General features: G+C 46.6%; 1 protein-coding gene across 7 annotated transcripts; it reads left to right on the top strand.

Moving 5' to 3' along the window:
• Nucleotides 1-72,885: 72,885 nt before the first annotated feature.
• Nucleotides 72,886-143,466, top strand: GAS6 (growth arrest specific 6). Of its 7 annotated transcripts, none has more exons than XM_088454140.1 (16): nt 72,886-73,125; nt 73,470-73,628; nt 74,936-75,099; nt 84,681-84,705; nt 94,170-94,232; nt 110,121-110,243; nt 111,426-111,548; nt 116,017-116,142; nt 122,600-122,721; nt 122,850-122,968; nt 132,592-132,781; nt 136,013-136,177; nt 136,266-136,434; nt 136,960-137,132; nt 141,843-142,068; nt 142,890-143,466. In XM_088454140.1, exons 2-16 carry the CDS (start codon nt 73,559-73,561, stop codon nt 143,039-143,041), a joined length of 2,010 nt encoding a protein of 669 aa, XP_088310266.1. In that variant the 5' UTR covers nt 72,886-73,125; nt 73,470-73,558; the 3' UTR covers nt 143,042-143,466. The 7 variants fall into 7 exon arrangements, with proteins under 7 accessions (XP_088310266.1, XP_088310264.1, XP_088310263.1 ...); XM_088454138.1 differs by having other exon boundaries at nt 72,888-73,004; nt 74,933-75,099; nt 142,890-143,465; XM_088454137.1 differs by having other exon boundaries at nt 72,888-73,012; nt 74,933-75,099; nt 142,890-143,465.
• The last annotated feature ends 713 nt before the right edge of the window (nt 143,467-144,179 follow it).

The following is a 144,179-nucleotide window of genomic DNA, read 5'->3' as shown; positions in this document are numbered from 1 at the left end:
GAGGTGGGAGGAGAAGCATGAGTCTGCGTGCTGGAGGTGGGAGTAGAAGCATGAGTCTGGGTGCAGGAGATGGGTAGCTGGAGGTGGGAGGAGAAGCATGAGTCTGGGTGCAGGAGATGGGTAGCTGGAGGTGGGAGGAGAAGCATGAGTCTGGGTGCAGGAGATGGGTAGCTGGAGGTGGGAGGAGAAGCATGAGTCTGGGGGCAGGAGATGGGTAGCTGGAAGTGGGAGGAGAAGCATGAGTCTGGGTGCAGGAGATGGGTAGCTGGAAGTGGGAGGAGAAGCATGAGTCTGGGTGCAGGAGATGGGTAGCTGGAGGTGGGAGGAGAAGCAGGAGTCTGCGTGCAGGAGATGGGTAGCTGGAGGTGGGAGGAGAAGCATGAGTCTGGGTGCAGGAGATGGGTAGCTGGAGGTGGGAGGAGAAGCATGAGTCTGGGTGCAGGAGATGGGTAGCTGGAAGTGGGAGGAGAAGCATGAGTCTGGGTGCAGGAGATGGGTAGCTGGAAGTGGGAGGAGAAGCATGAGTCTGGGTGCAGGAGATGGGTAGCTGGAGGTGGGAGTAGAAGCATTAGTCTGCATGCAGGGGATGGATAGCTGGAGGTGGGAGTAGAAGCATGAGTCTGCGTGCAGGGGATGGGTAGCAGGAGGTGGGAGTAGAAGCATGAGTCTGCGTGCAGGGGATGGATAGCTGGAGGTGGGAGTAGAAGCATGAGTCTGCATGCAGGAGATGGGTAGCTGGAGGTGGGAGGAGAAGCAGGAGTCTGCGTGCAGGGGATGGATAGCTGGAGGTGGGAGGAGAAGCATGAGTCTGCGTGCAGGGGATGGATAGCTGGAGGTGGGAGGAGAAGCATGAGTCTGCGTGCTGGAGGTGGGAGTAGAAGCATGAGTCTGGGTGAAGGAGTTGGGTAGCTGGAGGTGGGAGGAGAAGCATGAGTCTGGGTGCAGGAGATGGGTAGCTGGAAGTGGGAGGAGAAGCATGAGTCTGGGTGCAGGAGATGGGTAGCTGGAGGTGGGAGGAGAAGCATGAGTCTGGGTGCAGGAGATGGGTAGCTGGAGGTGGGAGGAGAAGCATGAGTCTGGGTGCAGGAGATGGGTAGCTGGAAGTGGGAGGAGAAGCATGAGTCTGGGTGCAGGAGATGGGTAGCTGGAAGTGGGAGGAGAAGCATGAGTCTGGGTGCAGGAGATGGGTAGCAGGAGGTGGGAGGAGAAGCATGAGTCTACGTGCAGGAAATGGGTAGCTGGAGGTGGGAGGAGAAGCAGGAGTCTGCGTGCAGGAGATGGGTAGCTGGAGGTGGGAGGAGAAGCATGAGTCTGCGTGCAGGAGATGGGTAGCTGGAGGTGGGAGTAGAAGCATTAGTCTGCATGCAGGGGATGGATAGCTGGAGGTGGGAGTAGAAGCATGAGTCTGCGTGCAGGGGATGGATAGCTGGAGGTGGGAGTAGAAGCATGAGTCTGCGTGCAGGAGATGGGTAGCTGAAGGTGGGAGTAGAAGCATTAGTCTGCATGCAGGGGATGGATAGCTGGAGGTGGGAGTAGAAGCATGAGTCTGCGTGCAGGGGATGGTTAGCTGGAGGTGGGAGGAGAAGCATGAGTCTGCGTGCAGGGGATGGGTAGCAGGAGGTGGGAGTAGAAGCATGAGTCTGCGTGCAGGGGATGGATAGCTGGAGGTGGGAGTAGAAGCATGAGTCTGCGTGCAGGAGATGGGTAGCTGGAGGTGGGAGGAGAAGCAGGAGTCTGCGTGCAGGGGATGGATAGCTGGAGGTGGGAGGAGAAGCATGAGTCTGCGTGCAGGGGATGGATAGCTGGAGGTGGGAGGAGAAGCATGAGTCTGCGTGCTGGAGGTGGGAGAAGAAGCATGAGTCTGGGTGCAGGAGATGGGTAGCTGGAGGTGGGAGGAGAAGCATGAGTCTGGGTGCAGGAGATGGGTAGCTGGAAGTGGGAGGAGAAGCATGAGTCTGGGTGCAGGAGATGGGTAGCTGGAGGTGGGAGGAGAAGCATGAGTCTGGGGGCAGGAGATGGGTAGCTGGAAGTGGGAGGAGAAGCATGAGTCTGGGTGCAGGAGATGGGTAGCTGGAAGTGGGAGGAGAAGCATGAGTCTGGGTGCAGGAGATGGGTAGCTGGAGGTGGGAGGAGAAGCAGGAGTCTGCGTGCAGAAGATGGGTAGCTGGAGGTGGGAGGAGAAGCATGAGTCTGGGTGCAGGAGATGGGTAGCTGGAGGTGGGAGGAGAAGCATGAGTCTGGGTGCAGGAGATGGGTAGCTGGAAGTGGGAGGAGAAGCATGAGTCTGGGTGCAGGAGATGGGTAGCTGGAAGTGGGAGGAGAAGCATGAGTCTGGGTGCAGGAGATGGGTAGCTGGAGGTGGGAGGAGAAGCATGAGTCTGGGTGCAGGAGATGGGTAGCTGGAGGTGGGAGTAGAAGCATTAGTCTGCATGCAGGGGATGGATAGCTGGAGGTGGGAGTAGAAGCATGAGTCTGCGTGCAGGGGATGGTTAGCTGGAGGTGGGAGTAGAAGCAGGAGTCTGCGTGCAGGGGATGGGTAGCAGGAGGTGGGAGTAGAAGCATGAGTCTGCGTGCAGGGGATGGATAGCTGGAGGTGGGAGTAGAAGCATGAGTCTGCATGCAGGAGATGGGTAGCTGGAGGTGGGAGGAGAAGCAGGAGTCTGCGTGCAGGGGATGGATAGCTGGAGGTGGGAGGAGAAGCATGAGTCTGCGTGCAGGGGATGGATAGCTGGAGGTGGGAGGAGAAGCATGAGTCTGCGTGCTGGAGGTGGGAGTAGAAGCATGAGTCTAGGTGCAGGAGATGGGTAGCTGGAGGTGGGAGGAGAAGCATGAGTCTGGGTGCAGGAGATGGGTAGCTGGAGGTGGGAGGAGAAGCATGAGTCTGGGTGCAGGAGATGGGTAGCTGGAGGTGGGAGGAGAAGCATGAGTCTGGGGGCAGGAGATGGGTAGCTGGAAGTGGGAGGAGAAGCATGAGTCTGGGTGCAGGAGATGGGTAGCTGGAAGTGGGAGGAGAAGCATGAGTCTGGGTGCAGGAGATGGGTAGCTGGAGGTGGGAAGAGAAGCAAGAGTCTGCGTGCAGGAGATGGGTAGCTGGAGGTGGGAGGAGAAGCATGAGTCTGGGTGCAGGAGATGGGTAGCTGGAGGTGGGAGGAGAAGCATGAGTCTGGGTGCAGGAGATGGGTAGCTGGAAGTGGGAGGAGAAGCATGAGTCTGGGTGCAGGAGATGGGTAGCTGGAAGTGGGAGGAGAAGCATGAGTCTGGGTGCAGGAGATGGGTAGCTGGAGGTGGGAGTAGAAGCATTAGTCTGCATGCAGGGGATGGATAGCTGGAGGTGGGAGTAGAAGCATGAGTCTGCGTGCAGGGGATGGTTAGCTGGAGGTGGGAGTAGAAGCAGGAGTCTGCGTGCAGGGGATGGGTAGCAGGAGGTGGGAGTAGAAGCATGAGTCTGCGTGCAGGGGATGGATAGCTGGAGGTGGGAGTAGAAGCATGAGTCTGCATGCAGGAGATGGGTAGCTGGAGGTGGGAGGAGAAGCAGGAGTCTGCGTGCAGGGGATGGATAGCTGGAGGTGGGAGGAGAAGCATGAGTCTGCGTGCAGGGGATGGATAGCTGGAGGTGGGAGGAGAAGCATGAGTCTGCGTGCTGGAGGTGGGAGTAGAAGCATGAGTCTGGGTGCAGGAGTTGGGTAGCTGGAGGTGGGAGGAGAAGCATGAGTCTGGGTGCAGGAGATGGGTAGCTGGAAGTGGGAGGAGAAGCATGAGTCTGGGTGCAGGAGATGGGTAGCTGGAGGTGGGAGGAGAAGCATGAGTCTGGGTGCAGGAGATGGGTAGCTGGAGGTGGGAGGAGAAGCATGAGTCTGGGTGCAGGAGATGGGTAGCTGGAAGTGGGAGTAGAAGCATGAGTCTGGGTGCAGGAGATGGGTAGCTGGAAGTGGGAGGAGAAGCATGAGTCTGGGTGCAGGAGATGGGTAGCTGGAGATAGGAGTAGAAGCATTAGTCTGCGTGCAGGGGACGGTTAGCTGGAGGTGGGAGTAGAAACATGAGTCTGCGTGCAGGGGATGGGTAGCAGGAGGTGGGAGTAGAAGCATGAGTCTGCGTGCAGGGGATGGATAGCTGGAGGTGGGAGTAGAAGCATGAGTCTGCGTGCAGGAGATGGGTAGCTGGAGGTGGGAGGAAAAGCAGGAGTCTGCGTGCAGGGGATGGATAGCTGGAGGTGGGAAGAGAAGCATGAGTCTGCGTGCAGGGGATGGATAGCTGGAGGTGGGAGGAGAAGCATGAGTCTGCGTGCTGGAGGTGGGAGTAGAAGCATGAGTCTGGGTGCAGGAGATGGGTAGCTGGAAGTGGGAGGAGAAGCATGAGTCTGGGTGCAGGAGATGGGTAGCTGGAGGTGGGAGGAGAAGCATGAGTCTGGGTGCAGGAGATGGGTAGCTGGAGGTGGGAGGAAAAGCATGAGTCTGGGTGCAGGAGATGGGTAGCTGGAAGTGGGAGGAAAAGCATGAGTCTGGGTGCAGGAGATGGGTAGCTTTAGGTGGGAGTAGAAGCATTAGTCTGCATGCAGGGGATGGATAGCTGGAGGTGGGAGTAGAAGCATGAGTCTGCGTGCAGGGGATGGTTAGCTGGAGGTGGGAGTAGAAGCATGAGTCTGCGTGCAGGGGATGGGTAGCAGGAGGTGGGAGTAGAAGCATGAGACTGCGTGCAGGGGATGGATAGCTGGAGGTGGGAGTAGAAGCATGAGTCTGCGTGCAGGAGATGGGTAGCTGGAGGTGGGAGGAGAAGCAGGAGTCTGCGTGCAGGGGATGGATAGTTGGAGGTGGGAGGAGAAGCATGAGTCTGCGTGCAGGGGATGGATAGCTGGAGGTGGGAGGAGAAGCATGAGTCTGCGTGCTGGAGGTGGGTAGCTGGAGGTGGGAGGAGAAGCATGAGTCTGGGTGCAGGAGATGGGTAGCTGGAGGTGGGAGGAGAAGCATGAGTCTGCGTGCAGGGGATGGATAGCTGGAGGTGGGAGGAGAAGCATGCGTCTGCGTGCTGGAGGTGGGTAGCTGGAGGTGGGAGGAGAAGCATGAGTCTGCGTGCTGGAGGTGGGTAGCTGGAGGTGGGAGGAGAAGCATGAGTCTGGGTGCTGGAGGTGGGTAGCTGGAGGTGGGAGGAGAAGCATGAGTCTGGGTGCAGGGGATGGATAGCTGGAGGTGGGAGGAGAAGCATGAGTCTGCGTGCTGGAGGTGGGAGTAGAAGCATGAGTCTGCGTGCAGGGGATGGATAGCTGGAGGTGGGAGTAGAAGCATGAGTCTGCGTGCAGGAGATGGGTAGCTGGAGGTGGGAGGAGAAGCAGGAGTCTGCGTGCAGGGGATGGATAGTTGGAGGTGGGAGGAGAAGCATGAGTCTGCGTGCAGGGGATGGATAGCTGGAGGTGGGAGGAGAAGCATGAGTCTGCGTGCTGGAGGTGGGTAGCTGGAGGTGGGAGGAGAAGCATGAGTCTGGGTGCAGGAGATGGGTAGCTGGAGGTGGGAGGAGAAGCATGAGTCTGCGTGCAGGGGATGGATAGCTGGAGGTGGGAGGAGAAGCATGAGTCTGCGTGCTGGAGGTGGGTAGCTGGAGGTGGGAGGAGAAGCATGAGTCTGGGTGCAGGAGATGGGTAGCTGGAGGTGGGAGGAGAAGCATGAGTCTGCGTGCTGGAGGTGGGTAGCTGGAGGTGGGAGGAGAAGCATGAGTCTGGGTGCTGGAGGTGGGTAGCTGGAGGTGGGAGGAGAAGCATGAGTCTGGGTGCAGGGGATGGATAGCTGGAGGTGAGAGGAGAAGCATGAGTCTGCGTGCAGGGGATGGATAGCTGGAGGTGGGAGTAGAAGCATGAGTCTGCATGCAGGAGATGGGTAGCTGGAGGTGGGAGGAGAAGCAGGAGTCTGCGTGCAGGTGATGGATAGCTGGATGTGGGAGGAGAAGCATGAGTCTGCGTGCAGGGGATGGATAGCTGGAGGTGGGAGGAGAAGCTTGAGTCTGCGTGCTGGAGGTGGGAGTAGAAGCATGAGTCTGGGTGCAGGAGATGGGTAGCTGGAAGTGGGAGGAGAAGCATGAGTCTGGGTGCAGGAGATGGGTAGCTGGAAGTGGGAGGAGAAGCATGAGTCTGGGTGCAGGAGATGGGTAGCTGGAGGTGGGAGGAGAAGCATGAGTCTGGGTGCAGGAGATGGGTAGCTGGAGGTGGGAGGAGAAGCATGAGTCTGGGTGCAGGAGATGGGTAGCTGGAAGTGGGAGAAGAAGCATGAGTCTGGGTGCAGGAGATGGGTAGCTGGAAGTGGGAGGAGAAGCATGAGTCTGGGTGCAGGAGATGGGTAGCTGGAGGTGGGAGTAGAAGCATTAGTCTGCATGCAGGGGATGGATAGCTGGAGGTGGGAGTAGAAGCATGAGTCTGCGTGCAGGGGATGGTTAGCTGGAGGTGGCAGTAGAAGCATGAGTCTGCGTGCAGGGGATGGGTAGCAGGAAGTGGGAGTAGAAGCATGAGTCTGCGTGCAGGGGATGGATAGCTGGAGGTGGGAGTAGAAGCATGAGTCTGCGTGCAGGAGATGGGTAGCTGGAGGTGGGAGGAGAAGCAGGAGTCTGCGTGCAGGGGATGGATAGCTGGAGGTGGGAGGAGAAGCATGAGTCTGCGTGCAGGGGAAGGATAGCTGGAGGTGGGAGGAGAAGCATGAGTCTGCGTGCTGGAAGTGGGTAGCAGAAGGTGGGAGGAGAAGCATGAGTCTGGGTGCAGGAGATGGGTAGCAGGAGGTGGGAGGAGAAGCATGAGTCTGCGTGCAGGGGATGGATAGCTGGAGGTGGGAGGAGAAGCATGAGTCTGTGTGCTGGAGGTGGGTAGCTGGAGGTGGGAGGAGAAGCATGAGTCTGGGTGCAGGAGATGGGTAGCTGGAGGTGGGAGGAGAAGCAGGAGTCTGCGTGCAGGGGATGGATAGCGCGAGGTGGGAGGAGAAGCATGAGTCTGCGTGCTGGAGGTGGGAGTAGAAGCATGAGTCTGCGTGCAGGAGATGGGTAGATGGAGGTGGGAGGAGAAGCATGAGTCTGGGTGCAGGAGATGGGTAGCTGGAGGTGGGAGGAGAAGCATGAGTCTGGGTGCAGGAGATGGGTAGCTGGAAGTGGGAGGAGAAGCATGAGTCTGGGTGCAGGAGATGGGTAGCTGGAAGTGGGAGGAGAAGCATGAGTCTGGGTGCAGGAGATGGGTAGCTGGAGGTGGGAGTAGAAGCATGAGTCTGCATGCAGGGGATGGATAGCTGGAGGTGGGAGTAGAAGCATGAGTCTGCGTGCAGGGGATGGGTAGCAGGAGGTGGGAGTAGAAGCATGAGTCTGCGTGCAGGGGATGGATAGCTGGAGGTGGGAGTAGAAGCATGAGTCTGCGTGCAGGAGATGGGTAGCTGGAGGTGGGAGGAGAAGCAGGAGTCTGCGTGCAGGGGATGGATAGCTGGAGGTGGGAGGAGAAGCATGAGTCTGCGTGCAGGGGGTGGATAGCTGGAGGTGGGAGGAGAAGCATGAGTCTGCGTGCTGGAGGTGGGAGTAGAAGCATGAGTCTGGGTGCAGGAGATGGGTAGCTGGAGGTGGGAGGAGAAGCATGAGTCTGGGTGCAGGAGATGGGTAGCTGGAAGTGGGAGGAGAAGCATGAGTCTGGGTGCAGGAGATGGGTAGCTGGAGGTGGGAGGAGAAGCAGGAGTCTGGGTGCAGGAGATGGGTAGCTGGAAGTGGGAGGAGAAGCATGAGTCTGGGTGCAGGAGATGGGTAGCTGGAAGTGGGAGGAGAAGCATGAGTCTGGGTGCAGGAGATGGGTAGCTGGAGGTGGGAGTAGAAGCATTAGTCTGCATGCAGGGGATGGATAGCTGGAGGTGGGAGTAGAAGCATGAGTCTGCGTGCAGGGGATGGATAGCTGGAGGTGGGAGTAGAAGCATGAGTCTGCGTGCAGGAGATGGGTAGCTGGAGGTGGGAGGAGAAGCAGGAGTCTGCGTGCAGGGGATGGATAGTTGGAGGTGGGAGGAGAAGCATGAGTCTGCGTGCAGGGGATGGATAGCTGGAGGTGGGAGGAGAAGCATGAGTCTGCGTGCTGGAGGTGGGTAGCTGGAGGTGGGAGGAGAAGCATGAGTCTGCGTGCAGGGGGTGGATAGCTGGAGGTGGGAGGAGAAGCATGAGTCTGCGTGCTGGAGGTGGGAGTAGAAGCATGAGTCTGGGTGCAGGAGATGGGTAGCTGGAGGTGGGAGGAGAAGCATGAGTCTGGGTGCAGGAGATGGGTAGCTGGAAGTGGGAGGAGAAGCATGAGTCTGGGTGCAGGAGATGGGTAGCTGGAGGTGGGAGGAGAAGCAGGAGTCTGGGTGCAGGAGATGGGTAGCTGGAAGTGGGAGGAGAAGCATGAGTCTGGGTGCAGGAGATGGGTAGCTGGAAGTGGGAGGAGAAGCATGAGTCTGGGTGCAGGAGATGGGTAGCTGGAGGTGGGAGTAGAAGCATTAGTCTGCATGCAGGGGATGGATAGCTGGAGGTGGGAGTAGAAGCATGAGTCTGCGTGCAGGGGATGGATAGCTGGAGGTGGGAGTAGAAGCATGAGTCTGCGTGCAGGAGATGGGTAGCTGGAGGTGGGAGGAGAAGCAGGAGTCTGCGTGCAGGGGATGGATAGTTGGAGGTGGGAGGAGAAGCATGAGTCTGCGTGCAGGGGATGGATAGCTGGAGGTGGGAGGAGAAGCATGAGTCTGCGTGCTGGAGGTGGGTAGCTGGAGGTGGGAGGAGAAGCATGAGTCTGGGTGCTGGAGGTGGATAGCTGGAGGTGGGAGGAGAAGCATGAGTCTGGGTGCAGGGGATGGATAGCTGGAGGTGGGAGGAGAAGCATGAGTCTGCGTGCTGGAGGTGGGAGTAGAAGCATGAGTCTGCGTGCAGGGGATGGATAGCTGGAGGTGGGAGTAGAAGCATGAGTCTGCGTGCAGGAGATGGGTAGCTGGAGGTGGGAGGAGAAGCAGGAGTCTGCGTGCAGGGGATGGATAGTTGGAGGTGGGAGGAGAAGCATGAGTCTGCGTGCAGGGGATGGATAGCTGGAGGTGGGAGGAGAAGCATGAGTCTGGGTGCAGGAGATGGGTAGCTGGAAGTGGGAGGAGAAGCATGAGTCTGGGTGCAGGAGATGGGTAGCTGGAAGTGGGAGGAGAAGCATGAGTCTGGGTGCAGGAGATGGGTAGCTGGAGGTGGGAGTAGAAGCATTAGTCTGCATGCAGGGGATGGATAGCTGGAGGTGGGAGTAGAAGCATGAGTCTGCGTGCAGGGGATGGTTAGCTGGAGGTGGGAGTAGAAGCATGAGTCTGGGTGCAGGAGATGGGTAGCTGGAGGTGGGAGTAGAAGCATTAGTCTGCATGCAGGGGATGGATAGCTGGAGGTGGGAGTAGAAGCATGAGTCTGCGTGCAGGGGATGGTTAGCTGGAGGTGGGAGTAGAAGCATGAGTCTGCGTGCAGGGGATGGGTAGCAGGAGGTGGGAGTAGAAGCATGAGTCTGCGTGCAGGGGATGGATAGCTGGAGGTGGGAGTAGAAGCATGAGTCTGCGTGGAGGAGATGGGTAGCTGGAGGTGGGAGGAGAAGCAGGAGTCTGCGTGCAGGGGATGGATAGTTGGAGGTGGGAGGAGAAGCATGAGTCTGCGTGCAGGGGATGGATAGCTGGAGGTGGGAGGAGAAGCATGAGTCTGCGTGCTGGAGGTGGGTAGCTGGAGGTGGGAGGAGAAGCATGAGTCTGGGTGCAGGAGATGGGTAGCTGGAGGTGGGAGGAGAAGCATGAGTCTGCGTGCAGGGGATGGATAGCTGGAGGTGGGAGGAGAAGCATGAGTCTGCGTGCTGGAGGTGGGTAGCTGGAGGTGGGAGGAGAAGCATGAGTCTGGGTGCAGGAGATGGATAGCTGGAGGTGGGAGGAGAAGCATGAGTCTGCGTGCTGGAGGTGGGTAGCTGGAGGTGGGAGGAGAAGCATGAGTCTGGGTGCTGGAGGTGGGTAGCTGGAGGTGGGAGGAGAAGCATGAGTCTGGGTGCAGGGGATGGATAGCTGGAGGTGGGAGGAGAAGCATGAGTCTGCGTGCTGGAGGTGGGAGTAGAAGCATGAGTCTGCGTGCAGGGGATGGATAGCTGGAGGTGGGAGTAGAAGCATGAGTCTGCGTGCAGGAGATGGGTAGCTGGAGGTGGGAGGAGAAGCAGGAGTCTGCGTGCAGGGGATGGATAGTTGGAGGTGGGAGGAGAAGCATGAGTCTGCGTGCAGGGGATGGATAGCTGGAGGTGGGAGGAGAAGCATGAGTCTGCGTGCTGGAGGTGGGTAGCTGGAGGTGGGAGGAGAAGCATGAGTCTGGGTGCAGGAGATGGGTAGCTGGAGGTGGGAGGAGAAGCTTGAGTCTGTGTGCAGGGGATGGATAGCTGGAGGTGGGAGGAGATGCATGAGTCTGCGTGCTGGAGGTGGGTAGCTGGAGGTGGGAGGAGAAGCATGAGTCTGGGTGCAGGAGTTGGGTAGCTGGAGGTGGGAGGAGAAGCATGAGTCTGCGTGCTGGAGGTGGGTAGCTGGAGGTGGGTGGAGAAGCATGAGTCTGGGTGCTGGAGGTGGGTAGCTGGAGGTGGGAGGAGAAGCATGAGTCTGGGTGCAGGGGATGGATAGCTGGAGGTGGGAGGAGAAGCATGAGTCTGCGTGCTGGAGGTGGGAGTAGAAGCATGAGTCTGCGTGCAGGGGATGGATAGCTGGAGGTGGGAGTAGAAGCATGAGTCTGCGTGCAGGAGATGGGTAGCTGGAGGTGGGAGGAGAAGCAGGAGTCTGCGTGCAGGGGATGGATAGTTGGAGGTGGGAGGAGAAGCATGAGTCTGCGTGCAGGGGATGGATAGCTGGAGGTGGGAGGAGAAGCATGAGTCTGCGTGCTGGAGGTGGGTAGCTGGAGGTGGGAGGAGAAGCATGAGTCTGGGTGCAGGAGATGGGTAGCTGGAGGTGGGAGGAGAAGCTTGAGTCTGCGTGCAGGGGATGGATAGCTGGAGGTGGGAGGAGAAGCATGAGTCTGCGTGCTGGAGGTGGGTAGCTGGAGGTGGGAGGAGAAGCATGAGTCTGGGTGCAGGAGATGGGTAGCTGGAGGTGGGAGGAGAAGCATGAGTCTGCATGCTGGAGGTGGGTAGCTGGAGGTGGGAGAAGAAGCATGAGTCTGGGTGCTGGAGGTGGGTAGCTGGCGGTGGGAGGAGAAGCATGAGTCTGGGTGCAGGGGATGGATAGCTGGAGGTGGGAGGAGAAGCATGAGTCTGCGTGCTGGAGATGGGAGTAGAAGCATGAGTCTGCGTGCAGGAGATGGGTAGCTGGAGGTGGGAGGAGAAGCATGAGTCTGGGTCCAGGAGATGGGTAGCTGGAGGTGGGAGGAGAAGCTTGAGTCTGCGTGCAGGGGATGGATAGCTGGAGGTGGGAGGAGAAGCATGAGTCTGCGTGCTGGAGGTGGGTAGCTGGAGGTGGGAGGAGAAGCATGAGTCTGGGTGCAGGAGATGGGTAGCTGGAGGTGGGAGGAGAAGCATGAGTCTGCGTGCTGGAGGTGGGTAGCTGGAGGTGGGAGGAGAAGCATGAGTCTGGGTGCTGGAGGTGGGTAGCTGGAGGTGGGAGGAGAAGCATGAGTCTGGGTGCAGGGGATGGATAGCTGGAGGTGGGAGGAGAAGCATGAGTCTGCGTGCTGGAGGTGGGTAGCAGAAGGTGGGAGGAGAAGCATGAGTCTGGGTGCAGGAGATGGGTAGCAGGAGGTGGGAGGAGAAGCATGAGTCTGCGTGCAGGGGATGGATAGCTGGAGGTGGGAGGAGAAGCATGAGTCTGTGTGCTGGAGGTGGGTAGCTGGAGGTGGGAGGAGAAGCATGAGTCTGGGTGCAGGAGATGGGTAGCTGGAGGTGGGAGGAGAAGCAGGAGTCTGCGTGCAGGGGATGGATAGCGCGAGGTGGGAGGAGAAGCATGAGTCTGCGTGCTGGAGGTGGGAGTAGAAGCATGAGTCTGCGTGCAGGAGATGGGTAGATGGAGGTGGGAGGAGAAGCATGAGTCTGGGTGCAGGAGATGGGTAGCTGGAGGTGGGAGGAGAAGCATGAGTCTGGGTGCAGGAGATGGGTAGCTGGAAGTGGGAGGAGAAGCATGAGTCTGGGTGCAGGAGATGGGTAGCTGGAAGTGGGAGGAGAAGCATGAGTCTGGGTGCAGGAGATGGGTAGCTGGAGGTGGGAGTAGAAGCATGAGTCTGCATGCAGGGGATGGATAGCTGGAGGTGGGAGTAGAAGCATGAGTCTGCGTGCAGGGGATGGGTAGCAGGAGGTGGGAGTAGAAGCATGAGTCTGCGTGCAGGGGATGGATAGCTGGAGGTGGGAGTAGAAGCATGAGTCTGCGTGCAGGAGATGGGTAGCTGGAGGTGGGAGGAGAAGCAGGAGTCTGCGTGCAGGGGATGGATAGCTGGAGGTGGGAGGAGAAGCATGAGTCTGCGTGCAGGGGGTGGATAGCTGGAGGTGGGAGGAGAAGCATGAGTCTGCGTGCTGGAGGTGGGAGTAGAAGCATGAGTCTGGGTGCAGGAGATGGGTAGCTGGAGGTGGGAGGAGAAGCATGAGTCTGGGTGCAGGAGATGGGTAGCTGGAAGTGGGAGGAGAAGCATGAGTCTGGGTGCAGGAGATGGGTAGCTGGAGGTGGGAGGAGAAGCAGGAGTCTGGGTGCAGGAGATGGGTAGCTGGAAGTGGGAGGAGAAGCATGAGTCTGGGTGCAGGAGATGGGTAGCTGGATGTGGGAGGAGAAGCATGAGTCTGGGTGCAGGAGATGGGTAGCTGGAGGTGGGAGTAGAAGCATTAGTCTGCATGCAGGGGATGGATAGCTGGAGGTGGGAGTAGAAGCATGAGTCTGCGTGCAGGGGATGGATAGCTGGAGGTGGGAGTAGAAGCATGAGTCTGCGTGCAGGAGATGGGTAGCTGGAGGTGGGAGGAGAAGCAGGAGTCTGCGTGCAGGGGATGGATAGTTGGAGGTGGGAGGAGAAGCATGAGTCTGCGTGCAGGGGATGGATAGCTGGAGGTGGGAGGAGAAGCATGAGTCTGCGTGCTGGAGGTGGGTAGCTGGAGGTGGGAGGAGAAGCATGAGTCTGGGTGCTGGAGGTGGATAGCTGGAGGTGGGAGGAGAAGCATGAGTCTGGGTGCAGGGGATGGATAGCTGGAGGTGGGAGGAGAAGCATGAGTCTGCGTGCTGGAGGTGGGAGTAGAAGCATGAGTCTGCGTGCAGGGGATGGATAGCTGGAGGTGGGAGTAGAAGCATGAGTCTGCGTGCAGGAGATGGGTAGCTGGAGGTGGGAGGAGAAGCAGGAGTCTGCGTGCAGGGGATGGATAGTTGGAGGTGGGAGGAGAAGCATGAGTCTGCGTGCAGGGGATGGATAGCTGGAGGTGGGAGGAGAAGCATGAGTCTGGGTGCAGGAGATGGGTAGCTGGAAGTGGGAGGAGAAGCATGAGTCTGGGTGCAGGAGATGGGTAGCTGGAGGTGGGAGGAGAAGCATTAGTCTGCATGCAGGGGATGGATAGCTGGAGGTGGGAGTAGAAGCATGAGTCTGCGTGCAGGGGATGGTTAGCTGGAGGTGGGAGTAGAAGCATGAGTCTGGGTGCAGGAGATGGGTAGCTGGAGGTGGGAGTAGAAGCATTAGTCTGCATGCAGGGGATGGATAGCTGGAGGTGGGAGTAGAAGCATGAGTCTGCGTGCAGGGGATGGTTAGCTGGAGGTGGGAGTAGAAGCATGAGTCTGCGTGCAGGGGATGGGTAGCAGGAGGTGGGAGTAGAAGCATGAGTCTGCGTGCAGGGGATGGATAGCTGGAGGTGGGAGTAGAAGCATGAGTCTGCGTGGAGGAGATGGGTAGCTGGAGGTGGGAGGAGAAGCAGGAGTCTGCGTGCAGGGGATGGATAGTTGGAGGTGGGAGGAGAAGCATGAGTCTGCGTGCAGGGGATGGATAGCTGGAGGTGGGAGGAGAAGCATGAGTCTGCGTGCTGGAGGTGGGTAGCTGGAGGTGGGAGGAGAAGCATGAGTCTGGGTGCAGGAGATGGGTAGCTGGAGGTGGGAGGAGAAGCATGAGTCTGCGTGCAGGGGATGGATAGCTGGAGGTGGGAGGAGAAGCATGAGTCTGCGTGCTGGAGGTGGGTAGCTGGAGGTGGGAGGAGAAGCATGAGTCTGGGTGCAGGAGATGGATAGCTGGAGGTGGGAGGAGAAGCATGAGTCTGCGTGCTGGAGGTGGGTAGCTGGAGGTGGGAGGAGAAGCATGAGTCTGGGTGCTGGAGGTGGGTAGCTGGAGGTGGGAGGAGAAGCATGAGTCTGGGTGCAGGGGATGGATAGCTGGAGGTGGGAGGAGAAGCATGAGTCTGCGTGCTGGAGGTGGGAGTAGAAGCATGAGTCTGCGTGCAGGGGATGGATAGCTGGAGGTGGGAGTAGAAGCATGAGTTTGCGTGCAGGAGATGGGTAGCTGGAGGTGGGAGGAGAAGCAGGAGTCTGCGTGCAGGGGATGGATAGTTGGAGGTGGGAGGAGAAGCATGAGTCTGCGTGCAGGGGATGGATAGCTGGAGGTGGGAGGAGAAGCATGAGTCTGCGTGCTGGAGGTGGGTAGCTGGAGGTGGGAGGAGAAGCATGAGTCTGGGTGCAGGAGATGGGTAGCTGGAGGTGGGAGGAGAAGCTTGAGTCTGTGTGCAGGGGATGGATAGCTGGAGGTGGGAGGAGATGCATGAGTCTGCGTGCTGGAGGTGGGTAGCTGGAGGTGGGAGGAGAAGCATGAGTCTGGGTGCAGGAGTTGGGTAGCTGGAGGTGGGAGGAGAAGCATGAGTCTGCGTGCTGGAGGTGGGTAGCTGGAGGTGGGTGGAGAAGCATGAGTCTGGGTGCTGGAGGTGGGTAGCTGGAGGTGGGAGGAGAAGCATGAGTCTGGGTGCAGGGGATGGATAGCTGGAGGTGGGAGGAGAAGCATGAGTCTGCGTGCAGGGGATGGATAGCTGGAGGTGGGAGGAGAAGCATGAGTCTGCGTGCTGGAGGTGGGTAGCTGGAGGTGGGAGGAGAAGCATGAGTCTGGGTGCAGGAGATGGGTAGCTGGAGGTGGGAGGAGAAGCATGAGTCTGCGTGCAGGGGATGGATAGCTGGAGGTGGGAGGAGAAGCATGAGTCTGCGTGCTGGAGGTGGGTAGCTGGAGGTGGGAGGAGAAGAATGAGTCTGGGTGCAGGAGATGGGTAGCTGGAGGTGGGAGGAGAAGCATGAGTCTGTGTGCTGGAGGTGGGTAGCTGGAGGTGGGAGGAGAAGCATGAGTCTGGGTGCTGGAGGTGGGAGGAGAAGCATGAGTCTCGGTGCAGGGGATGGATAGCTGGAGGTGGGAGGAGAAGCATGAGTCTGCGTGCTGGAGGTGGGAGTAGAAGCATGAGTCTGCGTGCAGGGGATGGATAGCTGGAGGTGGGAGTAGAAGCATGAGTCTGCGTGCAGGAGATGGGTAGCTGGAGGTGGGAGGAGAAGCAGGAGTCTGCGTGCAGGGGATGGATAGCTGGAGGTGGGAGTAGAAGCATGAGTCTGCGTGGAGGAGATGGGTAGCTGGAGGTGGGAGGAGAAGCAGGAGTCTGCGTGCAGGGGATGGATAGTTGGAGGTGGGAGGAGAAGCATGAGTCTGCGTGCAGGGGATGGATAGCTGGAGGTGGGAGGAGAAGCATGAGTCTGCGTGCTGGAGGTGGGTAGCTGGAGGTGGGAGGAGAAGCATGAGTCTGGGTGCAGGAGATGGGTAGCTGGAGGTGGGAGGAGAAGCATGAGTCTGCGTGCAGGGGATGGATAGCTGGAGGTGGGAGGAGAAGCATGAGTCTGCGTGCTGGAGGTGGGTAGCTGGAGGTGGGAGGAGAAGCATGAGTCTGGGTGCAGGAGATGGATAGCTGGAGGTGGGAGGAGAAGCATGAGTCTGCGTGCTGGAGGTGGGTAGCTGGAGGTGGGAGGAGAAGCATGAGTCTGGGTGCTGGAGGTGGGTAGCTGGAGGTGGGAGGAGAAGCATGAGTCTGGGTGCAGGGGATGGATAGCTGGAGGTGGGAGGAGAAGCATGAGTCTGCGTGCTGGAGGTGGGAGTAGAAGCATGAGTCTGCGTGCAGGGGATGGATAGCTGGAGGTGGGAGTAGAAGCATGAGTCTGCGTGCAGGAGATGGGTAGCTGGAGGTGGGAGGAGAAGCAGGAGTCTGCGTGCAGGGGATGGATAGTTGGAGGTGGGAGGAGAAGCATGAGTCTGCGTGCAGGGGATGGATAGCTGGAGGTGGGAGGAGAAGCATGAGTCTGCGTGCTGGAGGTGGGTAGCTGGAGGTGGGAGGAGAAGCATGAGTCTGGGTGCAGGAGATGGGTAGCTGGAGGTGGGAGGAGAAGCTTGAGTCTGTGTGCAGGGGATGGATAGCTGGAGGTGGGAGGAGATGCATGAGTCTGCGTGCTGGAGGTGGGTAGCTGGAGGTGGGAGGAGAAGCATGAGTCTGGGTGCAGGAGTTGGGTAGCTGGAGGTGGGAGGAGAAGCATGAGTCTGCGTGCTGGAGGTGGGTAGCTGGAGGTGGGTGGAGAAGCATGAGTCTGGGTGCTGGAGGTGGGTAGCTGGAGGTGGGAGGAGAAGCATGAGTCTGGGTGCAGGGGATGGATAGCTGGAGGTGGGAGGAGAAGCATGAGTCTGCGTGCAGGGGATGGATAGCTGGAGGTGGGAGGAGAAGCATGAGTCTGCGTGCTGGAGGTGGGTAGCTGGAGGTGGGAGGAGAAGCATGAGTCTGGGTGCAGGAGATGGGTAGCTGGAGGTGGGAGGAGAAGCATGAGTCTGCGTGCAGGGGATGGATAGCTGGAGGTGGGAGGAGAAGCATGAGTCTGCGTGCTGGAGGTGGGTAGCTGGAGGTGGGAGGAGAAGAATGAGTCTGGGTGCAGGAGATGGGTAGCTGGAGGTGGGAGGAGAAGCATGAGTCTGTGTGCTGGAGGTGGGAAGCTGGAGGTGGGAGGAGAAGCATGAGTCTGGGTGCTGGAGGTGGGAGGAGAAGCATGAGTCTCGGTGCAGGGGATGGATAGCTGGAGGTGGGAGGAGAAGCATGAGTCTGCGTGCTGGAGGTGGGAGTAGAAGCATGAGTCTGCGTGCAGGGGATGGATAGCTGGAGGTGGGAGGAGAAGCATGAGTCTGCGTGCTGGAGGTGGGTAGCTGGAGGTGGGAGGAGAAGCATGAGTCTGGGTGCAGGAGATGGGTAGCTGGAGGTGGGAGGAGAAGCATGAGTCTGCATGCTGGAGGTGGGTAGCTGGAGGTGGGAGGAGAAGCATGAGTCTGGGTGCTGGAGGTGGGTAGCTGGCGGTGGGAGGAGAAGCATGAGTCTGGGTGCAGGGGATGGATAGCTGGAGGTGGGAGGAGAAGCATGAGTCTGCGTGCTGGAGGTGGGAGTAGAAGCATGAGTCTGCGTGCAGGAGATGGGTAGCTGGAGGTGGGAGGAGAAGCATGAGTCTGGGTCCAGGAGATGGGTAGCTGGAGGTGGGAGGAGAAGCTTGAGTCTGCGTGCAGGGGATGGATAGCTGGAGGTGGGAGGAGAAGCATGAGTCTGCGTGCTGGAGGTGGGTAGCTGGAGGTGGGAGGAGAAGCATGAGTCTGGGTGCAGGAGATGGGTAGCTGGAGGTGGGAGGAGAAGCATGAGTCTGCGTGCTGGAGGTGGGTAGCTGGAGGTGGGAGGAGAAGCATGAGTCTGGGTGCTGGAGGTGGGTAGCTGGAGGTGGGAGGAGAAGCATGAGTCTGGGTGCAGGGGATGGATAGCTGGAGGTGGGAGGAGAAGCATGAGTCTGCGTGCTGGAGGTGGGTAGCAGAAGGTGGGAGGAGAAGCATGAGTCTGGGTGCAGGAGATGGGTAGCAGGAGGTGGGAGGAGAAGCATGAGTCTGCGTGCAGGGGATGGATAGCTGGAGGTGGGAGGAGAAGCATGAGTCTGTGTGCTGGAGGTGGGTAGCTGGAGGTGGGAGGAGAAGCATGAGTCTGGGTGCAGGAGATGGGTAGCTGGAGGTGGGAGGAGAAGCAGGAGTCTGCGTGCAGGGGATGGATAGCGCGAGGTGGGAGGAGAAGCATGAGTCTGCGTGCTGGAGGTGGGAGTAGAAGCATGAGTCTGCGTGCAGGAGATGGGTAGATGGAGGTGGGAGGAGAAGCATGAGTCTGGGTGCAGGAGATGGGTAGCTGGAGGTGGGAGGAGAAGCATGAGTCTGGGTGCAGGAGATGGGTAGCTGGAAGTGGGAGGAGAAGCATGAGTCTGGGTGCAGGAGATGGGTAGCTGGAAGTGGGAGGAGAAGCATGAGTCTGGGTGCAGGAGATGGGTAGCTGGAGGTGGGAGTAGAAGCATGAGTCTGCATGCAGGGGATGGATAGCTGGAGGTGGGAGTAGAAGCATGAGTCTGCGTGCAGGGGATGGGTAGCAGGAGGTGGGAGTAGAAGCATGAGTCTGCGTGCAGGGGATGGATAGCTGGAGGTGGGAGTAGAAGCATGAGTCTGCGTGCAGGAGATGGGTAGCTGGAGGTGGGAGGAGAAGCAGGAGTCTGCGTGCAGGGGATGGATAGCTGGAGGTGGGAGGAGAAGCATGAGTCTGCGTGCAGGGGGTGGATAGCTGGAGGTGGGAGGAGAAGCATGAGTCTGCGTGCTGGAGGTGGGAGTAGAAGCATGAGTCTGGGTGCAGGAGATGGGTAGCTGGAGGTGGGAGGAGAAGCATGAGTCTGGGTGCAGGAGATGGGTAGCTGGAAGTGGGAGGAGAAGCATGAGTCTGGGTGCAGGAGATGGGTAGCTGGAGGTGGGAGGAGAAGCAGGAGTCTGGGTGCAGGAGATGGGTAGCTGGAAGTGGGAGGAGAAGCATGAGTCTGGGTGCAGGAGATGGGTAGCTGGAAGTGGGAGGAGAAGCATGAGTCTGGGTGCAGGAGATGGGTAGCTGGAGGTGGGAGTAGAAGCATGAGTCTGCGTGCTGGAGGTGGGTAGCTGGAGGTGGGAGGAGAAGCAAGAGTCTGGGTGCAGGATGTGGGTAGCAGGAGGTGGGTGCTGGAGGTGGTAGCATGAGTCTGGGTGCTGGAGGTGGGTAGCTGGAGGTGGGTGGAGAAGCATGAGTCTGGGTGCTGGAGGTGGGTAGCTGGAGGTGGGAGGAGAAGCATGAGTCTGGGTGCAGGGGATGGATAGCTGGAGGTGGGAGGAGAAGCATGAGTCTGCGTGCAGGGGATGGATAGCTGGAGGTGGGAGGAGAAGCATGAGTCTGCGTGCTGGAGGTGGGTAGCTGGAGGTGGGAGGAGAAGCATGAGTCTGGGTGCAGGAGATGGGTAGCTGGAGGTGGGAGGAGAAGCATGAGTCTGGGTGCAGGGGATGGATAGCTGGAGGTGGGAGTAGAAGCATGAGTCTGCGTGCAGGGGATGGTTAGCTGGAGGTGGGAGTAGAAGCATGAGTCTGCGTGCAGGGGATGGGTAGCAGGAGGTGGGAGTAGAAGCATGAGTCTGCGTGCAGGGGATGGATAGCTGGAGGTGGGAGTAGAAGCATGAGTCTGCGTGGAGGAGATGGGTAGCTGGAGGTGGGAGGAGAAGCAGGAGTCTGCGTGCAGGGGATGGATAGTTGGAGGTGGGAGGAGAAGCATGAGTCTGCGTGCAGGGGATGGATAGCTGGAGGTGGGAGGAGAAGCATGAGTCTGCGTGCTGGAGGTGGGTAGCTGGAGGTGGGAGGAGAAGCATGAGTCTGGGTGCAGGAGATGGGTAGCTGGAGGTGGGAGGAGAAGCATGAGTCTGCGTGCAGGGGATGGATAGCTGGAGGTGGGAGGAGAAGCATGAGTCTGCGTGCTGGAGGTGGGTAGCTGGAGGTGGGAGGAGAAGCATGAGTCTGGGTGCAGGAGATGGATAGCTGGAGGTGGGAGGAGAAGCATGAGTCTGCGTGCTGGAGGTGGGTAGCTGGAGGTGGGAGGAGAAGCATGAGTCTGGGTGCTGGAGGTGGGTAGCTGGAGGTGGGAGGAGAAGCATGAGTCTGGGTGCAGGGGATGGATAGCTGGAGGTGGGAGGAGAAGCATGAGTCTGCGTGCTGGAGGTGGGAGTAGAAGCATGAGTCTGCGTGCAGGGGATGGATAGCTGGAGGTGGGAGTAGAAGCATGAGTCTGCGTGCAGGAGATGGGTAGCTGGAGGTGGGAGGAGAAGCAGGAGTCTGCGTGCAGGGGATGGATAGTTGGAGGTGGGAGGAGAAGCATGAGTCTGCGTGCAGGGGATGGATAGCTGGAGGTGGGAGGAGAAGCATGAGTCTGCGTGCTGGAGGTGGGTAGCTGGAGGTGGGAGGAGAAGCATGAGTCTGGGTGCAGGAGGAGAAGCTGGAGGTGGGAGGAGAAGCTTGAGTCTGTGTGCAGGGGATGGATAGCTGGAGGTGGGAGGAGATGCATGAGTCTGCGTGCTGGAGGTGGGTAGCTGGAGGTGGGAGGAGAAGCATGAGTCTGGGTGCAGGAGTTGGGTAGCTGGAGGTGGGAGGAGAAGCATGAGTCTGCGTGCTGGAGGTGGGTAGCTGGAGGTGGGTGGAGAAGCATGAGTCTGGGTGCTGGAGGTGGGTAGCTGGAGGTGGGAGGAGAAGCATGAGTCTGGGTGCAGGGGATGGATAGCTGGAGGTGGGAGGAGAAGCATGAGTCTGCGTGCAGGGGATGGATAGCTGGAGGTGGGAGGAGAAGCATGAGTCTGCGTGCTGGAGGTGGGTAGCTGGAGGTGGGAGGAGAAGCATGAGTCTGGGTGCAGGAGATGGGTAGCTGGAGGTGGGAGGAGAAGCATGAGTCTGCGTGCAGGGGATGGATAGCTGGAGGTGGGAGGAGAAGCATGAGTCTGCGTGCTGGAGGTGGGTAGCTGGAGGTGGGAGGAGAAGCATGAGTCTGGGTGCAGGAGATGGGTAGCTGGAGGTGGGAGGAGAAGCATGAGTCTGTGTGCTGGAGGTGGGTAGCTGGAGGTGGGAGGAGAAGCATGAGTCTGGGTGCTGGAGGTGGGTAGCTGGAGGTGGGAGGAGAAGCATGAGTCTGGGTGCAGGGGATGGATAGCTGGAGCTGGGAGGAGAAGCATGAGTCTGCGTGCTGGAGGTGGGAGTAGAAGCATGAGTCTGCGTGCAGGGGATGGATAGCTGGAGGTGGGAGTAGAAGCATGAGTCTGCGTGCAGGAGATGGGTAGCTGGAGGTGGGAGGAGAAGCAGGAGTCTGCGTGCAGGGGATGGATAGTTGGAGGTGGGAGGAGAAGCATGAGTCTGCGTGCAGGGGATGGATAGCTGGAGGTGGGAGGAGAAGCATGAGTCTGCGTGCTGGAGGTGGGTAGCTGGAGGTGGGAGGAGAAGCATGAGTCTGGGTGCAGGAGATGGGTAGCTGGAGGTGGGAGGAGAAGCTTGAGTCTGCATGCAGGGGATGGATAGCTGGAGGTGGGAGGAGAAGCATGAGTCTGCGTGCTGGAGGTGGGTAGCTGGAGGTGGGAGGAGAAGCATGAGTCTGGGTGCAGGAGATGGGTAGCTGGAGGTGGGAGGAGAAGCATGAGTCTGCATGCTGGAGGTGGGTAGCTGGAGGTGGGAGGAGAAGCATGAGTCTGGGTGCTGGAGGTGGGTAGCTGGCGGTGGGAGGAGAAGCATGAGTCTGGGTGCAGGGGATGGATAGCTGGAGGTGGGAGGAGAAGCATGAGTCTGCGTGCTGGAGGTGGGAGTAGAAGCATGAGTCTGCGTGCAGGAGATGGGTAGCTGGAGGTGGGAGGAGAAGCATGAGTCTGGGTCCAGGAGATGGGTAGCTGGAGGTGGGAGGAGAAGCTTGAGTCTGCGTGCAGGGGATGGATAGCTGGAGGTGGGAGGAGAAGCATGAGTCTGCGTGCTGGAGGTGGGTAGCTGGAGGTGGGAGGAGAAGCATGAGTCTGGGTGCAGGAGATGGGTAGCTGGAGGTGGGAGGAGAAGCATGAGTCTGCGTGCTGGAGGTGGGTAGCTGGAGGTGGGAGGAGAAGCATGAGTCTGGGTGCTGGAGGTGGGTAGCTGGAGGTGGGAGGAGAAGCATGAGTCTGGGTGCAGGGGATGGATAGCTGGAGGTGGGAGGAGAAGCATGAGTCTGCGTGCTGGAGGTGGGAGTAGAAGCATGAGTCTGCGTGCAGGAGATGGGTAGCTGGAGGTGGGAGGAGAAGCATGAGTCTGGGTGCAGGAGATGGGTAGCTGGAGGTGGGAGGAGAAGCATGAGTCTGCGTGCAGGGGATGGATAGCTGGAGGTGGGAGGAGAAGCATGAGTCTGCGTGCTGGAGGTGGGTAGCTGGAGGTGGGAGGAGAAGCATGAGTCTGGGTGCAGGAGATGGGTAGCTGGAGGTGGGAGGAGAAGCATGAGTCTGCGTGCTGGAGGTGGGTAGCTGGAGTTGGGAGGAGAAGCATGAGTCTGGGTGCTGGAGGTGGGTAGCTGGAGGTGGGAGGAGAAGCATGAGTCTGGGTGCAGGGGATGGATAGCTGGAGGTGGGAGGAGAAGCATGAGTCTGCGTGCTGGAGGTGGGAATAGAAGCATGAGTCTGCGTGCAGGGGATGGATAGCTAGAGGTGGGAGTAGAAGCATGAGTCTGCGTGCAGGAGATGGGTAGCTGGAGGTGGGAGGAGAAGCAGGAGTCTGCGTGCAGGGGATGGATAGTTGGAGGTGGGAGGAGAAGCATGAGTCTGCGTGCAGGGGATGGATAGCTGGAGGTGGGAGGAGAAGCATGAGTCTGCGTGCTGGAGGTGGGTAGCTGGAGGTGGGAGGAGAAGCATGAGTCTGGGTGCAGGAGATGGGTAGCTGGAGGTGGGAGGAGAAGCTTGAGTCTGCGTGCAGGGGATGGATAGCTGGAGGTGGGAGGAGATGCATGAGTCTGCGTGCTGGAGGTGGGTAGCTGGAGGTGGGAGGAGAAGCATGAGTCTGGGTGCAGGAGTTGGGTAGCTGGAGGTGGGAGGAGAAGCATGAGTCTGCGTGCTGGAGGTGGGTAGCTGGAGGTGGGAGGAGAAGCATGAGTCTGGGTGCTGGAGGTGGGTAGCTGGAGGTGGGAGGAGAAGCATGAGTCTGGGTGCAGGGGATGGATAGCTGGAGGTGGGAGGAGAAGCATGAGTCTGCGTGCAGGGGATGGATAGCTGGAGGTGGGAGGAGAAGCATGAGTCTTCGTGCTGGAGGTGGGTAGCTGGAGGTGGGAGGAGAAGCATGAGTCTGGGTGCAGGAGATGGGTAGCTGGAGGTGGGAGGAGAAGCATGAGTCTGCGTGCAGGGGATGGATAGCTGGAGGTGGGAGGAGAAGCATGAGTCTGCGTGCTGGAGGTGGGTAGCTGGAGGTGGGAGGAGAAGCATGAGTCTGGGTGCAGGAGATGGGTAGCTGGAGGTGGGAGGAGAAGCATGAGTCTGCGTGCTGGAGGTGGGTAGCTGGAGGTGGGAGGAGAAGCATGAGTCTGGGTGCAGGGGATGGATAGCTGGAGGTGGGAGGAGAAGCATGAGTCTGCGTGCTGGAGGTGGGAGTAGAAGCATGAGTCTGCGTGCAGGAGATGGGTAGCTGGAGGTGGGAGGAGAAGCATGAGTCTGGGTGCAGGAGATGGGTAGCTGGAGGTGGGAGGAGAAGCTTGAGTCTGCGTGCAGGGGATGGATAGCTGGAGGTGGGAGGAGAAGCATGAGTCTGCGTGCTGGAGGTGGGTAGCTGGAGGTGGGAGGAGAAGCATGAGTCTGGGTGCAGGAGATGGGTAGCTGGAGGTGGGAGGAGAAGCATGAGTCTGCGTGCTGGAGGTGGGTAGCTGGAGGTGGGAGGAGAAGCATGAGTCTGGGTGCAGGGGATGGATAGCTGGAGGTGGGAGGAGAAGCATGAGTCTGCGTGCTGGAGGTGGGAGTAGAAGCATGAGTCTGCGTGCAGGAGATGGGTAGCTGGAGGTGGGAGGAGAAGCATGAGTCTGCGTGCTGGAGGTGGGTAGCTGGAGGTGGGAGGAGAAGCATGAGTCTGGGTGCAGGGGATGGATAGCTGGAGGTGGGAGGAGAAGCATGAGTCTGCGTGCTGGAGGTGGGAGTAGAAGCATGAGTCTGCGTGCAGGAGATGGGTAGCTGGAGGTGGGAGGAGAAGCATGAGTCTGGGTGCAGGAGATGGGTAGCTGGAAGTGGGAGGAGAAGCATGAGCCAGGGGCCTGACGAGGAGATGCCTGGGATCAGGCAGTGATGTTGAATAGGAAGACGTCACAAAACTAAATGCATCTGTTGTTCAGCAGCCACATGATAAGTCGAACAAAAAAAAATGTCCTGACCTGCAAACCATATCTGAGAAGTACAACTCACTTCTCCCATTACCATAAAGGAAAACATTGTGCTATGAAGGAAAGTATACTTTACCATAGCCTGTGTCACTGAATGCAATACTAGACTATGCATTGCTAGCTCTCTATCACCTACAACTATAGGCAACTATACGGTGTAGATAGGTAAGCAGTGGCAAATGCAGGATTTCCAATGGGGGGTTTCCAAATGCTTAATTTTAGAGCGAGCATGGCCAGTCAATGAAGAGGGTAGAATTATTACTTAAGCTTTAATAAGCGTCATACATAGTGTATTGTGTGTAATAATTCCAGCATATACAGGACCAGCGATCACAGTAAGTCATTAGATGCGGCAGTAGTCCATCCTGTCTAAGCTGAATGTATTTATTTTAGATGAGGGCACTATTCCAGACTATTGGAGCAAGTCTGGGAGCCTGGAGGAGCAGCAGAAGAACCTAGCACTGCCCTGGACATATGTGTACATATTGGGCTCTATAGCAGTGCATCTCTAACAGTGCATGTTTTCCAGATCTCCTAGTTGGTACATAGATTATTTATTACTGGCTTATACATGTTAAATGAAAAAACAGGTGGTGCTAATTATTTAATTTGTGATACTGAGAAGAACATGCAGCACTAGTAACATTCTATTATATTACTATTTCTATTGTGGTCATGGTGTGGGCTGGGGAGGGGGGTTTCCAGGCAGAAACTATGGTAAGTGGGAGGGCAAACCATGGCTGCCTATATAAAGCACATTACTCTGGTGCACTACAGGGGCCTTGCAGCATAGAAGCAACAGGGGTTAGGTTTAGGCATCGGGGAGGGAATGTTAGGTTTAGGGTGCGGGGAGTGGGAGGTTAGGCTTTGGCACTAGGGGGGAGGTTAGGTTTAGACATCGGGGAGGGAGGTTTAGGGTTAGTGCCAACATACTTACCTATGAGTGTCGGGATACCACTGTTGGTATTCTGACCAGCGGCATCCCAACCACCGGCAATCCATACCCAACCCGTCTCATACATGGCATATTAAAAGGACTGGGTTGCAGTCTGCGATTCAGGGACACCAGTACCAGTCAATGAGGAGAGCTGAAGGCAGAGCCGACTGGGAGGACGCGGCCACGGAAGAGGAGGATGCGACCATGGTTTATTGGTGGCAGAATCCTTAAACTTGGTAATCGTATATAAATGTCCTCTTGATTTGGTTATGATTTTGCAGTTCAGTATATATAGGGATATAATTATTTTTGGTGTCCCTGAATCGCACACAGATGAAAGTGGACACATCTGTGTGCATTAGTCACAGATAAGATAGTGACCTGTATGGTGCAATTAGCATTAGGCTCAGAGTCCTCCTGATGAAGAGGAAAACCACAGTGGGATGGGGAGTTGTTGATGAGGGAATACGCTGGAACTGCTGCACAGGTCCAAGTGGCTAATGCTGCCGCCTGGGAGTAGTGAGACAAAGAGTTGTTGATGAGGGGGGCGCCGGACATGTCACACTGACATAAGAAGCTGCTGAGGAGCAGCGACACCAATGAGTAGGGACAGGCTATAGATAGACAGAGGCGGCAGCTTATGGTCTGATACAGAGCTCTCCACTAGTGTATGGTGGCTTCTTAGGTGTCGGGAAGAGGTGCCATGTATTGGGCGGCTGTGACAGTACACTCCGGGTACATAGTTACAGACCTAAGTGGGCTGAATATATTGTGGTGGGAGGTGACCCTTCAGTGCTGGAGCCCGGCGGCAGGCGCCTCATTTGTCTCCCATAGTTCTGCCCATGACAAGCGATGGAAGGGCAGTTCCTAATCACCAATCCATGAACACACCAATGCAATTGGAAACAGATTATAGTCGCTTAATTATTCCCACGGTGTTGAAGCTAGTGGTGGATGGATTAAGGGCAATAACCAGATTGCGATAGGTGGCAGTTGGTGCTGAGTGTCCTTCCCCCATGGCAGTTGGTGACTGTTGGTTCCCTGTGGAGCAGGTGCCTAGGAGTCCAATCCAGGGCACCAGCACACAGTGACTTAGCTTTAACTTACCTCTGAATAAAACACGCCACCTGGCAACATTTAATAATAACTTGTCTGAAAATAACTATAAACTGAAAGGCATCAAGACAATGACAGTTCAGGGTACACAGAAAGGGGGCGCTGGACTACAACTGCCTTTATGCTTTAATGGCACCTCGTCATTGTATGTAATTTGTTTATAATCTCTTCAGTGTGCAGCACTGTGTGGTATGCCAGTACATTTTAAATAAATGATACTAATATAAACTCCTGATTAAGCCTTGTTTATATGATTAATGGACATATAAAGGTAGGGACTCTGATGTGTTAGAATTGACTCTGTAGCCTGACAGCAGGACCTATGCTCATAATAGGATTAAGGACTGTGGGGGACCACAAGCTGAAAAGCTGCGAGAGCCCTCAAGACTGCTGCCAGCGAGAGTAAACTGGCACCATAAATGGGAACATTATCCTCCTATACGCTAACTCCTTACACATTGTAAATATATGTTTTTGTCATCCAGGTAGAATTGAGAAGAGGAGAAATTATTGGTTTTGATCTTTTTTTTTCTTCTATTGAATGTGCTCTCATTTGTAGGTATTACTCATTTGCTGTAACTGATTTTTGTCTGTATCTCTCTACCCTTTTCTCATTTTTTTCATTTGTGCCTTGTTTTCTTTACCAGACGTAGATCTGAGATCTGCTGCAAAATTGGACAGATGTGTAGGCATATATTGGATGTTGAATCTGTGACTAGGTCTACAGTAGGATTGTGTCAACAATCTGGTCTGGAGTTGGATCCCCGGAGGATTGGGTATGTGTGTACCAATCTTTAGTCATGCAGCGTCACATTAGTCGAATAACTTGTTTTATTCATTGTTTCTAAATTAAAAACTGCAGATAGAACGGTGGAAGCTGTGTGATGGGTTAAGGCCAAAAGTTGTTATATAGTTCTTACCTGAAGATGTTATTCAGATTGTTTTTCTGATGATATCGATGTTTGGGACCTTATTGAATGGTCTAGAGTGGATGCCATCCTCCTCCTCTGAACGGCGCTAGCGCAGCAAGAAGGCGCTAGTACGGACAGGAGTGAATCTGCACAGATTCAAGCTTGTCCAATAGGTCTGCGGCAATGTGAATTGGCGACAACCTTTAGTCAATTGTGGCTCGGAGACCAGCAGCCAATCCCTCTCGGTGTGCCTGGTCCTGTGCAACTCTGCTAGCATCAGGCGTCTTTTTTGCCAAAAATGCATCTAAGTCGCGATGCGACGCAACTAGGATGCATCAGGAGACTGTGCTGATTCATTTAATAGACAACACAACTGTGTGTGACTATATACTAATAGATGTGCAAAAATGTATGGAAAAAAGTGAATATGTGCGCACTATACTCAGCAGCAGTTTTCTATAGAAGATATTCCCAAACCTTCACCATTCAAAATGACAATAAATATATATGCAGAAATCGCATAACCTGCGCTTAGTACAATTTTCACAAGGGTTAATTCCCCTTGAATTTCTCCAATCAATGATCCATCGCTGTTGACACGTGACCCGGAAACGTCAGTGCAGCAAATATAGATCTGCTGTCTTTCCTATGAGGCACCTGGCAGCATCCCCAATTGGAAAGTGATGACAAAATAGGCCCTGTCCCCATTCTTCTCAAACTATGCTCAGGCTCCCTCAAACAAGGATCATTCTATTTTGGAGGATTGGAGAAATTCAAGGGGAATTAACCCTTGTGAAAATTGTACTAAGCGCAGGTTATGTGAATTCTGCATATATATTTATTGTCATATACTAATAGATGCCCTCTGTAATGAGACTCTTATGTTCCCCCTAATTGACTATGATGAGTACAGATTGTCTGAGTTGCACGTTTCAGCTTTAACTCCTTCAGTAGATGTTGAGGTATCAGGTCAACCCTCTCAACTCCCTTCTAGAGGTCATAGCAGCAGCATGCATCTCATACTGGACAGGCACTTGTCACATGGGTTGATGTTCTGTATCTTGTATTTTGTATCTGTATGATATGATTTGATTGTGCCTGTGAATTGCTGGTTCGATTCAGTGTGATTGTAAACTCACATTTGGATGCTTGTTTTTTTATAGTTTTTTGTTTTTTTACACCACTATATACTATGATTTGCTGGTTGGAGAAGTGTAGGTACTTCCTCATCTTTGCGGCCCCCTGCTGGAGGCGCTGGTTACACTACTTACGTAGGCAGGAACGGCACAGGGCACGATTGTAGGTGGGAGTCGCAGGCTTGGTTGAGGGAGTCGCAGCTTGAGATTCGCAGACGCTGCTGGCTGTGATAGGTCGCAGAGATGCGACATTTTAAAAAAATGTTAAAAGAAATTGCAAAATGTTGAGTAAGACCCATATTTACAGCATCTTTAGAATGTCCAGAAGAGAAAGCGGTCCTAGGGCTGTTCTGCTCTGGCCCCTTGTTTAAGGACGGAGACTGTGCTGGTTACTTCTGCCTGTGATGTCACATGAGCTCTCTATAACTCCTCCCACATGGATATATGTGAACATTTTTGAGGAGCAGACTTCTGACCCTTCCTATCAGAGTGACAGATGTGTCCTCATACACCTAGCTTCTAGATGCCATATGGAGCGAGACGCACAGTGCGACCTTGCTGCTCCAAGAGGTGCAGCGTATCTTCTTTTTCTTTAAATTTAGCTTTTTATTTGCATTGCATTTGAATCAAAAAGCCACTAACAGTGTACCAGATATGCTGGGCTGTGACTTTATCCACACAGGAATTTGTTTTAAATATGTACAAAGTTGCAAATGAAGCAAAACAGAACTTGACATGAAAAAAGCCTTGCCCATTGCATGTTAGCACTTCATTTACAAAGTCAGACTTATATGGGCACAGATGTACAAATGTAGCACATCACATTGATCAGTGCAATCTAGCAGAGCAATTTTGTCGCAACCAGGTGTTTTATTTTTGCAAGTAAAATAAATATTGTGCGCAAACAAGCTGGTGGTCCCCACTGCTCCAAGGCCCCACACCTTTCTGTGAGGGGGTGGGGCTTATTGGGCCATGATCAGGTAGAGGGGGATGCTGCCCTGCATGTTCTGGCTGAGTCAGAGCATAGGAACACAGCAAGAAAGAGCCGACTCCACTGGTGAACTAATTAATTAGTGCCAGTTGATTCCTACTCTGGAGAACGAGCTGCCAGTGCCTAAAATGCTCAAGTACTCCCCCCGCCCCCTCCCCTCCTCTACCCTGTCTATTCTGCTACCTCTCCAGTCCCTGCCCGAGACCTGTCTCCTCTCCCTTGCCCTGTATGTCAATTCTGCTAGTTGCTCCTGTCCCTTTGAGACCCCGCCCCCTCATCCCTTCCTCTCCTGTAGCCTGTCTTAAAATATTCGAATGCTTAATAAGCTTGAGAAGATATAAGCACACTGTTTTTTATTTGGTACAGTACTAGTTAGAGCTGGTTTTGTTGTTAGTTTATAATTGGTAGAGGTCAGTTGCCAATCATTATCGGTTAGCCTATTAGCTGCCCTGTCGAGGCGGGGTTTAGCAATGGTATATTAGGGCTGGAGGAGGAGTCAATTGCCTCTTTCCAGTTTGTGATCCTGGACTGTTAAGTACCCTGTGTCTTTATTGTCTGTTATAGCTTGAATAAAACCTTTATTTTACTTTACTTCCCCCCTTATTTCCATAGCTCTTTCCTCATAGATAAATCTTCCTCACAGATAGCTCTTTCCTCACAGATAGCACTTTCCTCACAGATAGCTCTTTCCTCACAGATAGCTCTTTCCTCACAGATAGCACTTTCCTCACAGATAGCTCTTTCCTCACAGATAGCACTTTCCTCACAGATAGCTCTTTCCTCACAGATAGCTCTTTCCTCACAGATAGCTCTTTCCTCACAGATAGCTCTTTCCTCACAGATAGCTCTTTCCTCACAGATAGCTCTTTCCTCACAGATAGCACTTTCCTCACAGATAGCTCTTTCCTCACAGATAGCACTTTCCTCACAGATAGCTCTTTCCTCACAGATAGCTCTTTCCTCACAGATAGCTCTTTCCTCACAGATAGCTCTTTCCTCACAGATAGCTCTTTCCTCACAGATAGCTCTTTCCTCATAGATAAATCTTTCCTCACAGCTCTTTCCTCACAGATAGCCCTTTCCTCACAGACAGCCCTTTCCTCACAAATAGCACTTTCCTCACAGATAGCTATTTCCTCACGGACTTTTTCTCTTCCCTCCTATTCTTTTGTTCCCCACCTTTTTGTACCTTGTCCTTTTCTCTCCATTCCTGTCAGGCCCCCTCTTTTCGCCCCACTCTTTGATAATGCCCCATCCATGCCGCAATGCCCCCCCCACCCCGCCGTTTGGTTGGTGCTCACCCCGTCGGCCGCTTCCCCATCCGGCCTCCGGACATGGCTGGCGAGAGGTGCGGCGGCCGGGCTTGGCACCCTCTGCCGCTAGCCCCACCCCTCTCATAGCGGTGGCCATTTTAGATGCTGAGGAGGTTTAACCTCCTCAGATTCCCCCCTCTCGGGCTAATGGGGGATTTCTGCAGCGCCTGCAGGGTGTTTCACTTCCCTGGGCCATTTTTACAGCAGGCTAGAGCATCCCCTTCTGGGAGCGCTTGGCCCAGATAAATTGCGCCAATATTGCCCCCCCCCACCTGCCGCAGCTAATACGCTGGCAGGACCGCAGGTTTGTAATTACGGGCCTAGCCCCACCCCCAATCCTGCTTTTTGTTTCGCCTCTTATTTCTATCCGGAAGCTTACCAGCAGCCATTCCCAAACCCATTCATGGGCACGAGCTACCAATTTTACGCCCCTTCATACTTGCAGGTGCCTTGGCATTTTGCACAACAGTACACATTCGGCCCGGGCAACTTTGCCCCTGTACCCCTATAGGTTCAGTCTTCCTGGACAGCACTCAGACTAACGGACGGTGCCCCTCCCGCACCCGTTACTACGTGTGCACCTTCTGCTCTTGTCCCTAATGCCAGTGTGTCAAGCCCATAGGTTCCTTTAAGTCAGCCTTAATTGTCCGCATTGACTTCCGGGGATGTCGTGGCAGATGAGCGTTTGTCTTCGTGTCAAAGCGCGGTGGGCGCACAGCACAACGAGGGACAAGCCTCCACTTCCAAGGACGCTCCTTTGATCCCATCGGCATCTGGAGCAGGTGAGATGCGCGCAAGCTTATGAAATACTTTGTGCCCATTGCTCAAACACGGCAATGTTGAGATGTTAGGTCCATGATCAGGGAGCGAATACAAAAAGGTAGATATATCAACATGTTCACAATCACACATGACACTAAGAGAAGGCGTTAGACGCAGCGAAGAAGGGGGGGTGGCAGCCGAGGCCAGGAGGAGCTATCAGAATTGGCTTACTGGTATGTATGTGTTTGCTGCATGCTACATTGAGACTCGCCCGGCTGAATGTATGAATGTGCTAAAGTACTTAGTACAGGGCATGCAGGTGTCAGCTAGGCTTGATGTTTGGAGGCAGTACGATGAGCTTTTTAGGAAAAAGTAGGATGGCCAGAAAGTTTTTAGTTTTGGGTTTAAGGATGTGGCGGTGTGGCTGGAAGTTACGCAGCAGGCCCGAACAACTCTTGAACCTACTGTTGGGCGTAAACACCCCTTTCCAGCCCACCCAGGATTTAATATTTAAGGAAAAGGGAAGTGCTACGCGTTAATAATGCCCCGTGGGTAATAGAGGGACTAGCTGCCGCTACCGGCACGTCTGCATGCTTGGTGGGAGAGGTTACCCAGCGAAGGACTGCAGTCGTCCTGGGGGTCATTCAGCAGGAAAAAGGGATCAGCGTGCGGGGGCTAAGTAGAGCTGTGTCTCCAATTAAGGTGGAAGTTTTAGAGCGCGGGATTTAGGTTACCCTTGATTCGTCCGGATCTAGTTGTAGCTAAAAGGAATTTGAAGTCAGCTAGGGAATTTTCGGAGGTCGTGTCCATTTTACCTCACCACTAGTGGAGGATCTTTGCATTTAGCCGCTGGGTGTGGTACCAAAGAAGGAACAAGGAAAGTGCAGGTTGATACAACACCTGTCTTACCCGGGAGGAGGGTCAGTAAATGACGCCTTAGATCCAGTCGATTGTAGTGTCACCTTCCAGTCAATTGAGGATGCACTTAGTTTTGTGCAGGATTTTGGGAATGGGGCTTTGTTAGCAAAAAATTAATATTGAATCGGCTTGCAGTTGCTCCCTTTACATCCCGAGTCATTTAGGTACATGGGTTTTCGGATAGGCGGTTCATTTTACCTATGTAAGTGTATACCTATGGGCTGTTCTATTTCTTGTTCCTTTTTTGAGTGTTTTAGTTCTTTTTTACAGTCGTGTCTCCAAGCGGGTAGAGGCCAGTCAGGCGTCACTCATTATCTTGATGGCTTTCTTTCAGTAGGACAGGCCGATAGCGCAGTCTGTAGCAAGCTGCTGTTTTCGGCTCAAGCGCTTTTTAGGTTAATGTGGGTTCCCATTGCGCACAAAAAGGAGAGGGGCCAGTTACTAAGTTGGCTTACCTAGGTATTGAAATTTACACTGATTTGGGTTTGTGTAGGCTCATCTGTGAAAAGTACGCAAGATTAGCGAGTTGTTAGCGATTTTGTGTCCGTTAAGAAAATATTCTTTGAAGCAGCTGCAGTCCCTACTAGGTGACTCAATGCAGCTTGTCGCGTCATTCCCATGGGTAGGGGTTTTTGTCGCAGGCTGGAGCGAGCCTCCGCAGGTGTCAAAAAAGCTCACCATATGATCCGCCTTTCGCCAATATGAAGGAGGATTTTAAGGTATGGTTGAGTTTCCTACAGGAATTTCATGGGGTTCGCGTTTGGCTCACTTCGTCTGTGGCTAATTACGAACTTCAATTGTTCACAAACGCATCGGGGCTTTGGGTTTAGAAGCATTTTTTGAGGGTGAATGGTGCGCAGAGGCTTGGCCCGATTTGTGGCATTCGAAGGGTTTGACTTGTAACTTACTGCTGTTGGAACTATTTCCAATTGTGGTAGCAGTTGGGCTGCGAGGCTTAGCAATCGGAAAGTCATATTTTGGTGCGACAAATTGGGGGTGGTTCAAGCTATTAACAATCAGAGGTTGGTCAGCCCCCAAGTGCTACGGCTACTTAGATATTTAGTTTTTGTCTGTATGCTTAGGAATATTGATTTTACAGCCAAGCATGTCCAGGGTGTTGAGAATGAGGTTGCGGATGCGTTGTCTCGTTTCCAATGGGTTAGGATTAGGTTACTGGCCCCGTCAGCTGGCAGATCATGAATCCGGCATTGAAGGACTCACTCTGAGAGCACTTGCTCCAGGTACATGGAGGTCCTTTGCCGCAGCGTGGAATGAATGGCGGGTTTTTTCTGGCAAAGACAGAAGCCAGTAAAGATCCGTATGTCAGTATGTCTGAGTTTGTATGGCGCGGGTGAATGGTTTGACTGATCCTACCAAGTAATTTATTATTTCTAAAGCGCTGAGGGGTTGGGCGAGGGAGCAAGCGGCTTCATGAGCAGGTGTCTTTGGGCGATTCGTGTAGGCCAAAAGATGTGGGTATGTTGAGAGATTTAGTTTTGGAAATCAGGCATAAGTAAGGGTGATTTTGAAGTGGCCTTGATCAGTTTGTCCTTTGCGCTGGCGTTTTTCGGTACTTTACAGGTTGGGGAGTTAGTAGCAGCAGATAAAAAACCAGCCAAGACAGGGTTGCTAATGGGTAATTTGTAGTTGAGGCTAATTTAAATTTGATAAAAAGCAGATCAGATGGGTAGGGGGCGTTGTATTTCTGTCCCCTCGCATCTGGAGCCGAGCATCTGCCCAGTAACGCTAGCTAACAGGTATAATCAGCAGCGTCTAAATGGGGGGGGCTCAATGGCTTATTCATGAAGATCTCCCATGTTCCAGTATCTAAGTTCCAGTTTGCAAGTGTGTTCAATAGATGCGTGATAGCTTTGGACGTGTTGATTGAAGAGTACGGCACCCATTCATTTAGGATTGGGGCAACAAATTGCGCAGCAGCGTCAGGTTCTTTCGCGGAGGCAACCAAGCACTGAGGTAGATGGAAGTTTTCAGCTTACAAGAGTTATATATAAGGGGCAATAAATTGCAGAAGTAATGGCGCTCCTGGCGAGTTTGTTTTTTGGGAAACCCAGTGCCTTATGCTACCCGCCACTAGGGGGGATTGGAGTTCTTTTCACTTTTGCTCTCAAATCAGCATAAGAGCTTTTGTGACGTTCACCTCCATCTGGGTCGCCCAAACAACTCAATTTCCCTCCTTTCTTCCTGTTTCAGTTTGTATTATTATATTCTGTTAATGTTTAGGTATACAATTTTTTCCCATCACGTTATTTGAGGAGAGATTGCCGGGTGTGGACTGTTGGGCATTCTTTTGTGTACTGGGCTAAGGCATAGCTGTGCTACCTTAGCCCCTTTTAAGGTCCCCCTCCCTTTTTAAGGTACGTTGGATTGGATTGAGAGGTTTTAAGTGGAGAGGCTTTTCGGACCTTCTTTGGCAGTCTGAAAGCAAAGTGGAGGACATTTGACTGTTTAGTATTGCACTAAGGTGGTAATGACCTTGGCACGTGTAAGGGAGTGGAACTGATACTCGCCATTAAGCGGGATTAGAAGTTGATACCGGAATGCTGGCCACAGGTTAAGATTTGTTGGTCTGAAATAATTCTGAGGAGGTTCTGGAGTGGCACTCAGGGTGGGACAGTCCTAAACAGAGTTAGAAGGAAGCGAGCGCTGTGGTGTCTAAGTTTGTGATGGTTTTAGATGGGCGTTTTTATCAAGCACCCTCGTCTTCCCTATGTGGAGGCGCATTTATATAGGCCAGATGGAGTGCACCTCACCGAAGAAGGTTTGGAGTTTTTTATCTCTGATATCTTTGCTTCTTTGGAATAGTTTGGAGGGGCTAGCTGTTCTTTGGTGGCGGAACGTGGCCATGTTGTCCACGTCGTTGGCGGAAAGCAGTGCTCCTCGGCGGCTCAATTTAGCGCAGCAGAGCTTGGCTAGCATTCCCCCATTGAGAGAGGCGAGTCGGTTACTACTTTAGGGGGGAACCAGGTCTTCATCCTAGGGAGGGACCAGCACTGTGCCAGTTAAGGGGAGGTGGTACTACCCATGATAGCTTGCGCACGGGGTGGAAAACTCCACCCCATTTTTGGTAAAGCGAATAATTATTATGAGCTGTAGACCGAGGTAGCACTGCTTTTGCGCCACCAGGACTAATTAATTCAATTCTATTCCGATCTAAATAAATTTGGCTGTGACCTCTTTTTTCCAATTCTATACAGTTGTCTGTGTCTTATTTATTAGTTAAGTTAAGCTTAAGAGTGGTGTTTAAAATAATAAAACTATGGGTGACTTATTACACTGTTTCCACTTTTTGTTCCTGGCCTGATAATATTACTTTTTGATTTCTGTAGTTAGTTTTGCTAGCTCTCCTGTTATGTACTTACCACAGCACTTTAAGTACAACATTTGACAGGGAATTTATATGTAGACCTTGACCAGGAATAACAACCCTGTAGAGACCAGAAAATCTGACAGTTTGGAAGTGGAAACACTAAACCTGTCTCCTCCTGTCACAGAGCATTGCAGATGCAGTACACTCTGGAGCTCCACAGGGACCAGACAGATCCTCCTACTAGAGATTTAAGTGTCAGTGGAGATGTGAAAATGTTTTACTGTTATCTAGGTAGGTGGTATATTTGTACAATGGGAGGGGGGTATAGTTGTTTTTTTCTGTGGGGGGTTGGTGTGTGTTTGAAAACTCTATGATGTGCGTTGTATGTGTGTTTGTGTGTGTGTGTGAGAGAGGTGTATTCTTATTATCTGTATTATATGTGGGTCACTGTTGGTCTCTATTATATGGCGGTCATAGCATTGATCTTTGTATTATCTGGCGGATACTGCAATGCTCTTTGTATTATATACTGTACACTTCTATGGGCAATGGTAAATTGTATGCAGCTCAATTGTATCTCCATTTATTGGCTAAGTGGATAGTAACTCGATGTTCATAGTTTGCCAAGGGTGTGTAGGTGGTATTGTGAGCAAAGTAGACTTTTATATATACAGAAATATGCCTATTTTCAGAAGGATCTCAAGGACAGGGCTGGTGGTAGTGCACACAGAAAATGAAGGGTATCAACACAAGCGTAAGAATAGTGGCAGTCCTTGTACAGAAATGTGTACAACTCTGCATTATGTCAAATATTCTTGCACACAATAGAGGTTAGATTAGAGAGAAATACATTGAAAGATATCCACAGGAAGATTAGACAACCACTGATCAAGGGGTAAGTAAGCAGTATATCATGGGTAAATGGTGTCTTAGGCCCTGATTCAGAGCCGGACACTCTGATAGAGCGCTCGCTCTGAATCAGGGCGTTTTTTTTTTGTGACCACCCAACAGCTATAGCGAGCGGACATGATGATGGTCGCGATGGTCAAGACCATCGCGACAATTGGGCTTGCGATGAGACCCTTGTTGTAGGGTCTCGTGGCCGCAAGCCCCAGAGAGATTTCGGCTCTAACAGAGCCGGAATCTCTCCACTGACATCACTCGTGATGTTAGTGGGGCTGCCCCCAAACGGGAGACGTTCTCATGGGAACGCCTCCGTTTGGGCAGCCACCCCCCAGCCCGCCCAACAAAGGGGGCGAGCTGTCACTCAACATCGACAGCTCACCCCCTTTGGAGTGAGACCCGGAGCGACGGAGTGCCCATCGCTATCCGGGTCTCGCGCATGCGCATGACGGAGCCGGCTCTGTTGTACGCATGCACTCTGGGCCACCATCGCCCGGTTGCGAGCGCAACAGCGCTTGCGACCGGGTCTGAAACAGGCCCTTAGTTCCTACAGTAGGGCCCTGTCTATGTGGCAGGGGAGACCGGTTACCATCCAGGTTCCTCTATATCATTGGTTCTCAACTCCAATCCTCAAGTACCCCCAACCAGTCATGTTTTATGGGTTTCTTTAATCATGTACAGGTAAGTTAAACTCTTTTGCTGGGTCAGTAATTATCCCACCTGCTTTCATAGACAGAAATCCTCAAAACGTGACCTGTACGTAGGCGTACTTAAAGGTTGTAGTTGAGAACCACTGCTCTATGTCATAGTATGTATCACCGGCACGCAGTGGCGTCACAAGGGGGGTGCGGGCCGCACCCGGGTGTCACCCGCCGAGGGGTGACACCAAAGTGCAGACTCCCCCTCTGGTGACAGGAGCCGGGTGCTGCACTGTAGAATTACGTGCAGCACTCGGCTACTGTCACAGTGAAGGAGCAGCACTACAAACACACTGGTCCCCGGGGGCAGCCCGCACCTCCTGGATCCCCCGGAGACACTACATGTGAGGCCCTGCCCACTTGTCATGAGGCCCCGCCCCTTTCCCCAGCGCGCGCGGCTACGCCGCGCTCCTGCTTGTGCACCCGCACTGGGTGCAACTAAAGGTGAGGACGCCACTGCCGGCAGGCCACTTTGTGCACCCCATCCAGCTATGTAGATTTATGGTGTATACACACGGTCAGATTTTCTGTCAGATCTGAACCACAACTATTTTAAAAATCATTCATATCTGAAAGAAAATCTGACATGTGTGACTGCAACGATGAACGATGCACGTTCCTGATTGTCAGATAACGATATCTGACATCTGATGTGTTTGCAGACAGATTTGGACGATTTCATTCATTTTAATACTGTCTGAAATCATTCAAATCGTTGGTAAAAATCGTTCCTCTGACATATCTGACCGTGTGTATGCACCATTAGTCAGCCAGCCACACAGGAGTCTTCCCAGGGTCTATCTGGCCTTAACTCAATTGACAGCCCCTTAACTACACTGACAGCCTCCCATTCATTTAATAACAATGTATTGTCCTGAGTGGGGTCTGCAAAGTGTATTAATGGCTCCATAGGGAGTCCCCACTGACTTACTCTTATGGATTGTGACCACCAAGTTAATAACAGTCCTTGGATGGGAAGTCCTTGAATGTAAGCTCTGACGAGCAGGGACCTCGTCCCTCATGTGTTTCTCTTTACATTTTCTTCTACTCTTTACTCCCCATAAGGGCACCTAACACGTGACTGCCAATGCCCTTCTGCTTATTGTGAGTTCTTTAATCGCTATTGCAGCAATGTATATAAGTCATGTCCTTGTCCTGCACTGTAATGTACTGTAAGTTACTTGTTTCTTGTTCACTTATTAGTTTTATGTACTATGTAAGGCGTTGCGGAACACTTGTGGCGCCATATAAACAAAGGATAATAATATGTCTGGGACTATTTATCTGCTGTGGTGGCTATTCACATTAATAGTAGGGCAGAGGTTCCCAAACTTTTTTGGTTCCCGGTGCCCTAGAGTAACAGCATTGTTTTCACGGCACCCCTAAGCCAAACATTAGTTACTGAGAAATTCTGAAAAAATGTAGTAAAGTGAAGTAAATTGTGCTACCTGTCATCCTTAGGGTCAGTAATGTGGTTGTGGACAGGTTTGAGCTTCTGTTTGTCCACATATTTACATTACATTGACCATTAATAATATGGTTTGGTGCTGGACCACCAACCTGAGGCACCCCTGCAAGTGTCCTGAGGCACCCCAGGGTGCCATGGCGCACAGTTTGGGAACCACTGTAGTAGGGTCTCAGATGTGCTTTTGTAGTTTTGGTTAGCGGTTTAGGTGCTATTAATTTAACATTTAAAATTTCAGGAGGAGGGCTATTTATTAAATGTAAGTAGTAATAAATGTCCTGGCTGTTGGTTGGGGGAAGAAATTATACTATTAAAATAAAGATGAGCACTGTTTTGAGCGTGTGAAATGTAACTGCATAAATATCTATACTTTTGAATCAATACCACATTATTAAACAATAATATATTAAATGAACAAACACTTCCACATCCAGCCAATGTCAATGTTTAAGCTCTTTTGGCAAGGTTTGTGGTGTGGAGTAGGACCCAGGTGAATACGGGATTTGAACAGTGCAAGCTTTCCCTGTCTTACCCTGGTTCTTCCCTCCGGTGTCTTGCTGATATGCTGTGCTGAGAGCTGTGAGCCACATCTAGCGTCGTGTCTCTCAGCGCTGCTCAAAACGGCGGAAAATGACCGTTGTGAAAACTGCCATGAAAATGGTGGCCGCGACATTTCCCCCTGCGATCTGCGCATGCGCAGTAGACTCTGGGCACACTCTAGTGCCCAAAGTCTACTGATTCTGCGATGGCCGGCCAGCCGCGTCAGTCGGCTGCCGGCCACTGGGGTGAGAAGAGGGGGCCCATGACGAGGGATGCACACGGGCCCCCTCCGCTCTAAAGACGCCCCTGCTGTGAGCACTTTTGTCTTCTGTTCCATTCGCTGGTCACTGTGTCTCCTGCTGGGGACCAGGGGTGGCCAGCTTCTGGTTCAGAAGTGCAGTCTGCAGCTGTGTCTTCCAGCACGTTTCATACAGATGTATTTTTTCAAGGGGGGAGAAATGAGTTTATATATTAAATGTGAATACTGTAATGTTTGGACTGCTTGAGGGAAAATAGCATTTAAATTTAATAAATACTCCTATTTATTTTATGACTGGTCAGCTTGCAGTGGTGTGGGATAGGGTGCTATTGATTTAATAGCGAAGCTGGTTGGGGGAAGGGAGGCCTGGAGTGTTTAGTCATTGCCCTCAGACATTTACTCATTTCCACATTTAATATCCCTATCCCTTTTAAAAAAAACAAGGCCCCAACTAGCGGCGGCGGCGGCTTCCATTTGCGGCCGTTCATTGGCTGAGACCCATGTGGAGGAGCTGCTCATTGGCGTGGGTCCCAGCCAATGAATGGCCGCTAATAGAAGCCGCCGCTGATTGGCTGGTGCATGGGAGACTGAACTCAGTAGCAAGACTATAACAGCATACTGATACATGCTGTTACAGTGTGTCCGCCCACAGAATTGGATATATGTGGAGAACGTCGCGGGACTTAAGGGTGAGTATTGGCTTTTTCTTTCAGGTTTTTCCCACAGCTATTTTACGTTGACAAGTGGACGTGAACATCTGGCAGCAGGTAAGTCAGTGAGTGTATGTTTGTGTGTAATAAAACTTTAATTTCACGGTGTGTGTAGTGTTTTTTTACTCATTTCTTTCCCGGTGAACTACAGGTGCCAGCAGGCCCTTAATGCCCCGCATGCTAGTACTTGTGGTTCTCCAAATACCAGCATGCGGGGGAGGCTTGCTGGCACCTGTAGTTCGACTGGAAAGACAATGTTGATTTTTCTAATTTTACACTATCAACCCGCCACCCACCGCCCAGGGGTGGCGGGGATACCCCGGGCTATCAGCCTAGGCCAGGGGTGCCCTGGAGAGGGGTACCCCTTGATTGGAGGGGTGCTCAACTCCCCAGGGATCCCTAGCCTGGGCTGACTAGCGGTCAGGACTGATGCTGCGGCTGGGAGTCCGGTGAAAGGGCTCCCCTGGCTGTGGCATCAGCCCCCCGCTAGTAAAAGTCCAGGGCTGGTTTTAAATATAGGGGTACCCCTACGCAATTTAATTGCCCCTATATTTAAAACCAGCCCTGTACCTGCTGCTGGTACCTAATTTACGGGGTAGTCCTATTCATTTTGGTTCCCATAATTTTAGGTACCAGAACAGGCTGGCAAGTTCGGGGCTGGTTAGTGTTTTGGGGGAGGACGACCTCACGTCTTTTTTTTTTTTGTCTTTTTTTGAAAAAATAAGGATTTCGGCATGTTTCTGCATGACTCGCTGATCAGGAGGCGAGTGTTTAAAAGTCAATTTGACAGCGAGTTTGCAGGCATCTCTCCCGAGATTGTATTCTTGATTCTTGGTAAATTTGAGAGATGTATATCTGACAGTAAAAAACTGACCGATTTTTGCCGATGGTGAGTAAAGGCGAGATTTACATATCGGGAGAGAAAAAGTGAGAAAACCAAACTCACTAAAAAACCCACCCGAGTTTGCGAGATGAAAAACATACCTAAACACACATGAGATTGTCATCTCGACCAAAGTCGATTCTTAGTAAATTTACCCGTTGTAGTCACAAATCAGCTGATAAAAAAGAAGTAATCACACTATTGTTAAAGAGACTATTTGCTTACCATCTCCATCTATTATTAGAAATTCTTTATAAAAATATCCTGTAATGTATCATAGCATATCTGTAAATAATCAATTTGTTTGCTCTCAGTTATTAATCCATAGGTCTGGCACCAGGAACAAAGGTTCTGCCAAATGTTTATCTTTTTTCCTCAGTTCCCACTATTTATTTATTTCTCAGAAATGCAAAAGAAAAAAAGGAAAATCAGCCGAATTCCTCCGAGAAACTGTTAAGCAGGTTTTTTCTGTAAAAACAAATAATTCCTGTAACTGCCAATGTTGCTTTTCATGTTTCCGCTGTTCAGCACAAATTGTGGAATTTGGCAATATGAATGCCAGCTACACTATGTAACAGGCCTTGTTTCTTTGTTTTTCACAAAGGATGGTGTTGATTAATTGAAAAATGTCAACAATTCAATCATTTCAATAAAATAGTGTGAGTTGTTTTTCCCCAAAAAGTATATTTTAATGATTTGCTTTTTCTATTAAAGGCTATTCATATAATATAATCATTAGGAAATGAGTGTATCATTTTATTATTGCAGGAATTTTCATTATGTTATATGTAAATCTGTTTGCCTATGGAGCCATTATTTTATAGATGTGCCTAAAGTCTTATGGGTAGATTTACTATCTGTCAGTAACATTGGCTGCTTTGTAACTCAAAGGATAGTAAATCTACCCTTTAATCTCCTTCTTCCCCCCCAAACTTACTACTCCGGTCTTATTTACTTATGATAATCCATTCACAGTAGAACAGCCTTTAAAATGTATATGTTTTGTTCCCTGAAAGATGTCACATAGACAAAACAGTTGTAGGGCTTCATTTACTAATGAGTTTGTCCTGTAATGATAGTTAGCGTTACCGCTCGCCACGGCTTTGGTTTTTTTTTTTCTTGAATTTATCATTTGTTTGCTCCCCGGCGGAGCAGTAACGCTAAAAAACCTGTCAGCGCTGTTTCTTCTCTCCAAATAACCCTGACGAAAGTAAGTTTTATTTATTTTTAGTAATGGGTGCATGCTCTGTGAGACCTGGCTCCCTAACTACATATTACTGCACTAATACTGCAGTAGACACGTGTGGTTTCTTATAGCTACCATAGACCCTGCTGCCTTCTGCTATGACCTGGGGGTGAGGGGGGAGCCACCGGCTGCAGGAGAAAGGGGGTGCTACCATTTGTTGTACACTAGGGGGACGCCGCTGCCTCATTCTGTGACCTGTGGGTGAGGGGGGAGCCGCTGGCTGCTGCTACTGAAGGAGGGAGGGAGGAAGGTGGAAGCCGACGGGCTGCCTCCTTCCGTGGCATGGGGGTGAGCTGTCGGCTGCTGCTACTGTGGGTAGGAAGAAGGGGAAGTCTGCCAGCTGATGCAGATGGGTGGAAAGGGGGCTGCCGCTGCTCTGAGAGGGAAGAAGGGTGGGGGTCTGATAGCTGATGTAGAACGGGGGGCCGCCGTCTGCTGTGTACTCGGGGAAGGGGGGCTCCGGGTGCTGCTGGAGGGAGGAAGGGGGACACATAAGACACCACTGGAGGGAGAGGGTGGAAACTAGGAGGCGGAGAGTTGGATGAAAGGGGCGGAGTGTGGGAGGGAAGGGGTGGAAAAGGAGCTGCAGCAGTGAATTGTGGGCAAGGACCCAGATGCTGCAGCCTCCAGCCGGGACCATAGCGCTATTCAGCTCTAGATAACAGCACCTGCAGGACGGAGAAATCAAAATAAGGCAACGAGCGACAAGTTCAAAATACTGCTCGTTGATAAATACAGGTCTGCATAGATTTTGAGTGGGGGTATGAAAAAAAAAATTAAAACCCAAGCTGAAAACAAGTGCTGCTTACATTCATAGATACCAGATTCCTCTGTAACACATGTAACAAGTTTGAAAAGTGCTCAAACTCATTAATAAATGGAGCCCTTAGTGTATTTCTTAAGTCAAATGAAAAGATAACTCTACCCAAAGCTTGACTTAACCTTCAGTCTAGCATCGTCCTGATGCAGAGAATCCTCCTGAACACTCTGGGCCTGATCCAGAGATGGATGGATTTGCAGAGCCGCACTCAAGGGGCTCTGCAATTCCATCCATCTCAGAAACAAATGCAGAAGGAGGTGTCAGACACCTCTTTCCTGCATTTGCGATACCAGCACTGCGACCACCATTACAGCCATTGCATTGGTTGCTTCTTTGGTCAGGCTGCAGGAGGTGAAGTTTCCCACAGCCTGACGAGATGCTGGTCACTTAAGAGGCCAAACGCTCCACCTCCCAAAACGCTGCAGTATGTCAATCATGCTGCGACTGGGGGGGTCTTGCGAGTGAGATCGTAGGACCCGCTTTGGACATGCGCAAGACGGGTCCTACGCAGACGATTCAACATCTGAGATGTAGGTTATTCATTGGATTAATGAACATCTCAATCAGGCCCTCTGACTTTCCTGGAGTATGATCTTTTTAGCTTTTTGAAGCATGCAGGTGTTAATGCCCATATCTTATAGAGGAGCATGACTGAGGGGCATCAGCTTATGGAGGAGCATGACTGAGGGGCAATCTGCAAACACAGAGTTTGTATGAGTAAGGCCAACTTTTGTAATATATTGACTGTGCCGGACTGATAATATATTCAGGAGGGACTGGACAGACAAGGATAGCGCTGCATTAAAGGTAAGTAGACCTTTATTTTAACAAATATATGAGTGGAGTTCGTAGAATCTAAAGGAGCAAGATACCATCATGTTATTGGACAGAGCCGCCATCAGAAAGTTTGGGGCCCAGTACAAATGAAACAGGCAGGACCCCCCCTCATCCTACCTTAGGCATATAAGCCAGTGGAAGCAGAGAGTTAGCCTGGAGCCCTGGCTTTGTTGCCCTCACCCAGAGTACTAACCTGTACCTCACGCCCCTCAGACCTCTTCTCATTCAGACATACATATACACACGGAATACATGCGTTATACGGCCGGCGTTTCAAATGCCTGCAGCGCCAGCCCGACGTGGATGGAAATCCCGATCGTCTACAAGGTAAGTATCAACTATTAAGGGAGTCTATTTGGGCACTGCTCAGTTCCAGTGTTCTGGTCCATTTGATGATTCATCTAATTTACACATCTGCAAGCTCCTAGTGATTTCCTGGTTCCAACTTTGGCCATTCACCTGAACTGATTCTGCTTGTCCCCTGGTACTGCATTGCCCATCTGGTTCTGACCCATTCCTGTGAGCTACACTCCAGTACGCCTCCAGGTGTCCAGCCTCATTGCTGGTCCGCAGTTCCTTCATACCTACAAGCCCATACATTGGCACCCATTCAGAGGGCCGTGACCTGTGTATCAGGGGTAGCAGCAAAGCCCAAACCCCCTTGTGAGAGTCCCTGGTAAAGACCACCAATACATTAGTATCTGTGCCTCTGTTTTGGGTCTACACCAACTTCAAGTGTACAATTAGCATCTGCTCCATCCACCGAGAGTTGTGATACTCTGGCCCTAAGATAGATTCCGCTGGTAATCCTTCTCAAAAGGAACTCCTGGAACAACTGCTTAATAGAGTGGTGAGACAATAGCATGACCAGGCTCAGATCAGGTAATATTTCCAGACCCTGTGTGCTGCGAGTTGATGCTATACAGCCTTTTCAGGCGCCCCCACCTGCAGCGTTTGATTAAGCCTCAAGAGTCTCATCAGCTGCAGATACATAAGCCCCCAAAGTTTGATGGAGACCCCGAAAGTTGTTTTATTTAACCAGTGTTTGATACAATTTGAAATACAGACTGCTAACTTCCCAACCAAAAGAATTAATGTGGCATATATCATCTTCTTATTGACAGGGCAGGCCTTGGCATGAACTTTCTCCTATGGGAAAGGAATGATCTTCTGGTGAACAATAGTACAAATTTCTTGGATGCTTATAGCATGGTTTTCGAGCCCGAGCGAGTAATGTCTGCAGCTTCCATTTTTCACATGAAACAGGAAAACCCAATCCGTGGGCCAATATGCTGTACATTTCAGGACTCTCGCTTCTAGAGCTCCATTTACATAATGGAGCTCTTGTTGCCACCTTCTGGCAGGGGTTATCTGAACGAGTTAAGGATGAGTTGGCATCAAGGGAGCTGCCGTTATTCATGGATGATTTAATATCCCTCTGCATTAAAGTAGCTCTTTGCCATAGGGAGAGAACTCAAGAAAGGGAACAGTCCCGTCGCTCCAAGTTCAAATTGGTTCCTCAGTATTCAGTTCCTCTTGTGCCTCCTGAAGAGTCCGTGCAAGTTGGGAAATCACATCTCCCTTGCCAATTGTCCCAAGCATTCTGGAAATTAAAATGCCTAACTGATCAAGGGGTGGTGAAATTAGATTCAGTTCAATACATCCCAAAAGAGGATGCCTTGTCACAATTTTCAATTGAAGTGTCATTATTGCTGAATATATCTACAAAGTCACTTATGGCGTGCCTGGATTCCGGGTAAACGGGAACTTCATCACAGCCAGGAAAATTATAGCGCTTGGAATTCCTATTGTGCCTTTACAGTCTTCCCTCTGAATAACCAGAGTAGATGGAAACAAAATTCCTAAGGCTACCATTCATCATTGGACCCAGATTTTGACCATGCAAGTTTGTACTCTCCATAGAGAACTGATATCCTTCTTCATGCATCCAACAGATGAAAATCCAATTATTTTGAATATTCTCTGGCTTCATTTACACACTCCCACCAGTTCCAGCCAGCACTCACTGCAGTGAAGGTCTCTCACCAGCATGTCCAGGTCCCTCCAGCTGCAGTGTTGAGCATCTCTTGCCTGGCTAGCTGCTGGAGGGGGCTGTGTGATTCCTGACAGATGAGGCTCCCATAGAAGTGCACGCATTGCTCTGCCTGGAATTTAAAACAAAAGGTGCACCTAACGTGATGACATTTTTGGTGCCGAATTTGAATCCCCTCCCTTTAAAGGGAGTTACTGGGCACTGATCAGTGCCAGAGTATTAGGCTTCATACCTTAAATCCAGTGTCTATTCCTGTTGAATTCCCAGTGTTCTGATCCGGTCCATCTGACAAATCTTCTAGTTTACTCTCTAGTACTTCTCCTAGTGATTTCCTGGTTCTGATTCTGGCTATTCCTCTGACCTGATTCTGCTCATTTCCTGGTACTGCATTGACTGTCTGGTTCTGACCCATTCCAGTCAACTACGCCTCCTGGCATTCAGTCTCACTGCTGGTCCTCAGTGCCTGAAGAATTTGGAATGGACCAGTGAATCTAGAAGCATGTTTCAGGATGGGAACTTTTAGCCGCAGGTTTTTAGTTGAAAGCCAAACCCTGTTACAGGTTTCAACACAGAAGCTTTCTTTTGATTCCTGTCGAAGAAGAATTTGTAAGGTGCAGAAGCTTTGCATAAGTTCCTTTTCACCTCATTCCAAATCTTGACAAAATGTTTGATGTAGAAGACTGCGGGAAGGGGTACAGACTGACAACAGGGCAATTCAGGTAAAACAGGCTGGAATCCATGCAGGATGTAAAAGGGAGAATGACCTGAGGCTTCATTATACAGGTTGTTGTGGGTGAATTAATCCCATGGCAAAAGAGGAACCCAATTATCTTAATTGACGGAGATGTAGATTAATTCATTTTTTCCAGCTCATGGTTCACTTGTTCGGTTTGTTGGTGATCACAATTTCGACAGTCATTATATAGACATAATAATGTCAAAAGGTACAATATGTCGAAGGACAAATTGTCAATATTCAGAATGTCGATAACCACGTCGACTTGCAGAATGACAACAGAAAATGTTGACAGTCAATATGTTGACAGGTATATAATGTTGACACCCAAATGTAACCCTAACCCTCATCCTAACCCTAAACCCTACCATTTCTATTGTCAACATTTCATGTCATGAAATTTTACAGTTGTCAACATGTTGGATGTCGACATTATGACATTCAATATTATGGTGTCAACCTTTTGACTGTTGACAGGATGACTATATCCCCATGAAATATGGAGGTTAAGTAACTACTTTGTCTGATAGCGGTACCCAATTTATTTACTAATTATCGAAACATTTTGCAACAATGCTACAACCCCAAATGTATAGGTAGACAAAGATAGTAAATCAATATTTCCTCTACTGTGACTTCACCTTTTTTCTCTGAATTTGATTAACATTCTAAATTGTTCATATTTACTTTTTTACAGACTTAACCAAAGCTGGTTGTATGGACTCTTTAATGTCTTAAATCTGTAGAAATAACCTTTTTATTATTTATTATTATTATTATCATATCGTTCCACAAAGGCTTTGTAGTGCGTTTTATATGGAATAGAACATACAACAAAATGACATATATATTCAAGGTCACCAAATTAATTACAGACAAGTTAACAATAATAATAATATTTATTTATATAACAGCATTTAGTAGGTATCTTGAATGCACTACGAAGGTTACAGTGGATGAATACAAAATATGAAATACAAGATACAGTGTACCCACAGAATCATTAGTTCTTTGGATTGTTTGTCCAACCCACGAAAGTACCAGGCGATGCAGCCAGTGGCGGGCTGGGCCGGGGACAGGGTGCCATGTGCCCCCCAGGCCGCAGCGCCATGCGGGCCGCGGGCAGTCTGTGTCTGTGTGACACAGCTGCACTGTGCGTGTAGCGCTGACCGGACGGAGTTCGGTCAGCGCTACACAGTTACAAACACACAGCAGCCGGCTCCAGCAGCAGTGTGTTAGTTTTGAGTGGCAGCCAATGAGAGTCTGTCAGACTCTCACTGACTGCTGCTGCGCCCACTGCAGGAGCCGCTCCATCTTCCGGCTCCTGCAGTGGGTAATGGGAGAGACGTCATATGACGTCTCTCCCATAATGCAGAGTGGCCTGGCCCGGGAGGACAGACGGAGGAGCGGATGGCGGCGGCGGGAGCGGGGATTCAGAAGTTTTTTTTATTATTTATTACGTGTGTGTGTGTGGGGGGGGACCACTACTGGGGGCACTACAAGGGGGGGAATACTACTGGGCACACTACAAGGGGGAGAATACTACTGGGGGCTCTACACGTGGGAGAGCACTACTGGGGACACTACAAGGGGGATTACCACTGGGGACACAACAAGGGGGGTTACTACTGGGGGCATTACAAGGGGGTGATTAGGTTGGGCAATTCAAGTTGCAGTAGGCAGGTAGAAGATGGTCATGCTATCTGACACTTCGCTCTTTGGGCAAAGTAGTAAGATACGAGGCCAAGCAAGCCTCACTTTCAATTTTGGGCAGACCATGATTCAGAGGTTGTGGAGACCATGTAGAGATCTGGTTCTAGTAGGTGCCTTGTTGGTACGAGTGTAATCTCAGACAGTTAGTGTGCAGACCCAAATGTAATAAAGGTGAGTAATGGTTGATAGTAGGGATAGTAGTCACAGGTGGACAGGACAGTGGGCACATCACTGTGGTTATAAGGGCACAGAAAATAATGTAGAGAAATGGAATAGACAAATAAACATTTTAGAGTCAGAGATGAGGTTTGAATGACAATGGTATACAGTGCATGGCAATAGAATAAATGAGGTGATAATTGAGTCAATAATTTGCATTAAACAATGATGATGACATCTAAACAGGAACATTGTGGTAGGATAGGAAAAGTCTGGGGAATAGTAATAGAACCCAGTTAAGGGGTGCAGTGCTTAAGACTAGGGTTACACTTACCAAGCGTCCGACCAGGGATGTATCTGGGGGTCCGAGCGCCCCTGGTACAGTAATGGACTGGTGCCCCTCAATTTCTGAATAATTACACTCGGTGCTTATAATGTCTTCCCAGCAGCCCCCATGTTTCACCAGCCAGCACTTTTTCATCAGACAGCACCCATTCTGTCTTACTAGACATCCCCCTTTTGTTTCCCCAGCCACCTTCCTTCTGTCTCCCAAGCTAGTCCCCCTTCTGTCTCTCCAGCCCCTGGCCACCTGCGTCCAGACCCCGCAGCCCACATACATATTTACTATATCTTCTGGCTGTGGCTGGCTCCTTTTCAGTACAGTGATGCAGTGAGTGCGACCTCACGTGTTCCTTGTGTAAAAAAAACAAAACCTTTTTTCATTAATTTTGTCTACCAGGCAGCCGCCGGCAAACGGCAACAGCTACCCGGCTGTAGACATCTGTCCCAGGTAAGAGGCAGGGGCATGCCCAGGACTTCAGTCCTGGCAGTCCTGTACTGATTCTACCCCTGGCCATGGATGGCACCACCTTATGGTGCCCCCACCCCCCCCCCCCCCCTGGCCGGCACCCCTGTCACCGACATTCCTCCGGAAAGCCTGGTAATCTGTCCGGAGGGCTAGCAATCCAGGACAGTGGGGTCCAGGAATCTGACTGGCTGCCAAGAGTGCTCACGTGATGTCACAGCCAGCCTCTCTGTTGCTCCAACCCCATGGCCCACCTCCGCTGACTCTTTCCAGCCAAGGGCCAGAAAAAGGTGTATTTAAACCCAGGCCAAGGTGGTGGCCACAGCAAAGCTTCACAACCTGGATAGCAGTAACTGGCCTCACACCAAGATGACTCCAGTAGACTTCCTAGAACCGCTATCAACCCTCACTACCTGCTTGGACTATCTGGCTGAAGCAGAGACTTAACATCCAGGGAATAGGTAGTTACAAAATAGATCTAGAATGGTTTATTAAATGTGCTTTCAAAAGCTCTATGTAAGCAGAAAGCAGAACACAGTATCTATGAGAGGGAAGTTGGTGGTTGTTACAGGAGTAAAGGTCTTTGTTCAGCTGCCTGATAACTGTCAGGCCAGTGATTAGCTTAATGCATACTTGCCTACTGTCCCAGAATGTCCAGGAGGCTCCCAAATGTTGTGTGGTTCTCCTGGATGACTGGAAGAGTAGTCAAGTCTCCCGAAGGCTGCCTGTGGCTACCTAGCACTGCCCACTTCCCGAGTGAACTGGGTGGTCTAAGTTACCGATGGCGTGATTCCCCGCTTATACAATGCCAGCATTCATGGTATCATAAGCCGGAGGTGGGCCAAGATGATGCAATTACAGCATATTGCCCCTGTAGTCGTTCACTTCTGCCACGTCACGCCCCTCGCATCCCCAACCTGGCTGCTCCCTTCCTTCCCAATAAATATTATAATTATAAGGTCTAAACCTGATAATAAAAATGCTTTAATAAGCCAGCTATTATATTTAAATAAATATTATAGAGAGGAACAAAATTTATGAAATTTTTAAAAATAATTATAATTTTCAAAGTGACTAAAAGTAGGAAAATTTTAATAAAACCACTGCTATGCACCAATTGTCAGAAGATTGATAACTTTATAAGTCTGAAGCCTTGTGTCCTATGTTTATAAGAATAATAGTTTAATATAAAACAGTATGTCAATCACATGACTTTGTGTGAAAAATTATTCACTATTATTCAATATCAATAAAGACACCTCTTTCTGCCCCCCACTCCACCCTCTCCCGCTGTATACCTGCCCCGTACTGATGCAGAATGGCCCTCTGTCCTCTCCGGCTTGTCTGTACCATCGTTACAGTGGGAGCCATTGTATATGTGCATGTGTGTGAGGTGTGGTGTTGGGGGGGGAAGGGCACTTGTCAGCTCCTATTACTCATAGTAGAGACAGACATTATACAATCATTGTGTAGATATTGAAAAATATATAGCTATAATCCTGATTTATCTCTATATATAAAATAAAGTCCCCAGTTTAGGGGTCTGTCTGTTCTTTCGAGCTAATCTCTTAAACTACTGGGCAGATTTTGATGGGTTTCACTATTCTAAACAGCACTGGTCGAGGAAGCAAGAAAGAAAATATGGAGAGTGCTGGACAGAGGTAAATGAATTTAATATTCAATTAGACATAACATAATATTAAAAAGCTGACATTTAGAAACATATAACAGTCAAAATACATAATTCCTGGATAATAGAACCACCTGAGATCTCCTATAAGGAAAATATCTTATGTTATAGTAAAACGGTAGCATGCACCAAGCAATATGTGCAAACATAGGTTAGTAACAAAGCATCTCATACATTCCACACAAGAACTGAAGAGCATAAATATATGAGAATGTTAGTAAACGGAGAGTTCGCATGCATAAAGTAATTCCAGCTGTGAAAAGCTCAGGGGAGTATTGCAATAAACGTCTTATGCAATTTGCAACTGACAGTTAAATCTTACCACCTTAGAAAGGTAACCGGCGTCCCGGCACACTAATATGGTGGTGTCTGCTGCTGATCCCAGCTGGTATGATGGAAACAAGGGCCAACCAAACTGGTAAGTATATGGCTGTGGCCACTAATGTGAAAGCGGCTGGAAATGAAGAACCAGGGTGGAAAGTCCAGTGAGCTGCTCTGCCGAGGTGAATTAATGCCCACGTGTCCACCGTGTGACCACCGTGAGGCTGCAGGCGGCAGGCGGGGCCAGAGCGGAAGTCCACGCGGCAGCTCTAATGAGTAACCCAGGCGGCTGTGATGCCGCGACGTGTCCGTCTCTGTGCTCACCAGAGCAATGGAGGTAGAGACGCTGGGAGGGGAGCGGTGGACCTGTTCGGGCGGCTGGGGTGCCACAGCGTGTCCGTCTCTGTGCTCGCCGGAGCAGTGTAGGCAAAGCCAGCTGGAGGGAGGCGTGCAGCCAATCAGGTGGTGTCTGTGACCAGGAAACAAGGAAAACACCTGACGCGTTTCTCGGCCAATCGAGGAAGGTTTAGGTGTATGAGCCATTCATCTGTGACAAAAAGGAGTGACGATTTTAGTGAAGCAATTTACAAAATCAAACTCAGGTGTTAAGTTCTGTAGCAGTTATGGTGATCTCCTCGTCATCTACTTGAACTCATATTAATGCACCTCCAAATACTCTGCATAGGTACTACCATACACTTAATTTCTCCATTTATAAACCCATCATGTAAAATTGACATGCTATTCCATTATACTTATTTATTCACTACGATAAGGTCCACGATTCCATGATAAGGTATACAGTTTCAGCGCATCAACAATTTATTTATTAATTTTTCACTTCTAACTTTACAGGATTAAGCAAACCATCTTATTAGTAGTGTGCTATATATGAGAGCTTTTAACATCATGGCACATCTGCGTATTCATGATAACATACACATTGTCAGTGCATAACCAATTTATTTATTAATTTTTTACTCTCAAATCAACAGGAATAAGCATACCATTTTCTTAGTAGTATGCTATATATAAGAGCTTCAACATTATGGCATGCCTGGGGTTATTAGTTCACATAAGCGTTATGCAAGGCAGGTATAATTTATATATGGTTGGGTTGGCGTTGTTGTTGTCTTGGCAATCCAGTCCATCATTTAAGTCCGTTCCCGGAATTCTTAAGATGTCTTATTTATTTATTATTTACTCATAACATCACCTGCCCATTCTCCCTGATAATTCCCTGCTACTCAGTGACATGGATTTTGTTTGAGGCATTCTCTGTCAAGTTACCATGGCAACCTAGTGACGTGGATAGGCATCACAGACTTCCCGCCCACAAGACTTTTTAACCCCACTCCATGATGAAGACACTCATTACTCCCTGAGGAAGGCTTTTTGAGAGCTGACACGCACTGACTAACCCCCACTTTGTGCCTCTCCGCCTGTCACGAGTCTCCTCCACATTGGGAGTTGAGCGTGCAGGAGTCCGTGTCCCCTTCCCTCCCAGCCCGCGAGATCTCGTGAGATCGCGGGACCGGACGGGATTTCGACATAGACACACCGCGGAGGCCCAGCCAGCTACATGCTGTAAGCGGTCATCACATCGGCAGCGGCAGGAGCGGACGAAGACCGCCGGCAAGAAGAGACCAGGAACGGGGACCAAAGAAGAAGACAAGGTGAGGACTCACCAAGACTGTGCGGACTGTGTTTATTATTTCCCCATTGACTCTTCCAAGGATTGTGACTATTCGTACTGACAGTGCAGCGGGTGTGGGACGCCCTCCCTCTGCACACCTTTATCCACGGCATTGCCCTGGTTTGAGTATTCCCCCAGCCCACATTCTAACGTTGCATCCCACACTCCCCCTCTCATCTCCCCCCCTTGTTGATCATCCTATATGCAGTGCCAGTCGACCTTATCAGTGTGCAATATATTTGCAACATATCTATCCTCTAGGCCAATTTATTTACAACTACCTACACTAACCTAATAAATAAATATATAGATGGTTTTACTAATACGGTTGTCACACTGATTTCTACAATTACCCTCTGTGTATATATGTAGGAGAGTGTTGGGGTTCACGCAATCCCTGGTATATGTCTATAGCAGAGCACGATTTCCAGCACACATAACTCCGGTCATATACATGTTACTGTCTTTTTATATATAGTCTTCAGCAGAGCGTGATCCCTACTCACATAACTGTGGTTTACTGTTATGTTCCTTTGCCTTCAGATTAATACGTGTCAGATCCTCAGTCTCATATATGCTCCTTGCAAGGCTGTTCACATGTTTCTAGCTGACACTTACCCATGATAGAATACACGTGTTGCTCAACACTTAAACCAATTGTTCCCATGGCTCTTTCTACATCATCTGGACTGTCACCTGAATCAACTGTAACTTTCACAACCTTTCACGCCTTAATTGCATTTGTATTGCAAATTTCCATATGGTTTAATTTTCTTCACCTTTTAGTTTAATGAACCCCATCATGGATGTAGCTCCTAACTGCATGTTGTGCACTGACATAGTTATGCAGCTTCAGTGCTCTACTTCTCTGGTTAACACTCCGTTGTGACACACTACAGGAGCATCATGGAGACTGAGCAGTAGCACACTCTATATCTCAACAATCTAGGGACGCACCAAATGGTAATTTAGCATCTACAGATGCTGACAGTGGGAGTCTCAGTCCTTGCGGATGCACACTTGTATACCAGAGAAAGGCTTTGTTGTGGCATTAGCATAAATTCACAGATGCTACAGCAGCAACAGATGCAGACACTATCATGGCTGTGTTCCAATCAGAATCTGTCACAATTGGTGTCTGCGAGTTACCTGTCTCAGGTGGTGATCGGGTTTCAACGGAGGCCGGCATGGCTGGAAACAGATAATGTAGATAGCTCTATTTATAAGACTTGTTTAGCAGTGAAAACTGCCTTTGATGATAAATGACAGGAACTGGAGGGACCGGACTCGGACCGGCAGGAAGACTTGTTGAATTGAACTGATGAACTAAGAACTTGACTCTGGACTGAACTGATGAGCTTGGAACTTGACTCTGGACTGGAACAACATGGATAGAACTGATGAGCTTGGAACTTGACTCTGGACTGGAATGACGTGGATAGAACTGATGAGCTTGGAACTTGACTCTGGACTGGAACAACGTGGACTGAACTGATGAACTTGGAACTTAACTCTGGACTGGAATGTGACAATGGCTGAAGGGAAGTCAGGTAATGCTGAGATGAGGGCTAAACAGGGTAATCTGGAAATGCTGTGACAAGGTTGGAACAGGTGCAGGCTGTATAGGATAATTGGGAATAACAGGTTTCAGGAAGGAATGGGTAGGTTTGGGAATTTTAGGTTCAGGGAGGGAGTAGGTAGGTAAAAGGGGCAGGAGTTGATCCACAGCAGGAAGCAAGGCAGGGTGACACGATGCAGGTTTACAGAGTGCCAGGGACCAACCAGGAGTAGGACTAGCAGCAGAGCACAGGCCAGGTATTGCTGTAACAGGACGTCTGGATGCCAGGTATTACTGTAGCAGGTTTTCGGGATGCACCAGGGGTTGCTGTCAGCAGGCTTACTGGATTGCTAGGTTTGGCAGTAACAGGTTTTCTGGAAGCACCGGGGGTTGCTGCTAGCAGATTTACTGGATTGCCAGGTACAGCTGAAACAGGTTTTCTGGATAGCGCCAGGGATTGCTGTAGCAGGTTTCAGGGATATACTTGAATGCAGGAACAGCATGAACCATACACCATGGGAAGACGAGATGTTCAGGCCCAGAATGCTATCAGGAGAGGATATATATACCATGGGTCTGGCAGCAATTGGTGGATACGGACAGGTGGTCTGGTAGTAGCATTCTGAGTGGTGGAAGGCACAACATGCAGAGGGCGTATTCATCACTGCAGCTCTGAGAATCAGAACCACACCTGCGATTCCAATCAGGGCTAGCAGTGCTCACAGACAGAGGAGAGGCCAGGTGCAATAATCAGAGCAAATCCTCCAGGCAAATTACACACAGATGCATGGGGAAGCTGACAGGGGTAAGTCCCAAGGCAAAAGCTGACAACTAGACAGGGTCGTGACAGAATCAGTGCTACCCTTACTTTTTAATAGACGACTACAGTTTTGAATGTAACATTTTACCTCCCCACTCCATGACATGCAGTGAGGCCCCTAATACAACTTTAAGACAGTGTCCTCATGGTTCAAAAAGCTGAGATGCCTAAAAAGACCGGTCCTATCCCTGCTTTTCTGTGCATGGAGTTTTATCGGAGCTTCCGGCCATTTTGAAGAGGTGTTATTTTCTGGCAATCTAATTGTGGAGTTCTTTTGCTACACTACTCCATGGAATTTATAGTTTATTAAGAGAGCTGGCATGGCAGGCATTACCCATTCTTCTTACTAAAAAAGATGTTCAATTAATTAATAAACTATTTCGCTCATTTTTATGGCAGGGTGGTAGGGCTCGCATCAGTCTTAGGAAACTATATCAACCTAAATCTAATGGAGGGATAAACTTCCCTAATGTTCTAGATTATAACCATGCTTCTTTAATGAGAATTTTGATAGATTGGCTACAAGATAAAGAGATATATGCTAATACGTCCCTTGAATCACAATTTTTACCTACCATGGCCTTGAAATATTTCCTTCATATCCACGATCAAGAGGTTCCGCCAGAGGTTCTTGACAATCCTTTATTAATGACAACTAGACGCCTTTGGCATATCCTGCGTCATAAATCTTGTCTCAACGCTCACAAATCCGTTTACCTTAGATTTTCAAAATGGAGAGGCATCATATCCCTTTACGATATGGAAAGAGAGAGGAATTCATACTATAAGCTACTTGCTTGATGTAGACACTCATAGGCCCCTGACATTCCATGAGGCAACCGCGAGATTTGAGACTCTGGGGGCTTATCCCCTGGCATATTTTCAGGCACAACATTATATAGCCTCGGTAATACGGACACTTTCGAGTGATGACTGATGTAATCCATTAGATCAACGGCTTTCAGGACCTATACCATCACGCAAAGCTATCTCTATATACTATAGATTCTTGAGTGAGACTCTAAATCATGATTTGGTCAGCCAGGGGATGCGCCAGTGTTTGATGCAGTTTCCAACATTGACTACTGAGGATTTGGTAAAAGGACTATTGAAGTCTCGCACATTATTAACCGCTAGTTCATATAGTGAACTCTTTTTAAATGTATATCATAGGACTTATTTGTCCCCTTACAGATTATACAGAATGGGTCTTTCCAACTCTCATAATTGCCCCAGATGTGCTGGGGAAGAGGCCGATCTTTATCATTGTTTATGGGAATGTCCGGTAGTCCAAGATTTCTGGAGACAAGTACGACGAAAGGCGGAAAACCACCTAGTCAATTTTGTCCCACTTACTCCAGAATGGGCTATCCTGGGTATCTTTCCAAGGGGACAAAAACTCACCGCAGGAAGTAGAAAATTATTACTTGTAATAAGTGCAGTAGCAAAAAAGACCATCTTGCAGGATTGGATATACCCAACTCCCATCAATTTTCAATTATATAGAGAAAAATTTAATTTTATTTTCCGTAAGGATTGGATTGAGTCGGTGCTTGAAAAGGAGAGAAGGGTCGCTTTTTTTTTCGATACCTGGGAAAGTTTTATTACGACTCTGCCAACTTTAACACAAACCCAAATTTATCATAGTATGTGTCTGACCCAATGGTATGAAACTAGGGTCCTCTTGGGTGATCCTCCTATTGTGTTGCCTGGTGGGTGAGTCCCGGACACTCTTTTTCTTTTTATTTAGTCAATTATTATCTGTTTATTGTCTTTTATTGGTGTCTCAGATGTAATTCCTATTAGAATAAATACTGGACAAAATGGACACAGTTATGTATGCAAACATATAAAAATGTCCTGGAATATTTGTAGCTGTTAAAACGTTATGTATACTATTTTCTTGAATTTGATCTGGAAAATTTTATTTATTATTTTTTATTATTTTGATGTACGGTGTTAATTGCTTCAATAAAAACCTTTAAAATCGAGAGAGCTGGCATGATGCTCAATTCATTCTGCTGGTGGTTTTGGGGTAGAGCTGGGAACACTTAAGACCAAATTCCATCAGTGAAACATGCACAATGTTGTGGTCAAATGAGGAATGAGGTGGATATTTCACATAACAGTTTGTAAGTTTCACTCATCTCAAGAATCAACAAATTCATACAGTACAGACTGTCAGTCATTCTGTGTGTGCGCTCTGTTACATAGCCGCCAGCTTCCCAGTGTGGCAAGCTGCTATAGAGGACTGAATTAGAGCATGAGGGACTTAGCATATCTGTGATATCTCCTGCTTTACCTTCTTGATGAATGGCCAGATACATTTTAAAATTGCAGGTGAAAATGTTAAGTTAATTTTCACCTGCTTTTGTAAAACTGAAGTGATGATGAATAGGCCCCTACAGTATATCATTTACCAATCCTACTGGTATGTCATAGTGCTACATAAAGCAAAAGAGATCCAGTGATGTGCGGTCAGGTGAGGCAGAGCCTCTCCTCTCATACTTAGGTATACTCCAGAGTTTTGACAATAAAAATTATAAGAAAAATGTTAAGAAAATATTATAAATATATTCTTTGTATTATCCTAATAATTTTTATTGTCAAAACTCTGGAGTATAAAGTGTATGGCAGGTGAGGCAATGCCTCCCCAGTCTACCTTTTCCGCACATCCCTGATCAAAACTCACCATTTCCTGCTGCACCTTTGTATAATGCCCACATGTACCCTCAGGGTCATATATGTATGTGTAAATCTGACTCTGATACTAGCCAGTGCCTCCCCAGCCATTTACCTCACCGCACGTCACTGAAGAGAACCAGAGTTATGGCCAGCATAAAGACTTCAGTATATATATATCTTGCAGTTGTTGCTTAGTATGATCTAGTTTAGGGAAACATGCTGTTCATTTTTAAGGCTTGTTCATGTACTGTGAATAACTCACAAGTAGTTCCATGTAAGTGGCCATGAGAAACCTTATTTGAAAATGCATGTAGATAAAGGGATCATTGGGCCGATTCATCACAGATCGCAACTGCAACAGCATACGCAGATCGGCCAAAGGAGCGTACTGTGCATGCGTATGCACTGCAGGGCGCGTGCATGAGTTAGCATTGCGATCACAGGGCCCGATTCAGACCCACTCGCTCGGTTGCCTTCGCATGTAGCCTGCCAATGTTTGCAATGTGCGCATGCGTTTAAGACGCAGTGTGCGTGCGCAAACTAGTCCATGCGATCGGGAAGCGTTCGCACATTGTACATAGACGCCACGCTAGAATGAGTGACAGGAAGAGCAGTTTCTGGGTGGTGACAGGGGGTGGTCGATGGAAACGGGGGAGTGGTGGTGCGAACGCAGGCGAGTCTGTGCATCTTAATGCTGTTTCAGAGATGTACATAATTAAGACGCAGTGTCATAATACACATCACGGCTGCATTACACACTGAAGCACTCACAGTGCTTGCGGTAGGGTATGGTCAGCCACAAGTGCTGCGTATAGGTCCGATGTTTCCGATTGTTGAATACACTTCCTGGAGATGACGTGCATTACTAAGGGAAAGTGGGTGTCTCAAGACAGGCTGGTGGGCATCTAAGTACACACCGCGATCGTACACCAAGACATAGTGGATGTGCTAATGTCTTGCCGTGCAATCGTGGGATTTGCATACTTTGGCAGCTGACGGCTTCTTGCGAATGCATCTAGCGAGCGGGTCTGAATCAGGCCCACACTGCGATCAATTATGCAGATACAAAGCCATCACAGCGTGATGACAGGACATCAGCGTTTGAGGGTGGTGACGGGGGGGAGAGGTTGGAGAAACGCAGGCGTCTGTCCGTTTGAACGCTGTTTCCTGGGCTTGCATAATTTGCCACTGCGACGGCATATGCAGCTTGAGTACTCACTGTGACGACAGAGTAAGGTCAGACCTGCTGTAATTCTGCGTGAGGGTCCGATGTTACCGATGTATATGCAGGATTGCGAGGTCTTATGCATGTTTGAAAGCGGTAGTGGGCATCTCTATACCGGCTAAGCAGTTGCAGACATTAGCATATTTTCACAATTTTTGCAATAGAGATCTGTAGTGAATCAGGCCCATTGTGCCTTATCACCAATGCAGGGAAAGTACACTGATGGGGTTCCATACAAAAGGTTGACAATGATTTGGTATACACCAAAAGATCAACATGGAAGAAGGTCAACATGACAGAAGGTTGACAGTATAGAATGTCGACAGGTACAAAAGGTTGACACCTGTTTTTTTGTTTGTTGTTGGTGTAGGCACTTACCGGACGGTTAGGCACCAGGAGGGACGGTTATGGAGAATTAGGGTTAGAGAACCAAAGAGATGTGTCAACCACTTCCATGTCGACTTTTTGTACCTGTCAACCTTCTGTACTGTCTCTTTTTTCTAAACGACCTTATGGCGTCGACCTCTTTACTGTCGGCTTTTTGTATCACACCCCACTGATGTCATATTTGAATGTATATATCTCAAAATTTTTTTGCAAGTATATAACAGCTACATAATGGGGGAAGGGTGCAATCAGGGAGATTTCTGTACTCTTCAGGGAGATTGTTGTTATTGCAGGGGAATCGGTATGTATGACTTCCTAACCTCCCCCCAGGGGTGCCTAAGACTAACCCCCCCTCCCCGCACCCTAAACCTAACCTACCTCAGGGGTGCCTAACCCTAACCCCCCTTCCCCTAGCCTAACCCTCCAAGGGGGGTTGCCTAGCCCTAAGTCCTCCCAGGGAGTCCCTAAACCTAACCACCCCTACCGCGGCTAAAAGGGTCCCGATGCCCGGCTTACCTTCGTTTGGTATGCCGGGCGTCGAGATTTCGGCTGGTGGATAATGATAGGGATCGGGATTTCGACACCCATCATTAGTCCCATGCCGGGATTTGACAGTCGGGAATTCAACCGCTGGCTTCCTGACTACATACCATTTCAGGGAGTTATCCTGACAATCAGGGAGGGTTGGCAAATATGTATCATATCCAGCCAATACTAGTTGTGTCAACAATAAGTGACATTCCCAGCTAGAAGTTTCCAGTGTTATAACAAGCAAGATGTGCCCAGTATCAATCCCAGTAATAAGTGGCAATTGCCATGTTCAAGAACTACCCAGTGCCTTATCCATCACAATGTGTTTGGGGAGTGGCTCTAGACTCTACACCCTAATTGTAATGAAAGGTACTATAATGCTGAGATACGGGTCTGCCCACCAATGTCAAGGTTACCTCTAAAGTGAAATAGAATAGTCACCTAAGCGCACAGAGACATACAGATAAAGTATCACACTTCAATGATAAAAACACAGTCTAGGATAGTCAATATTATCACTGATATGAAATGTCCAGGAAGAAGTATTCGCACTACAGGGGAACGTCCAGAGTGGCACAAAAAAAACTTAATTAGTAAGATTTCTCCAAAATATATGATTAGTTCCACTTTAAAAAGGCGGGTGAGGTTTTCTTCAAATTCCAAAAACTAATTATTTGCCAAAAGTTCTTCACACTCCCATTTCATGTAAATTCATGTAAAAAACAGAGAGAAAAGGACCACCAATAGTGCATTATCATTTCATAATTTGAATAAATGTAAACAACTTTAGGATAAAAATAAATCCACCATAACAATGATAAAATTCAAGGCGTACCATAAGATGTGGGTGTAAAAAGAATACACCTAAAATCACTTAGATAACACTTCCTGGAAACAGGAGTCCGTGGAACTTCAGCAACCTGTGGTGTCTCTAAGTAGTCCCCACTTCTCGGATCCAAGCCTTGTGATAAAACCACCAACGCTTTTCAACTTTAAATTGAGTCTTTTCAAGGTGTAATAAACTGGTGAACAATGGTCCTTTTTATACCCTCCCTTGATTCCCTATTGGCTGATCCCCAACAGGTTTCTGATGGTGCTAGATCGGCATATACAAGCAAAAATGTGAATTAATAATGATATGTATTGACTTAAAATATTGGTTCTAATATGAACAAAACCAAAGTTTAAGTTAGAAAACATAGAGAAAACTTGAATAGCTTTCCAAGCGATGATGGAACGCAATTTTAATATTACTTCCGGTCCGGTGGGGACACGCAAACGTCACTTCCAGTACCGGACACAGATGAAATCAACTAATGCGGCTGTAACTTCCTAACTTTTTCCATAGTGGTGGAACGCAAATTTGCGTCACTTCCGGTCTGGCGGTGACACGCACAGCTCACTTCCAGTGCCGGACGGGGAAAACCACATGTAACTATTTAGACTCCCAACTTAATATTGGCACTTATTGAATGTACAAGACCTTTAAAGGGATAAAACTGTCCTAATCATTAGAAATGACAGCCGGAGGATTAGAGGAAAATGTATTGATAATCACTGCCAATTAAGAAGATGCCTCTAACGCCATCTTTAAAGAGGAATCCCAGTCTATCTGGAAAAAAAGTGCCAATAGAAGGGAGGAGACATAGATAAAAGTGGCTTCATCTACATAAATACTAAGAATATCATATTAAAAACATATAAATAGAGAAGGAATAGCTTCACAGAAATAAAAGCATAAATTCCATAAAATTAATTACAATACATTAGAAATAAAAACATGGCAGTATTAAAAAAGAATTGCTAAAAACTCCTTATAGAAACCACTTCAGCTCAAAATCTATGTTGAGACCATTCGGTTTGAAGGTCTTCAAATCAAAGATATATTTCATTTCTGTTTGGGCAAGACAGATTTCATAATCTTTTTTTCTCCAATGACTTCCCACTTGTTTAATTCCAATAATTTTTTTACACCATTGATGGAATTGTGATGTTGTTCTTTGAAGTGAGATGATAGAGAATAGTTATCAAAACCCTTCTTTATATTCTTCAAATGCTCTGACCATCTATCCTTCAAACAACGAGTGGTACGCCCAATATATTGCAGGCCGATCATTACTGTTCCAATTTAATTGTACATTGTAATTATGTAATATCAGAGGTAGTTAGCATATCGTTGGCCAATGATATGGGCCTGCCCACCAACGACAAGGTCACCTCGTCGAGCAGGTCCCTAACACTCTGGGATTCACATCTGGAGCGCAGGGCACTCAAAAAAAACGCCCAGCCAAAGACCCCCCCAGGGTATCACACGAATAAAAAAGGGTGATCGTGAAGTGTTATAAAGTATCAGGTGTGTGAAGGTAGCTAATGAGTGTTGAAATACATAGTTACTAAAGTAAAAAATGTGTGAAAAAACAGTAACTACTAATGCAAATTACCTCTGATATGATATATAATTACAATCCGTAGGAGGCACCAGAACGTGTGGTTAGTTGAAGTTTTTGTTTTCCACTAATACAATATTATTATTTTATTAGCTGATCTCGCATAAAAAAAATGTTTTTAGTCAATTGAAAAAAAAAATCAGTTCCTTCCTTCAGTCACATTCATTTCCTCATTTAGCACACTTCCTTCTTCTTCTCCTGCTGTATGCTATATTACACCACCTGCAAAAAAATCTAACTATTTTATTTTAGAAAGAATGACATTTTACATTCAGCATAGGTGGGTCTGATTTGTGATCTTGACTGTAGGGTATCTACTTAATTTATTTTTGTGAAACCAAGTAAGACATTTAAATATAATTAGTTTCATAACGTATGTACAACAATCAAATGAATGACGTAATAATTATTACCTGTCCTCATTCTAGGTCTACCTAAAGTAGCATGTTGAATCAACTGTCGCTGTGTAAATGGAGTAAAAGAATACAACTTCGCGATCACACCTTTTGCGACCGTGCCAAGCTGTGCGTTCCCTGACATGGTTGCAAACAATGTGACCAGTCAGAGTCGCCCACTGGGTGGCTACCGGAAGATAATAAGATAATCTTCCAGCAGCCACCAATGGCAGTGAGACCTCCCGGCCCCTCTGCATCTCTGTATCCTCCCCCAGTGTCTGCCGAGCAGCTGATAACTGCTGATCACACAGCACTGTAGGACGCACAACCCGTTGGCCGCAGAAAGAAAATAGTCAGTATGTTAGTATAACAATGTCAAGTTATGATGTTAAAATGTTGACATTGAACATGTCGGTCTGTGCAGAATGTTGATATATACACAATGTTGACATGTGAATGTCAACATTCTGCACGGATCGGCAGCGGAGGGTTAGGGTGCAGGAGGGGAGGTTATAATTAGGCACAAGGGTGTGGGTTAGGGGTTAGGCATACAGTACTCACTGCCGCTGAATCTGCCAGAAGCCTTCATCAAATGACCTCCGAAACCGGAAGACATCGCTGGAGCCACTGGACCCAACGTACCAGGTAAGTCACCGCTAGATAACCAAGGACATTTTGTCGACATTCTAATCATGTTGAATTACATCAGTGCCAACCTGGTATATGTCAACATTGTCAGCATATCAACATACTTCATGTTGACTTTATGCCCAGGTCGACATGATGAATGTTGACAATATATGCCATTTGTGGTGCTGGGAGTACTGCAGACAAATGAAGATTTCTTTTCACTGTCTCTTTCTGCTACGGTGATAATTCAGATAGCTTGCTACCAGTAGTGAAAGCAAGGTGGTATGGGCTGGTATGGTGTACCATCAAGAAATTAGTATCCGGTACACCGTACCGCGCAATCACCTTACCATCGCAACGTCTCCTTTAGCTGCACGCGGCCGAGCACTGTGACTTGCTCGGTGGCATGACAGCTCCTCTATTTTTCCTTTGCTGCAGCCAGGGCTGCCGGGAGCACAATGCTGGCAACACAATATCACATTACACTCCAAGCTCTAGTGTGAAGAGGAGCTGAGCCGCCAGCCATACACTTCTAGTGGTACCCCTGCTTGGCTTTCAGGGGAAGGCTGCCAACTGAGGAAGAGGAGCGTGTAGCAGGCAGGCGAAGAAGGTAAGTTGGAGAAGGCTGCGGAGGGGGTTGGCTCTTGAGGTGACACAAGAGACTTGGGAGACATGTAGCAGGAGGCTGAAGTGATGGGGCAGGAGGCTGGAAAGACAGGAGGCTAGAGTGACATGGGGCAGAAGGCTGGAAGACATGTGGCAGGAGGCTGGAGAGACACAGGGGCAAGGATCTGGAGGAGACATGGGGCAGGAGATGACACTGAGGACACGAGTCTGGTTAAACCTCTGTTGTATGATGATGACATTGGTTATATTCTTACACAAACAGGAATCTTCCGGACCATGTGATCTCTTACATGAATAGTGAATACCGACTGAAGATGCTGTCTGGCCAGGGAGGATTATTTTCTTCAGAGTCTCCCTGTTGCAGAGAAACCACCATATAGGTATGGTGTAATTTTATTTAGTCCACACAAAAAAAACAGTATAATTTTTTATTTTTTTAAGGGGGGGCGCCAAAGGGACTTTTCACCCTGGGCTCTACTTGGACTAGAACCGACTGCTGGCTTCAGATTAACTGTAGTCAGCTTTTAAGATGCCTTATGCTTGCCTTTGTATGTAAGTAAGTTCCAATAATGAAAATCAAGTCACTAGTCTCAGACTTTCAGAATTGAATTGCATAGTATACCTGCTGTGAGAGGCTGTGCCAAATATATTAAAATTGCACATAGTACATGTGCTGGGGTGTTAGAATTGCAGAGAGAGAGTCCAAAGAACTGCAACCAGTGGTGTTTTAAGAGAGGAGAGGGCCCGTGTGCAGACTTAGGGCCTGATTCAGAGCCGGACGCAAGTGGCTGCTCGTTCGCTTCGAGCGATGTTTGCCCAACTGCGCATGCATACGGATCGTTATACGCATGCGCGAACCAGTCAGTGCGGCCGAAATTCATGTGCTCGCAAAATAGCGAATGCCTGATAATTTGAGTGACAGGATGAGGCGTATGTGGGTGGTAACAGGGGAAGGTGCTTGAAAACGGGGAGTGGAGATCCGATCGCAGGAGTGCTTAAAGGTCAAAACGGGCGTTTTATGGGTGTGCATAATTAAAACAGCAGCGTCATTGACCACGTCACTGGGTTTTTTTTTAGCAAGAACTGCTTGCAAAATTGTGGTAGCAAAAACCAACCACAAGAATAGCGAGCAGTTCATACGCTGGTCGATGTACTCGATTAATCTAATAAATAGCGGACATGACGTAGGATGCGAGCGGCCAGGGGGTGTAGTTTCCCAAAAAAGGACCGCAAGTTTTGTTCGCTCGTTCAGACCTAGAGGCGTGAACAGACCGCAAACAGCGAACGGTTCATTTGAATAGCCACCCCTATTTTCTGGACGAGCGAGCACAAATAGCGACCGGCTCTGAATCAGGCCCTTAGTGTAGGCCCCTTTTTCTCTGGCATTGCAGTAGATTCTGGCTTGGTGCCAGAAAATAGCGTCTGCACCCAGGGCCGGCCTCAGCCCAATTTGTTTGGTAAGCGAATATTTTTTTGGGCGCCCCTAGGGGTCCTATTGTGCACGCCAAAGGCACGCAAAATGAAAAAGATTAAGGGGGGCGTGGTCTAGTGTGAAAAGCCATACACATACCTAAACCATGTTCACATACGTATATAACTATGCAACTTCATATCTACACAAATGTATAAATAATTACTCTGTCTAATATGTATATACACACACAGGTTTCTTATGGGAACGAGACGTATAGATTACAAAAGCCCAGGAGTGCAGTGAAGGCATTAGGGACAAGGGCCCTCATTCAGAGCCGTACGCTCTGAGCAGAGCGCACGCTCTGAATGAGGGCCGCCCTCCATAATTATGGAGCGTCCTCCTGGACGCTCGTATAGCTGTGGGTCACCACCCACAGCCTATACGAGCGTGCAGTTTGATGGCCGCGATGGTCGTGACCATTACCACTGCGAGCCGGAGCCTGCGGTTGAGTTTTTCAACCGCAAGGCCCGGAGTGATTTTGGCTCTATCAGAGCCAAAATCACTCCCACTGTCCTTCGCTCGTCGCGTCTGGCGCATGCGCACGACGGAGCTCCCTCCGTCGTGCACACGCTCAAAGCAGACCATCGACCCTCTTGCGAGCGGACAGCCGCTCGCGAGTGGGTCTGAATCAGGCCCAAGGTTCACATGAAACCACATTCTATTGGGACAGAGTACTCCAGTTTGACAGCACAACTCGGCTTTTGATATGAACTGTCAGCCTGCACTCTACTGCTGTGCCAGCTTCCTGTATATCTTACAGCTCTCCAGGCTGGTAAAAGCTAGCATGGGTGTCAGTATACCCTGCCGAAAATTTACTCTCTCCCACAAAGCACTATGTCACCCCCAGTGATTGCTCTGAGTTAAAAAATTGTGGGTCCCAGGGACCCCTCACTCTAACAAATAGGGGGCCCACTACACTGTTTCTGGGTCCCGTCACATATAGGTGGGAGGGCTGGCATCAGTTGAGACAGTGCTGGGGGCAGGTAGCAGCTGGGGTAATGGGGGTTAAGGTCAAGCAGCAGTTGGGGTAAAGCGGGGGGTAAAGGCAGGAATAAGTTGGAGTAGACTTTGGGTTAGAGGGGAATAAGGGTAGGCAGAGCTGGCCGTAGGGAGGGGGCAGTTGCGTCAGCACTGGGTGTAGAGAGAGGGCAAGTGTAGATAGCAGTATGTGTGCAGTGGTTGTGTGTGCCGTATGTATGTGTGCAGTGATTGTGTGAGCAGTATGCAGGGCCGGACTGGGACTAAAAATAGGCATTTAAAGAGCACACAGGCCCACCTCACATCAGCATCTGGCTCCTGGCATAGACACCTCCCCTTACTATTCCCGACTCCTCCAACTTCATAGTCTATTCTCTTACATATATAATTGATATTAGAACAACATACAAGTACACATCATTCTCTGTATTAAAAATGTAATACCTACAACAGAGTTTAACATTCAGGGGATTCAAACATGTGCCATAGTCAGACATTACTGGTGTAGGTCACACAGAGAAAAGGGAAGGCATTTTCCTAAATGACCAATCCCTAGCTTAGCAGTTGTTCAGGATTAGATCGTGTTCACTGTAGGAAGTTTTTAGGGCAGGGGAGCTGAACGCAGAGGACACATCTCTGCACACCAAAGCAGAGCTGTAACTACACATTTTAACAAAAGGACGCATGTGCCGCAATCTACAGGTGAAGCAGGGAGAGCGACACGCGCCCAAAAATCCAGTTGTGCTCTCGCTGGAAAGGCGCGTAACCACATAATAGTACCCCCAATTCAAATTATGCCACACAGTAGTGCCTCTTAGTCACATTATTATCATGCTCTATTTCTATGGCAACCATATGTGTTCTGCAGCACCTTACAAAGTACATAAACAAATAAGTGAAAAAGAAACCAGTGACTTACAGTACAACAGAATACAGAACAAGTATATACTGCATTAGTGATCATAACGCTCAAGATAAGCAGCAGAGAGTCAGCAATCACGTTACATCACACAGTAGTGCCCCATAGTCAGGTAATGTCACACAGTAGTGTCCCTTCATCACATTACACCACATGGTAGTGTACCTTCGTCAAACTACACTGCACAGTAGTGTCCCTTATTCACGTTAGGTCAGTGTCCCTTTTTCACGTTACGTCACACAGTAGTGTCCCTTATTCACATTACACCACACAGTAGAGCCCATTCACGTTATGCCACCCAGAGCCCATTCACGTTATGCCACACAGTAGTAGTGCCCCTTATACATTATGCCATGCAGTAGTAGTGCCCCTTATACATTATGCTACACAGCAATGCCCCTTATATATTATGACACACACAATAATGCCCTTAAAACATATTATGCCACTCACAGTAATACCCTGGCATCTGCAGATGGCGTCTGTCAGCAGATCATGAGGTGTCCAAAGATGGCATCCAGTCCATTCAGCCAGCTTCTTGCCCGCGTCGCGCTTTTCATCCATCAGCCGGCTGCGTCTTGACATCACCGCGGCCGCACGTGACACTCCAGTGACTCCACCAGGTCCTCAGCATGGTGCCACCGAGCAATCCTGCAGGCAGCTCACAGAAGCTGTCAAAATGCTGTCCAGCCATTCCTCCCAGATTACTTCCGGGCCCAGCCCCCACTGCGCATCTCATAGCCAGCCACATCACTAAGTAATGACGTGGACCAGGGCCGGATTAAGACTTGTGGGTGCCTCGGGGCAACTAAATTGTGTGGGGCCCGGTCAATAAAATTGCCAGGGAGAAGGGAGAGAGAGAAAGAGAGGGAGTGGCCAGGCACTGCTAGCTTGCACAGAGTAGCCCACCCACCACACCAAGGGGAATTAAAATTGTGCACACTCACTTTGACAATGTGACTGCACACACGATTCACTGGGGTCTCTGCTGCAGTCTCAGATGGCATCCGTCTCTGAGCTGGCAACTCATGCAGTCCCAAAAAGGCGTCCAGGTCCAGTCCACTCAGGCTTCCCGCCCAGGCAGCGCTTTTTTATCCCTGAGCGCCTGGGATGCGTAATGACATCACCGCCGGTGCCGTGGGTGTCGCGCTACCTGTGCACCAGTCGGCCCCCGCCCCCTACACTCACAGAAGGCATGCCCCGCCCCCGCCGTGCATCAAACCCACCCAGGACGTCATGACGCCGCGTCATGACGCCGCCCGCTTACCCGGCAAGTTGCCAGCTCTCGGGAGCTTGATAAAGCTGGCCAATTCACACGACCGCCGCCAGCACAATGACGTCATGACGTCATTACGCTATGATGCAGCTGCGGCGTATGTAAACAACGGGATCCCCTGAACACTGCAGCGCCGGCCGGGTAAGCCTGCGCTCAGCGCTTCAGCCAAAATCGGCCCATCGGCCCTTCTGGCATTTGCCAGAAGTGCCCGATGGCCAGTTCGGCCCTGGCAGTATGTATGTGTGCAGTGATTGTGTGAGCAGTATGTACGTGTGCAGTGATTGTGTGTGCAGTATGTACGTGTGCAGTGATTGTGTGAGCAGTATGTACGTGTGCAGTGATTGTGTGTGCCATATGTATGTGTGCAGTGATTGTGTGTGCAGTATGTACGTGTGCAGTGATTGTGTGTGCAGTATGTACGTGTGCAGTGATTGTGTGAGCAGTATGTACGTGTGCAGTGATTGTGTGAGCAGTATGTACGTGTGCAGTGATTGTGTGAGCAGTATGTACGTGTGCAGTGATTGTGTGTGCAGTATGTACGTGTGCAGTGATTGTGTGTGCAGTATGTACGTGTGCAGTGATTGTGTGTGCCGTATGTACGTGTGCAGTGATTGTGTGTGCAGTATGTACGTGTACAGTGATTGTGTGAGCAGTATGTACGTGTGCAGTGATTGTGTGAGCAGTATGTACGTGTGCAGTGATTGTGTGAGCAGTATGTATGTGTGCAGTGATTGTGTGTGCAGTATGTACGTCTCCAGAGGACCTGTGGCCTAATAGGGCACTTTCCACCCCGCATCCCCTGAAAGGGTCCCTGTAAATGACATTCACAATGCTCCTACACCCAGTGGCTGCACAGTTCCCCCACCCCACATAGAAACACACACAAACACTTCCCTCTCCCTCCCCTACCTGACACGCTCACACCCAGGTCTTGTACTTACTTCTTCCTCAGCGCCAGAGTAGTGTGCGGCATCCCGGTGACAGCAGACGTGATCCCCTCATAGTAGCAGCAATGCTGCCCTCCCCTACGGAGCCCAGAGGAGTCGTGGGAGAGAGAGGCATGGGCAGTCTGCAGGCTCTGGGATAAATGGCAGCCCCGCCTCCCTCATGGCAGTGGTGGCCGACCAGCGATCTGTGAGAAGACAGGCAAGGTAGCCCGGTGACATCACAGCGGTCACATGACTAGGAGGCAGAGGCCTCAGGCGGCAATTGGTTAAGGAGATGCTGTCAGCCTTAGTGATTGGCTGGGGATGCTGTTGTTATTGACCGGCTGCAACATCCCCTCCCCGCCTTGCGTCTGCTGCCCGCTGCTGGCCCAAAAGCACCCCGCACCCGCTGGGCCCCTGCAAACGCCACAAACACGCATCCCCCACCGCACACACACCAACTGACGTCGCGCTAACATCAATGACAGCAGGCGCGCATCATCTCCTATCATTTTGGAGGAGTCTGTCAGTGTTCGCGGCGCCCTCTTCATTCTGGTGCTCTACGCAGCCGAGTACCCTCCGTATATGTCGGGCCGGCCCTGTCTGCACCTTATTCCTCGGAACATTTCTACCGCGCATCTGTGATTTTTGCTGCTCTGCTGCACCATCCCGGCACTGCAGAGCAGCACTCCAGAGACTGTGGAGAGGTAAGTATAACCATGGATGCAAGGTGTGCGCTCCCCTGGACCCAGGGGCCTGTGTGCACCGCACACCCTGTGCCCATTATAGATATGCCATTGGCTGCAACACAAAAGATATGAAAAAGCAATTCCACAGATGACATCTTTTATGTTGCAGCTCATTGCTCTGCTCTCTCTACAACTCCAAAACCCAAGCACACGTACTGTACTTGTGCAATTCTAACGCACGGACACGCCCTGTGACGCATGGCCATGTCCCTGATTTGTGACCACTCCTACTTTTGCACTAGGGGATTCTTTTTACCAATTGTTGATACAGGGTACCTGTAAGAGATTTGGGGGTCTATTTACTAAGCAGTGTTAGGAGACAGAGTGAAAAGTGATAAGGTGCCAGCCAATCAGCTCCCAACTGTCATCTCACAGGCTGTGTTTGAAAAATGACAGTTGGGAGCTGATTGGCTGGCACCTTATCACTTTCTTATCACTTTTCACTCTGTCTCCTAACACTGCTTAGTAAATAGACCCCTTTATTCTACTTGCATCACTGCTTGCATACGTGCACGTAGGGGGGGTTTCTGAGTACCCAGAAACCCCCCCTGCCTGCCGATCAGTAAGTGTAGTGCTTACCGCAGTGAGTGCGGTCCGCACTACACTGTAACAAGCACACCGCCGCCGGGTAGTACACTCGTACTACCCTGTGATGGTGTGTTTGATTTATCAGCCAATTAGAGTCAGACAGATAGATTCTCATTGGCTGCTGCGCCCACTGCCGGAGCCGGGCTGGAGCTCACTCATGAGCTCTACCTTCCGGCTCCCGCAGTGGGTGATGGGAGAGACGTCATGACGTCTCTCCCACGGTGCAGAGTGGACCGGGAGGACGGAGGAGCGGACAGCGGCAGGCCTGGGAATTCAGGTAAGTGTTTTTTTGTGTTTTGTCCTATATATGTAAGGGGCACTGCATAGGGGGACTACTACTGGGGGCACTGTATAAGGGGCACTGCATAGGGGGGCCACTACTGGGGGCACTGTATGGGGGGGACCACTACTGGGGGCACTGTATAGGGGGGGACCACTACTGTGGGTCACTGTATAAAGGGACCACTACTGGGGGCACTGTATATGGGGCACTGCATAAGGGGCACTGGCACTACTGGGGGTATTGCATAGGGGGACTACTACTGGGTGCACTACATAGGGGGGCACTGAATAAGGGGACCACTACTCGGGGCACTACTGAGGGGAGGGGCGTCTTTAATATATCATGCTGGCTGTATTTGCCTGCTACATTCATGTTTTCTAGTTGTCCCTCCCTCCCCTGTCATAGGCTGAGTGTTATATTTTAATGTAGTGGTCCTAAATCCTGTGTGAGCTCCTATCTATCTATCTTTGTGGCTGAAGGCCCCAATACATCAACAATTGATTGAAGCAATTGTGCAATTTGCAATCGATTGTGTATAAAAAATCTTTCCCTTTTTCAATCGATTGCAGAATTGCCACAATCGATTGAAAAAGGGAAAGATTTTTATACACGATCGCTTGCAAATTGCACAATTGCTGCAATCAATCTCTGATGTATGTGGGCCTTGAATGTGTTTTCATTGGTTCATTAACCAAGGATTTGGAAACCCCCCTTTCAAAATCCGCCGTTTTACACTGGCTTGCTACCTATATACCTGCTGCTAGTAGGTGGCAAGCCTATTTATGTATAAAGGAAAGGTTGTATTCCTGTAAACTTGTATTTTTAAAGGCTTTAAGAACATGCTTGGAACACCTGATTTTAATATTCACGAGTATAATGCCTAACAGCTTTTGGGAGGATTCTGTCGTATACCTGGAGTGACTGAATTAGCACATTAGTTTCTGCTTCTTTGATCCAGCAACGTTAAACTATGCAATATAAACTTTTGATTGAATGCAACTTTGAAATAATTGCTGAAGTGCCCAGGCTTTTTCTGTGTGTGCTTTTAGAAAACCCTACAACCACGCGTGCCCTTTCTGCCTAGTGGGCACAGGTCTATCCCTTGTTCGTGACATGACAAAGAATTGTGCATTATGGCATGCTGTTGTATTGGCTGCTAGCACAGCTGTCTGGCTCAGTGACTGTGAAACCAGGTCAGCCAGTGGTGTGTAGAGATTGTCAGCAGGCGGTGCCATATTATAGAGCATTTTATGGCTCATTTCTTGTGTGTTGTAAACAAAGCGCCACACGCAGGGGAGGAGCCCGTACTCAGTACATCATCCCTATTCCGCTGTCTGCACTTCGCCTGCTGCTGGGTCTGAAAGTGACTATTATTATTATTATATTGCTGCTCTGTTCAAGCCGGTTACCTGCACCAGCCTCCACGCCAATATAGATACCACACATACGGGGTCTGTATAAGAAACCGCAATACAGGTGGGTGGGAGGAGGTACGTTTACACTTATCAAGTATAACAAATACTCATTTGCAAAGTTGCATTTTCCATCACAATGAGATGTATGGAGGGTGCAGACAGATTTGTTAGGATACTCAGATAGCATCTACAATGCAGTGTGTAGTATTTCTAGTTGTCTCCTGATCGCTGCCAGATGCACGCCTGGGAATGTACAGAGCTGCTGCTGGGGCTGGGAGACAGGTCAGGCACAGAGCTAGGTGTGTCTGCTGTAGATGCATGCAAACTTTTATCAGAGGAATGGGAGGGAATGACCCGCTGACTCCCCGCTGTGGCGGCTGCAGTGCTAATGCGTTTCTTTCACAGACAGGAGCTGCTGCTGAGGGCTATTCTGGTGTCGGATCTCAGTCTGAGGAGGAAGGACAGACTTGTATTGCCGGGTTCCTGCATCCAACATGCCGATTGCTTCCAGCCTGACAGCCGCGCTCCTGCTCATCCTACTGGCTGCAGAGCCCTCGCCTGGCAGTGAGTATCGGAACTACTGGAGGGCACATGTGTTGCATAAGTCCCATGGTTTGCATTGGTTGGTAGTGACCCCCTAGGTGGATATGCATTTGCCAGAAACACCTTTCATCACCGCTATCTTCAGGGTTAGTGCTAAGCATGCGCCTCCTTGTCATGTAAATGTTTTGGAAGGTGAGAAAGCTGCTGTGTCAGCAGTCTCCATGATTGCTGCACCCACCCTGAAGCCTCTCAGCACATTTAGGAAACAAGTAAAGACAGCAAGAAAGTAGTCTCTGTTATGTCCTCTGAAGCAATACTGCAAATTAGGGGTTTTTAAAGGTCATTGACTTGATACTATTTAAGTTGCTTCATATGTTGCCCCACAAACATGTGACTTGTTAAGTGGTGCAGGAACAGAGGTACATCCGATGTACGAATAAATGGGGTTTTATTGCATGCAGCGAATAACTACAGATTGAAAGGGAGCAGTATGTTTTTCCTTTTTGACGATACACTTACAAAAATTATATTAAGCCACCTTTTAATTCCTTGCGGATGACAAATATAGTAAACGGCTATAGCAAATCTGTATTCCCACCAAATGTATTATTTAAGGTCTGTCCATAATTTGCATTGTAGAAAGTTCAGCGCAGAAGCCCCAAACTACGAGCTTTTCCTACTGGTGGTGTAGTATGCGCACGTTTGACTGCTACATCATCATTACTTTGGTTGGGACATACAGAGGAATATGTATATCTTTAATTTACACAAACCATAATTACATATCATTGATGATCATTTTGACAAAATGAAAAATACAGTCCCACTTTTTTTTCTTTAAGCAGCAAGTTAAGTACCATGTTAAGCAGTTTCATTTTTCCTAGCTGTCATCTTACAAATTGTTACTGCCTTTCCAAAATCTCTCTGGTGGGCAGACAAATCTGTTTGCCAGTGTCACAAACACACACAAACAATCTGACTGCAGATGTGGTAGAGGATTTTATATTGCAGACATGGCTCAGAGGAGTGTTCCAAAGCCTCTCTGTTCACTCATCTTGAACCATATAACTGTGGCTGCCATGGTAGTTACATAGCACTGTGGAACCTGTGCAAACTGTTAAATAATTTCTAGCAGCCTGGTGAAACAAACCAAAGAAAAATTGTAATTGCCATGGTTCTTCTTACAGCCTGTCAGTGATTTATTTTGAAAAAACAAAGCACTCATGCAATTTTTTTAAGTGATTCCTTTCTTAAAATGTGTATAACTGGAAATGTGTTCTTGGGTCTAATTATATTGATTATGCTTTTGTTGTTGTTGACTGCAGCAGTCCTATTGCCAGCTAGGGACGCTGCACAGTTTCTGCGCCACAGACAGAAGAGGGAGTATAATATTTTTGAAGAGACGAAGCAGGGACACTTAGAGCGGGAATGTGTAGAAGAAAAGTGCAGTAATGAAGAGGCTAGGGAAGTCTTTGAGAATAATCCAGAAACTGTAAGTATGGCTCCATTATAATGAATGTGTTAAACGACTGGAGAATGTAAATGTATACTGGTTGTTATTTGTATTACAAACACTATTTGTATCGCATCAATGGATTTCAAATAGAAGGCAAATAATATAAATAATAGCATAATGGTCAGCAGCTTGTCACTTACATTGTAACATTAAAGCTTCAGTCCTGTAGTGGTAGCAAATTATGGGCCTGATTCACTGCGGATCGCTATTGCGATCGAAGAGGCGATAACGCATGGAGGTCTGCTGCGAAAATATGCTAATGACTGCAATCTCAAAGCCGTCTCACAGCCAGCATAGAGACTCCCACTACCGCTATCTCACATCCGTAATACCGTGCAATCCTGCGTATACATCGGTAACATCGAGTCACATAGCCCGCTCACGCACATTTACAGCAGCTCTGACCTTACTCAGAAATTGCTAACCTCGTCGCACGCAGTGAGTACACAAGCTGCGTATGCCATCACTGTGGCTAATTTATGCACACCCATGCAACGGCGTTCAAACGGCCAGGCACGCCTGCGTTTTCCGACCACCAAACGCTGACCTCCCGTCACACACACTCTGTGATAGCTTTATTTCTGCGTGAGTGATCGCATACGCATGCACAATACTCACCATCGACCGATCTGCGTATGTTGTTGCAGTTGTGATCCGTGATGAATCAGGCCCTATGTTTTTTTGCCTTGAGTAAGAATTGAAATGTTGGTAGTAAGGCGCTACGGACCCCTTGTGGCGCCATATAAATAAAGTATAATAATAATAACAGTACAGCATTGTACATATTGATAAGTAAATGCCAACAGTTTCGGTGAGAACACACGTGGTTGCGGTGACTGATTAGGCTGTAGGTAGATGTTGAAGGATTCAGAATATTAAATATACATTGGAGCACTTTATGTTGTATTTCATACAGCAGTAACTCCATTCTATAATGAATTACATGTATTGGCAATGTAGGCTAAATAAATAAGCTGTCATGCTTATAAATCAGTTAATTATGCTTTTAGTGGTATTTTATATTATGTGGTCATTTATATTACGTTATACTGTCTGTTATTGTTCAGTCACTGGTATGACTTGGTGCTTACCACTCACTGTTATTTAATTTACTGACCAGCTTCATGGACTCAAACAATTGTCTTTTGTTCCTATGATTAAAAAATGGCACCACCAGAGCACATTGCCAGAGGCTGTCTGCACTTGGGTTACTTCTGACCTTTTCCATTAAAGACACAGATGTGGCCTCTTCCCAGGGTAGAGGTTGGAGAGTGGGGTCATCACCATTAGATTTATTGATTTCTATCTGTGTGTTCTTTTCATATCATCCATGAGGCAATTAGCTCCATGATTGATAAAATTGATTTCTATTTAGCTTGTTTTTCTATTTTATATTGCAATGTTAATTATTCTGGCCAAAGTGGCACCTTATCACTTTTCACTCTGACTCCTAACACTGCTTAGTAAATAGACCCCTAACAGTAGCAATAGTGTTTTCAATGTGGCTTGTAACTGCTGTCAGCATGGTGTCACTGGCTGATGAAGGTGGCCAGACAAGATTAGGTGTGGTCAGCTGGACAAATCTAATTTACACTGTGTATACATAAAATAAATACATGTGTTCTGCCAATAACTAAATGGGAATTATTTTAATCTATGTATATTTAGGATGGGAGGCCGAAAAAAACTTCCAAAATAAATAGAAGCTAATGAAACACTGGGCAGCCGGCATTTCTGTAGCCCTAGTTTTTATCCTTTGTAGTCTGTTTCAGAGGTAGCTCCATGCAGTGGACGCATGTCGTCATACTATTTGAGAGGAGGTGGGTCTTCCTGTATTTGAGTTCAGCCATCTCTACCATGTCTATGTGTAAGAAAGATTGAAGTGTAGGAGACAAGGCCAACATCAGACATCTAAATGTTTACAGCATAGAGACAAAGGATGTTCTGTAAACACACTGCTACAGTTAGTTTGTATTTTATTAATTTTGTTTGCCAATTTGTCATGGGAAAATAAAATTAAGCTATTTATCTTCTATTTGCACAGTTAGGAAATCATATTATTTATAAGTTATTCAGCTCATGTTGCTCTAATTCAGAACTAATTTAGTAACTGTTTCTGTCCACTCAGAGCGATTCTCACGTAGATTGTGAAAATTGTGGAAGTTATTTGCTGTTATTTATAAAGCTGAGTAGATGCCTTTTTAGATTCACTACATTTGTGTTTTTAGGATATTGTTATATAAAACATATTGTCAAAGACATTATTTAGGGCATTGTCTACAAAATTTCTTTGCCAAAAGTAATGCTTTTTTTTTTTTTTTTTCTTTTTAAGTCTCTGGATGTGCTGCAAGTTATTGTGATATCCACTGATGGTAATTAAAATTGCATATGCACTTTATATATTATTTAGTCATATTGATTATAACCTGCTCAGATGCAGCACTCAGATGCTGGTTTATGAGTCCTCATTTCCTGATCTGAGCCAATTTGGATAACAATGATTTTCAGCTGCTGTCCAAGGGATAACTGAAACATACTGTCATTTTTCTTCTTGAAAGAACAGTAACATCAGAGCTGGCTTTATTCAACAAAGGATGCAAAGCCTGGCATAATTATCAGCTCACAGGTAGTCTTTACATAACACTCTTTTGGCATTTTTCCTGGGATGGCACTACCTAACTGCATGCCAATTGTCGGTTGACTATGGGCTTGATTCAGAGATGTTTGTTAATACAATTGCATCTGCGATTTCCCCCGGATCACAGCTGTGAAAATAGGCTAACGTTTCCAAAGCTTACCCAAGCATAGGGATGCCCACTGCTGCCTTCTCATACCCGTCCAACGACCTGCAATAACGTACCATCGACACACATCAAGTTGTCGCGCAGCATGCAAGTCAATTCTGACCAGCCGCAAACACTGCAGCTCACCTGACGCACAGAGAGCTCTCATGTTGTGAAGGAGATCGCAATGGCTAATTTATGTACGCCCATGAAACTGCGTTTAAATGGTCAGACGCGCCTGCGTTTGCCTAACCACCCCCTGGAAGACACAGCTGGGGTTGTTCTTTTGATTAAACTCTCAAAATGAAGAAAGTTTACTGTTTGTATTTTGTTCACCCATTTCAGTTTGTTGGGTTCGGATGCAGAGTTGAATTCACGCATGTGGGTGACAATATGCAAGTCGTTCTGTGCATGCAGTGCAACTATGAACGAGTTGCAAAAGCACCAATGCCTCTAGCTTATTACGTAATCAAGTGACAAGTCTATATAGTTTTTAAAAGAAAAAAAAAAAAGGACCTGGTGGGTGGAAATGTTTGTTTACATCTCAATCTATTTTGGTTTGCAAACAATGGTGCTTTAGAGCAAAGCTGTTGCCCAAATAAGAATGTTTCCTCTGAACCTAATGCTGGGTACACACTGACAGATACAATATATCTGCTGCACGTCAGCCAGTGAGTACCCACGATATGTCTGCAGACATATCTGTCCACCAGCAGGTGTGTGCGGGCGGTCAGCAGACCGCCCGTGTACGTACACACACGCAGCCGCGAGGAGGGGGGCAGGACACGCAAAAGCAGATGATGGCCGTTCATTGTGTATGAACGACCATCATCTGCAGATATATCTGTCAGGTGTGTGCCCACCTTTACTCTGCGTGATGATTTCCTTTTCCTCTTTGGTCTGAGATTACAGTGTGTATCTGATTAGTGATCCTACTGCTGGGCTGCATTTGACGTCTTTGTTTTCCAAACTTTCAGTAGTGATTGTTTACCCACTTTTTACTTTCTTTTTGATTAAACGATAGCGCGGCGGAAACAGCGTCTCGCCAGGCAGGTAGATTGGAGAATGCCCAGTCTTGCAACTAAACACCATGTTTAAGGCGCGAGAATGAGCATTCTCCGATATAACAGTGACCTGAATTGAATTGCTCCGGGAGCTCCGTCACCCACTCCACCCCACAAGCCACCAGGATATCACATTTGTAACTTATGATGATGACGATGATCAGCTTTATTTTTTTTTTTACTCTTTTCGAGTCCGGGCCTACTTTTATATCCCTGCTTTATATATACCTGTTTTTCCAGTCAGACACTTCATGACAGTATGTTATCTAAAAATGTATGTCTTTAATAAATAATAATCCATTTTCACTGGGTATTTGAATTTGTAAGGGTGGTACTGGCGGTTGTGGTATTATACTGGGCAGCACTCAATGGAAGGTAAGTTGCAGCTTGAACTCGCCATAGAAGTGTGATCTTTAGATCACTATCAGTATTTCATTCAGTCAGTAGTTACATATTGGCTTCAAACAGGCACTTGCCAGAGCTTGATGTATTTTTGGTCTGTCCTGTGTTTGTTGAAGTCAGTGCTTTGAGTTGTGACAATGACATTGTGTTCCTCATAGTGGTCTACGGATCTCTCTTGAGGTTTGTTTAGTGTGGGCCTGATGCAGAGTTGCATGCAAAGTGGGCATATATGTGATTTTCTGTGCTGCGCATGGGTCCTAGTGTGACTAAGGTGTACACATGCATCTATGCGGCTCTACATGCCATTCAGAGTAACAGGGAAGTCACCACTTGCGACTTACTGGGTTTAACTGGGTGGCAACGGTGCATTCGCAACTTAGCATGAGTTTACTGTTGGCATGTATACATAAATGCGGACTATTCATGGGTAAAGATCCATCGATCTAGGACAGGGCTCGTGCATATGCATGGTGATGGTGATAACTGTTGTTCTAACCGGGATATAGGTGATATCTCGGCAGTTGGGATGCCGGCACACAGAATCCCGACACCAGTTAAAATACCGGTGCCGGCATTCCTGATGGTAAGCATTGGAGTTAGGGGGAGGGTTGGGGTTATGCTGCAGAGAGAGTTATGCTTAGGCTGTGGGGGGAGGGTTAAGCTGTAGGGGATAGGTTTATGCTGCGGGGAGGGTTAGGGTACTCACTGGCAGGTGTCTGTATCCTAACTCAGTCTGGATACCGGCGTCGGGATTCCCGTACCCAACCCGTTCTAACCGGATGTATAGTGGCGTTGCAGCCACAAAGCTGTGATCTACTCTGATAGGCAGGGCAGGGTACCACACACAGTGGTTTTGTGATTACTCCGATGTATGTGACATGAAGATTTATTGTGTTTTGTTTTTTTATATTATGTTTATCAACATCTGTGGCATTCAGAATATATAAATGTTGTACAGGCTTTTAGTAGTACAAATGCTAGAGTTGTCATGCTTGGGTGGCACCTTATGGCACTCAATTGTCCATTGTGCAAAAATATACATTTTAAGAATTGTTCTGCTGATTGCTTATTACAATTAGAAATGCTTACAATAATCTTGGATTTATTAGTTTTCATCAGTAGGACACCAGTTTGCATAGAGTAAAATACATGATGATGGTGACCGCTTTAAGTTCTTGTTTCCTTGTTTTTCACAGATAGGGATTTTTTACAGTGCAGTATTGTTACTGATTATTTACTGTTAAGTACTGTTGAATAAACACTGCTTTTTGCAATATTTCTTCAATAGCCAATTCTTGACCTGTGCCAGATCTAGAGTGACAATGAACATTCCTGCATATTTACTAGCAGAGCTGTGTTCTGCCGTGTGCTGCTGTTCCTGTACGCTGTAGATTTCAGAGTCTGTACAATGCTATTGATTTACACTAGGTAATTAATGTTGTGCCTAGGATAATTACTATTTTCTGCATAGTAATGCTGTCAATACTGCTTCTGCTGACCTACTGTATGAGTTACATTACACAAGGTCTAAAACACAACTTATTTAGAATGTAATGCAGTAGCTGGTCTGGCAATCACTTGCATTGCAGTGAGTAATTATATTAAGGGATTTTGCTCCAGGAATTACAGTGTAATCATATGTTGGACCATTTTTCCAGTTATTTTCTGATAGACTATGCCTTGCTTATTAACAGCTGCACAGAATGTAGTTTTTCTTCCAAATTTCTAAGCTGATCCTTGCACACTACTCAGTTCTGTTCACAAACAATGTATCAGTCATGGCTTATATACAGGGCCTGTCATTCACTTATTGGTCTTGGACAGCTACGTTATTGGCTGTTACATGCTCAGGGCACTAATTGGGCCTTTGAGATATTGATACTACTGTAACCGTTCAGTTTAGGTCCCACAGATGTTTTCACTGCGGCTCAACAGCTTTCAATTATATTATCCAAAGTTGGGCAAATTAAATAGAAGGCGAGAAAAGATCTGTGCTGTCAGTCGGGATAGCTGCTGTCCAAGCTCTAGCTACCACTTCTAATTCATTTGCATCCATTGTAAAAGAAATCTGACAAAAGGCAGCTTATGTGAGTGCTGGAGGAACACAAAACCATTACAATCCTGACTTTCTTCACAGCCATCGTTTAGGACAATTGCTGTACACAAGCTCTTTGTACTATGTTTAAATGTGAAATTTAAGTTGACATTACCCTTAACGGGGTTGCACTCTGCCAAGATTGTGCACAATACATGACTACATTTTTCCAATTTGATTATCGGTAGTAATAATTAACTTGGAGACAACAATTGTTTAAGTGTATAGCCAGCCGCTTCTATCAGAAGACAAATTACACCACTGTTCATTTTAGCACAGGGTTATTTTTTACTGCCAAGTATAAGCTGTGTATATTATTATGCTGTGATACAGGTTTGAACTTTGATAGCAATACATAGTGCTATGAGCAGTATGTTTAGTGTGGCACATTTTATTCTTCAGACCTATGGTACAATCTGCAAGGTGTTTGTATGTTTTACATGGGATTCCTGTGAGTGCTACAACTTAGGGCCTGATTCAGAGCCGGACGCTCTGACCAGAGCGCTCGCTCTGAATCAGTGCCCCCCTACCTAAAAATGGAGCGGCCTCTTGGACGCTCGCATAGCTGTGGGTTACCACGCACAGCTATAGCGAGCGTCCATGATGATGGTCGCGATGGTCAAGACCATCGCGACCATCGGGCTTGCGACGAGACCCTGCGGTAGGATCTCGCTGCCGCAAGCCCTGGAGTGATTTTGGCTCTATCAGAGCCAAAATCACTCCCACTGAAATCACTAGTGATGTCAGTGGGGCTGGACCCAGACGGTAGGCGTTCCCATGGGAACGCCTCCGTCTGGCAGCCACGCCCCCGGCACGCCCACCAAAGGGGGCGTGCTGTCACTCACCATCGACAGCATGCCCCCTATGGTGCGAGACCCCGAGCGACTGCTTCCTCGTCGCTCGCCGGGTCTCGCGCATGCGCACGACGGAGCTCCCTCCGTCATGCGCATTCGGGCAACATCGGCCTGCTTGCGAGCGTCCTGCGCTCGCGAGCGGGTCTGAATCAGCCCCTTAGTTCCATAACCAAAGAATAAAGGTGCATACATATGTAACGATTTTGTAACCAACGATTTTCTGTTAGATTATCTGTCAGATTTTCCCTTGAAAAAGTGAACGATTTTTTGAAGTGTAATGAACGATTTTTACAACGATGAACGAAAAATGTTCCTTCCCTTAATGAAAATCGTTATGTTGGACAGTCTGAAATGGATGATAAACTACAAACGGGAGCGCGCTTGAACGATTATCGTTCATCGTTATAACTCAGAAACTGAACAATTTTTTTAACGATAACGACATCATTAACGACAAATCGTTCAAAAAATCGTTACGTGTGTATGCACCTTTATTGTTAGGCTAATTCGATGTTGAGTAAACTGGCTCTAACATCCATATCACATGTATACAAACATGGACATAAAGCTAGAGTATAAGCTACACGGGACTGATACACACAATTGTAAACCGCTGCAGAATATGTTGGCACCATACACTGTGAATAACAAGAAGTCAGCAAATAGGCACTAAGTTGCTGATTGTGTGTGAAATATACGATAATGATGTGCAAAGAAAACCACCCAAACCTCTTCACTTGTAGATATTTACTGAAGGTTTTACAGCCATTCAACATTTTGGGCATTTTGAGAAAAATCTTTACAAAATTATTTTTATTTGAAAAACTGTTGTCATACATCTTACATTATTTTGCATATCTATGCCAATGTAAGGAGCTCATTTATCAACAAGTTTTATCATACCCAGTGAGTTTTAAAACTCGTTGCGTATGATAGAGCTACAGCCAATTAACTCCTAACTGTCATTTGTTTGAAAAATGACAGTTAGGAACTGTTTGGCTTGAGCACCATTTATTATATGCAACGAGTTTTCAAATTCATTGCATATGATAAAACTGCTTGATATATGGGCCCCCAAATGTTTATTCTGATCAGTATGTCGCACAAAACCTTAGCATTCTTATATTCAAGCCAATAGCATGTGTCACAGGGTTGTGTAACCATTCAGCCAAGCTTTTCTGATTCTAGAATTCTGGTTACAATGCATAAATGGTGCCTTTATTTAGAATGAGAGTTCATCTGCTCATTCTTTGTTGCTTGTTCATTGCTTTAAACTAGGGATGTGCAGGTTCTCATAAGTTCGAGTTTGCACGGCGAGTTTGGATTTTTCCTTCCAAAAATTGGTTCTCAGAAAGAGGCAAAACGTCTTCTTTCATGGACAAACTTCATCTTCCATGGACTTTTGTCCATGGAAGATGACGTTTTGCCTCTTTCTGAGACCCGATTTTTGGAGGGAAAAATCCGACTCTGCATGCAAACTCGAACCTATCCGAGCCTGCACATCCCTACTTTAAACAAATGCAAGTGTCAATGGAGCTTTCTATTGAATCTGTTCTCCTCTACAACATCTCTACCATAGCCCAGAACAAAATTACAACTATTGCCTGTAACCAAATTTTGTTTTAATAAAAAAATAAAAAATGTAAATCTGTAAAACTTGTTTTCAGTATATCATCATCATCACCACTATTGTCTTCATAATAATATTGATTGACTGACTGCTATTGTTACTTCCTGTCATTTAGCTGTATAGAGGGCTTAATGGTTTTCTCCGTACTGTGTCTTTTGAATATATTTGTTGTTTGTGTGGACTACAGTAATTTACCTGTACAGCGTCATGGACATTTTTGTGGCGCCATATAAATAAGCGATAATAGCATTTCTTATACGAGCGTTACTTGGTTCCATACCATCTAAAATTTAAAAACATGCATTTTATTGCTTATCTTACTTAAAAGGGTATCCAGAATATCATAAAAAATAGGTTTCATTATGTACATGTTTGAGACATACACTTGTTACTGTTTGTGTGCACACGTGAGGGATCTCTCCTCCGATAACTCGTCTAAATCATCGATGATGTTAGGTGATAAATGTCATACACGCAGACCTGATCGCCAAAAATTCCCACATGTAATTACTGTGAGGAGCTCTGTTAATCCTTTTAAGAACATTAATGCCTGGGCAGTGTGAGGAAAGCTGGGGGGGAATACTGAAAGTCCATTTTGTATATTTTGGACATGCAGGAAAACCATAAGAATTACGGATAACAGAGCCTTTAACTGTGTCTATTAAAATACATCCTGTAGAATTTGTGCCAACACCTAAAACGATTGTTTTGTTTTGTTTTTTTCTATAGGACTATTTCTACCCCAGATATTTAGGTAAGTGTGTTGGTTGTGTTTACCTATAAAATTATTAATGTTTCATATTAAACTGTGAATTGCTCTCCCAGAAAGTCAAACCTAAGGAAAATGTATTGTAATTCAGGGCCCGATTCAGAGATGGATACAGTCTACGTTTAGCGATTATCGCTAATGCGCATGCCCGAAAAGTCCTGTAAACCCCTAGGGCGCATGCATACCACGAAGTGTACTTAGAGACCACTGCTGCGTATGGAATAGCTCCCATTTGAGACAGTGTCAGAAAGCCATTGGTGGCTGCTGGTAGGTGACGGGGAGGTGGCATGAAAAGATCGTAAAAATACAGTCTCATGGGCCTTTTCTGGGAGTTTCAATGTGTCAGTGAACACGGCTGCATTCCTAAATGCTAAGCCGCAGCCACAGAGGCCATGTTTAGAGAAAGTTCAAAAGGAGACACTGGGCCAGCTATATAGGGCATCGTGTCTATGGTGATCGCAATGGTGCACCAATAGTGGAGAGCTTGAGTCCACCAGAGAATTTTCACTGTCCACGGACATTGAAAGTGGGTGTGTCAGGGTTTTCACTGTCCAGCGTGTGCACTTACACAGGGGATAGGGTGAAACTACCATTTACATATTATTCTGTGAATGTGAAATAAACTGCAGCCATGCATGCATTAGCGTCCACTCCTGAATCAGGCCCTCATTGTGGTCATAGACCATACAGGAGTAGAGGGAGAATTACACTTCGAGACTTAACAGCTTTCTATTTTTTATATAAAATTATCTGACATAGGATTTTAATCTATCTGGTGTGTGTTCCATTCTTCTTCAGGATCCACAGGGATAGCATGGGATATTGTGGTTGGACAGATCCAGGCACCAAACAGATAAAGCTTTCAGCTCCCAGGATGCCTCGGGTCCTCCTCCATATATACCCCGCCCCTAGTCACAGGCATTCAGTTGTTCGTTTGGTGCGGCAGGTTTCAGACGCACCCTTATAATAGGGGACTGCTCAGGCAGTCCTAAGCTTTTATTTTATGTTTTATTTTATTTCTATGTTTTTGGGTTAGCAGTACTGAGCGTCTGAACTAAGATGCATGTACTGCGACTCAGTCTACCTCCGCCAGGCCACAACACCAGTAACAGGACTGGTGAATCCGGCGGGTCTCGGCTGAGCTTGCTAGCAGCGTTGCTGGGACCCGGAATGCAACCGGACACACGGAGATGTCAGGTAAGGCGATTGCTCACTTACGGGGAATCGCGCGCAGCAGTCCTTGCTTCCCGCACCGAGTGACACTGGAAGCCACTGCAGTCAGGGCCCGGGAGCGTCCGCGTCGTTACTAGAACGCCGGGGCCTTATCGTCTGACGCCGGGGATCGGCAGCAGACGCAATTCTGCTGCCATGAGGCCAGCGTACCTGGGTGGTTGATGCAGCTTAGGGAAGGTAGGTGCTCTACCGGCAGCTCCTCCCCTGACCCAGACGCAGTCCATACAAAGGGTTTTGCACATCTGGGTTGCTCCGCATACCCTCCAAGTGTATGAGATGCTCACGGTCCACTATCTGTGCGCTGCTGTTGGTGTTGGTCTCAGGAGGGTTTGGTACAGTTTCCATGTATACCTCTCCCTTGGTTAAGGTATATATTTCTCTATATATCCTACCATTCCTGGTGTGTTTGTAGTTTATTTAGAGTCCATTGTAATTATATTACATTTTCATTTTATGTGACTGTTTGGTATCTCCTGTATTGACACGGTCTGTTATTTCTGTCTGTCAATTATAGCTATCACAATTTTTTCTCTCCATCCCCGTGCGGTGGAGGTTTTTCTCTGAGTACTTCACATTCATTAAGATTTTGTGAAGGCTGTCACATAACATTGCTATTATTGCCTTTATTTTGAACATGATGAAAGAAAACCGGAGGGAGAGCCCACTGTGCTGGTTTCATGTAAATCATGTATGACTTTTTTTTTGTCTCCTCAGGATGTAATTGACGGTATGTGTGTTTGTTTGATATAAAGAGCCACCTCACCAGTCTAGTTTACCTGTACATGAACAAAAGCCATCTTGAGTATCCTCTTTGTCCCAGGTAATGAAGCAATTTGAGGATCGTATGGCAACTCCCACACTGCCTCCTTGGATGGGGGGTGTCCACGGCATGCCATGTTTGCACCTCCTATGCATCCTTCCTGGAAGAATGTTTATGGCCATTTTGGTCAGAGTATGGTACCATCTAATGTGGAAAGCAGAGCGTTAGTTACTAAGGTGCCAAAGCGCAAATTATCTTTTTATCAGTCTGCTCAACATATGGATACAGATGCTTTATCAGAGGAATCAGATGATGTGCAGGGTTCCTCTCCAGGGTCTAGCTCGGGGGAGGACGACCATCTGTCCACAGTGGATGTTCTCTCTTTGGTGAGGGTGGTTAAATCAATCCTAGATATTCAGGATGATGAAACAGCTCATAGTAAGAAGGCTCCAGTGTTTAAATACCACCGAAAGGTGGCCAAAACGGTGTTTCCTGTATCTGAACAGCTCACTGAGCTTTTGGAAGAGGCATGGGGTAACCCAGACAAACTGTTTTATGTGAATAAAAGAATAACATTGTTGTATCCTTTCCCAGCTCTGTATGTAGTAAATGGGAGGTACCTCCTGCTGTTGATGCTCATGTGACGCATTTAATCAGAAATGCTATATTGCCTATTCCGTCAGCATCTTCTCTGAAGGATTCCACAGATAGGAAAATTGAAGCATGTCTTACGGCAATATTTTCATCATCTGGAGCTGTTACTCCTCCAGCTCAAAGCTATTGAAGAATGGATAGGGGCATTGGAAGACTCTCTACCAAATACTACCAGAGAACAGATGATGTATATCTCCCATATATGGGAAAAGTCTTCCTATCTGGGAGGAGCTGCAGTAGATGCTGGAATTTTAGCTTTCAATGCATCAGCAGCTTCAATAATGGCATGCAGGGCCCTTTGGTTAAGATCCTGGAAAGCTGATACAGGATCAAAGGCGGCTCTGGAAGTCTTACCTTTCTATGGGAAAGTATTTTTTAGAGCAGAGTTAGATAAAATAATTGCTACTTTGGTGGCTTCAAAGTCAACAGGTGTGTTATCTACGGCTACAATAAAGTCTAGGCAGGTTTCCTTTTGGTCCTTCCATCCTCAGGGACGAGCAAGGGTACAGCCTTCCTCTAAACTGTCTAGTTTTCGCAGGACTACAAGGCGACAAACTAAGAGGTATGGGCCAGCTAGATGTCCAACTTCTGAACTGGACGATAAAGCTTTGGCCTGATGGGGCGGCCCTCCTCCTGGGGGATCCCTGGGTGGGAGGACGCTTCAGTTTGCGGATTACTGGCATCAGACAACAGATGCCTGGGTCCAAGAAGTGGTCTCTCAGGGGTATGCCCTCACTTTCAGGAGGCATCCTCCCCATAAGTTTTTTTGCACAGATCCTTCATCAGATGCAGTCAAGGCTTTGGCCCTTCAGGAAGCCATTCACTCTTGCTGCAAGCAAGGGTAATAATCCCGGTTCCTGTTTCTCAACAGGGAAGGGGTTATTATTCAAATCTATTCTTGGTTCAGAAACCGATGGGGCTCATCGCCCTATTCTGAATTTAAAAACCCTCAACAAGTTTATCCCTGTACCCAAGTTTCGTATGGAAACTCTCCAGTCAATTATTTTGGCAATGGAGTCCGGGGATTATATGGTTTCCCTGAACATTCAGGATGCATATCTGCATGTTCTTATTATGCCATCCCACCAACAATTCATAGAAACATAGAATTTGACAGCAGATAAGAACTACCATCTGGTCTGCCCCTTCTATTCTTACGGTTTGCTGTCCTTCATTAACATTACCAATTTCAGGCCAAAGGGTAGTGCCTATCTATGGTCCCCAAGGTATTTACCATAATAATGACGGTCTATTTCAGGCGTCGGAGTCAGAATACTACCATATCTGTACGACCTTCTGATATTGGCACAGACTCCGGTGGTTTTACAAAACCATCTTCAACTGACCATAGCCCGCCTACAAAGCACGGCTCGATCATCAATTGGAAGAAATCATCGCGTTCTCCAACGCAGCAGATGGTACATCTGGGAGCGCTTCTGGATTCTCGGGCACAAAGGGTGTTTCTGCCATATAACAACATTGCTATTCTTTTATTGTGAATACACAAGCTGCTACAAAAGCAAAGTGTTGCCATTCTGTTAGCGATGCAGGAGCTTGGATCAATGGTATCCACCTTCGACATGGTGGGGTATGCTCCGTTCCATTCCAGGCCTCTGCAAAACTTTATCCTCTCCAGGTGGAAAGGGCAGTGTCATCTAATAAGGTCCCAGAGGATCCTTCTCACTCCAGAGGTTCGTCACTCCCTTTTGCGGTGGCTAAGAAAGGATCATCTGAATAATTGGGTACTTCTCACCACGGATGCCAGTCTTCGCAGATGGGGGGCAGTGACAGGTCATCACACCTTTCAGGGAAGATGGACAAATAAAGTCATCTGCCCATAAACATTCTGAAACTGCGAGCAGTATACAAAGCACTTGTCAGGGCACAGAACCTGCTCCAGGGCAGGCCGGTTCAGATCCAGTCCGACAGTCGCCAGGACACTCGCGCTGTAGAATGGTCTCTCCATCCAGGAGTGTGTCAGCTTCTGGTAAACAAATGGGATCTACCAGAAGTAGATCTCATGGCATCACGTCACAACCACAAGGTCCCCCAGGTACGGGTCCAGGTCCAGAGACCCATCAGCAGCCTTTGTGGATGCACTGGCAGTGAGATGGGACTTTAAGCTGGCATATCTCTCTCATCCGATTTCCCTCCTCCCAAGAGTTCTCAGGAAATTGAAGCAGGAAGGCGGAGCAGTAATATGGGTGGCTCCGGCTTGGCCCAGACGTCACTGGTTGACCAACATACAGAATCTATCCATAGACAGTTTGTATCCTTTTCCTCTGTGGCAGGATCTGCTAACGCAGGGTCCCTAACTGCATTCGGACTTAACTCGTCTGGCTTTGACGGTGTGGCTCTTGAATCTTCCATCTTAAGAGCAAAAGGTGTTTCCAGTTCTGTAATTCAGACGATGAATAGGGCACGAAAGCCTGCCTCTGTCTGCATTTATTACAGGGTTTGGCATTCTTTTGGTAAGTGGTGTGCCCACAGAAAGTATGAACCTAAGGTGTTCAGGATTTCCAGGGTACTGGCTTTTCTCCAGGCGGGTTTAGATCGTGGTCTCCGTCTGGCCACTTTGAAAGTGCAGGTTTCTGCACTATCAGTCTGGTTCCAGAGGAAGATTGCCTCATTACAAGATATTAGAAATTTTTTTTCAGGAAGTTCTGCGAGTTTAGCCTCCTTTTCTTCCACCGGTAGCACTGTGGGATTTGTTGTTGGTTCTTAAGGGGCTACAAGCTCCCCCAGTTGAACCCTTGGGCTCTGTAGATTTGAAGTGGTTGACAGCGAAGACACTTTTTCTCCTCGCTATCTCTTCTGCACGCAGAGTATCTGATTTTTCCAGCGCTTTCTTGTCACTGCCCATTTTTGATTTTCACCAGGATAAAGCCCGTTTTCATGTGAATGAAGGAATTGTAGTTCCAGCTTTTCCGGCTCCAGATCTTTCTGCAGGTGAAGCCTCCCTGGATGTAGTTCGAGCTCTCCGTATTTATGTGGAGCGTACAAACTGTTAGAAAATCAGATGCTCTTTTGTATTATATCGTTTTCACAAACTAGGATAGCCAGTTAGCAAGCAGACTCTGGCGAGATGGCTACGCATGACTATCTCTCAGGTGTACACACAGGCTGATCTTCCTGTCCCAAGCACGGTGACAGCACATTCTACTCGGTCTGTAGGGCCATCGTGGGCATTTAGTTGTGGTGCCTCTGCTGAACAGTTGTGTAAGGGAGCCCTGTGGTCTTCTGTCCACACTTTTCTTAGATTCTATGCCTTTTATACTTTTGCCTCTCAGGATGCTTCCTTTGGGCGACGAGTTCTCCTTTCTGCTCAGGAGCATCCCCCACCCTAGGGGAACTGCTTAAGAACATTCCCATGGTATCCCTATGGACCCTGAAGAAGAAAATCAGAGTTATGGTACACTTACCTAGATAACGCCTTTTCTTTGAGGTTCATAGGGTCCACAGGGCACCCACCTTGACGCACCTAGTTACATGGGTAATTTTTTTCTTTCGGTCACAGATTCCTTCATCTTGTGTTTCTGGTGTACGAATGCTCTTCCTTCTTCTTTCCTTCTCCTGCCTTGAGGCTTGTTGACAAAACTGAATGCCTGTGGCTAGGGGTGGGGTATATATGGAGGAGGACCCGAGGCATCCTGGGTGCTGAAACTTTAACTGTTTGGTGCCTGGATCTCTCCAACCTCAATATCCCCATGGTATCCTGGTGGACCCTATGGACCTCAAAGAATAGGAGTTATCTAGGAAAGTCTACCATAACTTTAACTTTTTTGTATCATTAGACATGGGATAAGTTTTGTCCATAGGGCCAGGAAGAGACTATTGATCCCTAGGAATAACTGGATAGAGTGTCTGGGATGGATCTGAGGGGGTTGAAGAGTTTAGACATCCTTCAGTATTCATAAGTCTATATCTGCTGCCTAGCAGTGTTTCGGAGAGGTAGAGGCTGCGGTGCAATGTCTGTGGAACAAGGGTGTTGTCAGGAATGGAAGAGGAATAGGGTGGTAGCCAGGAGAAGGTCAGAAGTGAGCTGTGTCCTCCCAAAGGGAAGATATTTATGGAGCCAAGAGGAGAGATGTTTACAGCGATAATGATTACTCCCTGGTGTTTCTGGTTACAAAAAGCAGAGGGATTACTATGGGCTATATAGATATAATATGTTATCCTATTGGATGCTTAGTACCCTAGTGAAGTGTTTCTCAAACATTTTTCTGCCTTGACACACTGTAGAGTTACCTCCACATACGTGACACAAAATGTTTAAAGATAGAAATATAAATTAACCTTCTTGTTCCCGAAGCACACATTTACCACCCTCCCCCCTTTCCACCTCTCCACCACCATTCTCTTTAACATTGTAGGTTACTCCTCTCCGTGACAGACATCTGCACTGCTGCGCCTGACTGCCTGCTTCCGGCTTCTCTCTGATGCTGCTGGAAGCGGATAGGTCTTTGTTTTGAGTCCGCGCAGTAACAGCAGAGCAGGAGGGAAAGCGTCAAAGTGCACACACACTCCTCATCTGTTCTGTTGATTTGGCAGAGTGTGTCCTGGATTAGAAGGAGGGTGTAGTGGTAAAGTACACTCTTTTCCTTCCCTTGCACCGCTGATCGGCCAGAGCGCGTCCTGCGGGACTGACTTTTTTTTTTTTTTTAAACCACTGTCATTGTGTGTGATATGCCATGGTCCAACTTGTGACTGTCACACGCCAGAGTCTGGGACCCCGTTACCAGGTCTGGCTCTGTCGCTATGCAGCCATCTGTGTGCCCATTATCGGCCTGCAGCTACCCCAAACTATTTAGTCACTTATCTTTATCTAGAACATGCAGGGTCAAAGGTACATATGTTTCTTCATCTTGTAGAAACATTCAGACAAATTCCTTAAATATGAAATTTGTGGAATAGTAATAATAATAGTAATAATAAATGGAATGAAAAGCATAGATCCTTTTCTCCATGGTCATTGTTTCCTTATGATGCCCAATCCACATGTCTTATATATTTGCCATTGAGGCAATTGTGTGTGGTGAAAATGGGGCCCCATTGCAACCTGTTGGAGAGTGGAAACTATTATCGGCTTGCGGCTACCCTAAACTGTTTAGTCACTTATCTTTACATCTGGCTGGCATTCCTCTCCCAACAGATCCCACTGTTCTGCATCACGGGTGGTGACATCCTAGACTGTATCATATGATCTGTTCTGGGTTTGTCTAATCAGCTCTCAGCAACTCTGGTTACGTTTCATCCAGGCAATCAGTGCTTATAGTGCCCTATTTATACCAGGAACTGCTGACAGCACATTGTCATTGCAACATTTTTCTCAGAGGATCAGTACCCTGGCTCCTGATTCAGTTCCAGATCTGCTTCACATCATTCTGCCCCAGTGTGTCCAACAGCAAATCTGCTTCAGTATTTGCTTCACAGCATTCTGCCTCAGTGTATGCCAGCATGCCTGTTTTAGTATTTGCTTTATAGTGTTCTGCCAAAGTGTAATCAAACATACTTTTTTTTTGTGCCTGTGGTCAGGCATACAGTGTAAGCTGTGCTTACAGCTTTAGCAGCAGTTTACATTCCCGGAGTACAAAATTGGGAAGCGGATTTCCTAAGCCACCAGGACGTTCATTCGGTCGAAAGGGCCCTACACCCGGACGTCTTTCATCTCCTGGGGCTTGCCGGATATTGACATGATGGCGTCTTGACACAATCGCCAAGTTCTGAGGTACAGCTCTCGCACCAGAGATCTGGCAGACTTTCTGGTGGATGCTCTGGCGGTTCAGTGGACCATTCCGCTCCTGTACATCTTCCCTCCAATCTCTCTGATTCCGCGGATCCTCTGCAAATTGAAGTTAGAGGGCTGCACGGTGATCTTAGTGGCTCCTGCTTGACCAATGAGGGCGGTGGGAACTTCGTGGGCAGTGCGAGGTGGTGCTTCTGCGGAGCAGCTGTGTAAGGTGGCCACGTGGTCTTCTGCCAATACGTTCCTGAAGTTCTATTCCTTTGACACCTTTGCCACCAGTTATGCAGCTTTTGCGTGAAGGGTCCTCAGTGCAGCCCAAGAGTGTCCCCACCCTTAGGGGATTAGTTTTGGGACATCCCAGCATACAGCCTGTGTCCCCTATGGAGGAAGAAGAAAAGGAGATTTATGTGCTTACCTGTTACATACTTTTCTTCGATTCCATAGGGGACACAGGGCTCCCACCCTGACGCACCTGGCTTGCGGGACTTTGCTCTGCTTTCGGTTCTCCTGTTCACATTTCTTGTGTGTTTGAACCTGAGTGCATGCCTGTCTTCATTTTACTCTTTCTTGCTTCTTGCCCTAGCCTTGTTAACTTAACTAAATTGTCTATGGCTGGGAGCGCGGGGTTTAGGGGTGGGAGCCTGGACTGTGACTAGCAGAGTTAACTGTGTGGTGCCCAGACTCCATCCCACCAACCTATACCCAGCGTAGAGCCTGTGTCCCCTATGAACTTGAAGAAAAGGATTTATCAGGTAAGCACATACATTTCCTTTTTTCATGTGTTCGGTGGGTTGTGGTCAATTGGGTATTTGAAGGTTTGCATATTTTATTTTAATTGTGTATGGAGTGTGAACTAAGTAGTATAATTTTGACTTCAGTGGGCTTGGATCTGCGTTTGTTAATGAATTGCTGGATGGTAATTGGTTGAGTGTATGTTAGTATTTGAAGATGTGTTGGATTATTCTTGAACATACTTAGAAGATACATGCATTGTATTTTAGATCTTGAAATTACCACATAGAATTGAAGGCATAATGTAAAACCTCTCTTCTCCAGAGTGCATTCGGAGGTACCAGTTTCCGAAGAAAAGAGACCCCGGTTTCCCTACATGTGTACACAGTAAGTAAAGAGTTTTTTTCTTTATTTCAGCAAATATTATATATCCAACTGTTTGGATGTAATACCATGTATTCTTGCATTAGTAATATGTTCGTGTTATACAAATCTTTTCCCAAGGTTGTGCTTTCTTTTTGTTTTAACGCCGCTCTTATCTTTCAATTAAAATATCCATATGATGAACTAGTGTTTTAACTTGGTTAGTGAAACAGAAAATGATCCGATAGGTACAGTGTTTTGACAAATAGACCACTTACATCAGATATTCTGTTTATATTGGAATCTGTTCAGTACTGCAGTAGTAAGATCTAATTCAGCAAATATCTCACATTCCATACGGGCCACCAGTTCCTTCCTCCTTTTCCCGAAACTTGTTGCACAGCTGCAAGATAAGGCCTTCCCATCAGCACTTGTTGATTTGTAGATGACTGCATGTGACAAGAGGCCCATTTTCTACCAGCACGTCTCTGCATAGGATTAAGAGTATAGGAATAAAAATATATTGAATATTAAAAAATATAAAGTGATTTGCAGAGGATATTAAACCATTGACACCAGTGTCACTGACAACTCTGAGTTTCAATGGTAAGGGGCATGCTAACACATTGATTCCATAATCTCAAAAAGGCTTGGAATCTAGGACTATACTTGTTGTTTGTTCAGCTCTTCTATAGAACTACATAAGTAGATCTTTGTCCGAACATCAGATCAATTTTTTTGTTTTAATCTGGAGCCCAGACCAGACAAAATAGCCATCACTACCTTGCCAGTCATCTTTGTATGAACACATAATTCCACATGTACCACAATATTAAGCATAAAACTAAGTATACAAATTTGAATCTGATTAAATTCATAAGCCCTTAATAATCTTTTTGTCATTGGGTGGCGGATATTTACCTAAGCGAGTGGTTACCAAGCTTTCTTGAATCACGGTGCCCTAGAGTATCGGCATTTTTTTCACAGCACACCTGGGCCAAAAATTTCTTATTGAGCAGTTTTGTGCGTATAGGTCATCCTTAGGTTCTGTTATGTGGTGGTGTACAGGGCTGCGCTTCTGTTTGTCCCCATATTTTATGATTGGCAGCCACCGGCTCTGGTTTTGCCTGTTACATGGACCATAAATATTTTGATTTGGTTCTGGACTACAAACCTGTGGCACCTCTGGAAGTGTCCCACGGCACCCAGTTTGGAAAAAATATTTTAAAGTTATTAATGTTGGCCTTGGGTCTTATTTCTGGGTGACTTTTGGAACGAGGGTATCTCCCATAGATCCACGAGGATGATTTAAGACAAGCTCACTTGCATATTATGGACTAATCTGCCCATTTTTGGAAACGAATAGGAACAGTCGTGTCACTGCCTCTTTAAAAGAACGTTATTGGAACCTTTAAGCCTTTGGAGAAGATTACCTTCTTGTAAAATTATTCTTGTATTAATTTCTGTCTCATCAAGTAAGACAGAAAGGACTTACTGAAGGGAGCTGCTGGTCAATATAGATAGCCCGGGATAGGATTTTTGTGTGTGATATAGATAGATATATATATATATCTATCTATCTCTATCTAGAGAATATATAATATATATATATATTTCTACTTCAGGGTCCATAGGGGTCCACAGGGTGACCTTGGGGGTATAGCTGGATCCTGGATCCTCGGGCACCACGGAGTTAAAGCTTTTAGCTGCTCCCAGGATGCACTTGGGTTCAACCTCCCCTATACCCCGCCCCCGAGCCACAGGCACCTCAGTTTTAGATGGTGCCCGGCCGGAGTCGGGTCACCCTGCGGGGGGGGGGGCTGCAGGAGCAGCCCCCTAAAGCTTTTTAATTAACTAGGTTAAATTTATTTTTACATTAGTTTTTTTTTTTTTTTTTCTCCAGAGCGGCAGCGCTGGGCTGTCTGTAAGACGCCCACGCTGCCGCTCCTTCTCCCTGCTGGCGCCGCGACGCCAGCACTGAACTGGGGATCGCGGCGGGGGAAGCCAGAGTCTGTACTAGCCGGACTCTGGTTTCCCCCGGGACTGCTGCCGGAAGACGCCGGGGAGATCAGGTAAGCCGCGCACCACTGATTAGCGGCGGTGCGCGGGTAATGCCTTTCATATGCAGTCCCATGCCCCCGGTCTAGGGGACAGACCGGGGGCGGTGGCGGCGGGCCCCCCCTCCATCGGAGGCATACCCCGCCAGACCACTAGACCACTAGACCACCAGGGTAATTAAGCGGCAAGCGGGATGCCGCAACCTTGGGGGTTAAATATGCTAGCCAGGGGAGGAAGCCTTCCCTGTCAGCGGCTCCTCCCCTCAGCTCAGCGCGCCTTTCAGCTCGGAGTCTGGCGTCGCTGAGCTGCAGCTACTCGGCCACTCCTCCTCTGAGGTCTCCAGCGGCCATTTTCTTACTGGCAGCGTGGATACTCTCAGGGAGCACGCGGACCGGTCCCCCTGTGTACCTCTCCCCCGACAAGGACAGTGTACACAGCGCTATAGCCCTCCCAGACACTGAATCTGGGAGGTTGATTGTAGTGGAAAGGTGCAGTGAGTATATCTTCCTGCATGGTATGTGACTTTTGCTAGTGCTGCCTGTCTGTGTCTTTTATCTACTTACTGTCAGCCTGTACCTATCCCTTTCCTTCTCCTACAAGCCCTACAGGTGTGCGGGGGAAGGGTGTTTCTACTGACCTCACCTATATAGATCACGTATTTGTGAGGTCCGTCACATACAGTTGTGTGCTACACGGTGCCATATTGTGGGCTGTTGTTCAGCACACTGGTGAGTGCGCACGTTTTCTTCCTAAGTCATGTCTGAGGAGGAGATTGAGCACTCCGGGGCTCCAGCATTGTTCTCCTGCAGGCGCTGTTCTGCAGGAGTGGATAGGGAGGATTTGTCACAGGACGGCCTGTGTAGACTGTGCCAGGCGGTCCCTGGTATGTCTAAACCTCCCATTTCGCAGGAGCCACCATGGGCGATGTTTTCCCAGGTGCTGGTGTCCATCGCGGACCGTCTGTCGGTCCCGACTGCCGCCCCTACTAGGGCGTTGCCCGAGCCTGCCATCCCCCATTCCCCGGGTGTCCCACAATTATTGCAGACTCCCCCGGGGTCTCAGCCTGTTGGTCCCTATGCGGGGTTGCCAATGTATATTCAGTCCACCCCTGTGGAACAGCCGGCTGTGGTGCCGTTTCAGGCTCCTGTGACAGCTCCTCCACCCTGGGTGGATGCGCTTTCCCACACTGTCCAAGATTTGGCGGCAGCATCTTCGGCTTTTCAGTCGATGTTGCGCAGTGACGTGCCCTCCAGGGCGTCTAAACGCTCAGTCATGGCACAGGCTGCGCATCTTTCGGATTCTGAGGGGTTCTCGGATGATGGTGAGGTACAGGATGACTCAGCCTCAGATGCCTCAGTCCAGGAGGTAGACACTAAGTCTTCCATCAATGTGCGGGCTCTGGTTAAGGCGGTGCGGGCTATTCTTCTGATTGAGGATGAGGCACCCGCTCCCAAGTCAAGGTATCCTAGTTTTAAAAAAGCTAAGGTTACTTCTACAGCGTTCCCCTTGTCTGATCAGTTGACTGATCACATGGCGGTGGCCTGGCAGACGCCCAGTAAGCGTTTCCTGCCACAGAAACGCTTGGCGTCCAATTATCCATTCCCGGAAGCGCATTGTAAGAAATGGGAAACTCCGCCTGCAGTCGATTCCCATGTAACACGCCTCATCAGGAGTGCTACTTTGCCATTGCCGTCTATATCCTCGCTGAAGGATCCTACGGACAGGAAGGTGGAGACTTGTCTAAAGTCTATTTATTCTCTCTCAGGGGCTGTAGCCCGGCCGTCCATGGCCATCTCCTGGGTGGCCAAGGCCATTGAGGGGTGGGCCAACGCCTTGGAGGACACGTTTACGGATGAATCTCCGGACGTCCAGAGGGTGTTGTTAGGACAGATGAGAGATGCCGCCTCCTACATTGGAGAAGCATCTTTGGATGCTAGCCTGTTGACCTCTAGGGTTTCGGCGGCAGCAGTGTCTGCTCGTAGATCCTTGTGGTTGCGGTCTTGGAGAGCAGACGCGGATTCAAAGAAAGGCTTGGAGGCCTTACCTTTTAATGGGGAATTACTATTTGGTCCGGACCTGGACAAAATAGTAGATACCCTGGCAAAATCCAAGTCAGCCTTCCTCCCTTCAGCTACTACACCTGCTAAGGTCCGGAGCTCGGCGTTTCGTTCCTTTCGGGTTCAGGGCAAGGCAAAGGGTCAGTCCTTCCCGAGGCAGTCCGCACCCAAGACCGCCTCAAAGCCAAAGAAGCAAGCCTGGAGTGCTAGGCGCCCTTCTTCCAAGCCAGAAGATAAGCCTTCTGCGTGATGGGACGGGCCTCCCTCTGGGGGACCCCAGAGTGGGAGGCCGACTTCTTCAATTCGCCCAGTGCTGGCACAATACAACCACGGATGCCTGGGTGCGAGAAGTGGTCTCCCAGGGGTACGCCCTGTCTTTTCGGCACAGGCCGCCTTGCCAGTTTTTTTGCACAAGTCCTTCTCAGGACAAAACCAAGGCCTTGCAGGTTCAGGAAGCCATAGAGGCCTTGCTGACGGCGGGGGTCATTATACCCGTACCACAGTCTCAATGTGGGATGGGGTATTACTCTACGCTGTTTCTGGTGCAGAAACCCAATGGCTCTCATCGCCCCATCCTCAATTTGAAGTCCCTGAACAGGTTTCTCAGGGTTCCCAAATTCAGGATGGAAACTTTGCGTTCCATCATACTGGCGATGGAACCGGGGGATTATATGGTCTCCCTGGATATCCAGGACGCCTACCTCCATGTGCCTATAGCAACATCGCACCAACGGTTTCTGCGGTTTGCTATTCTCCACAACCACTACCAATTCAGGGCTCTACCCTTTGGTCTCTCCACGGCACCAAGGGTATTTACCAAGGTGATGGCGGTCATGGCGGCTCACCTTCGGAGCCAGGGGATACGGTTGCTACCGTATCTAGACGACCTCCTCTTGCTGGCAAGCTCCCCGGAGGTACTGATCCAGCATCTCCACCTGACGGTCGCTTGTCTACAGGCGCACGGCTGGTTGATCAACTGGAAGAAATCCTCCCTCATCCCATCACAACGGATGGTTCATTTGGGGGCCCTGCTGGACTCTCGTCAGCAACGGATTTTTCTGACTCCGGAGAAGGTCTCCTCCTTACAGCTGCGGATTCACAGTTGTCTGAGCAGTGGCAGAGTGTCGGTGCACTCAGCGATGAGAGTTTTGGGGTCCATGGTGTCGGCATTCGACATGGTGGAGTTTGCCCAGTTCCATTCCAGGCCCCTGCAGGGGCTGATTCTTTCAGAATGGAACGGATTGCCACACAGGATCCGCTCTCAGATGCTGGTGTTGTCCTCGGAGGTGCGTCTGTCCCTAGCCTGGTGGCTGCAGACAGCGCATCTCCTGGAGGGGCGCCCCTTTTGGATCCCGGAATGGGTTCTGCTCACGACAGATGCCAGTCTCCAGGCTTGGGGGGTGGTGACAGGCTCCTTGTCACTTCAGGGTCGTTGGTCGGCGGAGGAAGCGATTCTTCCCATCAACATCCTGGAACTGCGGGCAGTATACAGAGCCCTGCAGTCGTCCGGCACCGCTCTTCATGGAAGGGCCGTTCAGGTGCAGTCAGACAACGCCACCACGGTGGCGTACATCAATCACCAGGGAGGGACTCGCAGTCGAGCTGCGATGTCGGAGGTGTCCCGCGTCCTGGCTTGGGCGGAGCGCTATCTTCCAGCTCTCTCGGCAGTTTTCATCCCAGGAGTACTCAATTGGGAGGCAGACTTCCTCAGCCGTTACGATGTGCATCCCGGGGAATGGTCGCTTCATCCAGAGGTATTCCAACTACTCGTGGACAAGTGGGGGCTGCCAGAGCTGGACCTGATGGCGTCCCGTTACAATCACAAGCTGCCTGTGTACGGGTCAAGGACAAGGGACGCAGGCGCAAGTCTGATAGACGCGCTGTCGGTGAAATGGCTGTTTCAACTGGCTTACTTGTTCCCTCCGATATCTCTGCTGCCTCGGGTCCTGCGCAAGTTCAAACAGGACGGAGGCACACTGATCCTGGTGGCCCCAGCGTGGCCCAGAAGGCCGTGGTACTCCGATCTGCGGAGCCTGTCCATCGACGCTCCGTACCTCCTACCTCAATGACGGGACCTGTTGTCTCAGGGGCCCTGTCTTCACCCGGATCTGGGTCGACTATCTTTGACAGCGTGGCTCTTGAGACAGCCGTCCTGAGGTCTCGGGGCTTTTCTAGCTCCGTTATTACCACCATGCTGAGGGCGCGCAAGCCTGCTTCCGCGAGGATCTATCACAGAGTGTGGCACACTTACTTTCAGTGGTGTGAGGCCAGAAACTATGATCCCCAGGTGTTCCGAGTTTCGCGTATTCTGGCTTTCCTTCAGTCCGGTTTGGACTTAGGATTACGTCTTTCTTCACTGAAGGTACACGTGTCTGGTCTGTCGGTGTGGTTCCAGCGCAGGATCGCTGCTATGCCGGACGTACACACCTTTTTCCAGGGTGTTTTGAGAATCCAGCCTCCCTTTGTGCCACCTGTGGCCCCGTGGGATTTGGCGGTGGTTCTTAGGGCCTTACAGGGTCCTCCTTTTGAGCCTTTGGAGTCAGTGGAGCTCAAGTGGCTAACTTTTAAAACTGTTTTCCTCTTGGCAATTGCTTCTGCCAGGAGGGTTTCAGATTTGGGGGCGCTTTCTTGTCGTCCCCCTTTTCTGATTTTTCATCAGGACAGAGCGGTGCTTCGCACTCGTCCTGATTTCCTGCCTAAGGTGGTTTCCAGGTTCCACATTAATCAGGAAATTGTTGTACCAGCCTTTCAGTCACCTGATCTTTCGGCTGGGGAGACTTCCTTAGACGTTGTAAGGGCACTCCAGGTTTATGTGGACCGGACTAGTTCTGTGAGGAAGTCGGATTCTTTGTTTATCCTCTTTGGTTTTCACAAGAGGGGTTGGCCTGCCAACAAACAGACTCTAGCCCGTTGGCTTCGTTCTGTTATTATTGAGGCTTATATGCAGGAGGGTTTACCTGTTCCAGCCTCTGTTAAGGCTCATTCCACTCGGTCCGTGGGCCCTTCTTGGGCTGCTAGCCGTGGCGCCTCTGCTGTTCAGCTCTGTAAGGCGGCCACCTGGTCTTCCATTCAGACCTTTTTGAGGTTCTATGCGTTTGACACCTTTGCCTCTCAGGATGCATCCTTTGGGCGCCGGGTTCTCCTATCAGCACAGGAGCGTCCCCGCCCTTAGTTGGACTGCTTTGGGACATCCCCAAGGTCACCCTGTGGACCCCTATGGACCCTGAAGTAGAAAACAAGAGATATGGTAAGAACTTACCTTTGTTATCTCTGTTTCTACGAAGTCCATAGGGTCCACAGGGCACCCGCCCTGACGCACCTGGCTTCATATGGGCTCTGTGACTGGTCACCGGTTTTCCGTCTCCCATTTCTGTGAGTATGGTTCTTGTGTGTTCCAGTCTTCCTTCTCTCTGTTTCGTCTCCTCCTCCGGCCTGGGCTGCTTACCAACTGAGGTGCCTGTGGCTCGGGGGCGGGGTATAGGGGAGGTTGGACCCAAGTGCATCCTGGGAGCAGCTAAAAGCTTTAACTCCGTGGTGCCCGAGGATCCAGGATCCAGCTATACCCCCAAGGTCACCCTGTGGACCCTATGGACTTCGTAGAAACAGAGATAACAAAGGTAAGTTCTTACCATATCTCTTGTTATATATATATATATATATATATATATATATATTTTCATTCTCCACTTGACATCTTCCCTGGTGTGTGTGTTGCACAATATATACGATCTATAATGTGCGCATTACTTTTATATTAGTTACTTGCTTTTTTTCTGTTTTGCTCCCAACTTAGAATCAGACCCACATTGTGCAATAGACAATTATGTTATAGGCTATTTTCCATGCATAGATGGCAAACCACAACTTCTGCTTTGTATTTCTACTTCCACATGCCATTGCTGTTATAATTTACATGTTAGAAGACAAAGAAAGGTGCATTTGGTTTTGATGTAGTTTCTATTGCTTAGGGGTGTAAAATACCTGTACATCAGACCAACCAACAACAATTGTATTATGCTGGGCATACACCTTGAGATAAAACTCTACATTAAACAGACTAGTCCATTGCCATACATTGTCACATTATTGGTCTATGGGTTTGATCCAATTCGGAGCGGAGGGGGCGAGTTGCCATTGTAACGGTGTACAAGTCTCATCCCGGACTCGCATGGGGTTGCGAACAAAAATGTACAAGTATGGCGGTACCGTAATTGTTGTTTACAGATGAAGCCCTATGGTGAGTACATCCACTGCCGGATCCAAGCAGCAATTACGTTTTTCGGGGATGCCAAATTAATTTCTCATGCCCCGACAGAGCAATATTTGCTACTTGGTTGTGGTCTTGCAGTGTACAATTATTGTACAATTGCGGCCGATAATTGTACAGTGTGTGGCTGCCTTTAGAATTAAAAAGTGGTGTATTCTTAATGGCATTGTCAATGATGGCATGATTTCAGTACAAAGCTAGACCATTATTTTACCATGCAAAAAAGCATCACTATTTCTAACTTCGTTATTTTCAAATTCATGGCCTATGTAAAGATTTTGCTATTTAATAAAATATAACATATTAGTTAACATGTATATGACCATGTTTTGTAGTTGAATAATATTTTACTTCTAAATGATTCTGCAAAACACTTTGGTATGACCACGCTCTTATTCTTGGCTGCAGTGCAAACTGTTAATTACTTCCCAGCACTGAAAACATTTCTGGTCCTCTGCCCAGTCAATTGTTCATGGAGTACAATAAAAATACAAAGGTGATAGGTTTATTTTGCTTTTATATGTACAGTACAACTTTTTCACTTAGTTTCACAGCTTGTTATATTGCACAGTTTACAAAAACCATTACAGTTGAGTATTTCACAATAATTTTGTAACAAAGGGGGGTATTTATCAAAGCTGGGAGAGAGATAAAATTGTGAGAGATAAAGTACTTAACCAATCAGCTTCAAATTTACATTTTGCAGGCTGTGTTTAAAAAAAAGATAGGAGCTGATTGGTTGGTAATTTATTTTTTACAATTGTATCTCTCTCCCAGCTTTGATAAATACCCCACTTAAGCTGAGTACACACCTGAAAGATATATCTGCAGATCGAGTGATCTGCAGATGGTGGCTGTTCATACACACTGGCCAACCATCACTGCCATCTAAAGATATATCTGTTGTGAAATTGCCGAATCTTCTTGCAATTTACATAATGGGCTGGCCTTCCATAGAGCCAACAGTACATTGCACACACCAGTCCCCACAGTACATAGCACAGAACCGGTCCAAAGGGATTTCTTTTTACAATGACAGTGAAAGTTTTATGTTGACTGTGGCTCCCGCTTTCATCTCCCTCCTGACCAGGTCTCCTAACGTTCACAACATCCTCCTCCCCAGCACTACTCTCACACACACCCCCCAAGTCAAAGCTCAGACAGCGGCATTTAACGCCCGCACCCCCCACCCCAAGTCATAGCTCTGACAGCAAAACCCGCACCCCCCACCCCAAGTCATAGCTCTGACAGCAGCACCCGTATCCCTTCCCAACTCATAGCTCCGACACCTACCTGCCCCCACACCCCTACCAAAGTCACAGCTCAGTCAGCTGCACTCACAACCTCCTCCCCAAGTAACAGATATGACAGCAGCACCCGCACCCCTCTCCCCCCCTCCACAAAGTCCACAACTCACTCAAACACCTGCACCCCACACCCTTCCCCCAGATCACGTGCGTCTCCTGCACGTCAATCACCGCTCCAGAATCTCGCTGGTCTGGACTCAACTGTCAGTTCCGTCTTACCTGGCTACCCCATAGGTCCTGTCACATCTGCTCCCCCCGCCTGTAATCTACTTCTCTACAGCTCTGGTGGACCGCGCTGAAACTTCTGTCCCATGCCACCGCGCACTGCTGCTCTCACACAGACTTCAGGATCTGCACTCCCTGTCTGTTCCCTTATTTACCCGGCCTTCCGTCTACCCCACAGGTCCTGTCACACGCTGGCAGGGGCTTCCGTTGACACTCCCTCCGGCCTTACATCTGGCTCCCCTCCAACACTGTCCCGGCCCCCCTCCCTGCCTGCCTGTCATCTACTTACCTGACACAGATCAGGTTGACCACACCGAATCTCCTGTCCCACGCCGCCGCCCACTGCTGCTCTCACACAGACTTCAGAGAACTGCCAATCCAGGTGACAAGCTGAACGGCCAACCTATCGGGCGTCGGCGGGTCGGCCATACACACAGAACGATGTACCAATATATCTACAGATATATTGGGCATCGGCTGAGCAGCAGAGCCGACGTGATAGGTCTGTGAATAATGTTGTTCACAGACATTTTGTTTGTACACACCCGCCGATCAATTGATCGGCCAATATATCGGCCAATGTGTACCCAGCTTTAGGCCCCTATGTATCAAAGCTGGGAGAGAGATAAAATCGTAACGAATAAATTGCCAACCAATCAGCTACAGCCTGCAAAATGGAAATTGGAAGCAATTTTATCTCTCTCCCAGCTCTGATACATATGCCCCTAAATCTTTTTAGTTTATATACTGCAACCAGTGATCTTCAATAAAACGCTACAGATCCAGTTTTCTCTTGTATTGGCTAGAAAACCTTTTTGTCTTGAATTCTTAAGGTGCATACACACAACAATTTTTTGACCCATTTAACTATAACGACGTCGTTATCGTTAAATCGTTTGTAAAATCGTTCATCTTTTTAAGCTGAACGATGAACGATAATCGTTCATGCGCGTTCAAGTTTGTAGTTCATCGTCCATTCCGACTGTCCAACAAACGATTTTCGTTCAGAAAATCGTTCATGTTGTGCAGAATGAACGATGAACGATTTCCATTCACTGTATGCATGACTAAAAAATCGTTCATTGTTTTTGAAAATCGTTCACTAAAAATCGTTGGTTAGTAAAATAAAGAACGATTTTCGTTCACTTTTTCAAGGGAAAATCTGAACGAAAATTGTTCACTAAAATCGTTGGTTACTAACATCGTTGTGTGTGTATGCAGCTTAAGGGAGGATTTGATCAACTTCCCTTATAGGAATTACGTTTGCTTTAACTTTAATAAAAGTTTAGATTGTAAGAATAATTAAATCTTGCCATCGGGAATAGTTAAGAAATTGAACCAGTTATGAGTATTTTTTTTTATTATCCTAACAAGCTCCCTCCAAGGGAGAAGAAATCCAGACCAGCACATTCTGCAGTTACAATAGAAGTTTGTAATTCCGGGTTTTCTGGGCTGTACAGCTTAAAGTAGAGATATGGAACTTCTTGTTTTCCAGGTCGCCCAGAGCCAGCAGGAGGTCAGCAGGAAGAGTTTAAAACTCCCACACACCTGATGCGCCTTGCTCCTGATGCTGGATAAGCTAACCAGGCGATAGGTTGGGGTGGTGGTTAGCATTAGGGTGCCAGGACCTGGAGGGTCTACAGACATTAGCACAAGGAGTGCTGAGACATTTACTTTTATGTTTGTTTATTTTCTATTATGTGCCTGTGTGTGTCCAGGCCTAACCTCAGGTATGCTAAGGTGCAGTGTCTGCTACCATTAAAAAGACACTGCTTTACCAAGTACTTGCCTGTCTGGAGTCCTCATTTCAATAGCCCGTGTTACAATATGAATAAACTGTTCTGCTCCCATTACAGTGTCCCTAATGCTGGGTTCGCACTACACAATGTGTGCACCCAGCGACGGCACGATGAGATGGCACGATTCATCTTGCCATCCGTAAAAACTGCACAAGGCAGTGGATGACAGCGCGATGTGTAGTTCCATGCTGCATTTAGCAGCATTGCGTAGTTCATCACATTGTCCCATGTGCTATGCTACACAGCAGATGAGAAAATGCAATGATCGACACACGAGAGTGCGCAAAAGTGCGTACACACTAGTCTATGTGGATATGTAATTCTAATGCAGCTCAAAATGACAAATCGTCCAATATCTCATTTATACCCAGCTTAAGACCTTAGACACACAAGCCCCTTACGCACTTTGAACATGAATGAGTGACACAGGTTGCTTCTGTATATAAAATTGTGCTCATCTTTCATTTCCATAATGTCGTGCTTGCAGAGGCGGATCAGGAGTGTTAATGTGCGGTTCAGTAAGAGTTATTGAGGCAAGTTAAACATGTACCTGTTTTTTTGTCATCTTTTGAATTCAACTTACACAGATCTTGCGTTGCGTACGATAAATGGTGATCCAGCCAATCAGTTCCCAACTGTAATTTTTTAAACAGATGACAGTTGGGAGCTGATTGGCTGGAGCACCATTATCATATGCAGTGAATTTTATCACTCGTAGCGTATGATAATACTCGTTGATAAATGGGTCCCTAAGTCTGTACCTACATTAACCATGTTCGGATTTAATAATACTGATTGTTGTGTCTTTACCCCAAACACATTATGCGCTAGCTTTAGGGTTACACATATATTAAGGTGCATGCAACTCAAAGTATAGACCTAGAAATGCGAGTGTGCAGGTGCCTCTGCTCATACATAAATGGGGCATTTTTAACATTCCGCTCTAAATCAGGGCTTAATCATGCCAGGATACATTTAAGAGGTATTTAATTCAAATAAGTGATGCAGGACACATGAGTTTATTTTTTTTGTGTCTGTCTGTTCTTTTGTTTCATTTTACTTCTCCAACAGTTTTCCATGGACCGCCAAGTATTAGTTATCCCCCATTGAAGCAGCGGTATTCTTTTAAATGCTTGAATTAGCGACTTGTACTTTGATTATGCTGTTGTGTTTAGCCACCATATATGACATGGGTTGGGTACAGGATGCTGGCGCTATGGATCCCGACGCCGGCATCCCGACAGGGTCAATAATACCCCTTTTCCACCAAAATTCAGGGTCTGACCCGGAGTTGGAACAGAGTTCCTATCCGGATCAGACCCGGAATTGAGCCAACGCCGACTCGGGATATTCCCGAGGTGACGCCGCTCACACCGGGAAAGCCGGGTCTATGCCGCTCTGCATAGACCTGGCTTTTGCGGAGTGAAAGTGTACACTTGAAGATGACGTCATCTCCAAGCTCCACTGAAGCCGGACCAATCGCCCGACTTGCAGTGCACTCCAGGTCATCGTGACCCGGAGTGCGCTGTTCTCACAGCACGGTTTCATGGGCTACGCCTGTTTTAAACCCTGCTAGTTACCTGGGTTGGATTGCCAGGTCACTCGACCCGGCGATCCAACCATCTCCCCTTTTACACCAGGGAGCTGTCCGGGTTAACCCTGCAATAACCTGGGCTTTAGCTCTGGTGCAAAAGGGGTATTAATTGTCCTAACCCTTTCCCTACCCCTAAGCCTCTCTCCTCACTGTCTAAACCTAACCTCTCATCCCCTCCCCCCCCCAGTGCCAAAGCATAACCCTCCCCATGACAGCATTCTGGTGCCAGAATTATAACTACATCCCATAGGCCAGGTGAACCTGTGTAGCTTTTCTGATGTTAGCATTTACCACTAAATTTAACACCATCAAACCACAACTCTACAGTATCTTACAGTTGGTGTACCTAGATCTATTTGTATACTTCATGTATATCTACCACAAATAATACTTTTTGTGAGCTGGATGTATCTTTTCTTTTTTTTTTTGCCTACATCTTTTTCTGCTTATGTTTAGAACATAAATGCATCCAATGCTAAATAGACATTTTCCACAAAGTGACTTCATATGGACATCTTTTTATAAACGTTAACATCCTCAGCTTTAATTTATTTTGAACTATTAAATCTAGGGGTCAATCCTATTAGGTGCGAATTGCGAGTAGCGAGTTTGTTTCTTGAAACTTGCACACTTTGCAGCGAAGCGCGCTCCCAAGAATTCTCCAATCCAATTAAAAATGCCTATTCGTACGACTCGCAGCGGAAGGGTGCGAATTGACTGCCAAATGAGATTTGCGAGAAATGCATGAAACTGTGGGGAGACCATCCTGGACCCCTCAAAATGGATAATTTTGTTAGCAGGACCGTATAGAAGGCTGTTTGTGGGCATTGGGAAAGTACTGTAGGTTTTTAAATGGTGCCTAATGGCTGATTTGTATTTATTTTTTTCAATGCAAGAAAATGATAAACAAACGTTTTTCGTTTAATCTCAAATGAATTACACAAAATATGGAAAAAAATAAAAGTAAGAAAAGGGTGATTTTGAGGTACTTGGAGGGCACATTAAAACCATTATAAACCATTATATTTCAAATAAAAAATTATTGTAATTAAATTTGGGGAGCCTAAACTAACGAAAAACTGATTTTGGGGTAATTTTTTTTTTTTTACCCCAACAACTTACATGTAATTATTGGACTAATTAAGCTAATAACTTCCAATTGCCTAATGAGTCATTAGGGGGGGTGTCCAAGGGGTTCAGCACAGTATCTTGACATTTTAACCTTAAAATAAATATTTTCCTTGGAAAGTTGAGAAATCAGTCTGACTGATTAAGTGCGGGTTGCTAATTGGATTGCAAAATGAATTCGCTATGCGAATTCAAAGTGAAAATAGTAACTCGCACCTCGCAGTTCTCACCTTATAGGATTGATCCCCTAGACTCTTAATACACCTAGAACAGTTACTGATTGTAGTTTAGTTGTGTTGTTGAACTTGTGCGTTTCTTTATCCACAAAGAAAATTTCATGTTACAAGGATACTTTTACATTTTGGTAGTAGACCCATGAAGGGCAGACAATTAAACGAACACTAACAACCCCTTAGTTTTCATGTCATTAAAGCATGTTTATGATTGCATACTTTGTCTACAGATAGCTAACTGAATCTTCCTGTATCTTTAGACTAGCCTCCACAAGCCCAGATTTACCTTGTTTATAAAATAAAAATATTTACTTTCATCTTTTTTTTTTTTCTTCTGTTTAACATTACATTGCAGCAAAGCTTGAAATTCCAGTCCTTTTCAACAATGATCTATCTTCATATGAAGGTTATAGCTGGAAAGATAAAACAGTGTAATCAAATGTCTTGTATTAGGAGGTACAGGATAGTTTCTGAAAAGCAACTCTTTGAAGGACTTTCTAAATATGTCCAGTGACAGTGTTCTCACATTGATAGTAATAGACCTCTATAAGGGGAACACATACTATATGAGTATAAGTGATTAGTATTTTTTGTCTTTAAAGAGGAATACAAATTAATATTTTGACATGTTGTACAGGTTTGTATGTCTATAGGGCCTACTTCAGATCCACAAGCAAATGCCATCGCAGCTGTGATTTGTTACAGAACGTAATTGCGAAAATATGCTAATGATCGACCTCTCCCTGGGGCTGCCTGTGGGTGTATGTGACTGGCAGGTAGCGCTTCCAATAGGAAGCCACTGCCAGTCACACAGTGTAGCCAGTGCAGTCACGGACTGCACTAACTACACTGAGGTGGTGGATTTGCTGGGGGGGCTGCAGCCTTGCAGACCCTAGGCAAAATCTGCCACTGTTCTCCACTAATATCAAAGGTTAAGATATGGCTCCATATCTATTGTCTATAATTATTCTATCACTGATTTGAGAAGAACTAGATCATTACGGTTATTATAAAGTGAGGAGGTTATGAAGAGCATTTTCTAGTTCTAGTTGTACGTGTGTACATTCCAGGAAAGTAACTTGGGTGATAATCATTAGGGAACCATGATGTTTGGACAGTTTTGTAATTATTGTACATTGGTATGTTCTGTTAAATGAAGGTATAATCTGTAATCAGTTTAGTTAATGACAAAACCGATAACAGATTTGCTAAATCGTAAACCTTTTTTTTTTCCTTCTATGCAGATTTACGTGATCAGTGTTCTTCTAAACCTTGTCATATAGCTCGGTCAGTACGCTGTATAGACCTGAAGGGAGATTTCCATTGTGACTGCAAGAAAGGATGGGAAGGAAAAACATGTAGCATTGGTATGTAGGTCATTATTGTGACTTTTTTATGTTGATTCTATAATATCCAGGAAGGTGATATCAGGCTGGGAAGTGCAGGGAGCTTGTTACAGTGAATCATAGTGCTATACAATGTAGTACATTTTGGCATTGTGCAATTGGCAAAGGGGGTAGGGGAGGACTGACCACAGTGACATGATGAATGCAGATTGTGTCAAGACCCTGACTTCCCACTTTGCTGGGGAAAGGGGCAGGATAAGGCTGGTAGGTCAACTCTGCTGGTGAATCTTGTTTAAGTTGAGTGCCCTGAAATGTTTAAGTCTCCTGGACATTTAGGGAGAGTAGGGAAGTATGATATAAGCTGACAGTAGTCTATGTGCAGCTAGGAAAAAATTGTGCGCCTGAAATGCAGATTAACATGATGCAAAAAAGAGCAGATACAAATATTTTTAAATATACTTTAGCTTTTTCATAGACTAGTTAAAAAAAAATAAACGTTTGCTGAAAAAGTGCAAGTCATGTTCACACAGATGTGGAGATGTTGTGTAGACAAGCCAACAATGATGGTTACATATGGAAATACTTGAGCTTACTGTACTTTAGCTGCCTCTTGACTTCACTTTAAATCGGTTCAACATGTCTCTGGCTTGTTTTAGTAAGCTCATATTTATGTGGCAAAATAAGCATTTATAGGCAAACACCAATGGTGATGGTGATTACTATTACATTGTGTGCTTGGGTTGACAACCTCCATAAATAAAAAATAAAGTCCTCCTCCCCACAGTATCAGAAAATCAACCATTAATTATCCTGTGATCCTGTATATATATATATATATATATATATATATATATATATGCACTCACCGGCCAGGAATTCATCAAAGACGGCAGAAATGTATTCCTTATAGATTCAGAACAATATCGGCGTTTTGGTCAGCAGGTGAACTTTATCAAGAAGCCCAACCTATCACCAGGGTCAGCAAGACACGAAAGGTCCACAATAGCAGCACACACTTTCCCTATATACCTGCACCAGTCTGTCAATCTTTAATACTTTTTATTTAGTAGTAATTTAATGTAAGTGTAGATTAGATTATAATGTGAAAAGTTATTGTACTTATGAACACATTTGAAGTTATTAATATTGTACTTAAATTGTCACCCAGTGCAATGAGCTTGTATCTTCTCGTCACTTTTGCAGACATTAATGAATGTGCTTATCTGAATGGAGGCTGTTCCCACATCTGTACCAACAAACCTGGGGCATATCACTGTGATTGTCAGAGCGGAAACCATCTCCTTGCAGACAGCAGAACCTGTGGGGGTGAGAAACAACAATATACTTGTTAGCATCTGATAATGCTGGACATTGTCCAAGTTGTACTGAAATAAAAGATGTACTAGCTACTTCTTACATTGCAGTAACACACCCAACACCAACTGTCCATATCTGCTTTTTTTTTTTTAAATGAGAAAATAAATAAAATGTATAAAACGCATACTGCAGTGGTACCCAAACTGTTTCGAATCAAGGCGCCCTAGAGTATCAGCATTTTTTTCACGGCGCCCCTGCACCTTAATGTTTCTTGTTGAGAAATTCAGATAAAAATTAAATGAAGTAAATTGTGCTTATTTGTCACCCTTGGGTTCAGTTATGTGGTGGGTCGACAGGGCTGTCCTTTTTGACCACATATTTTTTGATTGGCAGTCATTAGCCCTGGTTTTACCTATCACACTGACTAAAATTCAATTTTGGTTTGGTACTGGACCACCAACCCGAGGCACCCCTGCAAATGTCCTGAGGCATCCCAGGGTACCACGGCACCCAGTTTGGGAACCACTGTCATACGGTAAAGAAGTTGTACCAAGTATATAAATAAACCTTATTCTAACTAACCTAGTCAACAACTACTTATCATGTGAGTTCCATCTTGGGTCTAAGGTTCCAGATGTGAAGATGGTTTTGAGCTTTATCTATTCATCAACGGCTTTAATTCACTTGAGTTTCTAATGGATAGGCCATCCTTGTTTCTGCTTCTATGATTCTGGCTTAGGTTGTGTATGAGCCCTGTAAGACATGTTTGTCTGGAATGCTTTTGTGCCATTTTGTGGACCTTTTTTCTTGCTGAAGGTAGAGGTGTCACTGCTCTCGTTTTTTCCATAGCTGGATTGTCTCCTTGGATTTCAAATTCAGTTTGCTCATGTTCTTTATATTTGAGCTTAGGGCCTGATTCAGAGCCAGACGCTCTGACCAGAGCGCTCGCTCTGAATCAGGGCCCTCCTCCATGAAAATGGAGCGGATCCTGGCCGCTCGCATAGCTGTGGGTGACCACCCACAGCATATGCGAGCGGCCAAAAAGATCGTCGCGATGGTCTTGACCATCGCGACCATCGGACTTGTGTCAGAGACCCTGCGGTAGGGTCTCCCTGCCACAAGCCCTAGAGTGATTTTGGCTTTATCAGAGCCAAAATCACTCCCACTGACATCACTAGTGATGTCAGTGGGGCCAGCTTCAGACGGTAGGCATTCCCATGGGAAAGCCTCTGTCTGGCCGGCACGCCCACCAAAGGGGGCGTGCTGTCAATCAACATCTACAGCACGCCCCTTTTGGTGCGAGACCCGGAGCGATGGAAAGCCCGTCGCTCCCCGGGTCTCTCGCATGCGCACGACGGAGCTCCCTCCGTCGTGCGCATGTGCAGTGGGGAACACCGACCCACTTGCAGTATGCTCGCTGGTCTGAATGACCCCCTTATTTCTCTGGCTGAACTTCTTGAGACATTTTAGCAGCAGAGTCTCCAAAAACACCATGCTTCTGCTAATTTATTGTGTTGGTATCTTGCTGTTGAACTCTGTCTTTTTAGCTCTCACTGTAGCTAAGCAGAATCCATTGCTTTATGAGTTTCCCATTTGGTATGTTTTTATTTTGGAACATTTACATACATCAGGTTTCCAAATACTGAAGTATCTGTTGTAGTCTTAACCTGGGGTACACACTACACAATCCTGGATCGTGACCGGTGGAACTATATGCCGATCGGCCGTACACACTAAACTATTGTGCAACTACACGATCTATAGTTCAGTGGCCACATCTAGGAGCATGGTGTCCAAGATATCTTTCTGATCGGCCGGCACTGCGATGAACGACCCACAGGAGCTCGCAATAGTCCGTACACACTAGATGATGTGCTTAGTCCGCCATATCGGACGACCTATCGTCTAGTGTGTACCCATCTTTACAGGGTAAATGCCTTTTGGCTATAACAATCTGGCATATCTGTCTCACTCCAATATGTTATTGACATATCTACATCAAAACGCATGCATCATCTGCTTTCACAGAGGGCACAAAGGTGACTGTCCCCTCTAAATCTGGACAGTTAGGAGCTATATTTAAAAATCAATATTGTAATAATCCCATTCTAACCAATGCGGCATTGTAAGGAGAATGACAGGCTTACCGATTCATCCATTGTTTGTCTTCCCCTCCCTTTTAGAATGTAAGCTCTACTTTAGTTCATCTACTTCTTACTCACCACTAGGGCACCTAACACTTGTTTGCTTATACTCTGTTGCTTATCTGGGTGTAATGGTCGCTAATGTAGTACAGTAATATATATTATCCATGTTCTGGTTCTGTAAGTCGCTTGTCTACAACTTGTTTATGTACTTTGTACGGTGCTGCGGAACATTTGTGGCGCCATATAAATAAATGATGATGATGATCATAATAATCCATTACACAAACTGCAATTAGCGCAGATCTTAGACTGAAACTTGGCAATGTGGCATTATTGTCACACCTCATGAAGTGTTCTCAGAGGGCTTTGTTCATACAAACTGTTTTTGTGTTTCAAGGAAAATCCTCAATCCCTTCATCACTGGGAATATCCAATATAGGATGTCTACTTTCTTGTTATGGTACCTGCATTAAAAGAAAGTAAATTACTTTTTTTATGGGGTTTACATGTGCTGTGTAAGACTAGTTTGATAAAACTGAATGTACTTCTTTATATGGCTACTTCTCTCCATTGTACTCATAGTTACAAGTGTGTAACATGCTCTATGAAATGGAGTTCACACATCCAACTTGTCTATTAATGTAATATTATTTGTTACGAAATACTTGCATTACCGCAAATTTTTGTTTTAGCCAAAGTCACATATTATTGAAGAAATGAATGCCAGGAATTGTGCACTGATCATATTTCACAGTTTAACTTTTGGCCTTACTATTACATAGGCTAATACAACCAAAACCAATATTAAAATTAAAGGAGAATAATTTCTAAAACTTTCAGTTTTCCTTAAACTTTTGTTTTATTATTATGTAAAAAAAATAAGCCAGATGTGTGGATTGTTCTAACAAGATAAAATATATTTTCACTACCTGATCATTCATGTTTATCAATCGTTTCCTAGGGAAAGCAAATGAAAAATGAAACTTGGTGTTTTTGTTGTTTTTTTTATTGGCCAACACTGCTGTTTATATTCTATGTCTATGCAGCTAAAAGAATGGATTTGCTTAAAGAAAATCTTCCGGTTGCATTGTCCAGCAGAGTATTATTGTAATTGGTGGGCAGGCTTGTACATTGGGGAGAGAATTTAAGTCTACAGTGGTGTACATGGCTATGGAGATGTTGTAAGCCAGCGTCTGTGATTTCGTTATACAGCATTCCTGTACTGTGCTGCTGCAAAGAAAAACAAGACTGGACATGTATCTATTCAACTTCTCCTGCATCCACAGCCCCGGCATGATTCCCAGGAATTAGACCTTCATTTTAAAACATAGCAGCTGCCTAGCGAGAAGATTAATTACTTTTTGTTCTAGTGGTTTTCCAAAGTAATATCTTCAATCCACACATTGTTCTGGAATCCTTACCGATTACATTTTGACTTTATTTTATTTAAAAAACATAATGTAGTGTTTAGTATTTACTTTTTTTTTTTTTTTTAGAATAACTACCTAAATGTAGTTTCTGATATGCCATTGTAGAGGTGAAAACACATTTATTTCAGTACCAGAAAAGCTCATTTAGCCAGTTATTAATGTCTGATACTGTGCTTTTTCGGAACCTTGCAAAATAGTGCTTGATCCCCTCGCCCTGGAAATCTCCCTAATATGTGCCCAAAATGAGATCCTGGTGGTCAATAACACAAAGTCAGGGCTGAAACTAGGAGTTTTGTCACACAGGGCAAGGCAGTAAATTGGTGCGCCCCACCCCATTATGCCATGTCCAGTAATGCCCCTTACATAATTATGCCACACACAGTAATGCCCCTTACACCATTATGTCACACACAGTAATGCCCCTTACACCATTATGTCACACACAGTAATGCCCCTTATACATTATACCACACAGTTATGCCACACAGTTATGCCCCTCACACCATTATGGCCCCCCACCCTACAGCCTCTCACCCCAACCCCTCCTTCCTCCTTTCTGGTTGCATTTGTTTGTGTGTGGCTTCAATGCCACACCTGCTGACACCCGTAGCTCGTGACACCCTAGTCCCCCCCTCCCCCCTAGTTGCTGCCCTAACAAAGTGACAACACAATTTGCTTCATCATTCTGTGTACCAATATGGATCATTAAGTCCTGCTTGAAGCTCCCTCCACTGTGCTCCACATCTCCTGGAGGGGAATTTAAACAAGTTGTTTTCTAAACATAAAGCGTCATGTACATTCATTTTCATCAAAATTCTGCTGTGTCCTTATTTTTCTTATTTTGGAAAGCTATTTTTTTGTTCTTAGATTGCTACAATATGTTATTTATTTATTTTGCAGATATTGATGAATGCACAGAATCGCCAGACATCTGTGGAACCGCAAAATGCAAAAATATGCCTAGTACTTATACGTGTTTTTGTGAAGACGGCTTTAGATATGATGAATTAACTAAAAGTTGCCAAGGTATAAACGAGTGAAAGGGTGTGTCTATATTCAGAGAGATGATTAATAATTATATAGCGAATAAGAAAATTGGGTTGGGTATGGTATCCCGGCAGTCGGGATCCCGCCGGTCACAACACCGACAGCGGCATCCCGACAGTGACAATCCCGACTCCCTTAAGGTAAGGACCTTAAACCTAACCTCCCCCTCCCCACACCCTAAACCTAATCCTCCTACCTTAGTGCCTAACCTTAACCCTCCCCTTAGTGCCTAACCCCTAAACCTAACCCTCACCTAACCCCCGATACTTACCTTTGGGATGCTGGTGGTCGGGATTTCGGCTTTAATATTTAGAAAATCGACATCCCGCATGCTGGGATACTGACTACATCCCAGAAAATTAGCTAAGACAATATGTGAGGTTTTAAAGTAACATGCTCTCTACAGGGAGATATTGTTCCAAACCACATTAGATGAGAGAGACATGCCTTCTGGGAAATATCAAGCCCCTCTCCAATGTCCATCTTTATGTTTATAGAACATTTTCATGGTTAAACTCTCTACACTTAATAGTTTCTGTTACAACAAAATATTTACACTATAATCAGACCAAATGCTATAAGCAGGGTCAGGTTAGGACATAATCATGCCCCTTGTTGATACCATATTTGTATTATAAAAGACATTTCCTTGAATATATAATTGACTTATCAAGCTGAGAAGTCCCTGTCTAGGAATAAGGGCTTGTTTTGTTTGCCAGGAAACTTTCTAAAGCACATTAGGGACCAGTTATATATCTGCTACAGAACCATAAACAGTATATGTTAACTGCAATCCTTTGGAATAAATAGAATCAGTCAACTAATTATAACTTCCCAGGAATTTTACTGATTTGTTTGGAGGATTGTATCTGTGTGTTAATGTGTCAGACACTCTGGAACAGATGGTTGATAATAGAAACCTTCTTTCACTTTCCTGGCTAAATGTTATTTCTCACTTGTATTAGGATTGTTAAGGTGCCTATCCATTAGGCGACCTGAAAGTCTGAACGTCTAGCATTCAGATCTTCAGGTCGCCGAGGTGCGGGCACCGCACTGAACGTCTTTCAGTGAAGGAGCCCGACCTCCTATCCCTGAACATGCTGAACCTGACGAGCGTCGTCAGATTGATGGGCATGTTCAGCAGACAGTTGGGGTCAGCAAGGACAAAGCGTGCACGCGCATCGCTGGTCCTTGCCGGCTATCCATTACCCGACTTTGTGAACAATGCGACCAAAACCTCCGACAGAGGAACAGATGCTGGCAGCGGGAGCCCGACAGCGCTGGAAATCCCGATCGTCCCCAGGTAAGTACTAACTAACCTAACCTACCCCCTAACCCTCCCTTAGCGGTGCCAAACCCTAAGTGCCTAAACCTAACCCCCCCCCCTTTCCCGCTGCTTAAACCTAAGTCCCCCGGGGGGGGTGCCTAACCCTAACCTCCCCCCGGGGGTGGCTAACCCTCCCTCCCCCTAGCCTAACCTCCCGGGGGGCTGCCTAACCCTAAATCCCCCCCGGGAGCACTAAACCTAATCCCCCCCCCCCACAAACCCCTCCCCTTGCGGCTGTCCGCTCGCGGCGCCTGACATCCCTTCCACCTGCACTTCAGTTTTATGTTTTAGTGCTTAAAAGAAGGTATGTGGCTAGTCGATCAGATTTCACCACTGCACTGGAATACTTATTGGGTCTCTGCCTGGGTTGGGTGCAGGATGCCGGCAATCAGAATACCAACAGTGGCATCCCGACAGTCAGAATCCCGATGTCTGATGGTAAATGGCCTAACCCTATCCCACCTTTCCCGCAGCCTAACCCTAAAACTTCCTTCCTGAAGCCTAACCCTCCCCCAGGTACCTAACCCGAATACCGTCGGGATGCCAGCGGTCAGGGTTCTGGAGCCGGGATTCTGAGCGTTGGCATCCTGACCACCGGGATGGTGTCTACATCCCCTCCACCTGAAGTGGTCGCAGCAGCCAGGAGTGCAGGGGGTCAGACAGCAGCAGCTGAACATGCGGGAACGGCACCGGGCCTTAAACCACCGCTCTGACTGACTTCCGGCTCACTACACCAGAGTGTTGCTTGTAATCGGGTCCCGCTTCCACTCTGCTGTATGTTTGAGACAGACGCCGGGGGTGTTTGGCGTCATCCTGTCGGGTCCTGCTGCTTCCAACATTTCAGACTACAAATTTTCAGCTGTTACTGGGGGAACTGCTAGCCGGTATTTTGGCTCCATAGCCTGCAGCTTAATATGGTGGGCAGTGTGTGGTGGTCAGTCAAGAGGGAGTAGTGCTGCTGTATTGGTATTTAACCCCTTATAGCAGACTATTAAGTTATCTCTTTTAGTACACCATTCAAAGTTACTTGGTATCTGCACAATGGATTTCATAATTGATGAAGGAGTTTTGTTATGTGTTCAGAAATGCTGCATTATATGTTATTCTTTGGGCATACCATTTAAAGTTACTTTGTATTGCAATATTTAGCCTGCATTTACAGTATCGATTAAGGGCCGTATTCAATTAGTTTCGCACCAGTGATACTTATTCGCCTGCCGCACTTTTCGCCTACATCGCATGTTTTGCATGCGAAAAAGTACACGTGCGCTCCCGCTATTCCCCGTATTCAATTAGAGAGGACGTGAAAACGGCACTCGGCGAAACAAACAGGCGAAGAGTCCTGTCTTTAATGGGGAACTCTGCTTGGCACCCCCCAAAAGATGCACTAACATTGGGGATCACTATAGATGCCCCCGATTAGCCCTAATGAAGGTATTTGGGGTACTTAATGCGCTAATTGGCACAACTTAACACAAGTGGTGAAGAATAGCTTTAAGCAGTATTTTTTTGTGAAAATAAGTACTCCCAGCAAATTGGGGTACTTGAAAATGGGTGCTAGCATATTTTTAAGTTGCTAAAGTGAAGTTTTAAATCACGTAAAAAAATCCACCTTCCGCAAGCACCTTCAATCAAAAAAACACCTGCCCCATACTTGGGGACCCCCCAGAAATCGTTTTTTTTTTTTTTTTTTTATTTAAATTGACAGTATATCTTTGGGGGACTGTCCCAAGGGTGCAGGGGGGTTTCCCGAAGTTTGCACCCCAAAACCGCAATTCTGCACTTTTTTCCGCCTGCTATTCATAGGCGAAACTTTTCTGCCGATTACACTGCGTACGCAAAAAGTCTTTGGAATTGAATACAGGGATAAGTTTTCGCCTGGCGAAAACTTTTTGGTGGACAAACCAGACAGGTCGTTTTGTCCAATTCTCAATATGAAGCATCTAAATCGTTATTTGGTTTTAGCCAAGTTCAAGATGGAGTCACTTTGCGCAGTGATTGCTGCAATGGATGGGGAGGAGTATCTTGTGTCAATAGACATCAAGGAAGCGTATCTCCATGTTCCCATTTGCGAGGCTCACCATTCACTTCTCAGGTTTGCAGTAGAAAATCTGCATTTTCAATTCCAGGCCATTCCTTTCGGGTTTTTACAAAGACCATGGCACATGTGGTTGCCCTGTTGTATCTCAGGGCAACCATCATCACTTATCTGGACAATCTCCTGATCAAGGCTCCATCCAAGCATTTGCTCTACCAACATCTTCCGCTTGCAGTGGACATTTTGGAGTCTCACAGTTGGATCATAAATTATCCCAAGATCAGCCTGACTCCTTCTCAGAATATGTTATTCTTGGACTTGGTGTTGAACACTCACAAAAGGGCAGCCTTTCTTCCAGAACAAAAGATTTGGGAACTTCAGGCCTTTTGGTGAAGTCCCTTTAGCTTCCTCAAGTCTAGGTGGTAAGGTGCATGCAGCTTTGGGTAAGATGGTGGCTTCTTTCGAGGTTGTTCCTTATGCTTAGTTTCACGCTTGCCCTCAGCAATGGCAGATTGTGCCATTAGTCCAGTGCAGGGTGCGTCTCGACAGGCAAGTGTTTCGGCTGTCTTTGTTTTGGCTGTCTTTCCAGACCAGACAGTCTCTTCAGTGGTGGATTCACACTCCAAATCTGCTGAAGAGCTCCCTATTTTTGGTATGGTACTGGGTGTTGATCACCACAGATGCCAGCTTGTGAGGCTGGGGAGTGGTTCCACTATATCGTCGCCTTCAGGGTCATTGGTCAGAGGCCGAAAGTGCTCTTCCTATCAATATTCTGAAGTTGAGAGCAGTCAGGTGTTCCTTGATGCAGGCCCAAGAGGTCCTCCCAGGATTGTCCAATTCGGATACAGTCAGACAATGTGACAACGGTGGCCTACATCAACAAGCAGGGCAGGATTCGCAATATTCGGTCCCCGATGGAGGTCTCTCACGTTTTTCGGGCAGAGAGGTGGGTTCCCTTCATCTCAGCGGTTCACATTCCAGGGGTGGACAACTGGTGGACAAGTCATCACCATGCTCCACTGACTTGAAAATGCAAATATGCATGAAGCCATTTAAACCTAATAGCCTTTAGAGACTTGCTACAAATCCCAATTTTAGACTCTGCTGAATTTTATGACCCTGAGCAAATTGCATTGTGTCTGTATATCCTGCATAAAATTATACTACAAGCCTAAACAGGTGTGCAGATTGGGAAATAAGAAATCATATGTAGTTCACACTGATACAATATCGAAATAACCACATTACAATAGATTGTTTTCTGTGGGGTTTTTTAATTCACTTTAAAAACTTTGAATATGATTTACTAGTTTATTTTATTTTTGCTGTCCAATGAATTACATTGGATTTTACAATTTTAAATATATTTGAATGAACTCCTAAATATAATTTGTTGTCCCTAGTTACTCCAGCCACAGCAAAATGACAATCAAAGCTTATCCACGACATCATCTCGGCCATCACTTGTCATCTAGTGGCCAATTGGAATTCTCCTACATGACAGCTATTATGAACCACTAATCAAAATAAAACACAAAAAGAAATGGTCTTCACGTGCGCTCACACAAAAGAAACCTTAATCAAGTCTGTGGGGTATAAAACTCCATAGTGTATAGTATTTTCAGAATAGGAATATGAGTTCTCAATCCAAAGTCTCCAACGTGTTCTTTCCGTAATCAATCCTCACACGTTCTATATATAAAATAATGGGTACAAAGAAAGGCACAATGGTATAATACATTGTTTGACAATTCAACATGTATCCCTGACTATATCCATCAGCCTCAAGATATAATAAAAGGTGGCGTACCATTCTCACATCTTAGAAATGTGTATTCTGCCCATAAAGGTTTCTTTCTATGGCCCGTCATCGTTCCTCTGTCGGTTGGCTGTGGATGGTGCAATCCCACGAAAGGGATATATTCTGATCCTCAGGTGGGGCTCCAACACGTGGGGATAGAATTAAGGAAAACCAACGTGTGGTAGGTTTTTTTAAATAAATGTTGAACATCTCTAATATGTGTCACACCCTTAAATGTGGTGATTTTCCTTTCTACCCTTAGAAGATAAATTTCGGGTGGCGTACCCTACTCACATAGTAGTGGTGTTTAGTACTCCTATATGGGTTTCTTTTGTTCTGTTTTTTTCCCAACAGCTACTTGTTACAGCAATCCTTACTTCCCAAGTCTCGCACGGTGGTATGAATAGATGGGAAAATGGGTGTACCCAACTTAAAGCGTCCGGTGCAGGGTAAGTCCCTTAAAGGTTTATTTGCACTGCCTTCCTTCTGATGAGTAATCTTTCTTCTCCCCCCCCTGCAATCACCTTTTCCTTTTTAGACTTGTTTTTAGCTTTGACTAATTTAAACTTCCATTCCTCGGCTATAGATGCATCACACGTGTGCAGTCCTTGACATCAGAAAGCATTGCCTGACTGTGAAGCTTAAGGTTCTCAAACTATGGCTCCTTTAAGTTTCGAAAAGACTCATCAGAAGGAAGGCAGTGCAAAGAACCATTTCTTTGTACCCATTATTTCATATATATATCGGGAGAACGTGTGAGGATTGATTACGGAAAGAACACATTGGAGACTTTAGATTGAGAACTTCTATTCCTCTTCTGAAAAGAATATACACTATGGAGTTTTAACCCCGCCCAGCCCCAACCTCACCCCCCCACGGACTTGATTAAGGTTTCCTTTCTGTGAGCGCACGTGAAGGCTATTTGTTTTTTTTTTGTTTTTTCATTTGATTTGTATATGGTTGGTGACATACATATAACATAGCCACAATAGCAGCCCCCAGTGTGCGCATTAACATATACATTTATATTTTCACTTTTCAAATATGTTTATTAAAACCTGGGAACTTTGAAACGTACAACAAAATTCATTTTGTCCTTTTCTGCAGTTTCTATTTTGTTTTATAAATCTTAAAACTACTGCGGTTTTCACCAGTTTTTGCTGACATGTCAATGCTTAAGACCTTATTTGCCCTTGGGGAAAAAATAAAATATATATTGAAAAAAGTTTTTAAATCTCTTTGGATTAATACTTCTCTTTTCCCCATACAGATATTGATGAATGTGAAGAGAAGCGCTGTGAACAGACTTGTATTAATTCCCGTGGCAGCTATTCGTGCCACTGCGACGGACAAGGAGGGGTGAAATTATCCAGCGATATGAGCACCTGTGAGGTATAGCATACTTTAAGGATTATATATTGTCTGATTACTGAAATTGCACAGTATTCATTACTATATGGCACTGCATTAATATATGCAAAAGATCTATATATATTTATATACTTTTTTTTTGTCTGTAGGATATAATGCCATGTGTTCCTTTCGCAACAGAGAAAAGCATAGAATCTATGTACCTTGGCAGGATGTTCAGTGGTATACCTGTGCTCAAGCTACGTTATAAGAGGATGCAGCCCAGCAGGTGAGGAGGTCACAGCATTGTCACTTTGAGCTAAAACTGAATACCTCAATGATATAACCAACCTCATCTAGAGGCAGATGTACTAAGCTCTGGAAAGTGATAAACTACCAGACACTTAGCTCCTAACTGTCATTTTTCAAACATAGCCTGAAACATGACGGTTAGGAGTTGAGTGGCTGGTAGTTTATCACTTTCTAATTTATCCCTTTGCAGAGTTTAGTACATCTCCCCCTAGTGACATATACATAAGGGTCATAACCATAACTTATATAAAGTCTATACATTTTCTACAAATGGAGAGGCCAAGGTTAAGCCGCGTATCCATTAGGCGATTTTAATGAGCGATTACGACGTCGTAATCTTTCAATCACTCATTAGTCGTGCACAAATCGTGCAACACAATGTTGGAAACGACCATCGATGCACACTCCCGCTGGTCGTTTCCGACATCAATCATCGCTTGAACATGCTGGTCAGTCTGCCGATTAACGACAGATTGGCCATGTTCACGGATGAGGGAGGGTGCCTACATTGAACGACATATCCTTCAGGATGAGGAAAGACTGTACGATTACGATGTCGTAATCGTTCTGTCTTTCCATAGTCGGCAAGTGGATACGCAGCCTTAGGGAACTGTGAATTGTTTCATCCTTGAAAAACTATCCTGCTAGCTTTCTTATAGTAAACTGGTTCGACTAATTCTAACAGCGATTGAATGACCTATGGCTTATTTTCACAGAATGCAGAACATTGGTATTTAGCATCATGTTTCATCACTTCCATTGCCAATGACTCAACCTCAATGATACTGTATATAATTGAAATGTTATACCATTATAAGAGATATGAAACTGAAAATATCATAGAACAGAATAGAAAATGTATCTTCATACTACACAGGTTTTCTGGAAAAACACACCATAGTTTAGGAATCTGCATTTCTGTGTGTGAATCAAGGTATTCACATACAGTTTGAATTTGGGATATAGGATAGGAAGGAACTGAGGGCCTGATTCAGACCCGGACGCTATATGTGTTCGCTCGCTGGCTAAAAGGGGACGGCTATTTAAATCATGTGCTCGCACTGCATTGCGTAAAGCCGCCCACTAAGTAATAGCGAGCGGCCACACTATGCGCTCGCACCTGTATAAAGACGTCCCTTTGCCACTCGCAACTGACGTCAGTTGTAGGGTTAATCTGGAACATCGAGAGCCATCGGAGCTGCTCGCAGCGCTTGTGGTAGCCTTTTCCCACCACAACATTGCGAGCAGTTCTGGCTAAAATACAACCCAGTCATGTGTGTAATGACGCTACTTTGCTAATTATGCACACCCATTAAACGCCGTTCTGACGGTCGGGCACGCCTGCGTTCGCACATCCACACCCCCATTTTCAAGCACCTTCCCCTGTTACCACCCACAAACGGCACTATCTGTCACTTAAAATAGCGGCCCGACTGCATGCGCAGATTGTGAAAAATCGCTCAATACGAGCGACCGCAGCATATCGTCCGGGTCTGAGTCACGCCCTGAGTTCTTAACAAAGTGCCACCGGGAATCACCACGTTAATCTGTTGCAGTAGTTGATCTTTGCTAACATCGCAATGCTGTGGGGTGTGAGTAACAGAGAAGATACTGGTTGCCAAGTGTCTGCCCAAAGCTTCTGGTTTCACAGTACTTTGCAGCTATCGTGTAGAATAGTATTTTCCCCCATATAGTACAAATAACAGTTGCATGTTCTCTCCTTTTACATTGGATTTAAGTTACATTAATTGAGATAACAAAAATAGAAGAATATTGTGGGCAGGAGGTTTTGCCAGAGAGCTTTTGGTCTTTGTTTGCTCTATTTAAATGGTTAAATATTAATTTAGTCTAATACTACATCATGGTTAATACATGTCTCCGTCCCTTTGGCTTCTGCACACCTGGCTGCTGGCCTTGTCTGGATTTTCTTTCTGAAAACATTGCTTGACATTTTCAGCTTTCTCCATATGGGTAAGGGGAAATTTTGGCACAAATCTTTCCTGACTTAAAACTGGCTTTACATTTGGCTTTAGCATTTCTTCTTTTTGGCTGTGGCCCTGGAAACAATCCTGATGTCTTTTTGTAAAGAATTTCCTAACACAGAGTATAATGACTTTAGTGGTTTCTTTGACTTCTCCTCATTGGTGCATTGCTTGTACCTACAGTGCTCATGGGCCTCTCTTGCATTCTCTCTGACCTTTCTATAGTGCTGCCAGACCTGGTTGTATAAAATGTAGCTAATGTCATTTTGTTTATTAGACCCACAACATAGTAGTTGTTATCTAGTTGCAAAACATTTTTGTTTCATAACCCTGTGTTTTTGTAAAATTTTTTTTTTTGTTTATTTATTTTTAAGTGGCATGCCACCAGTATGTGTGTTCATGGAAATACTATAACGTATTAAAAGGGAATAGAATTTATCCCACTTGAGGGTCATTCCATGCCAAATCATCTTCCAAATCAGCTTCCAACCCCACAGTCTCAGATTTTCATGAAATTTGGTAGGATGATTGATGGCATAAAGTAACTTACATATGTAAAATTTTATCCCTCAGTGATGCACGGTGTTATTGCAGCAGGATTGCAAACATGACAACTAATTTAAAATTTATGCTTACAAGGTCAATTAAAACGAATCATAACTTTGCTTCTAATTGTGGTAGAACTTTCATGTTGGTCTTGTTTTGAAGCTAAGGGAACATAGTTTTAATAAAATATAGTTTTATATTTAAATATTGACTTTTCCATTTGAAGGTCACATGATGTAACCTTTGATCTTGAATATCTGAAAAAGTGTACATTTTTTTGTACATAAAGTATTTTATACACTTAAATACAATCTCTCTTTGGTATAAGTTTCATTTTGGGAACAGGAGTAAAAAAAATATTAAATGCGACAGTTGAACCCTTCTTGCACTAACCATCAAACTGACAAGTTTAGACTTGGGTTTCCATCGATGGTGCCATCGGTGATAAACATCTATGGTGAACCATTGATGGTTTGCACCACTCAGTATGGCTGCAGCTTCTCCATTGAGAACTAGTGATACACGACATTCTTGCCTCCGGGAGGGGGCAGCCAAGTCAGCATAATTTGGGGGCGTGGCACAGCATAGGGGGCATGGCCAGAGATATTGCCCGACATTAGAAGCGCTGCTGGAGGGCGTGACCATGCGTCATTTTAGCCCCACCACCACTACACAATGTCAAGATTACCGGCATTGTAAAGCAGGGGGTGGGGCCATCATGAGGCGATTCAGCGTGAATCGTGTCATAGGGCCACCCCGCTGTGGGGGTTTGTGTAGGAGCTGCAAGTGGGTCCGATGGTAGGAGGGTATAGACAGCCGGCCAGGAGTCTTGTCTGCTTTTCCTGGGGAGCCGGGAGCGCCACACGATTTTCGTGAGACCCCCAGCCGTTTTGGGAGAGTAGGCAAGTATGATACAAGGGACTAAGACAGTTATGTTGGGGTGCCTTGAGGACCGCGTTTGGGAACCTCTGCTTTATCTAATACAGTTTACCAGTGAATAGTGATAGTTTGATCAAGAACATGACAAATGGATAAAAAGTTATTATATTATTATTATAAATTACCTATCAAGATGAAAACAATGAAAGAAGAAAACTATTGCAAAAGAAAAGCTGTAAAAATTTGTGTTAAAAAAGGATATATTACATATTCCAGCTGAGGAATCTGTGTCTGATAATTGTTTTATACTGCTGCTGTGTCCTTTAATATCAAATGGGTTGCAGCACTGAATCTTAATGTACTTTTTATCCATTTGTCACACGCTTGTTCAAACAACCACTATTCACTGATAAACTGTATTAGGTAAACTGTCTAGTCCCTCTCAATACAGAAGCTGCAGCCAGACTGAGAAGAACATCGTAGGGATGGCCATCAATACTTTACAAACATCGATAGTTTACTGCCGATGGTTGATGGTTTTGCAATTATGGCAGAGAGCCAATTATTTTTCTGCCATTGATGGCAAAGTGGAACTCAATGTTTTTTTTGTTTTGTTTTTTTTTCTGCTTCTGACACAGAACTTAGCTCCACCCCCTGACTGTCCACTAAGCCCCAACCCCTTTTTTTTTTTTTTTTTTTTATTAGCCTGCAGCTTGCCAGACACCCAGCAGTGGTAGCCATCGAGTGGTGCAAACCAACAATGGTTCACCATAGATTGTTATTGTACTATCGATGGTTATCACCGATTGTGCCATCAATGGTGACCATTAATGGAAACCCATTGATGGCTACCTCTAGAACACAGACACACACGACAAGACAAGTCTGAACTTGCCAGTTGCATGGTTAGTGCAAGAAGGGTTCAACTACCTTTACTTAATAATTTTATTTATTCCTGTTCCCAAAGGCTTCCCAAAATGAAACTTATACCAAAGAGAGATTGTATTTAAGTGTATAACATACTTTATATACAAAAAATTAAACATACACTTTTTTAGATATTAAAGGTGAATGGTTACATAATGTGACCTTGAAATCTAAAAGTCAATATTTAAATATAAAACTATTTTTTATGAAAACTCTGGTCCCTTAGCTTCAAAACAAGACCAACATGAAAGTTCTACTAGAATTAGAAGCAAAGTTATGATTCTCCTGGGGAAGCTGGGCGTTATTTTAGCCAGCAAAACGCGTTGAGACTATCTCTGTGAACTCCACTGGATGGCTATTTGGACTTACATCTTTACACACTGGGGACTGAGTGCCTGATTCAGAGCCAGACGTTCTGACAGAGCGCTCGCTCTGAATCAGGCCCGGCCCTCTGGTTTTCCAGAACGGCCTCCTGGCCGCTCGCATAGCTGTGGGTGACCACACACAGCTATAGTGAGCAGCCATGATGATGGTCAAGACCATCGCGACCATCGGGCTTGTGATGACGGTGGGGCCGGCACCAGACTGTAGGCGTTCCCATGGGAACGCCTCCGTCTGGGCAGCCACGCCCACGGCCCGCCCACCAAAGGGGGCATGCTGTCACTCAACATCGACAGCACGCCCACTTTGGTACGAGACCCGGAGCGACTGTTTGCCCGTCGCTATCCGGGTCTCGCGTGTGCGCACGACGGAGCCAGCTCCATCGTGCGCATGCGCACTGGGCCACCATCGACCCGTTTGCGAGCGCATAGCGCTCGCGAGCGGGTCTGAATCAGGCCCAGATTGCGGTGTTTGGAAACCTTAAGTGGGATTACTGACGGCCTTCATTTATTGCTCTCTGGATGCTAAAGGACTGTGGACCTGATTCAGACCCGGTCGCAAGCTCTGAGCGCTCGCAACCGGGTTGATGATGGCCCAGAGCGCATGCGCACGACTGAGCCGGCTCCGTCGTGCGCATGCGCGAGACCCGGATTGCGACGGGCACTCCGTCGCTCCGGGTCTCGTACCAAAGGGGGCGTGCTGTCGATGTTGAGTGACAGCACGCCCCCATTGGTGGCCGGGCTAGGGGGTGGCCGTCTGGGGGCGGCCCCACTGACATCACAAGTGATGTCAGTAGGAGAGCTTTCGCTCTGTTTGAGCCGAAAGCTCTCTGGGGCTTGCGGCAACGAGACCCTACCCTACACAACCTATGTCTGGTTTGAACACACAGATACTCAGCTATTTATTTTTACTTCATTGATTTTTATCTTGACTTTTATTACATTTCTTGTCAATTTGCAGTATTTTGCACAGGATATATAATTAGAATTTAAATAAATGTATTTTTATTAATCAATTAAACCATCCATCTATTTGTTTACTTTGCAGTGCTGGTATTTCTTTTTCTATATTCTTTATTACTGTGGGGGCTGATTCCCCCCCCCCCCCCCTTTCCAGCTGCTTCGTGACAGCGCATCTCTTTCGATTTTTCATTAAATATAAAACTATTTTTTATGAAAACTCTGGTCCCTTAGCTTCAAAACAAGACCAACATGAAAGTTGAATTAGGAGCAAAGTTATGATTCGTTTTAGTTGACCTTGCAAGCATAAATTTAAAATTTTTTTTCATGTTTGCAACCCTGTAGCATGAACACAGTGTATCACTGAGGGCTAAAATTTTACATATGAGAGTTACTTTATGCCATCCTACCAAATTTCACGAAAATCTGAGATGGTCTTGTTGAAAAGTTACTTTTTGTGTGAAGATTTGGCAAGGAATGACCCTTGACTAATTTTGAAGGCAATTGTTTTTCTTAACAATTTTCTATTTTTTTATTTATTTTTTTGTGTGTAATTTTAATTGCATTTAGGAGCCAGATGCAGAATGTTCATACGTGTGTGTGTGTGTGTGTATATATATATATATATATATTTATTACACACAGGGTTGAGTCTCCCATAACCAAAATGCTTGGGATAAGGGGTATTTTGGTTATCGGAATATTCCATAGTTTAGAATATTTTCATGCTATAATGAAATATCTTGGGAATGGGACCCAAATCTAAACACACAATGCATTTATGTATTATATACACCTTATACACACAGCCTGCAGGTCATTTTATACAATGGTTAATAATTTTGTGCATCAAAAAAAGTTTCTGTACATACATAAAATTAATTTGTTTCAAATACACCTTATACACACAGGCTGAAGGTTATTTAATACTATATTTGAATAATTTTGTGCCTTAAACAAAGTTTGTGTACATTGAACCATCAGAAAGCAAAGGTTTCACTATCTCAGTCATGCTAAAAATATTCAGTATTTCGGAACATTTGGATATGGGAGATTCAACCTTAGTGGGTGTATATATGTGTGTGTATGTATATGTGTGTATGTATGTATGTATGTATATATATATATGTGTGTGTGTGTGTGTGTGTGTGTGTGTGTGTATATATATATATATATATATATGTGTGTGTGTATATATATATATGTATATATATATATATGTGTGTGTGTGTGTGTGTATATATATATATATATATATATATATATATATATATAATACATATGATGTGCACAGAAACACAAAAAAAGCCTCATACTGTAATGAGTGTAGAGATCTACAGTCTATATAGCCGCTGGCTTCATTACCTGCAAATGGCACTGCAGCACCTGCTTCTTGTTCATTCCACAGTCCCCAGCTGTATGTTGCGGTCTCGGAGGTCTGAAAACGATCGCACACTGTTCCAGAAAATTACTTTGCGGAATTTTATATGGAGGACATACCCAAATTGGGGAATCTCAACCTCTTTTGGCTTATGAAAATCAAGGAAGTTCTTGGAAAGTCTGGAGTGCTTTGTCTATGATATTTAAAGGAATAGCATTCATGATATACTGTATTATGGGACTGATTCTGAGTTGGGAGCAAAATAAAAAAACATATTTGAATGCATGGGGTGCAAATACAGTTATTGTATGTGGGGTAAATACTGGCTGCTTTTGCATGTACTGTAGCCCACACATGCTGGACAGCTTTTTTGTTACAATACAATGTATATTTGAGCTAGGACACACCCGTCCCAAACCTAAATATCTCTGCACATTATAATCTGCCCCACCTGCAGTGCAGCATGGTTTTACCAAGGGGCAAAGTTACTTGTTTTTTTGCCTTGCAACCTACTCTGAATCAGACGCTGTATCTCTATATGTTTATCCAGTAAAGTATAATTTTAACTTTGCAATTGACTTTAAAAACCCACAGTTTACTATACACTGTGATAGCACATTATCAGACTGATACAATTGCCTGTGAGTTCGGCCTGGAAAGCTTCAGAAGGATGATTTCTGCTTGCAGCATAAGGAAGAGCAGAAAGCAGCTATAGTAATGGGCTGATATTTGTGCACCTGCCGGCAGCCCCTGTATGTCTGTGATTTACAGATTAGTTCATGTTCCATGAGAATATCCCAATTCACTGGGTTTTTTTTAAATGGACTGAAGCATATCCAGGTACTAGGTGAAACATTTGATCTTGGAAAATACGTTTTGTGCTGCAGAGTGGTAAATGTAAATGCACAACCTTAATTATTATTTATTTATTACCAGTTATTTATATAGCGCACGCATATTCCGCAGCGCTTTACAGAGATTATCTGCCCATTCACATCAGTCCCTGCCCCAGTGGAGCTTACAATCTATATTCCCTATCACATGCTCACATACATACACACTAGGGTTAATTTTTGTTAGGACCAAATTAACCTACCAGTATATTTTTGGAGTGTGGGTGGAAACCAGAGCACCCGGAGGAAACCCACGCAAGCACAGGGAGAATATACAAACTCCACACAGTTAGGGCCATAGTGGGAATTGTATTTAGATTTGAGAGGGTGGCTGGCTAAGCTCTAGATAGGCACACACTGCGGAACACTTATGGCACCATATAAATAAATAATAATAATGTAGTGTAGTAAGAGGCTGGCCAGGAACTGAGCAGCATGCAGTATTTGTCCTGCTTGCAAAAACTGTTCGTACCTTCACCCCTTGCAGTGCAATATAGTTAGTTCAGCATATTATGGACCTGCCTTGAAAATAACCCTTCAATTTGCAGGAACAGCTCTATAGCATAACATTTTAAGAGTGGGATTCGATTAGTTGAGAGGTTCCGACAGAACTTGCAGGCTAAGGGGGATTGTCCAAACCAGATTCCAGTTTATAAACCATTGTTCAGGCAGATAATAAAAGCTGATGGTTTTCCAAACCAAAAATATACTTTTTGATTACACTGTAATGGTACTATGGTTCTTTTGTTAATGAATGCAAAGATCAGATGACTGCAGGGCCGGCTACAGGGGGCTGAGCACCCTGTGCCGGCCCGGTGCATAGTGCCCTGCACCGCGCGCGACCGAAATTGGGGGCGTGACCTCATTTCCATAGGCCACACCCCTGCGTGACGTTATTTGGAGGCGTGCCCGCATGGCACGCCTCCAAATAACGTCAGGCTGGGGGTAAAGCCCAGCCCTCCGTCACTGGCTGGGCTTCCCCCAGCCCTCTGGTGTCAGTGAATGGATGCTCCCCAACCTCACCGATTTAACCACCCGCGGGCCACTTCGGCCCACGGGTGGAACAGCGGGACAGTACTGTCCCGCTGAAATCGGGATGTTGGGGAGGGGTGCGCCCTCTATGGGTGGCACCCCTATGCGACCGCACTGGTGGAACATCCCTAGAGCCGGCCCTGGATGACTGTTTCTGCGCAGAATGACCTATACCTGTACTTTTTCCTTACATTCACAGCATATACTATAAAGTGGTTATGCCTAGTAAGTGGCTGCAAGTAGTTACATGTGTGTGTCCAAAAAGGCCACCGAACCCAACCAATGCGGGCTTATTATTTCATCAATTATGTTAAATACTTTAATTTACAGTAAAATATCAAAATTTATAATAACAGACAAGCCCTCTAGACTGCAAAACACCCTAGGGCAATGCATCAGCTTTGTCCATGGATAATCAACATGGCCAATCTCTCTAAAAAAAAATGTTTTGATCATTTTACATATGCATATTTATTACAGAAACTATGATGAGTCACTTCATTATTTTACCTACAATTGCTGATATTGTTGGCAGCTGTAAAGGTTAAACCACTTGGGTTCTGTATAATATCTCCCATTTAAACCTTATTGGATTACTTCTTCTTCTTGGCATGTTGTAGACTTGTGGCAGAGTTCGACTTTCGAACTTTTGATCATGAAGGTGTCATATTCTTTGCTGGAGGCCACCAAGACAGCACATGGATTGTCCTAGCCCTGCGACATGGAAAGCTTGAGTTACAGCTAAAGTACAATGGAATAGGACGAGTGACGAGCAGTGGCCCGACTATAAACCATGGAATTTGGCAGACTGTGAGTATTCCCCATACATTATAATCACATGTGCAGCAGCCAGTGTTAACATGACATCATAAACACATAATCTAAAATGACAAAACGTCTTGTGTAAATCTCAGCCATATTATTTGTGGATGGACCAGTAGAATATGGTACAGATATATAATACATTCAAGATAACACTCACAACCTAATTCTGAGTAAATAGTTGATTGCTTTATTTTCAGCATGGCAGATAAATATAACACACAATTTCTTTGTGGATATTTATATAGTGCCGCCACAGTAGTGCTTCACTGGCAATGTCTCCTTGGCAATCTCCTAACATCAATCTGCACAAACACATTGTCTGTCAGTACAGCATCATAGAAACATAGAATTTGACGGCAGATAAGAACCACTTGGCCCATCTAGTCTGCCCAATTTTGAAACATATTATTACCTCAACCCTTATTGATCCTTACTTCTTCTGAAGGATATCCTTATGTCTATCCCATGCATGTTTAAATTGCTCTACTGTCTTAGCCTCTACCACCTCTGATGGGAGGCTATTCCACTTGTCCACTACCCTTTCTGCGAAGTCATTTTTCCTCAAATTTCCCCTGAACCTACCACCCTCCAGTTTTAGAACATGTCCTCTTGTTCTAATACTTCTCTTTCTTTAAAGAATGTCTCCTTCCTTTACCCTGTTAAAACCCTTTATATATTTGAACGTTTCTATCTTGTCCCCCCAAAGTTTCTATCATGTCCCCCCATGTACTCTCCAGATTGACAGATGTTTACTATCTGTCATAAAGTCTTTGTAAAGCTGCATACACACGTAAAGATTTTCTGTCCAACCATCCAATTGGTTGGAATGAAAATCTGGTAAGGTATGAAAGCAAATGACAATCAGCAATTTGCTCCCAAACGCCGAAAAATGGACTAAAAACTGTTGTTTGAACAAATTGTTTAGATCAAACATTTAACAAACTTGTCTGACAACCATTTTCGTCTGTTTTCTGGCATTTAGGAGCACATTGCTGATCATCATTTACTCCCATACGTTACCAGATTTTCATTCCAACCAATCAACTAGTTGGATGGTTGGGCAGAAAATCTTTACGTGTGTACCCAGCCTTATAGTAAGTCACTGCAACAAAACAATAAATAAATTGTGTGTTTATATATGTAATACACACACACCTAATATTTTGTGTTGGTCCCCCTTGTGCTGCCACAAAAATCTCTGACCCGTGGAGGCATGGACTCCATAAGACCTCTGAAGGTGTCATAAAGCATCTGGCACCATGACATTAGCAGATGACCCTTTAAGTCCTGTAAGTTGTGAGGTGGGACCACCATGACTTGGACTTGTTTTTCCAGAATATTTCGTAGATGCTCGATCGGATTGAGATCTGGGGAATTAAGGGCCTGATTCAGCAAAGAATGCTAATGCAATCGCAGCTGCGATTTGCATGGAAATGTAGCTGGGAAAATATGCTAACAGTCGAAAAGCTTTCCCAGGCTTAAGAACACCCACTGCTGCCTTCTCATCTGCATCCAATGTCGTTTACCTACATAAACATCGGTAACATCCACGCAGATCGGACAGCCATTGCGGAATCTCTGCACTGTCTCAAATACAGCTGCTATCCTTGCACACAGAGGTCTCAATCTGCGAAAACAATCGTAACAGCTAATTTAAGCACGCCCACTGAACAGCGTTCAAACGGTCAGACATGCCTGTGTTCCCCTAACCACCCCCCTCTTACCTCCCCAAACGCTGACTACATGACGTTCACTTTGCGAATGATTCCTATGTGCATACGTGATTGCGACGCATGGGCAGAGTGACTTATTTACATGCGCAATTGCAAATAATTGCCCGATCTGCGTAAAATGCAGAATTGTGTCCGCTGCTGAATCAGGCCCTTAGATGCCAAGTCACCACCTCGAACTCTGTGTCATGTTCCTCAACCCATTGCTGAACGATTTTTGCAGTGCGGCAGGGCACATTATCCTGCTGAAAGAGGGCACTGCCACCAGGGAATACCATTGCCATGAAGGGGTGTACATAGTCTGTACTCTGCAACAATGCTTAGGTAGGTGATATGTGCCACAGTAACATCCACATGAATGCTAAGACCCAGGGTATCCAGAACATTGCCCGGAGCATCGGGTGTGGTATGTAAAGTCGACAGGTTCTGAATATCTACAATGTTGACATGGACATTAGGTCCATTCACAAATGCTGACGTGGTTAAACTGTCAGTATGTTCATTCTAACATACATTTTCTTTGCAGATTTTAGCCTAAACCTAACCATAAAAATACAAAAATGTTATGTTGATATTTTAACCATGTTGACATGTGATTTTTTTTTTTTTTTTTCTTGTCGACCTTATAGTCATGTTGACATTCTGACCAGATCCCTAGAGCATCACACTGCCTCCACCAGCTTGCCTTCTTCCCATAATGCATCCTGGTGTCATCTTTCACCGGGAAATGCACCTGGCCGTCCACATGATGTAAAAGAAAACGTGATTCATCAGACCAGATCCCCTACTTCCATTGCTTTGTGTGCCAGTACAGATGCTCACGTGCACATACCCACACGTGTGTGTGTGTATAGATATATACACACACACACGCATATATGCATACATGTATGTATAGAGTGTGTATGTATGTGTACATAGATACACACATATTTATATTATATGATATTTTATTTCATGGTTTTTAAGAATTGATTTTTTTACCCAGAAGGTTTCCGTACAGCTATTGGTGCAGGACACGGCAGGGAGAAAATCTGTTTAATTGTAACATAAACATAGGAGGATTAGGCTAATGTTTGCAGGCATGGAGTCATGTCTAGTCTTCTGTTTGCCTACCACGCTGCATACATATTGCACATTTTCAGCCTGCCTGAATGAAGTAAGTTTAGAGAATATTTCCAGTCCTCTATAGAGTCAGTTTTCCTGGAGTTAAGGGAAAATGCAGAATGTCTCCTGGATTCTTGATTTTTAGTGGCAATAAGGATTAAAAGTATTATAAATTATTTCTGTATTGTACATTTGATGTACTGTCATACTTTGTGCACAACCCTGGTTTTTTTTTCTCAATATTTGACTAATTTCTACATGATAATCTGGAATCTAAATTATTTTGAAAAGCTAATAAAGTTGCAAGATTTGGAGAAGAACTCTGAGATCCAGAAACTACAGTAAACACCAGTTCATTTTTGTCGTCTTTCCTCTGCAGATTTCAGTTGAGGAATTGTATCGTAATTTGGTAATTAAAGTCAATAAAGATGCTGTCATGAAAATATCAGTGTCTGGAGATCTGTTTACACTGTATAAAGGATTATACACACTAAATTTGACAGTTGGAGGAATTCCCTTTAAAAGCAGTGAGCTCGTTCAGCCAGTAAGTGCCATCAGCCTGCTGTGTGTGTAAGTACTGCTGCTGTTCTGAATGCTTAGCCAAAAATATAGTAACCCGTGCCTGTTCTCAGATCAACCCACGTCTCGATGGCTGTTTGCGAGGCTGGAAATGGCTGGACGGAGATGACTCCTCGATACAGCAGGCCGTGCAGGTGGCGGAAAAGATGCAGTGTTTCTCCATTGCAGGAAGAGGCTCCTATTATCCGGGAAGAGGGTTTGCACTTTTCCACATCGATTATAGTAAGTGAGGATAAACCACTAACAATCGAAATAGGCTCAATATTATATCCACTAAAATGTTTTACCTGTGTTTTTTTTGTAATTCTTGCCATGAAATGACTTGCTGTACATCTATACTGGCCTTACTGTAAGAGGAGAGAACAGTTTGAAACGCTGTCAATTTGTCTTTCCTTTGGATGCAAGCGGTGGCCTTTTGCACTCTAGCCCTCCTACAAATATACATAGTGCATTTTTTTAGTTTGCTGCTTTGTAGTAATAATAATCGTTACCTTATTACAATAAGCACTGCTTTAGCTAGCAAATTATGATTCTAAATGTTTTATTGTAATGTGTTTTCAAGAAGGGTTCTACTTGTCTAGCCAATGAATTAAAATGCAAGTCTAGAAAAACATGATCCAACTTTAAGTTATTTGAGACAATTTATTAGCAAAAGCTTATGTAATATGGCAAGAAGAGTCTGAGATTGGGTCCAGGACACAGCTCAGCTGTCATCTTCAAGTGACATTTTTTCTGCATTACTTGCAGTGAATGTATCTGGAAAGGAGGACTATGAGCCAAACTGGACAGTAGACGTCCGTGCAGAGATAAATCCAGCAACAGATACTGGGGTGCTCTTTGCTCTTGTGTCAGACGATAAAGGCGTCGTCCTATCGCTAGCTCTTATTGATTATCATTCTACCATGAAATTGAAACAACAGGTAAGAACTGTTGCTCCTTTACCTAATCTTCATGCATTCAGTTTTTCTCAGTCACTCCACTGTCTTCATTTAGTCCTTGTGTAAGTTGTTTAGAAAGTAATACATGCATAGTTCAGAGGCAAATAACAAATATTGTGGGCTCTCGATCTTGCGTAAACTGCACATTCACGCTTAGCGGAAGATGTATCAAAACTTTTAAAGAGAAAAGTGGCGAAGTCACCCATAGCAACCAGCCAGCTTGTAACTGTCATTTTATAGAGTGTGCTAGGTAGGGATTTTATAATAGTCAGGTGCATAAATATTGGGACATTGATAGAATTTTCATATTTTGGCCTCTATTCACCACCACATTGGCTTTGAAATGAAACAAACAAGATGTGCTTTAACTGCAGACTTTCAGATTTAATTTGAGGGTAATTACATCCAAATCAGGTGAACGGTGTAGGAATTACAACGGTTTCTATATGTGCCTCCCACTTTTTAAGGGGCCAAAAGTAATGGGACAAACTAAACAATCCTAAATCTAACTTTCACTTTTTAATACTTTGTTGCAAATCCTTTGCAGGCAATTACAGCCTGAAGTCTGGAAAGCATAGACATCACCAGACGCTGGGTTTCATCCCTGGTGATGCTCTGCCAGGCCTCTACTGCAAATGTCTTCAATTCCTGCTTGTTCCCTTCAGTTTTGTCTTCATCAAGTGAAATGCATGCTCAATCGGATTCAGGTCAGGGGATTGACTTGGCCATTGCATAACATTCCACTTATTAGCCTTAAAAAACTCTTTGGTTGCTTTTGCAGTATGCTTCGGGTCATTGTCCATCTGCACTGTGAAGCGCCGTCCAATGAGTTCTGAAGCATTTGACTGAATATGAGCATATAATTGCCCGAAAGACTTCAGAATTCATTCTGCTGCTTTTGTCAGCAGTCACATCATCAATAAATACAAGGGAACCAGTTCCATTGGCAGCCATACATGCCCACGCCATGCCACTACAACCACCATGCTTCACTGATGAGGTGGTATGTTTTGGATCATGAGCAGTTCATTTCCTTCTCCATACTCTTCTCTTCCCATCACTCTGGTACAAGTTGATCTTTGTCTCATCTGTCCATAGGATGTTCCAGAACTGTAATGGCTTTTTTAGATGTTGTTTGGCAAACTCTAATCTGGTCTTCCTGTTTTTGTGGCTCACCAATGGTTTGAATATAGAGGGTTCACCACAAAATGTACTCTTGTGAAGTCTTCTCTTGATTGTTGACTTCACACATATACACCTTTCTCCTGGAGAGTGTTCTTGATTTGGCCTACTGTTGTGAAGAGGTTTTTCTTCACCAGGGAAATAATTCTTCTGTCATCCACCACAGTTGTTTTCCGTGGTCTTCCGGGTCTTTTGGTGTTGCTGAGCTCTCCGGTGCGTTCTTTCTTATTAAGAATGTTCCAAACAGTTGATTTGGCCACACCTAATGTTTTTGCTATCTCTCTGGTGGGTTTGTTTTGATTTTTCAGCCTATAAAAACCATTGTAATTCCTACACCGTTCACCTGATTTGGATGTAATTACCCTCAAATTAAATCTGAAAGTCTGCAGTTAAAGCACATTTTGTTTGTTTCATTTCAAAGCCATTGTGGTGGTTAATAGAGGCCAAAATATGAAAATTCTGTCAATGTCCCAATATTTATTCACCTGACTGTGTAAATGTGTTTATCCTGCAAATTCAGTTTTATGTAGAACTGTGAATAGTGGTCCGTGTTTTTGTTTTTTGTTATATGTATCATTAAAGCAGGATACACATTTTTCTAGTAGGTGTCTGACATATGTGGTTCCTGAGTTTCTTTGATCTTTCAGTTCCAAAATCAGCAATGGATGGTCTGGCATACAGTAAGTGAAAGCAGACACAATTATCCTCTTATTTAGCATTTGGAGACTGACAAAGTCACACAGTATTTTGGAGTACAGATCAACAATCTTATTATCATATTACTTATTTACCTATAGAAGGAAGATTCAGTTATATCTATGAAGCACAATAGAATATGTTGCGCTATATAAGAAACTGTTAATAAATAAATTAAATATTTTAATTGCAAAGCCACCACCCAATATTAGATTTGCCCATCTGATTTATATGCCACTTTACTCAACTCATATTCTTGTTTGTGCCCCTGATTTTGCCCATCACACTGAATGCAGAAGGCAAAAGTCCAAACAGTGATGATTAGGGTGGAATTTCTTTGTGAAATATTTGGTAATATAAATAATTTGATATGTTGTAATTTATGGTAAATTGTAGTGCTTCGTCTTTATCTATAGATCTATCTACTGTATTTTTTTCAGTTCTATTTTCACTTGCAAAACTATGACTAGATGTCTGCACTACAGTTACAAATGTGGTGTTACCGTGTTTCCCCGATAATAAGACACTGTCTTATTTTTTTTTGTTCAAAAAAACACCATAGGGCTTATTTTCGGGGTAGGCCTTATTTTAATTAACAATGACAGCAGTGCCCCTTATGCAGCCCCCCCCCCCCTTGCAGGCCCCCTTGTAGAAGTGCCCCTTATGCAGGTCCCCCCTGTAGCAGTGTCCCTTATGCTGCCTCCCTTATTGCAGTGCAAGCCCCCCTGTAATTGATCCCCTACCCACCAGTACGGTACTTACCTGACTCGCTGCCGTCCGGGATGTCGCTCTCACTTGCGCGCTGACTGGATCTAACATGATCCAGCAGGCGCGGCCGCACAGGATCCTCAGCACGCGGATGACGTCACCCGCGCACTGCATGTCTGGGAACGCTGGTCTCTGCAGCGTTCCCAGCTCAAAATGAGATTTTGGTAGGTCTTATTTTCGGGGTAGGGCTTGATTTGGACCGGGTTACAAAAGTAAGGGTAGGGCTTATTTTCGGGGTAGGTCTTATTATCGGGGAAACACGGTAGATGTTTATAGAGTTTACATTATCTTACCAAGATATGTTTGCTTTGAACACTGAGCAGCATAATTAATGCATGTTGCATCTTTATAGAGAACTCTGAATTGATGTTTTCTGTCTCACAAGGTCGCTGTACCACCCCATACCTTCACCCATGCATCAATGTAATTCTTCTCTATGTCCGTCTATAGCAGAGGTTCCCAAATTTGGTCCTCAAGGCACCCGAACAGTCCAGGTTTTAAGGGTATCCATGCTTGTCCACAGGTGAATTAATTAGTACCTCAGTCAGTTTGATTCAACCACCTGTGCTCAACCATGGATATGTCTAAAAACTGAACTGTTGGGGTGCCTTGAGGACCACGTTTGGGAAGCTCTGGGCTATAGTCTGATTCTTTTGCTACACACGGTCATTATTTATAGACCACTTTTCACATTCATCTTTTCTAAAACTCCTAAAAAAAATATTATTTGGTACAAGATGTAATTACATATGTTTTGGTATTTTTTCTTTTAACCACTTGCCTGGCACGGTCGCATCAAATGCGACCACACCAAGCTGGGCTTTCCCTGACATAGTCGCATCTGGTGCGAGCAGTCAGAAACGCCCTTTGGGTGGCTGTTGGAAGTGAATCTTCCTGCAGCCGTCAGTCTCAGAGGGACCTTCTGATCACCCTGCATCTTCAGATCCCCTCCCTCCCTCTGTCTTCTGGTCACTGCTGGGAACAGTGATCAGCCAGCAGCTCCCCTCTGTGTACACCTGGCGACTGCAAGGAGAAGAGCAGCCGCTGGGTAGTGTCACCCTCATCTGTGTCCACTCGGCGGCTGCAAGGAGAAGAGCAGCCACCGGTGAATGTCAGCGTGTGCCCCCATCCGGGCCTGGAGTTGCCTGGACACATATAGTAGGGATGACCATGGATCGGCAATCATCGATTATTAATGGTTGGTTTTGCCATCGATGGCAGTCAGCCAAGGGTTCTCCGCCATCGATGGATGACTGAGAGCCGATGGTTTGTTTTGTTTTTTTCTTTGTTTTTTTTTACGGGATGGAGCTTAGCCCGGTGACCGCTAAGCCCCGTCCCTGTGTTTGGTTGGCCTGCGGCCTGAAGTGCCCCCAGCATCGGTGACTATCGAGGGTGTTCAAAACAATAATAGTTCACAATCGATGTTCTTGTTCCATCTATGGTAATCGCTGATGGACTCATCGATGATAACCATCAATCGACATCACAACGATGGCCGTCCCTCATATATAGCAGAGCCTTGACTGCCCACGATAGTATTATTTATCGATACTTATCGATTTTTACATATCAAGAAAATTAGTTTTTTTTAAAAAATTCATGCACAGTATACGATCGATGGTATAAAACCATTGTTGATCTGTACTTAATAGCAGTATACCATAAACATTGCTATTTTTATGGTATACTGTGTAAAAAAAAAAAAAACCCATGTTGTATAAGTTTTAAATAGACCTAATTCAATCATAAAAATAAACAACAATTTCGGAGTGTTTTTTTTTTTTTTTTTTTAAATGTTTGTCAGTTAAGTGGTCAAAGTATCCAGTCCAGGAAAATCTGTGCCATGTGTTCCTCTAATAGCTGGGCAATGTGAAAATAAGCAATAACTGACTCCTTAATAAATCTAGGGCTGGTATTGGAGGGGTTGCTACCAAAAGCAATGCATAAATCCAGCCTGGTGTGTATTTTGTTCTGTCTGTTGCTGCTGTGTGTAGAGCAGGTTAGTTGAGGAGACCTAGCTAATTTGTAATTAATTTTCTTCTGCAGTTCGTCATCCTGTCTGTAGAAAACACTGTCGTTTGCCGATTAGAAGTAAATGTCTGTGATAAAGAACATGTTGTGGAGATCTCTGTAAGCAAAGATCAAATACTCCTTTCTTTTGATGGAACACTCGGGCGCACAGCATTGCATGAATCAGAATTACAGACCATTCTCTCCGCCCTAAATGACCACTTGCCGCATGGTGTGAAGACCTACATAGGAGGATTATCAGGTATGTTTTTCACTGGTATTAACCATCAGAATTCAGCCTTCCTAGATGTGGACGCAGATAAATCCCTAATTTTTAAACCAACCTAATCTAATTTCCCCTGCAATTTTAGTGGGTAGATTTAAGTTATTGCTACAAGGGGTTAAAGTTACGGGTGGCCTTTAATTATCTTTAATTATTGAGGCCCCTCCAGTTTAATTTAATATGAAAATTAGGCTTTACAGTTGTTTAGTTGCAGTAGAATATTCTGTAAAATTATCCTTTATTCAATTATAATTATGTCCAAAAAGAAGGTTGAAATGACCAAATGTCATGCAATTTATCACCTACTTGTGTGATCAAACTGGACTTTTCTCCTGCCAGGATCCCAGGGGCATCATACTATGTACTAAACTGGTAGGCAGAGAATCTCCAGACATTCCAATGCAACACGAAATAGGTCCCTGCCCAGAACAAGTTACTATCTGGTTATCTATATTCATGCTGTTTAGAAACTACAGGAATTAAAATCACACTACACTCCAAACAGAGACCAGATGAAAATCCATTATCCTATGTTACTTGGTCACTTACCATGTGAATGCTGGGAAAACCACCTGAAAACAAGCCTGCCTTTCCTCCGGTCACTTATTTACTCTAAAATATTGAAATTTATATCTGATGTGTAAAATACTTCTGTCTAATTGCAAATTAATTGTTGGCACTGTTATATGCCATGCAAAATATTTTTAAATGTTTGATTTGTAATTCACAGTATCAGCTTTCAGTTACACGTTAGAACCCTCCTTTGTTATGTTGATGATGGTTGTTTTTGCACTGTATAGATGTGGATGCCACTCGCACTCCAGTGACTGCATTCTATCAAGGCTGCATGACCATCACAGTTCAGCAAAAGACCCTGGACTTGGACGAAGCTATGTCCAAGCACAATGACATCACCTCCCACTCATGTCCTCCTGTTAGGACAGACAAATAGTCCAGACTTTTTTTGTTTTTTAAACTCAAGTATCATATTTTTTATATATATATGTATAAATTATTTTGACTTTGCAGTATTGTGCGTGTATATTTTCGTAAAACACTGAAATTATGTAAAACCTACTGATTTTTACATTGTGTCAAACCGTTTATGACAAATTGACAATAGTGCCCTGCCTGAATAGTTAAGGATTGTAATATATTGTAAATATTTTTAAAAAACAAAGCAAAAAAAAAATGAATGTTAATTACAAATAACATGTGCGACAAGTTTCATAAGGATGCCTGTATTCTAAATACAACTGAGAACTGTGGTAATATTGATATTGTGGCAAAGATTTGCAAAACTGGAAAATGTGTTATATTTTTAATAGCATATATTGCTTTTTAATTAACAATTTCAATAAATACAAATATTTCCAAAAAGTTACAATAGTTTTTTTATATATAGTATAGTATATATTTGTATCTGCTATGCACTGCAAGAATATGTCTATCAACACTGCTGGAAAAAGGATGATGACATTTAATTGGCATAGAGAACCTGTGTGATGAAAAAATAGAAAAATTTAATATTCCTTAAATACACTAAGCAGCGTCGCTGAAAATAATGTTATATTTAGTGTCTTTAACATATGAAGCTGATGTAACCAGTCCCCTAATGCAGTAACAGCCAGGGCTCCAAGCCCAGGTTGAAATCTGTTGCCAGTCCTATGATTTATCAAAGTTCAGATGGCCTCCTCTCTTTACTGTACGCTAGTTCCATGAAAAAATAGCTGCGATTGTTTTATCAGTTAAGTGGTTAATGTTTTTTGTATGTATTTATAATGCCAGCTTGTTTTGTCCGCACATTTGTAATTGTATAATTTAAAGAAAGTAAGCTCCATGGCAGGACGCGGGCACATACTGCACAGCCTTTCTGTATTGCTATCATAGATGATGCAATTATCCTTGTGTTTTGTGAAGGATGTACAGCCATGCATGAGCATGTTAATATCTAAAACATTGTTAGTTCAGAAATATTTGGTCTAAAAAAATTTTTGTTCAGTACTTCTAGTTCCTTGGTGTGCTTCCTTGAATGCGTTTATCAGACTGTGAACACCAGTGACCTCAAAATCATGATCACTATGAGGAAC

This window comes from Taudactylus pleione, unplaced genomic scaffold (assembly GCF_031769625.1).
Source record: "Taudactylus pleione unplaced genomic scaffold, aTauple2 ptg000609l, whole genome shotgun sequence".
In the NCBI taxonomy this organism is placed as follows: Eukaryota; Metazoa; Chordata; class Amphibia; order Anura; family Myobatrachidae; genus Taudactylus; species Taudactylus pleione.
Note: the sequence above shows the minus strand (reverse complement) of the source record. Positions and strands in the feature narration are given on the sequence as shown.

What these genes read in the sequence shown, in the direction of transcription:
- GAS6 (XM_088454138.1), top strand. Translation starts at nt 73,559, where the DNA reads ATGCCGATTGCTTCCAGCCTGACAGCCGCGCTCCTGCTCATCCTACTG. An exon ending in TGCAGAGCCCTCGCCTGGCA is followed by an intron (nt 73,629 to 74,932) that starts GTGAGTATCGGA and finishes TGTTGACTGCAG; the next exon opens with CAGTCCTATTGCCAGCTAGG. An exon ending in AGACAGCAGAACCTGTGGGG is followed by an intron (nt 111,549 to 116,016) that starts GTGAGAAACAAC and finishes TTTATTTTGCAG; the next exon opens with ATATTGATGAATGCACAGAA.